Source organism: Vidua macroura, chromosome 2 (assembly GCF_024509145.1).
Source record: "Vidua macroura isolate BioBank_ID:100142 chromosome 2, ASM2450914v1, whole genome shotgun sequence".
Lineage (NCBI taxonomy): Eukaryota > Metazoa > Chordata > Aves > Passeriformes > Viduidae > Vidua > Vidua macroura.
Genome location: NC_071572.1, coordinates 68,208,681 through 68,351,389, shown reverse-complemented (window position 1 = coordinate 68,351,389; position 142,709 = coordinate 68,208,681). Strand labels below are relative to the sequence as shown.

Sequence of the window (142,709 nt, the reverse complement as noted above, 5' to 3'; positions counted from 1 at the left end):
CAGCAGCAATACCATCTGCCCATCCCGTGGCCTGAAGATTGTAGTCCCGGTAACCCAGAAGGCACCAGGGCTGCCAGAAGCTGCGGGGTTATCAGCGTGACCCCCTTGCTGGCCGTGGTTCACCTGCAGAGCTCAGCTCAGCTCAGCTCCCCGGTCGCATCACGAAGCCCCGGCCAGCTGCCACCGGGCACCTCTTGCTGCCCCTCGGCCGATCCAAGGCATCCCTTCCGCGCCCACCACCTCCTGGGAGGGCTTTGCGGGAGGAAGGGTGGGGAAAGGACTTGTTTTCTTTCTTTCTGGCCTGATTAACTTATATTTTTAGTCTAATTTCCTTTCCCGCTCTGCTCCTCCGTGTGGGCCGTGCGGGTGCTGCCTCTCGGCGGCGGCCGCAGGCAATGGCGGTGGGTCGGGCCCTGCCCCCGGCCGGGCGTGCCGCCCTTATATAAGGCCTTTATGTAAGTGGCAGGCCCGCTCTGCCTCTCCTCGCCCGCCGCGGCACCGGCGCTTTCCGCGCTGTACAATGGCTTTAAGAATGGAGAGGCCGGCGCAGCCCTCAAACCCTGTCCCGGGTGGGACGCAGGAAGGCAAGGGCGTGAGGGGAGAAGGGGCTCTCGCCCTGGCCCTCTGTGAGGAGAATCCTGGGCTGTGGAAAGGGCTCTGCCGGCAGGCAGGACGTGCGCCCGGGCTGCCCCGGCACTGCTCGGCTGTCGGCAGGAGATAACGGGTTCCAGCGGCATGGCTCCAGCCTGCCCGGCTCCTGCTGCTCTCCTGCGAGTGACCACTGTTCTCCTCCCGGCATGCGGCGACAGCAGCCGATGTTTGCCGGGTGCCCCAGCCGCATCCTGGCCCGGGGTAGCACTGTTCCCTCCGGAGGCTGCATCCCGAGCTGGCTTGGGGAGCACAGAGGGAGCACCTGCACCTGTGTAGCGGAGGGAGGACAGTGAGGCCGGGTGCTCGCTGCCCTATTCGGAGTGCTCGCTGTGTGATTCAAAGGCTGCCACTTCGCCCGGTGCCTCGCCTTCTCCAGCCGTGAAGCTAAGGTGGTGACTGACTCCCTGCTTGATGTACCACTGAGGCTTAATTCCTTGGAGGTTCTGGATGGAGGGAGGTGTTGAGAGCTCGTGTGCTCAGTGTTCATAGGCAGTTGTTTCAGGTTCCAAGTCAATGCTTTACTTAGATGACCTCTGCATCTCAAAATTGCTTCAGTGCTTTTTCCTACAAAGCAAGTCTCTGTACTGATTCGTTTTGAACTGGAAACTTGCATATTTGTTTGCTTTTTAGACAATTCTGTTACATTTCTGCATAACTCTCTATTCAGAATGCTACAGCCTTGGTTAATATTTGTCAAACGGCGTTCTGACTGTCTAAACTACTGTTTCATTTTATATGTCATCAGTAGGGGCAGAATAAGGAGCTTCGTGCTTGGCCTATTTGCTATAACACAGTCTCAGGGCCATTGCATCAGAGTCAAAACAAGGAGCAGCTTGTTTCCAAACAAGAAGTATGGAGGAAAGTCTTCTCTGAGTCCTTCCCTCTAAGGGAAAAGAGAGGCAAGAGGGGGGTGGTGGTGGGGGAAGAAAGTTATCTTTAACAGATTCTAAAAATGCCTTTTCCCAAATATGCAGTCAGTCCCTTCAAAGGTCTCTTTGTTTATTTTCAGGAAGAAACCCAAGACAGCTGAAAACCAGAAGGCGTCTGAGGAGAATGAGATTACTCAGACGGGTGCATGCAGTGCCAAGCCGGGCCTTCCCCGCCTGAACCTTGAAGCTGTTCCTTCTCTGAGCCCGGCCCTCATCCACTCTCCACATTCACCAACAAACCTGCACACACACACAGGGTCATCTGATTGTGAGTACATCAACATGCTGCTGGGGTTCTTGAAAACACTTCCCTTACTGTGCACCACATTTTCCAGTTGGATGCTCTTCCCATAATGTTCTAAACAGGATCTCCTCAGGGCTTACCTTTTCCCTTCTTTGGGAATTACATCTAAAGCAGAACATATTTGTGTTAAGGTTGTGATAATGCAATCAGCCAGAAAAAGTTAAGAGTGTGTTGTTAGGTCAGGTTGCTGCTTATTACAAATTAAAAAGGGAAAGACCCCTCAAGCATGTCCCTGTCCAACTAGAATTGTTGCTCCTCTCCAGGTAGTCACAAGCTTCTCAATACCCTATCATATCTCCTGACTGGTGGATTTCAGTCTGCGCTGAAAACATGTGCTTGGCTGTGCAGCCCAGGACTGTAAAGTTTCCATGAAGAAAGGGGAGAGTTTTGTGGAGAGTCTGTGAGAGTCTGGAAAATCTTCATAGAGCTGTGTGGTTGTACCAGCTTTAAGGCCCTTTTTTTGAGGGCATTCATTTTCAGATTACTCAGCATGGGTTAATTGCCGTTTAGAAAATGTTCTTCTCTATTTTGCCAAAAAATATAAAAATAAGGGAGGGGATTATTAAAACTGGATTTTGGAAAGTCACCTTACCTCACCAGCTCTTCAAAACATTGTCATTTCACAGAGGTCCTTGCCTGGAAGTCTCTTGGGCAAGAATGTGCAGGGTAATGTGAATCTCATCACTCACTAGTTTTAGAATCTATAGTTTACATCTTCTGCAGTGGTTTAGAATGTTGTAAATTTGCAAGAGGGGGGGCAAAAGGAGATGATGATGACACCAGGTTTCAACAGCTCAGAAGCCAACCAGCCATTGCAAAAACCTGTAAAAAAATCAGGGCATGACAATAAAAAATCAGATTAAAAAGTATGTGTATCATTTTCTTTAATTTAAAAATACTGCCTCAGGGCCAAGCTTGGAAGCAGTCGGGTTATAGGGATCATCACTATCAAAATCACTTTAGCTGCAATTCGTTCCTGTTGGCTTCTGACTTTATTCATTATGAGCTTCTGCTAGAGATCTTGATTTTAATAGAGCTGGTAAACATTGGGGAGACTTTGCTAAATCTCACCTGGTGATTTGTGGAGAAGAAAGAGGTGTGAAACAATTGAACAGCAAGCAGCATGCAATTTAGTATATACAAGAATTCTTTTCAAATTGGAGATATCAGGCTCTTTGTTAAAACTGGGGTGCAGTTTTGTCTTGTAATGTTTTCTGAAAACAAAAAGCTTGTGAAAAGATGCAAAAAATGAGCAGAACAACAAGAAAAAATAATCCTTATTTTCAAACAAAGAATCCCTTTATCCCATTCACAGAGATGAAAGAGTTCATTAGTAAATGGGATTTGAAACCTCACACTGATTTTTTTTGACAGTACAAATGGAAACCCATGAAAGCAACCTTAGGACAGAGGCCAGCAGGGGATTGTAGGGAACTTGGAGAATGAGCTCTTGCTTTTGCTTTCTGAGGTGGCTAAGTTCAGGGTGAGGAATATTGGCAGAGGGCAGCAGGGGAAGGTGGAGCCTGCAGCTCTTCATGTTCTACCTGTTCTGTGCACAGTGTCTTTTAGACCCCTAAGTTTTTAGTGTCCTCAAATCACCTTCCAGATGATGTCAAAGGCCTTTTCCAACCTAAACAATTGTATTATTCTATAAATAGGAGTAAACTGCCAGCCCAGGTTAAATGCTCCTTTCACACTGAAAGTGTGGGGGATTTTTTTTCAGACAATGGGTTTAATAGCAATTTCAGCATTAATATTGTCCTAGCTTGTAAATTGTTGAAATTTAGTTCCCAAAATATAGCTAGAGTCTTGCAAAAATTCAGGAAACAGTAAGACCTCTTGCAGTATTGATCTCTGTTAGCTGATTCCATGTACTTTGAAACCAGCAGAAAATCTCACAATTGTTTATGATGGGTTATGACCTTTATCAGGCTGTATTTGTTAGGGGTGGTATGCATATAAGTGGTGTTTGGCATGCCCTTGCAAAACAGCAAGAACCCCCATGAACTAAAATGAGGCATGATGAATATTTACTGCATATTTATTGTTGCTTTCTACCATGTTTTGTGGTATTCTTTTTTATTGCCTCAATCCTTGGTGCTGGAATATGTTAATGGACACAAAAGATTTATTTTTGTGGCTCCCAATATTAGAAATGGGTTTCCCTGCAGTTACAAATGCTTTCTCCGTACCTCTGATGTGCCCTGTCTTCTGGGTCAATTCTTTCCTCTCACTCTGGAATCTTTCTTTGTCCTTCTCTTCCCCTCCCGTCAGAGCTACATTGCCACATCTTTCTTCCTCTCAACTTTTGGACCCATGGTGATGCTTTTCTTCTTTGGACCAGTAAGACTTACTGTCCTTCCCTCTATCTTTAGACAGCACAACATTACTTATCTTCCCTTGCCCAGACCATCCTACTGCCTGTACCTCCACAGCTGGGCAGATACTTCATTTTCAAAGGATGTTCTTCATTCTGCTGGGGAGTTTTCTAGTGGATGGCAAATAATTAAAAAAAAAAAACACAAAAAAACAAAAAAAAAACAAACAAACAACCACAAAAAAACTTTAAAACTAAAGTTAGACAGGACATTTGGGAGGAATTTTCTCTGAAAATACCAGAAGCACCCAGAAAGAGTCAGCATGGTAGGGTATATCAGTTCTTGGGAAAATGCACAAATGTACAGATGGTTTCATTAGGCCTCATTTATGTATCTGGGGGAAAAAAAGGCTTGGATTTTATGGTCCACCTATTTAAATCAGTTTGAAATCTTCACTGGCCGTTTTGCATGCACAGTCACTAGTGCTTGGCAGAAAACAGTACCACATATTTATTATTATGAGAAATGTTCAGAAGCCAATCTACTTTAAAATATCAGGGTGCTTTTGGAATGATTCAGATCAATTTTTTTTTCCAAGCAAAGGAAATAAAACCTCTGTGATAGCCATCTGCTCCTCAGCTGTAAAAGGCAGAGGTGAAGAAAGCCTAAAGCAATAGTCTGAATGCCAGTCTTACTGATATGAATACTTGGCAAAAAAAAAAAAAAAAAAAGTGGGTAAAGTCATATGTGCTGTACAACATAATTTTGTACAACATAATTTAGGGTTTCATTCTGTAGCATAGTATATTCTGCATGCTGCTTCTGGTGCCACTTATTCCAAATGAAATTGCATTATTCCTCAAATTTGTAGGACTGGGTCCTAGATTTCTGGGTTTGAACACTATTTCCAGGACGGATGAATCTTTAAAGCTAAATCCAGAACACAGGATGCCCGGTGTCCAGTCCCATCTCTTTTAGTCTTGGGAAATGCAATACAGTTGGAGAAACAAGTTAGAGGAAGAGGTGCTTCCTGAGGTAACTGTTTTCATGGAGTGCTTGGCAGATAAAAGACACCACTTTGAATTAATTTGGAATTAAGTGATAGAGTGAGTTGATAGAACTCCAGCTGGGTTACACCTCTAGCTACTCAGCTGTCACAAACAGATCTGTCTGCTTACCCAGAAGAAAGGTGCTCGTGCAAGGACAAGCACAGGTTCTGGAAAGGTCATAAAAAAGCAAAGGAAAGCTTTTTTCAAACAAATGAGATTTGTTTTATTCACAGTTTTTCACATATTTCCTTGCTTATGGATAGAGAGTGCATAAAGTGCATAATAAGGTTGTAGTTCAAAGGCTGAGCAGCCTCAGGTAAAGTTTCTAAAGATTTCAGTGAGAGGAAGAAGGTCATCAGGACCTGGCTGTATTTAAATTGATTTGGTCTGCATAGGCCACTTATTTCAGGAGCCTTTCAGAAAGCATCTATAACTGTATATGTTTTGCAAGAGTGCCAAGAGATAAGATCATTTTGGCAGAAACTTTCACGAGTTCTCAAAGATACAATCAGACAAAACCTTCATTCAGGCTCTGATGTATGCATCTTAACAGATGTGTCCAAACTCAAAGGAATCCCACAGGAACAGTACAACTGAATCTCTTTGTCTCTATGGATAGTTAAAAGAGTTATTCTTAGACATTGGATGGTCCATCTGTGAAGGAATTTGTTCCAGACAAGACAAAAGCAACATCTTTGCAAAGAGTTTCCATGGGACTGAGAGGCAGGTTGGACAATCACTGGAAAAACTTCTGAATCAGTATTTATGATTTTAGAGAACACAGAATTCTTGCAGAGACCTGAGATTCTAGTAAGGAATGACCTGAGAAGAAAAGTAAGGCGTGAATGTATTTTTTTGAATCTGTTAAACAATCATTGGCAGGTTGTCGAAATAAAGGAGGACTTTCTAAAGTTATGTTTTAGCAAGGGACAGGGGTGGTTTTTTGCATTAAATGGAATGCACTTTATAAACACTGTCAGTGATAGACCACATCTGAACTCTTTGCCCCTACGTGCTCAAGTACCATGGCTGACTTGGTCCAATTCCAGCATTTTTCAGCTTTCACAAGATGGGAACTTTGAAGCAGTGTATTTGCTTTTTTTCCTTCTAAGTGCTGGTTTTTGTAGCTTCTTAGCCTTCCAGTATGACAAGGAAAGACAAAGTGGGAACCTCACAAGATTCCTGAACTCCACAGAGCATTGAGAGTGAATGGAATGGAAACTCTGAGGTTTCATTTTCTTGAGCAGCTAGAGGGACCCACCATTCCCTTCCCATGAATCTGCCAGTTCACTTTGCCTGGGTCTAGTATAGAGGCTGGGTAGATCTGAAAGTGGTTTGGCCTCATCTCTGCCTTTTAGGTTTCCTGTGTCTCTCTTCAAGGTTCTGTGGTAGGAAGGGAATGGTTACATGCCCTGATGGTCTTTCCCCTCTCCCTGGAAATTTGTGGCTGTGATTCCCTAGGAACTTCTCTGGAGCTTTCAAATAGTCTTCACTCTCAGTGAAGACAGGAGGCACCCTGATTCTACCAGCTTCCTTGTTTAGGGAGTCAGGCAGTATGTCAAAACTCATTTCAGCTGTATTTTTGCTAATCTATGTATGGCATGTCTTAGCTAATGCTGAATACTTTTAGGTTGTTTTTGGTGACCTAAGAAATTATGTATGTTTAGATATCTATTTTAGATGATATAATAATAATGACACAGGCCTTTTCTGTAGAAAGCTAAACTGAAAGCAAGGATATCCATAGCTCTCAAATACTGATGTCACAACACTTAATTATACTTCCATCTTGCAGAACATTTGAAATATTGTTTAATAACTGCTTCTCTTTTTAATAGTTGTAAGTGATTTCTATGTCCTGTGCACTTGTATTTTTGTTTGTAAAATTGTCAAAGAAGTATCAGTCAGGAATAACTTGTGTTTTCATAGAAGCAGATATGTGTTGCTTGAATTGTGTAGAGACAAAAGTAGGTACAAGTACAGGTATGCAAAACTCTAAGCTGAGCTCACCCTGCCTCTTGAAAAAGCCATCACAATACACTGAAGAACTGGCAGTGAAAGATGTTGTGCTAGTGGTAGGAGCTGGTCTCTATATTCTAATCGGTGCACTAAGTGAGTTTTGTCAGGTTGGTCTCTTGGGCTTTTTGTCTCTTGAGAAATGGCTAATAGCATATGGCACTTCAATTACAAAATCAGTGAGCATGTTTTCAGATGCAACTGTGGAGCACAACTTTCACTGAAGCACAAATCACTTATAATTGTAACACATAGATGCACATTGAAAATTTGTCTAATCTTAAATGTTGGCTCTGTTATTTGATGCCCCTGTAATACTGTCTTAGTATGAGGTTGTGGTGGTGTTTAGTACTTTTCTTACTGCTTTCCATTTAGAGAACTGTCAGTGATAACATGCATAGTCTCAGCTTTGGTTTAAAACTGCTGTGCATGCTCCTAACTCCCATTATTTCAGGGGACATCCTGAAGATATTTCTACAGTGTATCTATCCTTTCTAAATACCAGGGAAAAGGATAATATTTACTGCTCTTTACAGTTACATAGCTTCCGTTCTTGAGGTGACTGAGTGCTGAATGCTGTAGTGTTTCTCTTTGTAAGTTTCCCTTTGTAAGCATTTGGTAATGCTGTAAGTTTCTCTTTGTTCTCTTTGAACTTCTCTTACTTAAGTTCTCTTATGTAAGGCATACTGCAGCCAGTGAGAGACTTACTCTAACTATCCATTAGATGTTTGCAGTCTGTTTCTGAGTTTACTTTGTCTTGTCTTCAGAGTCAACCCCCTTCAAGATTTAACTACTGTTCTTTATGTTCATAGTCTTCAGTAAATCCTTCTTCTGTATATATTTCAGCTGCTTCACTCATGAAGTGAGGGACTGATTGATACGTACAAATATCTATCACTGTTCAGTGTATCAAGATGTTCTAGTACTTTTTTCAGTTATTTGGGATTTTGTTTGTTTGTTTTTGTGCATGGGGTTTGTGTTTGGTTCAGCTGTTTTTTTTTTTTTAATAAGTCTCCAGAGCAGTGCTTTCCTCCCCTTCCCTTGAGCTGGCTTACCTTCCAGCATATTCCATCCTGAAAATGAACCAATAATGTCAATTCCACAGTAGAGTTTCTGTAATATCCTTGCTTACCTTTACTGCTTTCATAGATAGTAGCCTTGTTAACACACTGACTACCTGATCTATCAATCCACATAGTCTGCAGCACTTAGTGGATACCAATCGTTGTTCTGTTAACTTTCTCTGTCTGGTATGTTTAAATAATGTTTTATCGCAGTATTTCTCTTTATGCTTTTGGCGAGTTTTTCTTTAAATTTCCTCTTTGCCCTACCTAATCTTTGTTTTACATCTAGTCTGCTACAGTTTATGCTCAGTTCTATTAATGTCACTTGGGCATGATTTCCATGTTTGGAAGAATAAATTTTCAGCTTTAATGAACTCTTATACCTTGTTATTTAACCACTGTAGCATTTTCTACTTCCTCATTTTTCTTTTGTTGTTCTCGGATATGCATATGAACTCTATTAAAGTATTATTAAGGCCACCTCCCTGCTGTTCGTATGGATTTTACTTCCTTATCTTTTACTTTCAGACCCTTTTTGACTAACATCCTCTTTTTTTTCCTTTCAATAGTTGTTCTTCTTGAAGTTGCACATACCAAAACTGTCACTTTGTGATCTGCTTGAAGTATGTCAAACATAATCATGCCAATCATTGTTACTTCATGTCTTAACCATACATGCTTCTGCTGTCATCTCCTCTGTCTTAATTGGGTGAGAAGATTAAACCAAATGTGCCATTTCCCTAATATGGTCTTCAGAGGAATACTTCAATGTTTGACAGGTGACTCTTGCTTGAAGGAAACTAAAGCAGCTGCATCTCCATATCCTTTTGTCCTACTGTGGCTTGTTAAAAAGCTGTGCAGCTCAGTGCTTGCATCTCTCGCAATTAGTCCCTTGTGCTGTAGGGAAACACCTTCCATGCGCTGAGAAACATTGACTGGTGTCGTAGTGGCCTGGTTTGTTGAAGCTACGCAACTCCAAAGTTGCAGGTGTAAAAACATACCTGGTCACCTCCTGCTCCTTTTCACCACTATGATCTGTTTAGCATGGGGGCTTTTTGCTCTTTTCCTCTAAGCTTCCACAGTCACTTTCTCCTCCTTTGTTTACCTGTGGTAGAGTAGCCGTGTAATCTTTGTGCTATGATCTCCCTCTGTAACTTTAGAACAAGGTATGGCCAAACCAGTATTCAAATTAGAGAAAACCAAAACAATTCTTGCATTGTTCTCCACTGAATGACTGAACAAAGGGACCTCTTTCATTTGAACCTTTTTTTGAACTGAAGCCTTAACATGGTAGTGGGAGAGAACCTGAAACATAAAACCAAGGGATTGTTTAATACCACCTACTAATGTTTATAAAGTGTGCTAGGAGGTGTTGCAGAATAAAATCATGTTCACAAGAAATGTGGTGTTTGATCTGCTCTCTGGGTGAGAGTCAGTTGAAAGCCATCAGAATGCCACTGAACTTCATTTGCATCAGGCTGTTTGCCTGGCATCCCAGCCCATGGAGACCACAGCGGCATGTTCTGCCTGGTGCTGTGCATTTGAATTCCTGAGGATACCAAGTCCTGTTGTTTCTAGAGGGGATGCCATTGTGCCACCCATTTATATTTTCTACAGCTGTTTTCATTGTTCATGAGGCTAAAATAACATGAGATCCCAGCCTTATGTGTCTACCACTCAGGAAATAGAGTACAATGAGAATTGAAGAATCTGTCAGCACAAATATCTCCTTGAGGAATTAACTGCACCTATGAAAAAGAGATAAACAAATCTTAGAACCCCTACTCATCCCAGCTTTGTTGTGTTAAACACTGAAAGGATCTCTGCCTGGCTGGGATGTGCAGTATATATTCTGTATCCATCTGTGACATGTGGTGAAATACTTCTTCTTGAAAGCCCACGAGAGGGAAGTAGTATAAATTAAGAGTAATCTCACAGCAGCTATTTTTACGTTCTTAACCAGTGAAAATGTAAGTGTAGCAATATTGTGCATCTATTAAAAATCTTGAAAGGCTCTTTATAACTAGATGATAGGAGTGATAACATGTAATTTATTGATGTTACGCAGATAGAGGAAGAAACCCACAAAGTAGCAATTTTTGTGTGAAAAGGGGTATGATACAGGAAATAAAAACAGAGAAAGGGACTTCTCATAGTTTCATGCCTGTGTGGGCAACCATGTCAATTTTAACAGTACCTTGTACTTTGATCCTATGTTACATTTCAAAACAGGGCATATTCTCTGTATTCAAAAGTGAAACTCCCAGATGCTATCTCTAGTGTTTTTGGATGAGTAGAGGGTAGAATGTGCCTAAGGAAGACCTGAGAAGTAACTCCCATGCATTGCATTAGTATCACCTGTTGGTATCTGAATGCTTGTGTATACATGTAATTCCAGGGCCTTTTCCCCAGGGAGTTGGGGGAAGCATTGGAACTGACAATGTACATTTAATGCTAGAGTTCCATCTGATAGTATCAAGCCATCCAGGAATGCTGTGTTCTTGCTTATTGCCTTGATTTATTAGTCTAAATTGTTCTGCCATACATTTCTATTCCTGTCAAAGCTAAGTAGGTGGTTTTGGAAATAAGTCTGGTCCCAGAGATTGCAGAGGTCTCACTGAGGACAGGAACATTTCCTGTGGCCTTCAGTATTGTAGACATGAGAATGTTCTGTTTCCTGCTGTGATTTAAATCTGAATTATAAGCAGGCCTGACCACTCGTCCCATAGACTCAAAATAAAGAAACCACAGTCCAAAACATTATGAATATGTGTCTCACGATATTTCTAAGTTGAACTATTCACCCAGTTGTACTAGTTGAAAAGCACCCAGTTGTACTAGTTAACAATTATTCTTTCACTAGTACATAAAAATACAAATGGAACAAATAACCAAAAAATATCTAGCATTTTCATGTGATAGCTTTCCTCTACTCAGGGCTGAGACAGAGGCACTGGACGAGATAAGAATCTTTTCTCAGCCCTGAGGACAGGCATTTACAATTTTTCATCCATCCCTTGTTTCTCCCATCAACCATAGTTCTGTGACCAGAACAAAATCTCTTTCCAGAGAAATGCCTTTCAGTGTATCATGGAGGAAATAAGCAGTGCTCTTCCACAGGCTCTCCCACAAAACTCATCCGTAACTGGCTGCACCCTTTCCCTAACAGACTGCTACAAACACTCTCTGCAGAGGATTCTAGCTTGAATAGAAACCTTCTAAACAGGTAATTACCTTAAGAGGTTTTAATCTATATTTTCCTTTTTACCAAAGCCCACAGGCTCTCAGGCTTACTGTATTTAACCACACTCAGGTTGATAAGAATTTTCTCCTTGTCTTTCTGCCTGGGGGAACACCTGACACTGCAGGACAAACATGAGGGAGTTCATGGACTAGCAGGTGTCTCTTTTGGAGACATGTTTTAAGATATTTGCACCTGTTAGCCTTTTAATTCATTTCATCTCCAGACACAGCTCCCACCTCCAACCCCAGCCCCTTCTCCTCCCTAAACAAGGTTTCTGAGAGAGAATATAAGTTTATACAGTCTCCCACAGCAAGACAGTCAAAAGCAATCCTTATCCACTTTCCTTATGGGGGTTCAGTCTGAAATACACTATTAGAATTTAAACAAAAGCCTGTAGGACCATAGAATAGCAAAACAAGTCACCTTGTTTGCCTCTATTTTCCAAATATTTTTTTTTTCCAAGAAGCATCCCCCTAATCTTTTTTTGAGTAGGGAGTGCTCACACCAGCATCACTGGCCCATCTCCCCATTTCCCTGCTGAGTGACCCTCTTGCTGTGGGTCTACCAGTGAAACATGCATTCCAAATAACAGCACCTGGCACTGGGAAGGAAAACGAGCAATAGATGCACCTAGATTTTGAAAGAGCTGAACTCCCTTATACTTACAGCCCGTTGAAACAGTTGGACCATGCTGGGGCTTGGCAGGATAATGCATGAGCTCTCTGGGAACAAGAGAGTGTGGTTGAAACAGATTTCATGTAGGACATGAAAATGTTCCCTACTGAAGAAGGGATGAGCACAGCGTTGTTTTTCTTCCTAGGAAATGGTGCCATCATGTGGAGATGTTGTTTTTCCTCTGTTTCTTGTTTTAAGAGGGCAGTTGTGAGGTCTTCTCCCTTTACATTTTAAAGAAGTGCATTGAAATGCTATTTGGCAAACTTATATTTCACTAGCATAAATAGATTACAATTGACTGGGGCTCAGGAATTAGCACCCTTGAAGTGATATGGCTGCAGCCTGTTGAAATCCCAGTTAATGCAGCTGTGATGACAGCTCCAGGGCTTCTTCTGTAATGTTATATATGTTGCTTGGAGATGGTGTAGATACCCACAGAAGTATCCCCCATCCATGCAGTTAATTTCTGTGCTATGGAGATACAATGGCATGGCTGTAGATAGTCTGCAGACAAGGTGTGAGAGAGGAACTGAGATAATCAGAGTGTGTGTATATGTGTGCCACTGTTTAGTGTGGAGGTGTATTTGACTGGACCTCAGATATGTGCCTGGGAATAAAAAATGTTTTTTGTCTGTGCACTCTTCGAAGTGTCTTTGGAATTTCTAAAATAGCAAGTATACAAATCGGATTGAAAGTGGGAAAAGTAAATATACTGGCTCAAAATGTAATACTTCCCTAACTTAAAAATAGCTGAACATGCTACAACACTGACTTTGGTCACTACATTGCTATGAATTGGAGCCAGTTTTTACCTGGTGTTTTACAGTTGTAAGTAGGATGCTGACCCTAAAGAGAAATGGAAGAATTAAGGCACTGGAGTACTTTGAGAAGAAAACTAGTTTTTTTTGTAAGCCTGATGAATAAAACTTGAAGAAACTTGTGGAATTAATTCTTTATATTTCTGTAGTATTTTTATCCAAGGATGCAAAACAATTCCTTGAGGCAGGCAGTCCTGCAGGATTGAGTAAATGATGCTGTCCCTGTTCTAGGTGTGGAGCAAACTGAGGCACAGACGTTGCCACCTGTGGTTTTCAGAGCAAACAGGATTAGTGCCAATGGACACCTCCTGAGGTGTGTCAGGCAAAGCACAGGAAGGTAACTTTCTGACTGCCCCCTGCCCCCCCCCCCCCGGCCTGAAGGCTGAAATAGAGGCTTTTGTGCTTGACACTACGGATTTATATCCACTGGGTGTAGAAGCCAGTTTATATACAGAACACTTATGGGTTAGTCTTCAGTTTTATGTAAAATGGATATCTCATAATTCAGTAAATGCTAAAAAGGGCAGGGCAATTAACTGAATAAATCATCTCTAGGAAATGTGCTGAGCATTTTCTAGTCTGCAGAAGAAGTCTCCTGAAAAAAAAGTTTAAGCAAACTCTTATTTGCCATCTCCTTGGTGTGTTTTCTCCTTCGAGAATAAGGTTGTGTTTGTGTGTGGATGCATTTCTGTCTTTCCAACAAATGTAGTTATTAGCTACAAAATTTAGAGAAGTTTGACAGCTTTCAGAACACAGTGATTTTTTCTTCCATAGAGTGTATTACTGACACATTAATAGATATTGTGCTGGTAAAAATACAGTACTTCCTGTTAAATGTAGACTGCTACATATTTTGATTGTAACAACAATCTGGTAGGGTTAGGGCGATTTGTGTAGTGTCATCTGGTGTTTGTTTTGGATGGATATTATAGAAGGAGATACTGATTTTCAAGATGTTCAAGCAGATGATTGGGTGAAAGCTCCAGCAAACCTTTAAAGCAACAGAAAGCAAGGGCTACTCCTGGTCAGATCTCCTGCTGAGGATACAAATGTTCTTCTGTGTTCCTGAAACTCCATAGAAGTTTTTCCTCTTGCAGGCCCCTGTTTAGAATGCGGCCAAATATTCAGAAGAATCAGTCTGAGCAGGCATGGCTGAATTGCTGTCTGCCCATCTTTGAGATGCACTAAGAAGTCACACATTGCCAGGATTTCAGCATTTGAATTCTGGTCACTTCCTTGAGTGGAAGAAATGTTACTCCACTAAATTGATCCCAAAGAGTTGAAAGCTGATGCAGGACTAATGTTGTGTATGGAGACAGTAGACAGGAATTTTTGCTCTGTTAATCCAGTTTTATAGTAACTAACTTGCTAACAGCAGAAGATAAAGCTTTATCAATTGGGGTAAATCAGGTCATTGAAGCTGAAGAAAGCACCCACAGTTGTTGCAAAATGCAAAGTTTGGAATATGAGACACTAATGTATGGAAATGAGAACTTCCTATAGAAGTTATGGGGCTATAGTAGCCTTCACATTGTGATGGTCATACTGTATTTTGAGTGAACTGTTGTGTTTAGGAAAGAGTTGAGATCTTCATTCCAACATAAGAATTCTTTACTCACATACATCTTTCTTGAGGAAGATCTGTTTTGATAACAGGGCTCTGTTTGTTTGGGGTTATTTATTCTGTAAGATTTTTAAAGAGTATCATAGACAATGATATATAGGCAACTCCTTCATTCACCTCCTTCGGCTAGAATACTTGATCTATGTTTGGGCTGCATTTTAAGTGGAAGAAGATGGAAGAAAATAAGAAGGAGGAGAATACCTATAACCAGTGAGGATGATTTGGAGACCTGAGTTTGTATTTTCTAGAAAAGACAGGTCTAAAGAAGAAAAGTGAGGCACCTTCCAGTATATGAGGGAGTGCTGTAAAGAGGAAAATGGTCAGTAGCTCTCCTTGTTTGTTAGGGGAAGGGTTTGGCTGATCAGTTTCAAATTTAAATACTATGAAATCTCTTGCTAGAAAGATAATAGACTGTCTGTCTGGGGAGGGAGGAGAGATCCACAGTGTTGTTTTTGCAAACATAGTAGACACATTTCTGAAGAGATAGTGTAGGTAAATTATTCCCACATGAGAAAAAATAGTAGACTAGATGACTGTCTGAAGAAAATGCATCCGTTTGATACAAACAGGAGGCCATCCAACAGTTGGTGTGGAGACCAAGGATTAAGGATTTCCAAAACCATGTATGGTAGAGAAAGAGAGTAAGGACTAGATGATACCGCTTGTCTCCAGCAGCAGGAGGTTATTATGTTTGTCGTGCTCTCAGAAACTAGTGGCTGGATTACTGATGCACAGAAAAGCAGTTCCAGAAGTAGGAAGGCCACCTACCAAGCCTAATTTCTACATCTTTGTCCTAGCCCAGATTGTTCTCCCAACTAGAAAAACACTTGTAATTTTGATAGTAAGAACATAAAGAGACTATATTTTGTATGAGATACAATGTCTCCAACTTTTCTGCCATCTCTCAAAGTGTGCGTTCTTCTCAAGGCAAGGCTTGGGAAGGTTGTCAGAAAGACAAACTAGGCAAAAACACCAAGCTAGTTGATCTTGTCTAAGTGAGACATCAGTGAGATGTTTTGCTAGGTAAATTTTCTAAATTCTCCTGTGGAAGATTGAGGCAAAAATTATATCTGTCTCAGCAAGCCCACCAGTTCTCAAGGATATAGAACAATTATTCTCTATTCCCCATAAGTATGAAAGCAAGATATAGCCTTTGCGTTTCACTCTGCTAGTCATTCCTGTGAATGAGCACACAGTAAGTTTCCAAAAAAAGCTTGGATTCCAGCATCCTAGGCAGTTTTGCTTCAGGTGAATGCTGTGCTGAGGTGCTGAGATACTGCTGAGTTGCAGTAACTGTGATGGGTTCATCGCCACTATGTTTCTATAAATGGTAGTCATTACTGTGCAATGAACTTTGAGATACCGTGATTTTAAAAGACACTAGAGAAAATCAAATTCTCTGATATCCTTCAGTTATGAGCATTAAGACTTTCAGCAACTGGCTTTGCAGAAAGGGACATCTAGTGGCTGTACAGAAAAAAACCTTGCAAAGCGCATTTTCAAATGTACAACGTAGCCATTTGTGTATGGCCTGCAGTGTTCGATATTCTGTCCATCTTTTTGGTTCTACTACATCATGTGTTTTCTGGGGGTAGTTTTTTATGGTTTTGACAAACAAAAACATCACCATTTAAAGCCATTACTTTCAAGCTTCCTGTAGGTCTGTGCATGGTAACTCGGGCAAATGGAAAACTGCCTCAAGCCATGCTTGATGTACTTCACTGCTGCACTTACACGTTTTCTATAGCATCTTCCAGGAGTCCACTGCCTGCTGTTTCCTTCTGCCATTGCCTTCCCCTTTGGTACTGTACTTGGAGAGCTTGTCATTGTTATTGTCATGGTAAAACCTACTTTCTTTTGAATGCCCATAGCATAAAAGTCAGCAGGAGGGGTGGATGAGATTCAGGGAAACACTAATCTAAGCATTCAGTCATGTATTACACAACAAAAGTTTTTTCCTTTCCCATCCACATTGTGCTCCTTCTTACTAGTTGAGGATGAATTCCATGCATGTTTCTGTGAATAGCCTGACAGTTTAATCGGTACATTTGCATACGGGCAAATGAAGCTTTTTTCAAAGTTGCACAGTAATATGTTTCACCTTTATGCCATGCCAGCTTCAAGTTGTATCCCAGGAGGATTTCAAATGTGCATAATCTGTGCAGTTGTCTGGGCTTTTTTCCTTTCTTTTTTTTCTGCCTTTTTTTTTTTTTTTTTTTTTTAACTGGCAAATGCCTATTCATTGCCCATCTGGGTAAGAATGGCCTTTGCATTTTCACACCCATTCTTTCCTATATGGTTTGTGAATACCCCTCCAATCAGAACTTGCTTCACAGAAAGGGGACAAAACCATTTTACAGGAGTTTCTCAGAATAAGTCCATTGGGATCGCTACCTCATGTTTACTGGACAAAAAAAAAAGGGAGTACTTAACAAAGACCACTTGAATTTCACAGAAAGTTTCCCACTGTCTCGAGTTTAAAAGAGTGGCAGGCCTGAGGAGAGCCCTAGACGGGAGTCTTTCTCCTGAGCTGGGCATTCTATGCAGTGACGAGTAGGTGAGTATGCCTGTGTGCAGCTGGGCCTTGTGAGGAGCTGACACACTTTCTGGCTTGTCCAAGGCTCTAGGAGTCTTTGTCAGAATGTGGCATTTACTTAGAATCAAACCTGCATTGGCAAGTCTGTGTTTTGTGGGCAACATCACCTTTGGACTTTCAGTTTAGAACATCATGAAGTAGGGGTCAACCACAAAACTTGGATCTGGACCCGGTTTCCTGCCAAGAGGGAAAGGATCTGCCTTGGACAGCAGGTTTTCCTACAGACCAATCTCTGGAATTTGTTAAAACTGCTCTTTATATTGATGTGGCTTGTGTAGTAGTGTTTCTGACACTTATACAAATAATTTGTTTGCCTGGACTTTGGCTACATATGGTTTACAGTGTTGAATGTCAAGGAAGGTGGCCTGGAAGAATCATCCTCAAAATCTGTATTAGCTATTTTTAACCATTTATTGTGTATCTCTTCCTATGACCCTTCTTTTATCCTCAAGGAGTAAATTTCGGTTGCTTCTCAGTTGAAGAAGTGGTAGATGTTCCAACAATGAGAGGATCTTTTTAAGGGCAAACTCTAATAGCAGTAAAAAATAATGCCACTTATGAAGTGGCTCAGTTGGCTTTCAGACCAGCTCCTACACCACAAGGAGCATCCTAGATCAGTTCCTATAGGAGAGCTAGTCACATCACTCTTACAAATGCATACAAATCTCTTTTTTGTAGCCAGGATAAATTTCAACTGACTGTTTTCATTAAGTTTGCTAAGGACTTCCCTAAATTCCTCCCATGTTAAACTATGACAGGACCAAATACACTGTGGCTACACAACTCTTAATTCCCACAGCCAGGACCTGAGAAGGGCTGTTGAAACTTATAGATGAACCTTGCCCTTCCTCGTTTCTGTACGTGATTTGTGGGTAAATGGCAGAATTCACGTTCCCAGGAAGGCATCCAGTCTTATGGTGCATGTCACACCTTTTTGGAAAGGAGTTGTCCTAAGGATGCATTTTTCAGAGTTCTGCTCACAAAATTAATTTTATCTGCCAAGAAGTATAGTAACAAAGTAGGTTTCTTTTCTCAAATCAAGTGACTTGTCTGTAGCATCTCTGGTATGTGTAGAAAATTCCACATTGTGCATGTTCAAGGTAGGATTTTTGGGTTATTGTGTTACACTGCTGCATATTTCTTCTTATTATCAAATATCTCATTTGACAAAACCAAGCATAGAGATGTGTTTCTGTGAAAGTGAGTCCTAGGAGCAAACTAGGTAGTCACTGATACTACACAAAGATAGATGGAGATAAATGGGTACCTGTACAATCACTTGCTATGGCCTATAGTAAGTCTTGAAAAGAGGTGTCACCTATTTATCAATAATTTTCCACCCTTCTGTTGCCCCACTGGTACGAAGCTTTTGCCAAGGATTCTGACTTTTTGTGTAAATACATTTTAGATTCCTGTATAATCTGACATGTTTGACAGGGAAGCTTCTGGAACTGCCCTGGAGGCCTCTAGAGAATTACTCTACCAGGAAGGAGGAGGAAATACATCTCTTCTCTACATTATTTTCTGTAATAATAATTGCAGTGCCCTTGAAGGAAAGTCTCACAGTTTCTAAGATGTTTTTCTAGTCCTATGGTCAGTCCCATCAGACAAAGAAGCTCAGGTTTCCTGGCTAAGCTTATGAACAAGACAGATGTATTTCACAACCTCCATCATGGTGTTAGTGATTTCCTTCTTGCTTCTTCTATGTGAGCATCCCCTCAGCCTGCTAATCACACATGGAAATTAGTAACCTTCTGGTACAGGTTGGTTTACATCTGTTAACATGGGACTTCTTCAGATAGCTTGGCCCCATTGTGATTTCCAGTTCCTGACTTTGTGCTTCCCTTTAATCATCAGCTACTTCAGAGAATTAAAATAACCTCTTGTGTCCAAGGTGGTTTCTCTTGGAACCACCAGAACAGAGGGTGCTTGAGACATTGGTAGTGAATAAATGGGAAGAAAAAGGGAGAGCAGGGAGGATGCCACATTTGCCTGCAAATTGCAGTGAGTAGTGTTGGACTTCTGTGAGTGAGATGTAAAGCACTCCTTTGGGTGGAGCAGGGAGACGTTGCTGGGCTACAAGGCATGAGTATGCCTATCAACTGCTTTCAGTGCTGTCTGTTTGCTCTGTACATTTGTTAGACAGTGGCAATAAGCTAGTTTAATTTACTTACACTTAGCAATTTCTATTTTTGGATGCTCACACATTACCAAGTTATTGTGGCAAGAGTGGTTAGATCTTTGGTGGGAATATGCAAGACAAAATGCCTGTAATATTAGTGGTGGTTTAGCATTACTTTGTCTAATTTTCTGGAAACAAAGGTGCCGCATGTACTACAAATCCTTAAAATAATTATTAATAGTGTTTTATTTGTTTACCACTCAAGGGGCAGTTGATTCTTCATTAAAAGGTGAAACCATAGTTTCTGCCTGTCAAAATCCAAATAGATGGAAATCCCAGGAAAGGAAATGGGAAAGCATTGAAACTAAAGCAAGCAAGATGAAGATAGGGAACAGTGGATTGGGAGATTGAGAAATTTCTTTTCAGTCACTTGTAAATTTTGAAGATTATGTTAGCTCTGTATCCAAATTGGTTAGATGCTTTTCTAAACTGTTCTCTATTTAGATTATTCAGCCAAACGAAGACAAAATCTTCCTTGGAGTAAATGTCTGTAATTTTCCCGTTTCTGTCAAGTAAATAACAGCAGGAGAACATTTGTTTTTATATGATGGCATTCTGATGCAAGTCAGAACTTAGGATATGCTAAAAATGAAGGGGACAGCTCATGGTAACTTTTTGCTTTGGGTTTTTTCAGAGAACTGTTTGTCACTATTGGGTAGCAAATGTTCTAAACCACAACCCCAGACAAAACTCTGTGTGGGATTTTAGGAACATTTACAGCCTAAATCTTGAACCAGATTTGGATTTTACAAAGTGACTGCCAGATTTTTTGATAGAAGTAACTATACTGTGAAACACAGGATCTAAATTCCTTAAAATACCAATCTAGATGGAAATCATATTTTCATATATTCTTTTTGCATTAACAACTTAGGGTCATTACAGATTCTGCTCTCTTCTGGCATAAATCCAGTCCAGAGCTTAAAATTCAGCTTTAATCCATGTGCTCAGTGTTTACAATTGGCTGGCTCTAAGCTCTTTAAAGCCAGATAAACTGATAGGAAGTCCAAGACTCAGGAGTGTGATTGGAATTCAGGTCCAGCTGCACCTGTCTTCATTTGGTTTTGTCCAAAAATTCAGGACTTGAGCTTCTGGAAATGAGTAGGGAAGTTTACTTGCAGCCTTACAAAAATGATGTGTTCTTACCAATGCCTCTATGTGTGGTTTTTCCAGTGCAATCAGTTTTGTTTACACAGTGGGAAGTTACCTTTGCCAGTGCTCTCACTGTGGTCCTGCAGAGGACAAGACTCATTCTGTTCTTTTTTTTTGTTTGCTTTTGTCACCTGCTTTGCTCCAGGTAACATCAGTTGCAAGGGGATGACAGAGCGCATTCATAGCATCAACCTTCATAACTTCAGCAATTCTGTGCTCGAGACCCTCAACGAGCAGCGCAACCGTGGCCACTTCTGTGACGTGACGGTCCGCATCCACGGGAGCATGCTGCGTGCCCACCGCTGCGTGCTGGCGGCTGGCAGCCCCTTCTTCCAGGACAAGCTGCTGCTGGGCTACAGTGACATCGAGATCCCCTCAGTGGTGTCAGTCCAGTCTGTGCAAAAGCTCATTGACTTCATGTACAGCGGGGTGCTGCGGGTCTCCCAGTCAGAAGCCCTGCAAATCCTCACAGCCGCCAGCATCCTGCAGATCAAGACTGTGATTGATGAGTGCACAAGGATTGTCTCACAAAATGTAGGAGACGTCTACCCAGTGATTCAGGATTCTGGCCAAGAGACACCCAGGGGAACACCTGAATCAGGCACCTCGGGGCAGAGCACTGACACAGAGTCTGGCTACCTGCAGAGCCATTCACAGCACAGTGTGGACAGGATCTATTCAGCCCTCTATGCCTGTTCCATGCAAAATGGCAGTGGGGAGCGCTCCTTTTACAGTGGAGCTGTGGTCAGCCACCATGAGACAGCCCTGGGACTCCCCAGGGACCATCACATAGAAGACCCCAGCTGGATTACCCGGATCCATGAACGGTCTCAGCAGATGGAGCGGTACCTCTCCACCACTCCAGAGACCACACACTGCCGGAAGCAGCCGCGTCCTGTCCGAATTCAAACCCTGATGGGCAACATCCATATTAAACAGGAGATGGAGGATGACTATGACTACTACGGGCAACAGAGGGTGCAGATCCTTGAGCGCAATGAGTCTGAGGAATGCACTGAGGACACTGACCAAGCAGAAGGCACTGAGAGTGAGCCCAAAGGGGAGAGTTTTGACTCGGGTGTCAGTTCCTCCATTGGCACTGAGCCTGATTCCATGGAGCAGCAGTTTATGGCTGGTCTGGGCCGGGATGGGCAGCAAGAACCTACTCAAGCAGATCAAAATGATGTCCCTGCTGATGGCACTCAGCCGCAGCAGCAGCAGCAACATGTAGATGCCAACTCTTCCTCACCAGAGAGAAGCAATGACGTTGAAATGGACAGCAAAGTGCTCACAGTCAATAACAGCACCGAAAAGGGGGCTTTGCAGCCTTCTGTCAACACATCTGTTGCCCAACCATTGCCAACCACACAGATCTACTTACGCCAGACAGAAACCCTCACCAGCAATCTAAGGATGCCACTGACTCTGACCAGCAACACTCAGGTCATTGGCACAGCTGGCAACACCTACCTGCCTGCCCTTTTCACCACACAGTCTGCTGGCAGTGGCCCTAAGCCTTTTCTCTTCAGCCTGCCCCAGCCTTTAGCTGGCCAACAGACACAGTTTGTAACAGTGTCCCAGCCCGGCCTGTCAACCTTTACTGCCCAGCTGCCAGCCCCGCAGCCCTTGGCTCCGTCTGCGGGCCACAGCACAGCAGGTGGGCAAGGCGAAAAAAAGCCTTACGAGTGCACTCTCTGTAACAAGACTTTCACCGCCAAACAGAACTACGTCAAGCACATGTTTGTACACACAGGTAAGAGTGCTTCCCTTTGGCTTGCATGTGGAGCCACAGAAGCCCCTTCACAACCATGGACTTAGATTTTGTTTGCCAATCTGCCAGCCCCCAGCATAAACAGGAGGGAGGGCTTATCCAGGGAGCTGGCGTCACTGAACACTTCCTGGCCTTACTGCACTCAAGTTGAGTCCCTGCAGAAACATACAGATCCCAAATAGGGGCCTAACTATGCATGGTGCAGAAACAAGTTCATTTCTCTTGGAGTAAAATGCATCTTGCACCCATCCAAGGAAATGGTGAGCATTCATTGTATCCTGCAAGCTGACCAGGCAATATTAAGTGGAAGAGAGGAAACTAATAGGTCATAATAAAAACTATATCTACTAAGAAAGGGCATCCCCATGTAGGTTTTACAGATATTGGGGGGGTTAAGCTCAAGAAGTGGTGAGGTTAGGGCAAATTCTTTACTGGTGGAGCTGCAGCAGTAGGTTCAGGCCCAAATGTTACACACACTGCCACAGATTTTCTAGATTTCGCGTACTACTATAAGAAAGTCTTTCTGTACCTCACTGAAGCTGATTGCTGTAATCCCTTGTCTCTTGGAAAATCACTAGATATCACTAGGTATCACTAGATATGAGTACAGAAACAGAGGGTTCAATGAGAAAATATTTAAAGAATATATGTAGAGCATAATGGAACACAACATCAGCACCTTTCTGTTTAAAACTGTGCCTGCTTTAGTACATGGTTTATGGTCTGTTGAGATAACATAGGTAACCATATTTGCCACTGAGCCAAAATTGCCTTTTCTATCTTTGGCAAGTTATGAGACTTCAAAACAAGGATATGTGTTTTACATGGAGGAGTTATCATGGGTTCAGGACTGCTATGCTTGCTCCAGCCCTTGACTCTTTCTGCTGTTGGAGAGAAATTCTAGTTTAGAGAAAGAATAAATATTTCTTTCACCAAGCAGTGGCTTTGTTAACATTAGATCTTAAAATAAGTGTTGGGTTTGTGATACATGGAGGAGAACCTGGAAAAATTGCCCAACATGCCTCTCTGTTGGATGCAGTAGATTTCAATTCCATGTGTAGATGTAAACTTTTAACTTCAATTTACCTGTATGTATCATTTAAATGAAAAACTCCTCTAGACATCTACAGCAGACATGTATATGTACATATACAAAAATACCAACTTCTCAGGACTGATACAAAATGCATAATTGCAAGGATCAAGAGTCCTGAATCCCAAGGTAATACCAACCAAGGAAATTGATAGGCATCTTCAATCATTAATTAATATTTTATTTGTGTGGGTCTGAGAGTGCCCTAAAAAATGGGCTGTGGTGGCAAGGAAAGATTTGGGTAGATAAATAATTTCAAAATTCATTTAGGAGCTAACTGGCTCCTGGCAGAATAATTTCACCTTAACCAACAGAGAGCTAGGCTTCAAAAAGCCCTCCTGAAAATATTTATTATGTGTGCAGCCTCAGAGAGAGTCTGTATGCTACCTTTTCTAGTGCTGGACAGGATCATTACAAAAATAGAGGGGAGACTTTTCCTTAGACCTCTTAAAATAAGCCAGGCAAAGTGGCTCTGGAAAAGATCCACAGAAGAAATTAGAGGTTTGGGAGATGCAAATGTTTGAATTAATCTTTCTGTTTGGAGGGCTCACGAGAGAAGTCATGGAAGAGTCCAATCATAAACCAGAATTCAGTAACTTAAAGGCCTCTATATCTCTGTATGTTTTTATGCTTCCAAAAACTACAGTCTGATGTAACTTTCCATGCAACAGAAACCGACTTCCTTTTCTTCTTTCACATGGGTGCAAACATATTAAAGATTGATATTTTTCCATGTTCCGTGTAGACTCACTTTAATATATCCCACAATATTGTGGAAATACAGTGCCCGAGTGTATGCAGTGTCTGCACTTTATTGGGCAACATTGCCTTTCCCACATATCACACTGTGATTAGTACTGGTTTAAAGGCTGCAAAAGACATGCCAAGGGGATCACAGTAGAGCACCAACATTGCTGCTTCCACACCTTTCTGATCTGGTGATAGGATGAGAGGAAGTCATTTGAGGAGTGGCTGAGGTCACTTGGCTTTTTCAGCCTAGAGGAGATTGAGGGGAGACCTCATTGTGACCTACAGCTTCCTGATGAAGGGAACTGCAGGGGCAGGAACTGACCCCTTCTCTCCTGTCCAGTGATAGGACACAAGGGAATGGCATGAACCTGTCTCAGGGTAGATTTAGATTAGATATTAGGAAAAGGTTCTTCACCCTTTGGTTGGGGTTGTTGGGCACTGGAACAGGTTCCCCAGGGAAGTGGTCACAGCACCAAACCTGGCAGAGTTCGAGAAGCTCTTGGACAATGGCCTTGGGCACATGGTGTGATTCTTGAGGTGGTGCTGTGCAGGAACAAGAGGTAGAATTTGATGATCCTTGGGAGTCCCTTCCAGCTCAGGATTCTATGATTCCATGACCTCAGTGTCAGCACCAAGTATCCATTATGGTTAGGGTTCAAAGAGCCGCAGAGCCTACATCACCAGGAGCACAGGGGCTGGAAAAGGGAACCATGTCCAGGCGCTGACGTTGCTTCTTCCCCCCTCCAACTCAAGATATGCTCTGATTCTATTATTTTAATCATCCTATATTGCTGTCTAATACCAGCCAAATACAAAATAAAGAAGCAAAAGGAAGAACATGTACATTTAATTCACTGAGCAAAGTTTTCTCTGACTTGAAAATGAAGAATCACGGGAATAAAGAATCTACAGTGCTCACTTAGGAAGCACAAAAATCTGCATACAAAAAAAGAAAAACTAAAGTTTTGCAATTCTTTAGAGTGGAGAAATCCCAGGAAGGCTTTGAAGCTGAGATTAAAAAGCCACAACCCAGTGTATCTTGGAAACATAAGCAGGCAAAAATTAAGGTGTTTTTGTAGCACAATCTTAACAGGGTCTAGAGTGGAGGAGACCAACTTACTACAAACTCTGGGACATATATTGCCCAAGGCAAAAATTACCTCCATAAGTACAATCAGCCTCTTGTAAGTTAATCAGATGTTATTCTAATTGACACACTATCATTTTCCACATCATCTGTCATGCATATTGGCCTGTCTACACGCAGCACAGTACTGTGTGTGGCACAGCCATCAGGAAAGCAAGGACTTAGTGTTTTGAGCAAGTGTCTTTCACCAAGTAGGGACAAACTCATCACAAGTGCAAGGAAGAGGAGTGAGTGGATTTCATTCACGGATGTCACCATCATACATGCAAACCATGCGATAAATAGAAACAGAAACTTGAGGAGATAAAAAAGTAGGTCTTTCACATCTAATCCATTTTAATTATCTCCTCTTAAAATTGAGTATAAGTAGCATATGGTAATCTCACTATACAATGAGTGAATTATATATTACCACAGGCATGTCTTGGTCCCTGAAGACTGACTCTTCAAGATTTACAGCAGTGCCAAACAGACTGTAAAAAGAAGGAAGCAGGATGTCTGTGGAGAAAAAAAAAAAAAGAGGGGAAATTGCAGAATAACCACAGGAAAATAATTTTCTCAATCAGTGAAACAGAGGATCGTTTTGATTCTTATAGAGCTACAGTACCATCTCTATCCCTGACAGCCTGGGGATGATGAATTCCACACATGAAATATACTGCAAGTGATTCAGAAAGCAAATTAAAAAGTAGCTTTTGATGGGGCATTCAGGGTGTTGGTTGTTGACTACATTACCAGTGCAGCACCATATTATGAAAACATTGCTTGATACCATGAAACATGAGACCTTGCCTTATCTTTCAGAACTCTGAGCATGAGGAGGATTTAAGAGTAGTCTGAAAAAAACAGTATATGTGCTCGGCTAAGTATTTTTTCCAGTTTATCTTTGTAGTCACTGGTTTGTCTGAACATGATCAGAGTTCAATTATAGAAGTTTCTGTAATAAGTTCTACAAAAATCCTGGGAGCACATGACATGACATATGTGTTTTATCTCTCTAGTTTACCTCATAAGGTGTTTGATTTAACTGGCAGTTAAATCGTTCAAGTTTCCTCTGTCTTGCACTGGAAGTTTATCTGTTAGGTTGCCCTTTGCATAGTGCTGGCTGGCCTAGGCAATTCTGTGTCCTGAGGTTCCCTTTTCCAGTACTCCTTGTACGTGCTTCAGCTATGACATTTGACCAGAAAAGGGAGCAACAAATGTAAACCTTTTATAAAGTGTTGGATTCATCTGACAATCTCTGTCACTTCTCTCCTGACAAATTGAAAGCAATTTGACCGAAATGAGTCTGGCCCAGGTCAGCTGTCTGGTAATCACTGATTTGTCCCTGTTTTTATTGCATGCCGGTAAGGAAATGGAAGCACCGAAAGGTGAAGTAGCATGGCTGAGACCTTCCTGTCTAGAAATGAGCATGAGGAGCACAGACAGGAGAGGCTATGCCATTGAAATTGGGTGCAGATGCCAGGACCTTTTAACTCTAGTTCTGTCTTTCTCAGTGCCTACCTACTATGTGAACTTGAAGAAATCATTTGAGCTCCTTTTTACTCTATGTGGATACGGAATTTCTACAGCCTCCTCTGTAAAGCATTTTGAGACCTCTGGTTGAAAAAATGTTGTGTGTAAAAACGCACTGATTAACAGACTTACTCGTTATTAGCCAGAGCACCCCTCCAAAGACCCCCATGAGACTTACCATTAGTTTATTGCAAATAGTTCTACTGAACTGGTTTAATTTTATGATTTTTTTTTTTGTCTGTTTCTGTCTCTCTGTCTCTCTCTCATTGGTAATGGGCAGGTGAGAAACCACACCAGTGCAGCATCTGTTGGCGCTCCTTCTCTTTAAAGGATTACCTAATCAAACACATGGTGACACACACCGGCGTGAGGGCCTACCAGTGCAGTATCTGCAACAAGCGCTTCACCCAGAAGAGCTCCCTTAATGTGCACATGCGTCTCCACCGCGGGGAGAAGTCCTATGAGTGCTACATCTGCAAGAAGAAGTTCTCCCACAAGACCCTACTGGAGAGGCACGTGGCTCTGCACAGTGCCACCAATGGCACGCCTGGAGCCACCGGCACTGGCGCGAGGGCTGTCCCTGCCGGCGTGGTGGCCTGCACGGAGGGGACCACGTACGTCTGCTCTGTCTGTCCAGCTAAGTTTGACCAAATCGAGCATTTCAACGACCACATGAGGATGCATGTGTCAGATGGATAAGTAGAATCTCTCTCTCTCTTTGTTATGAACAACAAAAATAGAAACAACAAAAAAAGCTATGGCACTAGAATTTAAGAAATTATTTTTGTTTCATTTTTACCTTTATTTTCCTCCTTTTTTTGGGTTCATTTTGTTTTGTTGTTTTTTTGTACTACATGAAGAACTTTTTTGCCTGCTGGTACATTACATTTCCGGAGGCTGGGTGAATAATAATTTTCCCAACCTCCCTTGGATGGTGGCCTTAAGGCCAGGTAGTGCTTCATGAGCTCCACTGGTTGGATCTCTAGCTACTGGCCTCTAAATACAACCCTTCTTTACTACAAAAAGCAAACAACAAAAAAAAAAAAAAAAAAAAACCACAAAAAAATTTAAAAAAAACAGACAAAAATAATAAAAAAAATCTTTTTTCTCACTTGTGAAGAGCACTACAAATAAAGAAACAAAACAAAATATATTACAAATCTACAAGGCCTACTGTCGTTATAAGTACACCGCTTGCAGTGTTTCAATGGACATGATTCACATTGCTGACCGCTTTTGGACTTCACAGTATCCAGTTAGAACTGTGGAATATTTTGCTTCTGGTTGAGCAGCAACCAGAGGAAACAAGGCCCTGCTGGTTTCCACCACGTGTCTGCTTTCTCACACACACATGCATCCACAAACACACAAAAAGGGCTGAGGGGAATGCGAGGCAGTGTGGCTTGGATAGTGTGGAGTCCCTGCAGGGTGAGGAAAAAGAATCAGAGGTTCCTCACCTGGATTCTGCTCCATCCCACGCTGTGTGGCACACCCTCCCCGCTGCTTTTCTCGTACCACCACCACCACCTTATAGCAGAAACTAAGAAGATTCAGACAACAAGCAACGGTGGCTTTTTTGTAATTTATTCAGTGTCTTCGCTGAGCACAGGGCCTCAGCACAATCAAGAGGGACTTTCACAGAAGGCAAAGAGAAACACAGAGGAAAATCAAAGATATCAGAGGTTGCAACCTATGGATCTAGGTACAAGAGAAGGGTTAGTTCCCACAATCTTTGCAAAAAAAAAAAAGTTGCATCAGGATTTATTCTTGTGGAAGAAAGAGGAATAGAGGGTGGGAGGGGAGGGGAATAATAATTTAAAAAAAAAGAGTTGTTGGGACTTTTTTAATTCAAAATTTTATAGAGGGGCAAAAGTGACGTTTACCAGATAGAATGCTGATTTTTTTAATATATTTACAACAGTATTTGTGTAAAAAAACAAAAAAAGTGAGATTGTTAAAAGTAATTTTTCTTTGTTTTCTTTTTTGTTTTGCATACACTGCCACTAATATCTTCTCTTTTATTATATATATGAATATATATAAAAATATATATTTTATTTTAAATTGAGACTGTTAAGGTTAGCTAACCTGCTTCCAGATAGAGGGGGGGAGGGGAGATGATCTTGATTTTTATTTTAAAAAAGAGGAAGGATGTTTTCTTAATTTTCTTTTCTAGTATTATTCTCTCTGTTTTCTAATGGAATCAAGAATTACCTGGGTCGATAACGGGCTCTGTGAAGTCATCTGTGAGATTATCTACTAGTGTTTGTGCATCCTGCAGTATCATTTGAACTGCTACTTTGTTTTTTTGAATTACACAGTTCTCTTTTTGGCTCTTACCAAGCTTCTGTTGTTTCCTTTATGGTTCCATCTCAGAATTTATTTCTGCTGAAGGACGTTTCCTTTTGAGAAAGAGATTTCTCCAGTAATGTTCCCTTGTTTTTGGGGATGATATAAACTGTAGTCTTTCTTCTTTGAAAAAGTAATGAAAGTTTTGAAGTGTGTAATAAGTAGGATTTCCCTTCTTTTTGGTCACTGGACAAGAATTAATCTGCTGTATTGTTCTCTCATCCCTGCCTTGCTCACTAGAGAGCTTCCATATTTGTGTGGGAATCTGATCCTGTCCCCGATAATTTGTGCTGATGCCAAAACAATTTAAAACATTACCATTGCAAATAATCTTCCCTTCATTTGCAAAAAATCTGACTGAAGGGCCACATCCCGCATTCTCTGCATAGACAAAGCTATGAAAGGAATGTAGGATCAGTGTGAAAGATTGATTCCTAATCTGCATATATATGTTGGTGTTTTGTATTTTGTTTTATTGTGTTTGGACTGGTGTTCTCCCTAGTTGTCTTCTGTGTATCTGTGTAAGAATTTTTCCCCCAAAGCCAGCTCCCAAAGTACGTGGGTCTTTAGTTCAGGTGGATCAGTGTTTGACACTATCTTTGTCTTGCTTGAAATCCATGTGAGGACTTACACCAACTGCACTCTGGACTTCATATTTTAGGCAGAGAAGAAGCATCTAACAAAAAATATGCAAAAAGAAAAAAAAAGAAAAATTACTAGTTTAGCTTGTACTTGTGTCTGTATTTAAATTAAGCTTTCTTAAGTTTACAAAACTTTTTGCTTGTGAACACTGAGCATTTCACATGAGACATTCTTTTGTGCTGGACAACGTTCTGAATATTGACTTGGTAGATCTCCATATACTATTTTGCATGTTCTTTACACCTGCAGCTTCTTTATCAGATGCCTGTGATTCAGTACAGGTAACTTCATCCATATGTTCTGTGCCTGTTCCATTGCCATTTATCTGGGGGAAAAAACCTGACAGGTGGTTCAGTCTCAGAATCCTTCTGTACCCTGCAAGATACTGTTCAGCAGATCCTAAATGCTGAAGCCCAGATTCTTGGCTGCAATATGCAGTATAGAGAGACCTTGAGATGAGTGCCAGAGTGAATGACTCTTTTAAATGGTAATGTCTTTCTTTGTTACCAACTTGTTTGGGTAGTTCAAGGGGCTGGAGAAGGAGCACAAGTTTGTTAACAAATATTGTTCTAATAACCACACTGGTAAAAGCAATGCTGCCAGGTAAATCAAGATGTGAAAAGACAAAGGCCAAGATACAGAGAGGGAAAACTAGAGCCTAGACAAAAGGATTGAAGGTTTTTCTTTGGGGAAAGGAGTGTTTTTTCTGAGATCTTTGGTGTCAAAGAATATTCTCCTATATGAGGAACTAGTGAAGAATTTTACCCAGCTTACAAATATGTAGCTGTTCATTTGTTATCTGAGGTCTGGGGAAAAGCTGTTTAATTTGCCATTGTAAACCTGGTGAACTGTAGTCAAGATGTAGCATATTCTGGAATATACTTCTGATACCAGAAGAGATATGCCAGTAAACATGAAATAAGAATCAGGGTCTACGTCCACAAAAATCGAAATACTATCCAAATTTTAATCCTTCCGTTTTCATCCTTCCCTAAATCAAAGCATTATCTTTGAAATGCCAATTTTTATAAAGTCTAATAAATTCGAAGTGAATTAAAGATAAGTTGTGAATGAATGAATGAATGAATGAATGAATGAATGAATGAATGAATGAATGATGCCAATTTAAAAAAAATAAACATAGTTCTTAAAGTAAAGCTAAGGCATACTAGATTGAATTCTAAAACCCTTGTCAAAGAATTTAGGCCTAGGTCTTCACAAATGCCTGCCTGTAATATAAACTGATTTGTTGGACTTCCAGACTTGATCTTGTAAAACATGGAGCAACTTGCAGTATGACTGCAAATGTAGCTGAAAGTGCTTGTCAGGTCATTCTGAATTTAGAAGCTCAAACATAGTCCCCTTTATCTTTTAAAATGTTAAATTCTCTTTGGCAGCTCTTCCTCCCATCTTTGAAATACTTAGTTGCTACTTGGAAACAACTATAATATCTGAATGTTACAGGTATATTTAAGCTTCATATATTGCTACAATATGCCTCTGCAAAAAGAATAGCAGTCACAGTGATCTGGAAACTGCTGCTGACAGTGTTTGAGTGGACCTATCTCAGTATACTTGAAGGGCTTCCTTCAAAACACCTGATGAAATGACATAGATGAGAAAATGCAGACTGTAGCACACATCCTTTTGTTGAAGCATGCAAGATCCTGCATTCCTTGAGCCTGATTCTCACTTTTGCTAAAGCTCTCTTTATATTGCTTTGGTAAGGGAAAAGGCCATTAAATAGAACATAAATTCAAGCTTACAAGTCAAGGCCTCTCTGCAAGGCAAAAGTGCAATAAAGGAAGCCTTAGAGTGAATGAGTAGTGCCTTCTCTTACTGCTGCTGAGGCTGGTGAAGTGAATTGGAAATGTAGGACTGGCCAGAGCAGATCGCCCCTATGGTCCATCTCACCCAATACTGCGTCTCTGCCATTTGGCAAGTTAGAGATGATTTGAATGAAGATGAAAGGCCTGTGTTGGATTATTACAAAGCAATAAGCCTAAGGGAGAAGATTTATTATATAATCCTCATTAGCTATTTCTACATATAAAATACATATAAATACAAATAAAACATGTATTTACCTATAACCTAAAGGCACAATAATTTATAGCTTTATGTTTTTATCCCAAATAAAAATTATATATTGTGGCAGATAATTCTCATTGTCTTTCAAAGATCTAGCTTATTCATTTTCAGGTGGCCTCCATGCTGTCCTGTGGGAGTTCCTCTGGTTAATTACTACTTTGTTGAAATTATTGTCTTTCAAATTTATTTTGTTGTTCATTGAAACACCCTTATTCTTGTATTATATGAAATCACAAAAGAGAGAACCAAAATTTAACTTCTCTCACCCATTTCACTGAGGTCTGCCTCTCTCTGGGAAGCTGAATCCACAAGGAATGCAGGATCACAAGCTCAGTGTCTGCTGATTAGCAAGGAGAGGACAGCTCCTGAGCGTGTCCATGGGTGTCTGGGGCATGTGCATTAGCAAGGTTCTCCTACAGTGATCTCTTGCAGGGTACTGGCAAGCATGACTCATAAATAATGGAAACCTAGAAGCATAGTAAGCAGTCTGTAAATTGTAATATGATATTTCAGTCTGGTCCCTCCTCTCATAGAACCCATATTAATAGTCTCTCTTAAGGGAAATAGGTGTAGGTGTTTTGCAGGAACTGCTCTGAGGACACTTTCTCAACATCCATCATGCTTCTACTAGGCCCACTTCTGCCCCATGCTGTTACCTTCAAAAACAGCTCAAGTTCCCAGTAAGGTAACAGGGGAGAGTAGCATTTAATTGACTTTCTAAGTGAATGAGACTTCCCTTTGCTCTAAGATCAAAGAGCCCAAGTGGTGCCTGTTTTTCTTCTTTTGATTTCTTTTTCATCCAAAGGAGAGCTGAGTAATAACCCACATACCATCAGCACCCCTCTTCTTATCAGCCCTACTGACTGAGTTCAGTCAGCCTTGAGCTACTTGATTAATGCTGGATCACTGACATGGTGGAGGAACGAGTCTCTAGCCTTTAGTGAGTATTATACCAACATCTCCTGTCTCCCTTAGTAGTGAAAAGAAGTCCCAAAGGGAGAAGGTACAAGACATACTCTTTGCAGGAGTGTTGAGTCCAGTCAAAAATCAGAAGCACCCAAACCATTTCAAACATAATCAGAATGTCATAGATCTGTGACCCTCCTGACAGTCCTATGCTAAGGAAATGCTCCAGCTGTCACTGTTGAAAATTATTTGCTGCTCAAAAGGAAAAAATACCATGAGCCTGGAAAAGAGAAGGGTCCAGGCAGACCATTGAGAACCTGACAAGAAGGCTGGAGAGGGACCTTTCACAAGGGCATGTAGTGATAGCACTGGGAGGAATGGCCTTAAGCTGACAGAGTGTAAGTTTAGATTCGATATTACGAAGAAATTCTTTATGATAAGGCTGGTGAGATACTGAAACAGGTTGCCCAGGTTGTAGGTGTTCAAAATCAGGCTGGATGGGGCTCTAAGTAACATGGTCTAGTGGAAGGTCCCCTGCACATGGCATGGGGGTTGGAACTAGATGATCTTTAAAACTTACAACCCAAACTATTCTATAATTCTATGATAATATCAAATTAGCACCTAGTGGTTGTTCTGCCAAGAAGAACTAGGCCTTGATAATTAAAATAACCCCTTTTAATTCAGCATCTAGGTCCTCTTAGCCATTGGAATAAATGTGATAGTAAAGAGTCAGCAGGTAGGCTAACTGAAGCAGTATCTGATTGGCCTGAAGCAAAATAGCTGCTTTTCACATTCCCTGATTTGTTCTCATACTGGCTGTGAAAATTCATGCAGGAGGTATAAAGTGATGAGAACTTGGCCCTGAGAGGTTTTGAGCCTTATTCTCTCAGAAGGTTTGCCTTCATCTGACCACTAAACAATCAGAATTCTGCTGAAAAAAGGCTTGTGAGGGAAACTACAGATAACACATTAAGTCTGGAATCTTGAGATTGTAAATGCAATGAACATCTTTCCCAGCACTTGACAGTCCTGCTGACAGAAACCAAATGCAGGTAGAAAGGCCTTGCAGAGGGTCAGGTGCTGAAAATGCAAGTGTCTGCAGCAGGCCAGTAAGACAGGCAAGTGTATGGAGGTGGCCTGATGCTGGATACATGTCCACGGGGGCTGGTTCTGGCCAGGCCAAGTCGGTGTTCTTGCTGCTGTTCACCTTATTTGTCATGCAAAAAGTAATAAGCTCACAGCTAGTTTCCTTTAAAGCTACTCAGTGATCCACATCATTTCAGCCAGAGCAAAGGAGCCTCCATATTTTCACAGATCACTAAGCTGGGAAATATAGAGGGAGTTTTAGGTATGTGCATATTCTTCAAATTGACAAAACAAAAATGTGGGTTATGCCTTCTCTAACATAAAACAGAAATTTGGTCCACAAGGGACACAACCTGTTTGAAAAAGAGGAACACTTAACTCTCTTAGACCTATTGTTATGAGGCAACACAAGGGGGAATTTTTGTTTTGTTTTTCTAAGAACATATGTAAATGAGGAACAAGATGTTTATAGTGTATATCCATCTAATTATTCCCAGTGCTGATAACTAATCAATTATATTAGTGCCTCTAAGAATACAGAAAATATTATGCATTCATTGTTGTTATTTCTGCTCCCCCTCTGCTATAGATCAGGAGTACCTAAGGTGGAAAGAGCAGAGTTATGAGAAATTTTGGTGAATAAAAGAATTACTTCCCAGTGTAGGTGTGCCAGAATCTGGACAAATATCCTCTCTGAGTTAGAAAGGATATCTAACTATATATCTAACTGTTAGATAATTTTAATTTTAAAATTATGTTTCTACTGAAAAAAAATGCAAAGTTAAATATTAATCAATTTTTTTTTCATTATATATTTATCAGAGTTGCTGATCTTTTTGTATTTTAGCCTCTGCAGTAGTGTTTGACTCACAGGCATTAAGAAAGAGTCCAAGACAGGAGAAGCAGAGATTACTGATGTACTGTGAATAAGATTGAAAAGTAAATTGAACCCATAATGTGCTTTAATTCGCTATTCATGCTGCAACTAAACTCAACTAAAGAGTTTCTAGGTTTATTTTAAAATAAAAGGAGTCAAATATATTCTACACATCATTCTAGCAAAGTCATATCAGGAGAAAAGTAAGTCATGGTTTTTAAATGCCAATTTCCCCTAGATTTGTTTATTAATAGCTTTTAAAATAAAAGCTATTAAGATAAGCAGAACTCTGATGCTCTAACACAATCCTTCATGTTACACATGATCATAGTTTCCACTACCAGAGCTATGAGAACTTCACTGACTTTCCCCAAAGTCAGTGAACTGAGATTTTTGTGCACAGCCGCATATACCCAAAGAAACTCTTCATGTTTCCCTTAGGAAAAGGAGAGTAGCACTGAGGTAAGCAAACCAATCATAGAACCAGAGAATCATTAATGTTGGAAAAGGCCTCTGAGATCAAGTCAAATCATTAAACCAGTTCTGCTAAGCCTACCACTCAACCATGTCCCCAAGTGCCATAGGCTTCCCTGGGCAGCCTATTCCAATTTTGCCTCCATTCTAGTCAAAGAGTTTTTTCCTAATATCTAATCTAACCCTCCCCGATACAACTTCTGGCCACATCCTCTCATCCTGTTACTTGTTACCTGGGAGAAGAGACTGATCCCCACCTGGCTACAATCTCCTTTCAGGTAGTTTTAGAGAGTGATGAGGTTCCCCTTCAACCCCCTTTTTCCCAGATCCCTCTGTGGAGCCTCCTAAATACTTTGTTAACTGTATTTTAACACCTCAATTTACACATTGTCCTCAAGTATTTTTCAAAAAGCAACATTAAGATACTTCCTTGGGAAGTAAATACACTACAGCCTCATAGACAATTGCTTTAAAACAGAAATACATCTGAGCAGTATGAAGTGTGTTTATGTTTGGTGTCTGTAGCAAAGTTTCATCTAAAAGGTTCCCTTCTTACAAAATATGTCATGTTTTCCTCTTTGAAAGGGTAGGGAGGAAGGGTTGTTAGTGAGGCATAGCAGTCTCTCCATATTGGATGGTGCTTTTCTGCTGTTTCTTACCTTCAGTTACAGCTCCAAGTTTGTTCCTCTTCCAAAGTGAACTACTTTTGATTGGTTGGTTGGCATCAGCTCCCTGTAAAATACTGGAGAGTAAATGTTCTTCCTAAATCAAATTAATAATATGGGAGCACAGCTGTGTGGTTTGACTCCAGCCTCTCCAATGCCAGTGAAATTCATGAGAGAAAATCCAGTGAAAAGCTACTTTCAAGGGACAAATTCTGTTCTGAATTTCTATCAGTGCAACCTGTATTAGCGCTTTTGTGACTGCATGCATGTCACTGCAGATAAATATAGCCCCTTTGGATAGTTTAGCTGTGATTCCTTTTAAGAAAAGCATATTCTAAAAATATCCTTTTGCTGCAGCAGTACCATTACACAAACAAAAGAACTACCAATATCCCATCACATGTGAGAACTTCTACCCAGTTCAGCCCAAAGGGGGCATTATTGTTTTCACTCCTCATGCAAACTTTATTAGCACTTGAGCCCTCTTTGAGCTGTGAAATTTCCTTCACAGCCATGCAGCCACACCCCAAGCATCCCTCTTATAAATGCTCTCTGTTACGTTGGGCTTAGGTATTACAGTACCCCATATGCTTTCATGAGTTCACCACTGGAGCCTTTCCTGATGGAAAATCTGGTACCAGTGTAACAGAGCATTGCCTGCTTTAGGTATGTTCCAGACAGAACAGCAGACTTCTGCAGTGCTCAGTCTTTCTACTGTTGACTTGTTGGTGATTTTTTGCCAAGTTCACAGGGGCACTCAAGGAATGTGCAGAGTTCAGTTAGGTACTTGTGTTTAACTGTCGGATTCTGCAGTGTCCTTTTCCTACAAAACAGGCAGTTATCTTTCTGAGAGCTTTTTCCTACAAAATGGACAGATACATTTCTGAGATCTAGATGTTAAATAGAAACCTTTTCTATTTCACTTTGCTTCTTCTCTTTTTGCCACCTGGATATTGCCATATTCTTCATTTAACCATATAAAGTCCCCTAGAAGTTCAGCCGTCATGTTGAAGATACACTTGATTGGAGAGGATCATCGCATTCAAGAAACAGGATTACATTCACCCAACTGCCCAACTTTCTTTTAATTTTCCCCATTTAGTCCTTTACTTTTGTTTGTCACATAGGCTGCTGGTACCTATGAAATCTTTGAGTAAAATCACATTGTATTGCTTGTATGTGTGTGTGTGTGTGTGTGTGTGTGTGTGTGTGTGTGTGTGTGTGCTGGGAGAGCCAGTTACCTCTTCCTGGCTTTACAGACAAGCTGCTAATTGAGTGTGTGGACATGCATGGTTTTGATGCAGGGAAGGCTTTAGATGAAACAAGGATTACAGGATTAACTGTGGAGCACTGGCACATGACTCTAATGAAAAGCAAGTATACTACTCATACACTATATATGCACACATATATTCAAAAAAAGTATTCTGTTAGCCAGATGCTCTTAGTTGGATGTTTGCCCAAATAGGATGTTTGCCCTCATTGAAAATGTGACACCCAAATTTGGTCCAGGATATTTTTGTGAGCACCCATTCTGAAGGGAAGGCTAAAGTGTGCCTCCCAGAGCCTTATGTAGTCTTTCAGCCATAAAATAAATAAAACAGTCCGTCTCAGCAGGCTTCACTAGCAGAGAGAGGCATCCATGGGGGATGGCAGCCCTGGAACAATACTGTTGAGTTCAGTCACTCATTTCCATTGAATTTCAACATGTTTACCTGACAAAGGAATAAAAGCCAAAGCAAAATAACCGACCTGTTTGCTCCCTTAAAAAGAGCAGTAAAAAATTATCAAGCCTTTAAATAGTTAGCAGCACACTATATTCATAGGCTCTAAAATATTCCAGGTCTGGAGTCTCTAGTTTCCAAAGCACCATGTCAAACAGCTCTTTCCCCACCTCAGGTACTCTGAAACATATTGATTGAGTAATCCATTCCAAATGTACAGTCACTAATAAATAACAAGTAACATTCTCTCCCTTGGTCTTTGCCAAAATCTCTTCAGGATCATGGTTAGTGTGTCTAGAAGATCAGTAGATATTCAGGAGGAGAAGAAATTGGTCAGTAAGATTATTCAATATGTAATCCATGAGAGCTGCAGGATTTCTAGAACTCATTTTGCACACATTTAGTTAGTGGGATGAATATGTTTAACTACAGCTGCCTATTTTGGTATCACACTAGCCCTGAAAGCAGCATTTTATTCTTTTAAGTCTTTTGCCTGACTATGGGATTTCCCTTGTTCTAGAAAGGGTAATTAAAGATTTAGGGGGATACCTTTTTTCTTTCATTTTCAGTCATAAAAATGTGAGTAAATATTCTTCTTAGATTGGTGGCATGACCCTTCCCCTTTTGAATAAGACAATAATGCAAGAGTTTTGGCTGGTTGATTTTCAGGTGAGATTTTTATTTTGGTTTGGGGGTCCCTTTGGTTAAATGTACATTGTCTCTCTATAGTCAAAATGTCTGTGACTGTAACAGTATGTATTTCTTTTACTGGAGAAAATAGACTTTTTGGTTTTTGTTAACAGTACTAGTGACTTTGTGGAAAATGACAAGTTGCTATTTAGATCTGCTTAGTTAAGTACAGTACACTACAATACAGTATTTCTGAAAGCTAGAACATACAGTACACAATATATATAGCAATTCTATATCAATATATATACATAGTATAATCATTTAACTTTTGCATCTGCCTACGATCATAGTAAAATAATTTTTCACATGTATGATTCACAACCCAATCAACTGCTGCAGCTATTTGAAGCATTTACCAATAATTATTACAGCTCTATTGTGCTTTTTCTTATTATTGGCTTCTTTATTGTCTTTACAAGCATTTTTCAGGCTTTTTTTAAATCTCTATGTAGTAAGATGTAGAAAAGTATTTTTTTTTTTAAAGAAAAGGTAAAACAGTATTAGGCTCTACTACAAATTAGAGATTGCTCCCTGCTACCCTTTCATATCAGAAGAACAATTAATCAAGACAAATATCTATTAGCTCTCTTCTAAGATGTCCTGTTATTTCATTTCTAAAAGTGTATGTCAGACTTTTCCTATTTTATTCCTAGCCTTGGAGAACTATGCCAAAAGTGGTCTTTCACTCCTTCCAAATCCTGTTTCTTTAAAATTTTAAGATTTCCTAAAATTATCCTCTGCACTAGGGTGGGGTAGAAGAAACATTGTTCTCTGTATAGTTACACAGAATGTGGATTGAATAAGAAATACCTCCATCCACAACTATTAATATATTCCAGTTGGATCATTACTTATCTACTTGATCACCCCTTTTTCAAATGAAAACAACCTCTGAAAGTTTTAGTTTCAGTTCAGAAGTTTTTCTAGGTGAATGTTCCCTTTACCATCTTCATAGTACATTCCTGTTGGGTTTGAATTTTGAGTCAGTCCCATTGGACTTTTTGTCACCACGGAACTGCTGAAAAAGATGTCACTAGGGATATGCCAACATCTAGATCCAAAGTGCCCAGGAACAGCTGATTGACACCCAAGGCTCATGACTTTGGATGTCCTTTCTGTATTCTCACCTTGCAACAGATGGCCCAGGCAGCAAGCCTTGGTTCAAAATTAAGACTGCAAAATTATGAGAGTATGGAAATTTATGTTTGCTTTTCTAATTCAGGTACATCTAATTCAGCTGACCTTCAGTCCTTTGGTGGAAAACATATCACTTCTAAATGAAAACGTTCAAAATCAAGTGGATGAGGGTTGTGGAGGAGGTATTAATTTTGTCTCGTTTCTCCTAACTGTGAAGACTAGAAGAAACGAGAGATGGTCACATCAGTTACAAACCATTTTCACTGAGAGCAAGCAAATCTGTGTCACTGCAAATCGATAAAGTTATTTTGAAGTAAGAAGAGAGGGAAAGAGTTACCTATGCCACAGCTTGGGATATTAAAATGAGAACTTCAAGAATGGGAATTATCAACTGCCAGCGTTCCTAACAGTCTCCTGTCATCTGCAATTTGCACGTACGTGGAGGCCACTACCACATTCTGTTTCTTTCTACTTGCAGTATAAAGGTTATGGTCTTCCAGCAGTGATTTCTAAGTCTGGCTTTCCTTTACTCTGTGTACACCCATTTGTAAGGGAAGGAGGAGGCTATCCTCTCGATCTAAGTTACACAGGTAACAACACTAGATTATTACATGAAGGATGGGCTTTGTCCCATTAAGCCAAACAGGTGCCATTTCCCAAATTAATTCCAGTTAGCTGCTGCAACACAGTGCTGATTCCGTGGTCCACATTTTCTGACCATGCTCTTTGCCTTTTCCTTTGACTGAATGCTGAATCATACATATTTTTGTAGAGAGTGTTCTCACTTGACTGAGAATACCAGATCATTTAAATGGCTGCATACCCATTCCACACTTGCCCTGCTAATCCTTTGTAAGGTTCAGTAATTCATTTAGCATAAATACTAGTTTAATGTGGTTCTTGATTTAATTTCTTTGTTGCCTTTTATTTTTCCTAATGCTTTTTTAAACACCTCAATTCATTTTGCATGTTATGCAGTTTACAGTTTATATTTTTAGGCTAAGAAGTGGTTTTACAAACAGGATGGTACCAAACAGGTAGATTATCCACACTAGAGATTGTACTTTTAGAATGCAGTGTGTACAGATACAATTGCCTAAGGGAAAGTGAAACTAACAAAATAATCAGCTGGTGAACACTATTTTAACATATCTTCTACATAGAAGACAGTCAGTCATTCGTGATTCTAGAAATCTTGCTTTTTTTGAACATGTATCCTTTCTTTTTCGTTCTCTGAAGAAATACTCATCTTGAGAATTGTAATGTTTTAAGAAACTCATTTCATATGTGCATATTTTCTGCTTTTCTGAGGAGAGAGAAAACAGGAGGTGATATCAATTTTACAGTTCTAAAGATTCTTGCATTGGCAACTTTCCTTGAATGATATAAATATCAAGGGAAGACTCTGTCCAAATATTAGCTTTATTCTAGTATATGGTTTTCATTATTACTTTCATTTTCCATCTCCTCATTGCCCAAGTAGACTTCCAGGGCTAATGCAAGCAATGGTCTCACGTTTCAGTGGTCGGCAGCATTTACATTCAACTCCTTTTTGCACTTCTTTTCTGTTTTGTACAGCTTTTGAGGAGCACAACAGTTGAAGTAGGTAAGACTGTCACCATGAGAGGGAGAGCCTTGTTGCTCTGTGCTACTGTGCTGGGACAGAAAAGGATTTTAAAGCTATTTGCTGCAAGGTGAAATAAGAGGGGAGTCTCCCGCTTTGGGGATGTTTGCACCAAAGACAGGGGGCCTCCCAGGACAGGGAGATGCTTGAACTCCGTACAAGGGACTTGTTCTTCACCTGTGCCACTTAGAGGAAAAGACTGATTCTCCAGTATCTGCTGCTGCTCTTTTTTTATATATGAATAACTTGTAAACAATTTATTGTTCCTATTTATTGGTGAAAGAAGTGTCACCACATTTAGAACTATGTCTTCACAAGTATCTTCAACAAGCTTCATTGTTTTTTGGGGTGTCTTGTTTCCTTTGTCCTAATGCCAGGATGTAGCTTGGGCTGCTGCAAAACTGATAGGAGTCCTTTAAATCTGGAATTTATTCCCAATTTCGTATGTCCTGAACAATCGGTTCCCTAGATCCTTGCTCCAAAGCTCAGGTTCAAAAAAATTCTCACAATGAGTTAAGTTGGAAAATTGGTGGTTTCCCATTCACTCCACCCATAACAAGCTTTTGTTTGTCAAATGTAATATAAAAAGGCTGCTTAGTTCAGGCAGGACGTACTGCATGACTTTGCTTGCCAGCATCAGTGAGGTCCATGCTTAATCCTGAAAACTGATTGGACCAATACTCTGTGGGCCAAATTTTACAGGCAGGACTCACATGCCCTTTTGTTGATTTGAGTCAATTTTCTCTGAGAGAGAAAGCATATGTAGACCTACAGAAAGCTGTAGTCCTGAAAAATAGTTTCATATACATTATTTAAGATGCCACAGGACTGTTCCCCACAATTTAGCTTGTTTCTGCCCAAAGTTTTTACTCCTTATGAAACTGACTCAAGATTTAATTTCACTCCACTAGGCAGATTTTGCTTGTGTTAAGGGCTATGTGATTACATAGTCTCTTCTTCTTGCTGGGAGACATAATTCAAAAAAAAATCCTACAGAGAATGACAGTTGCTTCCCTTTATACAAGGCTTGGAACTTGCTTTTTTCAGAGAATCCTAAATAGCTTTGAGTCTTTCTTTGGGTTTGATTAATGATTATATGTTTATCTTAAGTAATTAAATAGTGAGCCACAACAGGTAGTGTAGATACATGATTCATAGCAATCCCTTTTCCCTAATTTACACCCTTGATGTATCACTTTTCTATTGCCAGAACAGTGTAAAAACATTTGGGTATTGGATATTTGGAGTTGATTCCAGGTTTCTGACTGCTTTACCCAGAATTGCTCTGGCCACATCTTTTCTGTTATGGTAGTCATGTATTTATGTGGGTAAAATAAAGTTGTTTCTTTATAATATTTGATTACCTGCAAATTTGATTTGATAACTACAAATTTAGACTATACATCAAACTTTTGGTAGACTTTTAAAAAGTGCTACTACATTGGGTGTACAGGAGAACAGATAGCGTGAACAGCATTCTCAGCAAAAAGGTAGGAACCCCTTGAAGTACATTCAGCTGAACAGCAAAAAATTCATTGCTGCTGCTTATAGTGGCTAAATTACAGAACAGCTGGCAAGTATTACTCATTTTCTGTCTTGTATGCTCAGGCATGGGCTGCACCACTGTAGCTCTGCACCCAGAGACAGTGGGTTTAGGTGCTGTCCCTTTGCAGTGCCTAGTGATTCCATTATGTGCTCTTTATTTTTCATTATAGGTTCATTGGTAAAGATAAACAGCAAAAGTTCTTGCAGCCTGGTATTTTTCTGTTTAGAGGTAGCTATTCAGGATCCCTGCACCCCTGTTTAGATTCTTTCTCTTAGGTTATTTCCTTGTTTCTACGCATGTGGATGAAATAGTGCACCTGCCTGGACAGAAGGATGCAGTATTTTTGCAAGAGAAAGAAAAATGAGAAAATTGCTTCTTGTTTGTAATTTGGTTTGTCTGTTGGTACTTGCTTTTGTTTACATTCTGGGGTGGGCTGCCATCTTCAACAAGGGACTGGAAGTGAGGGAAGAGGCAGAAGGTAAGAGGGAGCATGTCCCTGAGCCCAGATGAAGCAGCATGCAGTATTCCTCTATATACTGAGCAATTACAATGAGATTAGTATAGCAGCAGCAGCATTGCCCTGATATGCCATTTTCCATACATTTCCCTTTCTTTCTCCTCCTTCCCTGTTATGGCCTCTTACACTGTTTTAGTGGTTCTCCACACTCCTTTAGTTACAAGGGTTTGATGGAGGTTCTTGTGGCTGTCCAAATGGAAGTTATAACCTCCAAACTGGTGAATACCCCAAAGTCTTTGCTGTGTTCTCCCAAGTAATATCTTAACAAGTGGTAAGCCCTGGCAGATGTTTTATTTTGTTAAAAGAGATAGATAGCCTAGGGGAGGTATGATCTGACTGGGATTCAGTAAGCTGCTTGCCTTTGTAATTAGTGAGCTTTATTTTGTTTTCCTCTGAAGTTTTCATTTTGAGGTACCTAAGAGCTTATATGCCTGTCATTAAAATTCCTGCTTTTCCCACCATAGCCCTAGATGGGCTGTGAAAAAAAAAAAATATATATATCCCCAAGTATTTGCAGGATGGAGTAAGGAGTTGTTCATGCATGTGTGTGCCTACATGAGAAGGAGAAAACTGAAGTTAGTGTTGATCTGTCCAATTGTTTTAGGGTGGCCACAGAGAGCTGCCACTTTGAAAAGTTGATTGCACTACAGAACCTTAGCTTGGGCACTGTTAAAATAGGGACTGTATATTTGGAACAGGGAAGCTTTTTAGTTTTTTTATCCACACACATGCCATTTGCAAGGTGCACCCTTGCAAAGTTTGGATCAGATGACTTTGTATAAAACCACTACTGACCTTTTTTTGCTGTATCCATTTAGTTCTCTCTCCTTTCTGCAGCCCCCAAACAATGGCTTGTCTCCTTTCTGATTTCTGTCATTTGACTGTTTTTCATAAATGTCCTATCTGTTAATGAGATCTCCACATCAACTGGGAGGAGAGAAAACGAGGCATGTGCAAGTGTGGCTGGGAGACTGCAAATTCCCCTTTGTTTAGGGGCATTCATATACTTTTACTGAGAGCTGATTTCTTGGGGGCTGGGTGGGGGCAGGGAGGGAGTTTGTGCTTTTTTGGTCTGGATAAGGCTTTTTATTTTTGCACTAAGTATGACTGCACTGCACTGCATTGCACTACTGAAATGTATTTACATGTGGTGGGATTGGAAGGGGCCAATTAAGCAGGAAGGGAGAAGAGAAAGGGATAGGCACAAAAAACAGGATGTACCATAAACTTGACCAGGTTGAAAGAGAAGTGAGATTACCTTAATTTTAAGCAACTAGTCAGACACTGAGACAGCTGTATTGGATACCTTCTGTTAAAATAGATAAATAAATAAAGCACTATAATAGAAACTGAAGAGGCATCACAAGTTTCTTGGTGCTACAGATCTTTTCTCCCCTTTTTATAGAGAGTGTTCTTCAGGGCTGTGAGAAAGTTAAGAGAACTGCTCATTGTGTAAACTAGCGTAAGGCTTCACCATAAAGACATAAATTCCAGTTCCAATGTCAAAACTTGCATTGTTGGATAGAATCTCTTCCAGAGGTTTGATTATGATTAGCATCCTTTCAATAAAAGCAGGCTCTCTCAGCTCAAGAAGTGAAGTCACAAAGCAGACTTTACCAAAGGGGAAGGTCACTGAAATAAAGCACGTCTTTCCGAGGCTGTTATGGGAACAGTGCAATAAACAGTCATCTGAACACTCAATTACAGGCGTTCCAGTCAAGCCTTTGGGGCAGAGGAAGCAGGAGGGACATTTGGGCAAAAAAAGGTGGTGTGGAATTCAGTACATACAGAAATATTCCTGCTTAGACAAAGGTGCTGTCTAGCATTTTAAGTTCTTCTTTCTGATTTCTCTCCTTAAACAGATAGTCTAGCATTGTGAAGGCTTTCAGTTGGAACCAAATAGAATCCTAAGTTAGAAAGTATTTTTACAGTCAAGATGCATGTTGGCCTATGCCTTGATCATTAATTTTGTAACAAGCATACTATGAGAAAAACAAAACCAGTAGCAATGTGCAGCAAGATCCATCTCACCTGTAGCTCTTTGTGATCTATGAATTCTCAAAAGTTTGTGTTGAATCTCTTCAGTAAGACTATAATTGCAACTTTAGCCAGATGGTAAAACAGGATCCTGAAAAATGTTCTGTAGAGAAACTGGGAGAAGAATGTAAAACATGAGTTCATCTGCTTTGGTCCTGTAGTGGAGGGATTACCTGCCTAATGTATCATAGGGTTTCATGGACAGAAAAGGGGATTGCTAAGAAAATAATTGCTAAGAAAAGGCTAGAGTAATTGGGGGACTAGAAATCTATTCATGCCCTGAATTTCGGCTTAGATTTGAAACTAAGGTATTTTGGCTTCATTAGTACCAAGACATGGGTAGTACACACCTTTCAAAGAGTGCACAATGCAAAGCAGATTGCTGCTGCTCAATCTCTTGGGCTGCCTCGTTTTACAAAAATATCAAGAACTAGAGAAAGAATGGCATGCAAGAGGCAGGTGTTGGGTGGGAAGAAACAAGTCTGGAACCAGGAGAGACTTTGGAGTTAAGGATGTGTTGTTCTGGTGAGCTTTGAGATTTCCACTCTTAGAATCCAGCCATCCTGGCTTGAAAGGACTGGAAGAGAAGAACTGGAGATACGCCCTGATGTACTGTTAGATTAACTACTGAATGACTCTTCCCTTGAAAGCAGGCAGGACAGTGGAACATGCAGCCTGTTTCTTTGCCATCAGCAGGAACCCTCTAAGAATAAAAGGACCACTGGAAGGTCAACTTCCAGTAATGAGTCAGTGGATGCCCAACAAAAGCACAGTTCACTTGAGAGCCAGCATAATACAGAGGCAGGAGAGCACCTTTATTTTGTAAAGTGGCATTTGTCCATAAGAGTACAGACAGCTACAGAGCTGTTACATGGGAGGAAATTAAGTCTGTCTGCTGAAGTTAATTCATGTAATGAGCCAATACTCCTGTTTTTTGCTTAGGTGAGTTTTTATCTGTTTCCTTGTTTAAGGCAGCTGCATATATTGCTACTGTCAGAGTGGATTTGTATTGTCAAAGAGGAGTAGTGGACTGCTCCAAAAAAAAAAGTGAAGCCGAGGGTTTACTGAGTCTGCTGTGTCCAGAGTGCCTTTCCTGCTATGATAAAATAAAGAACTTCTGTAGGTTGAGCTGTTCCAGCTGACTGATTGCTGCATATCCCTCCCTTGTGGTGTGCCCTGATGGCAACCATATTTGGACAAGGAGAGGAACACTGCATGTTTGCAATGCTGTGATAAGATGCCATTTGCACTAGTTTTTTTAAGTGAAAGCCCACCTGAAGAAGTGGGCTTTGAGCCGTGCTCCAAATCTGGGTTTGAATTCAGCCTGTTTAAACCTGATTCCAGCTGACTCAGTTTCAACAGAAGTGTCTAATCCATGTAAACAGGAACAAACCATTTTTTAAAGCCAAATTCTAGCTTATGTTTCCCACTTGGTTACAGCATTCAACCACACCAGTTCCTGGGCATAAGTGTGATTGTATAGTTTTAAAGGCTTTTAAGTAAGTTGTTCCTTTTTACATGGTCAGTTTGAAACTAGCTTAACTGGAACTACATTTAAATATAGCACAAACTTTTTTCTTTGTTTTCAGCATGGTACTATAGCCCCATGTAGACAGTGCTTGACTGAGAAACCAAGGATAACTTCAGGTTTATTTTAAGAAGCCAAAACATATGTTGCTGACTAGAGATGCCGCATAACTTAATGCCCTATTTTTTTCCAGCTGGAGAAACACTAACTTCCATAATTCTCCTCCATTTGTCATCCTGCTTCATTGTTGCACCTTTTCTCCCAAACAAAAATCCCTTTGGCCAGTGGGCTAGATCCAAAATGGAACTTTCCTGAACTGTTTGATCATCTTGTTTCTGTATGTTCCTTTCCTCAACACTGACAAGCACTACTGAGGATCAGCTTGAGTTTTTGAATAGTGGCATAGTTATGGTTCAAGAAAATGCTAGTGATATTTTCAGCATTATAGTAATTTCAGAGCTTACCCTTGAGGAAAATGTTAGGTTTCAGAAGTTCCACTGAAAAAAGAAAATGCCAGGATTCACGATGGAGCTTCAGTCACAGTGCTGTAGTCAAGTTGGTAGGGAATGCATTTCTGGTGGCTGATGATGCTGACATTTACAAAGGCAATTCAGAAGCAGCAGAGAATGTATGCTTTCTCATCCCTGCTGAACTAAGAGAATTTATACTAATGGAATGATCCCAGGGTAACCTGTCAGAGTTCATTACTTTCCCCCTAATGGAGGAGGCTAAGCAACTGTCACATCACCTTAGACAGTCTGAGTTCGCTTCAAAACTGCTCCCCAATGACCTGCCAGCCAGGTGCCCTCTCTCACTGATCATGGTATCCCACTGGCTGAGGATTTGTCACATCAGCCAAGGTGACCAAGAAATACACTTGGCCTCACCTAGGAGCCTTTTACCTTTTCTTTTCCTTTTGGTTTTCTATCGAAACAGGTGTGCATTTAGTGGTGAAGTAGATGTCAGGTTACATGTTGCGCCAGGTAACAGGAATGGCAAAGCCACATGGCAACTGAGCTCCTGTTGTCCTCAAGGACATTGGTAAAGGTGAAAGACCAGGCTCTGGTTGGTGGTGTAGTTGCAAACGTACATCTTCTGCTGCTTGCCCCTCCAAACTTGTTTTGGTCAGCTATGCTGTTGCCCTCAAATATGCTTTGTGTGTGAAAAACTGAATGAGGTTGTTCTGTTGTCGGTCTTCTTTCTTCTGCATCATGGATGTGGCACCAACTTACTCTCACAACAAGCTTGAGTTTTGTTTTGCTGTTGTTATTAACATGTAATTCTACTGTAGACCAAAAAATAAGAAAAGGAAAAAAAAATCAGTTTCAAGACATAAAAGACCAGTGAGTGAAAGGTGAAAAATCTAGGAAGTGAAGGTGTGAGAGAAGCAGTGGTTAACTGTGTTAAGTTAGAAATCTCAGAATAGCCTTACGTATTTCTTAACCAATGCTTACCAATCATCCAGTAGTGGGGTTAGATAGCTTTCTTGGCTCATTCGTACCTGTATCCTAATATATATATATATATATATATATATATATATATATATATATATATAAATAATTTTTTAAAATTTTTGTTTCTTTGGTATTGCTGTTGCACATCATGTTGTCTTTTATAATGCCTGATTTTTATTGTATTGTACTTTATTGGTCTGTTTTGGTTTTGTTTCCTTTTGAAGGATGGGAAAAGTAATGTTTCCTTTTTGTTTTGAATTTATGAGAAAAAAAAATGCACTGGAAGTAAACACAAACACATTTTGCCATTTGAAAAAAGGAAAACACACAGCCACACAGTGGAAAAGGGTAAGAAAAAGCTCCCCTCTTCCTTCTTGTGCTGGAAGCATCCTTTAAAAGCTTTGCTAGAAAAAAAAAAAATCTCAAACAGAAGAAGAGAGAAGCCTTTTTGATCCTAGCTCTGCCATCTGGAGTATTCTAGTATAGTGTTCTGCGGGGTTGGGCTCCTACATGGCCAACAGATATAAAATCCAGAACCACATGGGGCAAATTCATCCCTGGTGCAAGCAGGTGTTTTTGCAATGAAGTCAAAAGAGGTACACAGAGGATGGATTTAGCCACATGCGTGCAAGATACAGCTGCCTTCCCCACAGTACCCAACTCCCCACTGCTAGTTTATTGCTGTCAAAACAGTTGGTCTTTTGGCTGTGTTAATTGCATCGTATCCCTTGAACATTTTTCAAGGTAGGCAAAGCACTTTCCCACTGAATATATCTGGATGCACCTTGGTGTGACACTTTTTGCCTACCAGCTTTCAGCTGTTACCCACTCCCAGCCGTGAACTGATGTGATCTATCTCTGGCTTGCTTTTGCCAGAAAAATGGACTTGACTATTAAGCATAGTAAAACTTTTGCATATTTAACTACTATGATCCAGAAATGGCCCTTGCACTTTTAAGGCATATGGAAACATCCTCTCTGTCTTTCAAAATGGAAAGAGTTCTTTGCAAGTGAAACGTCACGTGCGCGCGCACACCCACAAGCGGTCCCTGGGCTGCTGACCCCAAATTCTTCCCGGATCTTTCTGTGCCCGGCAGTGTCCTGTCTCCATAGTGCCTGGTCATTTGAGTACAGAGGGGCAGAGACTCGTGTTGAGATGAATTTAAAAAGCATACATTTTAAAAGACAGATTATTTTCCTGCTATGCCAGCATCTTCGAATCCCCATATCAGCTGATGGGTTTCCCTAACCTGATGACTTTCAATCAGTTGAAACATTGGCTTTCTGTGTTTTGTTTTCTGAGGAGGGAATGTGGGGTGGGGAGAATAATGAGGTGTTGTTTGTAACTTCACAGTCCTGATAGTTGGTTTTTATCTTCCATATTTTATGCAAAAACAGATATTATAAGTCAATAAATAATTGTGCCCTAGGTTTAAAGTTAAGTGTTCAGGAAAGGAAAAAAATGGTTGGCATTTTTCTACATTTTTGTGAAGACTCTTTTGGAAAGGAAGGGTACATATTTTTGTTGTGTAGTATTTTCTATTTTTGAATGCATTTTCTTGGTACAAGACTGTTTTGTGGAATTTTTTTTTTTTCTTTTTGGTGAACACATTATTAAAAAAAAAAAAAAAAAAGAAAAGAAAGAAAAAACTAATTGAAAAGTTTGCCCTTAAGGATATGCTGCAGTTTTGAGGTTTAACATGAAAAAAACATTCAAGGTGCGTGTTAAAAGTTGGGGAATTGTATTGTTGGGAGTTTTTTTGTAATTGTTACAAGAAGAGGTTTGTAGCCACTGCTGTTTATTTTGTTTCAGATGAGTAAGTAAAGGGATTGTTCTTGTGTTATTCTTTTATAAAAAAAAGTTATTTATGAAATGTCACAAACACTGGACTGTGAGTTTGTAGGGAAGCATTTTACCACCCTGTGTCTTCATAGAGCTGTTGGTGATCCTACTTCTCATTACTCTGTCTTATGATCTCCTGAGCAAATTTGGAGGGGATGGCAGGAGGGGGAGAGAGAAACTGACTACATTTTTGACTTAGAGAGTTGGGGGAAAATTAAGAAACTGTGTTTTGGAATTCTAAAGCTGGGAGCTCTACTCCTTCTCCCATCTACCACAGGAATGAGAAAGGCTTGCAGTCACTGGAGGAGACAGAAAACTTATGGTACCTGGACATGGCAGTGTGCAAGGGGAAAGTGACTGAGAGATGTGATGCTCATAATGACCTCTGTAAATGACATCTGTTTCTCAGTCAACAACTCCCTTGGTTTGCCCTCATCCTGACAGTGGCTTTTGTGAACAACTCACCAACCCCACTGAAACCATGAGGTTGGTTTGCATTTTCCATCAAGCCTTCTTGGGCACCTCAGCAGTGGGAGTGACCAGCAGGGAGCAGTACTCTGTTTGATTACTGGTCTGGATTTGAGGAGGAGTAGAGGCTGAGGGTGACCAAAGAGGTGTGCCATGTTCTTAATGTTTGAAGAACAGGCTTAAGAGACTAAAGCAGTGCTCCAGGTGTTCATGGGACTGGAGAAAAAGGAAAGAGGAGAACACCAACAGCCATAACAGAAACTGGAGATATGTAACTGGGCTACATTTGAGACCAACCAACCAGACTCTTTTCCTTCCTGGACAATAATGCAGCCAAATCTTGAGACTGTCAAGCAGACAGAAAGCTGAATGTGGCCTTCATTTCTCCTGCCTTTCCTTTTATTTTCCCACTTCCTTTGCCCTGAGATTTCTTCTCAGTGAGCACCTGCTCCACTGAGCACTTTTTTGCCCTCCACCTAAACTGCCCTTGCTTTCAAAATGTGGGTTCAGTCGGAACGGAGTAAAATCATGTGCCTTCTTTTTCCCCTTTTGTAATTATACCAGCCTCCTCCCCTTCCCCAACTTACACATGTGAGAGACAACAGGAGGAGGCTCTTTAGAAGTGCTACTTGTCTATAGGTGTCCAACAAAACAGTAAGGTGGTGGTGAGAGGAAGGGGAGCTGGGAGATACTATGAGGTCCTTTCCCTTTCCACACGTAGCATGTCTTCCCAAGGAGACACCCTCCACCACCACCTCCTCAGATGCTCCTCTCTCCTACAGTGCAGCCGTAGCGAGCATGTGGTGGCTCTTCTCTCCCATTTCAGTCCTAGCTTTGTGAAGCACTCAATTTCAATTCATGCCGTTTTCAAGCAGTCACATTGAAAAGACAAATGCAGTTTGTGGCCTTATCAAGATGACTTAAACCACTAAAAGAAAAAAAAGGCAACTCATTTCCCTCCCAAGGTTTGTGTCACTTCTAAAACCCCAGTCCATAGCAGTTTAGACTCCTTTAATCTCAGTCCATTTTGATGATGGTGGCTAAAATGACTAGTCTAGAACTTAAATGCTGGACCGTCTGGTCTCACATTTTCTTTGCTATTACCCCTCCTGTCTGCTTGCTTTTCTCATTTTCAACTATACTCTGCTTAATGAGGCAGCCTAGCCTTTGGTGAAAGGTGAGAAGAGCCAGTGGGATCCTGGCACAGGGAAGGTAGTTCATGGACATTTTAGCAAGAGAAGGATATATTAGCTGCCACAGCAAATGCACATTATGATGGGCTGACTGCAGTGTTTTTAGGGCAAATGGACCACCCAGTTACTGGAACATTGCTTGTTCCCAGGTCAGAACCATGGAGAGAAAAGAGCACATTGGCACAATGGAAAAGTGGCTCGCAATCCACAGCTGCTCGTGGGCAAAGACAGGGACCCGAATGCCACCCAGCTTCTCTGCACACTTGCCCACTGCACAGTCAGTGTCCCTGACTCCACAGAGGAGCCAAGTGTGCTGGAGAAGCTTTTCTGATTGTAAGAATCAGCGCAAAGCAGCCGCTGAGAGGTGTCTGTCTGTCTGGCAGGCAAGGCCAAGGGTGGGCACCTACCTGTGCTGTTTCCCTGCAGAGCAGGAAATTCCATGCAGGCTTTCCTGGAGCTCACCCTTCCAGAAATCCACCTCTAAAACCTGTAGCATCTGGGTGGTAGAATGAAAAACCCCTCAACTGCTTCCATAAATGATCCAGTAAATGTAAATGTTCTGGATGATGTATTGGAAGTTTATATTTTAGGCTCAGCCTTAAAGCCTGGGAGGAGCAGCATGGGAATGGTGTCATTATTCCCCCTCTCCCAATTAACAAGTCTGCATGTGTGCACATACATAAAAGAGAAAGGGTACATTCCTACCCATCTTTGGTGCTGATGGACTTAAAACATTTGTCCAAAGCTTGCATTTGACACATTTTGAGAACATAAGAATAGACCCTTATCACATGCAATATTTCCCTCCAGAAAAGGGATGGGGGCGGGGGGGGAGGAGAGCAGCATGGGCAGTTGGGATTGTTAGAGTTGGATTATTTTGCATCTTTTGTAAAACTAATTTTAACAGTGCCTTATTCCTAATAGATGCTGGCACTTGGGATACACACAGATGATAAAAGACAGAACTAGGGAGAGTCAGATGGGTACATCCATAAGACAGAGGTCATTAATCATCATAAAGGAAGCTGTATTGGGAATAACACGGCTGTGTCAGAATTGGAAACAGTTCAAATATTCAACCTCGAAAGCAATTTCCCTTCCACCACCTCCTGCCTTCCCTCCTTGCCAATGGTGCTGCCCAAGAATAGCTGCCTACACCGAGGCCTGTCACTGCCCCATTTGCTTTTGGCATTGTCAAGTCCAAGGAGTTTAGCATGGTCATGCTTTTCACTGCAATCATGTTTTCCATGGGGTATGTGAATGCCAGTTATTTTGCTTTAAATGCACTTTAAAAAAAAAAAAAAAAAGAAATCAAATCAAAGCTCCAGACTGTTTCAAATACATAGGGGAAGACAGTGCATATGTGTTTGAACCCAGTTGACTTTATCTCCAGTTCCAATGTACTCCATGCAGTGTGTATGTATAGAACAATGTGTATGCATACAAACACACGTTAACCTTAAATATCAGCAGACTAACCTTTCTCCTTAAGCTCATGAAACCAGATGCTACACAAACACAGCAGCAGCAGAGGAATTATGGTTGGGCTCTTGAAACAGATCACAAAAAATAAAAACAACTACTTGGTCCTTTCTGTATGTTCAATAATTACAGAAGGAATTGGGTTGTAACCAGAATAAAAAGGAACGGTGCTAAATGAATGAATGGGCAAAAAAAAGAAAGATAAACAAAACCTCAGCCCAATAACACAGTTAGATTTTTATGCTAATTCACACATTGGGTTGGTTTCTTACTTTTTTTTTGGCTTATATGAAAATAAAATTGCATCTAAACTAAACTACCACAAAGATAACAAAAAAAAAAAAAAAAAAAAAAAAAAAAACAAACCAAAAAAAAACAACAACAAAGCAAGCAAACAAAAATACATCCTGTCCTGATGAAGCGCTTATTTATGGAGGATGTTAGAAATCTCAAAACTCTCGGCCTTGCTCTCACATGCCACCTGCTCAATCAGTCCTTTTTTTAAAATGTCTGAAACTGAAAAAAAAAAAACCTTTTTGAAGCACCTTATGTGGCTTCCCATTCCAGGAGTGGGAGCTGCCTTTTTTTCTTTGAGCACCTTACTGATGTGTTAATGCTATCTGCTGTCTTTTTGTTCCCCGTGGGCCGAGTGGCTGCTATGAGCACGGGCAGGGCCGTGCGGGGGCCAGGGGTGCTGCCAGGTGCTGCAGGGGCACACCCAGGCGCATCCATCCGTATTCCCATTGCTCGCGGTGCTGGCTGGGACCCAGACGGAAATTTCTCCTTGGTCTTTGCACTGTGGCATGGATGGGAGCTAAACGGTGGAGGGAAGAGCACACGCTCTTGTGTGCAGATGTAAAAAGTAAAAATTGGACATTTTCTTCTTGGGGCCAAAGGAATTCCCAGCAGACAATAGATGCCGAGTGAATGGGAAACTGCAGCCAGGCCAGAATCCTAAAGTCTTTGTGCAGGCAACCAGTGACGATGACCTCGGGCATTGTCCTGCCAAGGTGGAGACAAGGATTTGGCCCCCCACGCAGGACATGGCTCTCTGCCCATGTGATGAGACAGCCGCCTACCTGCACAGCCCTGCACGCACCGCTGTGCACACACACACACCCCCCACAGCTGTACAGGCATCTCTCCAGAAACACGGTTTGTGACGATGTGAAGAGCAGGTCAAAAGTTTTGAGGGGTTAAGTTCCTTTTTCTTCTCTCATTATACTCTGTAAATGATATGTCAGTTATCAAAAACAAGCAAATAGAAAATTGTTTAAAAAAAAAAATACCTTGCATACGCCTTTTCTATCAAGTGCTTTAAAATATAGAATAAATACACACATCCTGCCAGTTTTTTCTTACAGTGAGAGTATCCTTACCTGCCATTTAATATTAGCCTCGTATTTTTCTCACGTATATTTACCTGTGACTTGTATTTGTTATTTAAAACAGGAAAAAAAAAATAAAAAAAGAAAATTAACTGTAGCGCTTCATTATACTATATTATTATTATTATTATTGTGACATTTTGGAATACTGTGAAGTTTTATCTCTTGCATATACTTTATACGGAAGTATTACGCCTTAAAAAAATACGGAAATAAATTTTACAAGGTTTCTGTTTTGTGTGGAAGAGTAATTGATGTTGCTAAGAATGATGTTTGTTTTTTTGTTTTTGTTTTTTTTTTAATGTTACCAGCACTTTTTTTGTAAGTTTCACTTTCTGAGGTATTGTACAAGTTCACACTGTTTGTGAAGTTTGAATATGAAGGAATAATTAAAAAAAAAAAGACAAAAGAATGTGGCAGGTGTCTTTGTGTGTTTCTTTTTCCGTGGAGAACATGCAAGGCGGATGCCAAGTGTCCTGTAGACTTCTCTTAGCTCTGATGGGGCACGGCAGGAGTCCTGCTGGCGCCCGTCTGCAGGGTCAGCCACAAACATTGCCGTGTTGGGATCATTGTCAGGGCTGAACACCAACAGTAGTTGATGTTGGGGCCACATGCCTGACAGTCTGGGGTTCTGGTGTCCAATATACTGATCAGAGATAAAATCAGAGACTTCCCATTCTTCTGATTTTTTTAGCAACTCTGCACCAAGTCTGTGAATGCAGGACATTCCACTTGCTCAGCCCTTGCCAGCCCCCTCAATACCAGAAATTATTCTTCTCGTCAGTTCAGGCCCTGAAAGAGCAAAGTGCTCCTTGGGAGCAGTGGGATCCACACTCAATTTAAGGGGTTTTGTGTGCCCTGGATTTCCACTTCTTGACAATGACTAGTCCTCAATCTTCCAGTTTCAATATTTTTATTTCCTCTATTACTGAAGCAAGTGCGTTTTTAAGAAGTTAAAGCAAAAGTGATATGTGATGTGAAAATCAGGGCACAGACACTGCCAAGCTTGAGCTGCTGAGGCTGAGAATTAGTACTGTTGTACAAACCAGAACTGAAAATGCAGCTGAGTGCTTGCTCACTTCCCAAACTCTGCTCCCACTTAATCCAAACCATGCTGGATCCAGAAAAGCCCCTAATTTTGTTTCCAGGCCATATACTACAAACATTTAGGTTTACCTTAGGATAACCAGCTTTGTGCTTGGAGCAGAGTGAGACCCCTGAGAGGAGACCACAGTACCCTCTATTAGCTCTTTCTCCCTGTGAAAATTAGGACCAAATTTGACCTTTTGTTTCCTGCTGTGTGCACAGCATGCAAAACAATGGTCTTCTTCATTTTCCATAATGGATGAAGGACAACTGTCCCAACAGTCTTCTGACCCATGAGTGTTAGAAGGGAAAGGATTCTTTCCCTTGGGAGAAACCATGTTGGATAAACTGTTGCATGAACAGGTACAAGAGAAGTTTTAGCATTAAATAAAATGCTGTTTGTCATTAGTAGAAATACCAAGTTATCACGTCTAACTCCTCATACTTTCCTCTGAGTCACAAGGGCAAATGCACAAAAATCAACTCTGGATACCAAGGTTGCTGGGCCACAGGTGTCACAAGCCACAGCCTTCCCAGGCATGTCCCCTGTGTGTCCCTGGAAGTGGCCACCCTGGGAGGGCTAAGACATCAAGAACTTGGGCTCAGTCCTACCTGAGCTCTTACCTGAGAGACCTTGCTGTCACCTTCATTTGTGACAGACCTGACAGGAGCCAGAGAGGCCCAGGTACAATTTGTGCTAGAACAACAGGGCTGATCTCACATTCACACTGTCCCCTCTCAGCCTCACCTTCCTCCCTCTTCACCAAACCAGCCCATTTTTGTGGCAGTGGTCCCACCACTGACCAGAGTTTCAGTGAGTTTGGGACATGGGCTGGTATGACCACACCAAGGGTCTTACTGTCTCAGAAGGAGGTTTGGATTGGGAACTCAGTGGAGGAGTAAGAAGGAAATGGAGCAGAGGTGATGTGGGATGTGACTCTATCCCAACCCCATAGGCTTTTTAGTGGTGTCACACACAGTTGATGAGAGAAGCTCCTACAGGAAACCTGTCACCACTCAAGGAAGAAATAAAGTCTCCCAGACTGTACCCTCCCATTTGGTCTGTGAAGGAGAGGTTGCTCCCCTGTGGCTTCTCTGTGGGACAGGGTCAATGCAGCTGTAGGATATTCCAGCACACTTAGACACACAAGATAAGCCTAAAATGAGAATCCTGACATTAGCCTCTCCTCAGAATCACACCAGTAGTAGCTGGGAGTGGGAAAACTGGGAAAATGACTAGAAATAGGCTTCTGGGGAGCTACTGCACATCCTCAGTAAACACTTAGAAGGATGTAGGACATCTTACATGGACACTTAGGGCATGCACATGCAGGCATTCATTTCTGCCATCACAGAAACATCTCTGTTTCCCCAGGGGACCCTGAGTCATGGCCTCAGCCCTCTTGAGGACTTGGACCTCACACCTCAGATTGTATCTGAAGATGCAGTTGAGCACAGAAGGACAGCAATAGTGGGTGGTTCAATACTGTCCTTCAGAGTTGCTGAGGTCAGAAACTTCTGGCCAGGAAATGTTTTAGTTTGAAATGCTCAACCAGAAACCTGCTAGCAGGGCTTAGCTCCAGCTGCCTGCCAAGAGCTGGGATGGCAAGGTGCCACCCCAGGGAGAGCAGCCATGACTTGGGTGTGCTCAACCAGGGTCCGGGCTGGTTCCTTGGCCCAGCCTGGGCTGCTGGGTGTGCACCAGTGTTCCCCAGCACGTGGCTGTGTGGTCTCCTCACCTCACCATGCACTTCACTCAGTCAGGCAGGTGAGTATTGAGCTCATTCAAATATTAGTGAGCCCTATATTCTTATTTCTTGATTTTAATAATCACAGATGGGCTGGGCCATGGCCAGAGCTCTCCCTTACCTACTGAATGAAATAGCAGCCTGAATCTACCAGCAGTGCATGTACTCCTTCTCCAGACTGCAAGACCACCAAAGGAAGTGCAGGATTGCTTTCCCAAGATAAACACAGTCCCAGGTGCGCTCCTTACAGGCCTTTCTCCCAGCTCTGGAGCCCCTTGCAACCACGGAACTGGACAGTGGATTTCATTTGCAGTGGTAGCCTCCATTCTTGAAACCTCAGTTCCTCGTGCATGCCTGGCACCAGCCATGGCTTGAGAGCACCAGCCACGTGCAGGCTGCTCCATGCAGGTGGCTCCGTGCAGACCTGTATGCCCAGGCACACGACAGAAGGCATGGATGGCTCAGGGTGTTGAAATGCAAGGGCTGTACACCCAGCCATGTGATGAGGCAAGGGCCATGACAAAGAACCCCCTCCAGAGTCACCATACACAGCCAAGAGCCTTTCCCAGCTCACCAGCAGGGAGGTGAAGCTGCACTGCAGCTGACAGAGAGGGCAGGGCTCTGTCAAGATCAGTCTTAAGTTGCTGGTTTTGTTTTTTTTCCTAAAGACCCCTCACTGCAAGAGTCAATAACTAAATTGCCCACGCAGGAAAAAGATTAATCCTATTAATGTACAATTGTTAACAACATTAAGAAAGATATGCAAGATCCATACCTGGAGATTTTTGGCTCAATGTTCAGGCTACAGCACCACTCCCAAATCAGGATTTTCAGGAATGCATATTTAAAGCTTCACACTTGCATATCTCAGAGTACAGAAAACTGAACATAATTTTTTTTAAAAAAGAACAGAAAACTCAATATTTTTTTTGGACCAACATTCTCACAGAACTAGAAATGCCTCCTTGTGCCAAAACAAGGATGAATAAGCCCCATAGGAAAATGTGGAAAGTTCAAGTAATTTTTATTAAAACTGCAACTTTTTCTAAGTGCTGATAAAAAAGTAAAATTAAAATACAGTCAAACTTCATTAAAAATAGCTTGTTTTTTTCAGGAGGGCTGCAGCCCTAATGTTCCTAGCAGATACCCATGGGATGCAGAACAGTTGCAAACAGTAACTCTGATTTCTGGAGCCCACACAGATTTATGAAGTGCTGCAAGACCAGATCCATGGGGACAATTCTGTGACTCTACCATAGCTCTATTTCAAAGGAGCCAAAACATTTACATGGCTCCTGAGAGCTGAGCTCCAACCCCTTTTGAAAGTGGGATGTAGCTGCTTTTGTCTTGCTTGTCATTGCTTTCCTGCAGTTTTCCTTGGCTGACCTATTCACTGGTGAGTCTGTGCACTGAAACCCAAGGCTGAAGCACAGAAGGAGAATGAGATACCATTTCACCAAAGGAACAAAATGTGTGATTTCCTTCAGGAGACACAGGAGGATGCCCTTACACAACTGTATGGAGAGAGACCAAACAAATACTCCCATCTGTGCCCCCACTGCACATCTTTTTGAGGATCAGACAAATTCCCTGTGTCCCTAGTGAAGTGGGGTTGACTGTGCTTCAAGGCCTTGGTATAGGTGCTTCCTTTAGTAATGATCATTATCATCCTCCTCCTCATCATCAGTGACAACTCTGTGACTCTCATACAAACACTGTGCAATGTATCTTGCAGACCAAGTTGTTATATAAGAAGGAAGGCATAAATATCACTAATCCAAGGAATTAAGAGTATCTGTAGAAATTCAGCTGTAACAAAAAAGCTCTCTATGCCTTACAAACCAGCAGACAAGGGGCTCCTTTCCCACATCCACCCCACTATGGGCTTCAAACTCAAACGTGGGCAGACAAAAGTATTCAGCTCACATGGCCCCTTGTGCCATTAGAAAATCATAGGCAACAACATTTTAGCACCTCTTTCACCCAGCGAATGTCCTTGTAGCACAGCACTGATGAACCTCTCTCCAAAGCATGGCTGAGCCTTTCCCCAGTTTTAAATTCCCTGGCTGTTTCACAGGGATTTCATGCCAGGCTTTTCTGCCCAAGCCAGAAGAAATGCATGATAACAGCACTGGCAGTATTGCTGACCACAGTCCCATCTCTCTCATCTTGTCTCATTAAAATAAGCAAGCGAAGAAGAATCTTGCTATTCAGACAGATTCTATTTTCCATATAGCCACATTGTCCATCATCAATTAGCCTGATGAATAAGGCAGAGCCAGATGTCTGGAAAAGACTAACAACAAAGCAATCAAAGAAAAGAAAACAAACAAACAATAAAACAATGGGAGCCAAACTTCCCCAGACAACAGCAGAGCCCTCCTTTTTTATTTTTTTTCTTGCATGATTTTGAGGGCCTGTGGCATTAAGAGATGTACTGAGTGATAAAATCAACTTTCCCCCACTGCAGATGAACGGCAGCATTTCAGACAAACCCCAGGATTTCTCATTCCCTGTCTGAACCCCAGGAAAGCCATCATAACCCAGCACCCTCCTAGGACCGTACCTAGACCAGCAAGCATGGAGGTGCTGGTCACACACCAGCACAGCCCCCTTGACAGGAGCGGCCAGACCACTCTGCCACCAAGCCATGAAAGCAACAAGCAATAGCTCTTACAGTTCCCACTCCAGCCAGACATGGCTATCACAGAGAGAACTTAGAAAATTATTTTAAAAACTATTCTCTGAAATAAGCATAAACAAAACATGCATGCCACTGAGCTTCAGTCATCTGCATCTGTCTGCAAATGCATTTCTAGTCCCCAGTTTAGCAGTTACAGGGAGGGAGACAACCCCTCCTGTATCACCTGTGGTGGAAATAAGCCATAAGGAGACCACTCTGATGTTTTGCTGGGGAAGGAAGAGTGGAGAAGCATCTGCAAGCTCATGGCTTTAATGATGATGGGAGGAAGAAAGTCTCTCAGCCCAACAGATCCTCATGCTCTGAAATTTATGACCTGCCACCCCGTGGCACAAAGTTCTGGGTTTTGTGGCACCTCTATGCCCACTCCAGCTCCCAGCAGAGAGCACCTCTGCAGCCCACAGGAGTTCAGCCTTCCCCAGGGATTTGGGCAGCAGGTGCTTTGCCTTTGCCTAAGTCCTGGCCTTAACCAAGCTGGCTAGGCCCCTCTAAAGTCTGCAGCTTCTTGTGTTTTCTTGGGTCTTGAAATTCCCTCAAAGCTTTACAGAAGAAAAGTTGTTAGCACATCTCTGCTAAGACAGGCACAAGCTGAGCCCTGAACACTTGTGGCAGCCCTGCCCAAGGCCTGTGCTTTGAGTCCTGCCTGGAAAGGCTTGCTCCAGGCTGCCCAAGGGCAGCTTTTCCAGACTTTCAGAGAGTGACCACCTTGCAGGATGGGCTTGCCAGCTGGAAGTTCCCCAACATCAGTCACATTATATTTTTTCTTCACTTCAATTCTCAATCTACATCTCCTCTGATGTATTCAACCCCTCATGCTGCCAAACAAGCTCCAGGACAGGAGTTAGGGCAAAGCCATGACAGGGTCTCCTTTGGTCCTGACAGCAAATGCAGCTTGTGCTGCTCATACCTCTCACCACCTCTTTCTCCAGGCTTAACAGAGCAAAAACTTTGCGTGCTATTAATTTTCCTGCTCTTAATTTTTTATCTCTTGCCTGCACAAGCTCCTTTTAAAGCCAGACAGTCTTGCCTCCAAAGGGATTTACAATCCAGCACACTGAGGTCAACAGCTTGACTTCAGAGCTGCTTTTGGTTTCCAGTACACTCTGTGGCCTTCACAAGCCGTGGTGTGACGGCTCAGGGCTGAGGTCTCCCGAGTGCCCCTTGGCTCAGAACTGCATTAGCAACCTGAGCTGACCATGAATACAAGCTGCTGAGTTTACGATCTCATGCATAAAAGGAACTTCAAGCCCTTTAAATCCTGTTTCCTCTCCCTAGGTTTTAGATGACACCTACCTGAATCCATACATTTTCTCACCCACTCCATTTCATCAGACATTTCTTTGGTCCATTTTCAATCTGTTTACATGGCTTTTGGGAAGATATTTTAGTGACTGTGTTTCATCACAGTGCCCAGGCTCATTTGGGTTTATGTCTTTGGACAGTCTCCAAAGGACTTCATTCAAGCGACTTAATTAGTAACCATTAATAAAATGTATAAACAGCTGCTTAGGAGAAAATCAGATCACGAGCCCAAGTACTTTAACAAGGCCATTAGTCTGCAATTATATGTGAGAAAGAAAAGTGTTATGAAACTATCCGGCACCAGCCTGGAGTGATGTTTGAATAAACACCAAAGAAATTTAGGTGCTGGCATCCTCCAAAGTTCCTGGCACTGATGGTGGTACTGCAGTGCTGCTGCTCTTCTTGGTGCCCTCTGCACCTTCTCTCTCTTGAGTGTCTGGAGTTAGGATGTGTGCAGGGACTCAAGGGTTGCAAGCACACGTTTGCCAGCTACATGCATGGGTCATAAGCAATGAACCCTGTGAGGCCTGATCTTGAAAGCATTCCTCTAAAAAATATGACTGAGTATGCTTTGGAGAGGACTCTTTGGGAAAGGCCACCAAGAAATACCTCTCTTTTTGCACCTACTCTTGAACTATCCTCCAGCCAAAATAGCTATAGACCTATCAGGCCAGCCTATGGGAGTGATCTTCATTTGATGTGCACACTGAACTCAGAGCTTTAACTCCCCAGTTGCCCACTTGATGTATGTGCTGGGTGGAGGTCTGGCGAGAGCCAGCAGCTTTCTCTTCCAGCAAAAAACCCAACAGGGCAGCAGCAAAGTGCCATGAGTTCATGCGGCAAGCTCCATCTTGAGCCAACTGGTGTGGCAAAGTCCAGCCTCACATCCAGACAGGACCAAAGCACCAGCACCTCTTCCTGACTGCAATAGGAATGGCTCAGCAGCTTCTGCATGGCAGCATCCCATTTTCCCCCTTTGGGGGAGCCTCTCCTGAACCTAACATATATTTGTTATCTTTATCAACTACATTGTCTGTAGTTTCTAAAAGTTAGTGGTGAATTCTCTAAAGTAATATCTCCCCTTTTCTACTATTACAAATCCATGTCGGCAAATGACAGGAGACCACCCCTCACTCCTATGCACCAAAGCATGTATTTCCTTTACTGCAAATGACTTAGTGCTTGAAATAATTTAAACCTTCCCTCTAATATGTTGACATACTTTCAGAATCTGTAGGGAAGCATACAGATGGCAAGAACTTTTATGGAAATATTTAGGATCCCAAAGAACGCTTACGCAAGAAATTAATTACTATGCTTGGCCCACAGTGACAAGCACTGACCCATCAAGACACAAGTAAGCTGGCAAGCAGGATAAGTAAGGGCAGTTCAATTCTTTCCAGCCCCTCCCAGAATGAAGAACAGTCTTGCACCAGTGCTGCAATAAACTCTGGACATTTAGAAGTTTCATAGCTTTTTGTTTTACTGAAGGAACAGCTCATGTGAAAATTCCATTGTGGGGGAAAAAATGGAAAAAATTATAAAAAAACACCCAAGAAATAAAGCATCAAGGTTACAGCCAGGTTTCTACTCTGGCATAGAGTAGGGACCTTGCTGAGCTCTGGTGTGACAGTACCAGGCTGGGCTGCAGGACACCCCATGGCCTAGGGTGACCTAGGTCTCCTGCACAGCTGCAGAGCGATTGTGGGACAGCTGTGTCACTGGTGTGAAGGAGCTCTTACCACCCCCAGAAAGCACACTGGAACAAACTCAGATACAGACACCTCTAATGAGGGACTAAGAAGATTAATGTTCTGCACTGAAAGAGAAAAGGTTAGAAAAACAATTAGTTCTCTCACTGCATTTGGTGTCTTGCCTGACTTTTTGGGATATATTTATAGTTAATCAATTTTGGAGCTTTTTTCGTGTGTATCTGAAAGTTTCCTACCTTTGACTAACACATTCATCCCATAAATACAAAGCTCCTCCATGTGAACACACTATAGCTAGTCCACATCTCGCTTGAACAGTAACATAAGCACACGGCAATGGGGCAGGCACTGATAAGCATTAATATAATTTTGTGTCTCTCCTATGCCAAGGGCAAAACCACACAGAACTAGCATTTTAATTTCCTTTTTTCTGCCTTTTGAGTGAAACTGTAATCACCCCACTCCAGAGCAGGAATTTAAATTGGACATGGGGCTTCAGCTTGGGGAACTAAATGATCTTTAAGGTCCCTTCCAACCATTCCATGATTTTATGACTGCCTGGGAGGGCTGGCTGATCTGTAGGCTGCTGGAGAAAGCCAAGTGGACAAGCCTGTGGGATGAGCAGCACCTTGAAATGCTCTTCAGGCCCTTCATGTTACAGAGGGGGCTGGTTCTGAAAGCACCAAAAAATCTTGAGGTTATGTCCACCAGAGACCAACCACAGGGAAATTTTGTGAGTAGCCAGACCAACACAGGATCATGCATTATGGCACTTGCTGGTTTTGACTGGGTACAGTTAATTTTCTCCACAGTAGCTGATATGGAACTGTATTTCGGATTTGTGCTGGAAACAGTGTTGCTAACACTGGATGTTTAAATTATTGCTGTAAACCTTACACAGGGTTGAGATCTTTTCTGCCTCTCACACTGGCCCACCAGTGAGTGGGTTGGGAGGCGACGCAGCTGGGACAGCTCACCCCAACTGACCACAGGGTTATCCCAGCCCACATTGCATCATGCTCAGCATATAAAGCCAGAGGAACAAGGAGGAAGGGGAGATCTTAGGAGTCATGGTGTTCATCTTCCCAAAACATGTGAGGGATCCCTGTTTTCCTGGGGATTACTGAACACCTGCCTGGCCATGGGGAGTGGTGAATGAATCCCTTGTTTTGCTTTGCTTGCATATGCAGCATTCACATTACCTATTAAACTGTCTTTATCTCACCCCATTAGTTTTCTTGCTGTTTTTTCTTCGTATTCTTTCCCCATTCCACTGGAGGGAAGAGAGTGAATGGCTGTGTGGGGTTTAGTTTAGGCTGGGGCTGAACCACAGCACAGCAGTGAAAAAAAGACCCCTAACCATAGTCCAGTGATGACCTCTTGAGAGCTGTGCATACAGAGCCCATCCTGAGAAAGCTTCTCTTCATGGATACCCAGTGACATTAATCTTCTCCCATAAGAAGACAATAAAATTAAAAGGAAAAACACTCAGCACTGACAAAGATTGTTTTTTAAACACCATCATTATCCTGTGTGAGTCACTGCCAGACCGTTATCATTGCTACCAAGAAGGTAGATATTGATTTAAAAAAAAAAAACACGTGATGTTTATATGAGTCAGAAGACTGTACACAGCTGTGTTAGAGAGGAAAATCAGTGCAGGATACCTCTTTCTTTCCTTGGGGCATTGGTCATGAGCAGGATTAGGAACCTCTTCTGTAATTCTGCATTTTCTGAGTTGCCCCTCTTGCTGAGCCACAGAGGTGCTCACCGTGCTCCCACCCAAAGGGCTAGGGTTTGCTCTAGGGCAGCTGCTAGGATACAGCAGAGGCTGTTCCTGGAAGCACAGCCCTCGTGTGCGGCCAGGCTGCTCAGCCCCTCCCGCTGTCCCGGTTTGCAGCCACGTGCTGCAGGTTTGTCCACCACCACCAGGACCAGGCAGAGGCGCTGCTCCAAGAGGGAATGGGGAGATGCTGCTCCAGGGCCACCCACTGCTGTGGGACACAATCCAGCTTGACACTAGCAGGAGGGATAAAGACAGGAGGTTGTATCAAACACCATAAAACACCTGCTACATGGAAAATCTCTTTTCAAATACATTTCCAGAGCCATTGTGCATCCGTTCTCACTCTGAGCAGCAGCACCTTGTCCCCTCACATCCCACAGACAGGTCTGTGGGCTGTCATCACTGCTCTGTGCCCTGTGCCATCACCCCATGTGCTCTGTGACAGCCTTCTGAGCTCCCCATCTCCCTTGCCACCAGCAGGAACAAAGTCTCTGCCACTCTAGTTGCAGTCATCCCTTATTGTAGGTCTTGCCTGTGTACTGGGAAATAGGTTCCTCTTACTCCAGGTATGCTCAGTGCCCAGCTCAGAATGGTGCTCATCTCAGCTGGCTCTCCTGGATACTGAAATAATCCAAGTGATCTGTCCCGCTACTGTACAGGAACTCAGCAGGGCCCACAGACCCTCAGGGCTGGTCAGAGCACTCAGTCCCCAAGCCTGCTCATGAGCTGTTACCTGTATGTGCAATCTCAGCTCTTGGTTGGGACACATCAGACTAAGCCCTCCCCAAGAAGAAGAGGGCTCCTCCTGTAGGAATTCCTTGTCAAATTTTGAGTATGAACACTAAACCACAGGAGATTTCAATTTTAAGAAGCAGAGTTTCAACAAAAGCATTTTGTTCCCCCATGTTCTAGTTCCAGTTTAACACTTCTGAAAACGTTCAGCGGGAATCAGGCCACTGGCATGGAAAGTTGCTATGTGCAGCATAATTAAAAGGAGTGAAGAAGAAGGTCATAACTTCTGCAGTGGTGTTGGGCAAACGAGCAGTAAGTGCTGCTGCAGGAGGAGGACAGTGAAGACATTACAGGCTTTCAGATGTTTGAAAGAATATCTGTTGTTCATCAGATCTAGCAAGCCAGATGCTCTGGGCTCTTGGCTTTCAGACATTTTCCATGGGGAGACATTCCCTCACAAAACCTCTTTGCTCCTCTTCACCAAGACATCAGCCACAAGGAGCCACTCCATAGCTCCGAGGAGCTGTGGTGGCCCAGCTACCACAGCACCACAGCCCTGGGCCCACAGCACTCACTCCACAACTAAGTCCTGGGAGAAAATGGCCCCAAAGTTGAAAATAACTGCACACGGGAATTTCTGATTTCTAGCTTCCAGAGCCTTGGCTTAATAGAAATAAATAAATTAGCCTGGAGCAACATAACACTTGTGTGACTGCAAGTGCACTGCAGATGACTCCGATGAAGTTGTTGTTTGCTTCTTCAGGAAAAAGTACTTAGTGTGAGGTTTTAAAACCTGAGCAGCATGTAAATGGAAGTGAGACAGGAAGATGCTATTCTAAGCGACACCTTACACTGCTATGCGTCTTCTAGTGCACTCCAGGGATGCAGGGGAGAAAACCAGGGAGGCAGCAGCAGTTCTCAACATTTTCTGTCCCAGCAGACAGCCCAGAATAGAGGTTGGCATGGAAAAGTTCACAAGAAACCATAGGTAAAGCAAAGTTCACTGAGGCAAGTAGTGAGTAAGACTCAGGGCAGGTACTTGAGGGGGTGAAGGAGAGGAAGGGGAGGTCAGGAGGAGGTAAGACTTCAAGGCAGACAGAAAGCAGAGATACCGTCACAGCCAAGGAAATGCATAAATGCTGCATCTACCCCAACAATTTTCACTTGATATCACTTCATGGTGTGTCTGTGTATAGCAGGTGAAGTGCCTCTGAAAGCTATAATGAAGAGTACCAGAATGCAGCCTAATTTCTTGGCTCACTGTTGGGGCTATAATTTTGTTGGCCTTGCCTCAGCTCAACGTTCTAGTGTTTTAAGTAAAAATGGTTGAGACATTTTTAGCTTCATTGCTCTTTGAAGGAAACATGGCTCATGCAATTGAACCATCTTAATCATACTGTAGAGAAAACTTTGAGTCCAGAGACCCAAGTCCAACAGGGGGAGTAGCAGCCAACCTAAAGAGGATGACATTACTCCAAGCCCCACACAAACCAGCAGCATGAGGAAGAAAAAGGCAGCAGCCTTTTTCACTTTCTGAAACAACACTTTCTGAAAAAAAGTGGAAATAGAATCTTCTGCTGCCTTTCTTAAAACAGAAACTAAATCTCCTGGAATGTTCTTGCACTACTTATGGGTCACGCCTCCAGGCAGAAAGTCAAAATTTGGCAGAGGCAACACTCTTGAGACTTAAGTGCTTGGTGTGTGTTGTGGGATACACAGGCATCTCAGAGGCAATTAGGACTGTCCAAGTCAATTTAGGAAGCTTTGGGTCTCCCCAGTGAGCATCCTCCCCAGGGACACAGATGTCTGCTGCTCAGTCACACCACAGCTGGAAAAGGAGAGGTGGCCAGTGCCACTGCCTGGTGAGAACAGTTTGTGGGGTGACAACACTGCCACACAAAATGAGAAGTTACTCTGGGTGGACACTGGGCCAGAGGCCAGTGAGTGACAGGAGGAAGCCACAAACAGCCCTTTGAACTCACCTGCATGCACATGTGTGCACACAGCCTCTTGCCTCAGACAGAAAGAGAGCATTAAAGATGTGAGGTGAGATGAGCATACTCCTTCCACCAGCTATGAGAACCAGACAGCCAGGTTGGAGTAGGAATCCCAGATGTACAATAAAAAGCATCAGTACTGATGATGCCAAGACCACAAAAGCCCTTCAGGGCAGATATGGTGGGAGGGAAGAAGAGAGGCACGGACACCACAGAAGGAGCTGATGCTGCAGCAGAATGTTACTAAGGAGGGATCCTCTCTGCTGAGGATCCTCAGGCTGAGGCAGTGGGGAGAAATGGGGAAAGGAAGGGCACTGGCTTGAGAAGATAATAGAGCATTAACATTTGGGTTTGGCTCATAGAACACCTCCGCCTGTTCAAACTGAGCAACTGTTCCCAGAACCAGCCTTGCGTCCAGGCTTTGCTCCCTTCCAGTAGTGCAGAACTGTCCCATGCAGAAGGAAAAGAACACCCCCCTCCCTGCCCCCAGAGGTGTCTGCAGCAGGTGCTGAACCATAACCAGCGTCTCAGAGATTTAGGGCCACTTTGATGAATGACTTTATAACCCCAGCTACTGAAGGGCTGTGCCTCACAGGAGTGCACAGCAAGAGCCCCAGCAGCACAGTTCCTCACAGAGCAGACACGATCAATTTCTGGAGAAGGAAGGAGGGACAGAGGTAATGACAGCCCTGCTGCCCTACAGCTTCTTGGCATGAAAATATGAATGGGTTACTCCAAAAAGCATAATGGCACTTTTGAAAATTGATGTCCTTTTTCTCACATGGTTATTTTCCTCTCTTATCTCCTGAAACTGCTCCCCCAGATGAGCCCCTTGGACTCCCTGTGCATGGTGCAGTGTGAAGATTGTGGGGAGACACCACAAGGTGAGGTACGGCATTATGATCCTCTGGCCCCCTCCACAGCCCTTCCTCTGTCAGGCATCCCTGCAGAAGTAATCCTCCTCACTTTAAAACCCTCATCTCCTCTCCTCATAAGCAGCACCAATTGCCCAATACTTTTGCAGAAGAAAACAGTGGCAGAATCCATCCTTCCAGTGACATGCTGCAAAACTTGTGTTCTAACATGCCCAAAATTTAATTAAAGCAAAACAGGATCAAAACAGTAATTTTAGAGAGGAATTTGGCAGGATGCTGGCTTTATCCAGTCAGCCTGCTTTATGGGATACAGTGCTTGAAGTCACAGTTCTGCCAAATAGAGAGAGCTCCTGTAAACCAGATTATGCTGAGGTAAAGCAGAAGGACTTGGACCTGAAAAGTCCCAGTCTAATACCTAACCAGCAGATGAGAGGGTTATTATGCTACCACCCACCCTTGGAGTTTGAATGTTTTGCTGTATAAAATCCATTGCAGATGTGATTTGCATGGCAAAAATTCCCTGCGAACTAAACCCACATCTCTGTGGCTGTGCAGGTTTGGGATGCTGCACCTTTTTCCTTACTGCTGGCAGAGGGGACAGGGAAGGTAAAGGCTGGGCAGAAGGGAACCAATATCAGCTGGATCTGAATCTCACATGAATCTTATCTGACATAAGCTGTGATAGCTTCTCCAAGGAGTCTGTACTGATTCCACAAGCTGCTTTGCATAGGTAATCCTGAAGCTGACTGAGTTCCATTTTGGCCACCACTGTGAAAACAGGTGAGTTTTGTAAAAAATTTAAAGCCACTGAGGCCAAGTAGGCATATCCTGCTAAGATGGTATGGGTATGAATTAAAGTTTTGTTGGAAGTTTGCAGGTTGTGCCAGCCAGAAAAGTTCTGTCTACTTCACATCCAGCAGACAAGGTTATTTTCATGTCAGTGTAGGATAACTCAGCTTGGGAAGAGTACCAGGAGGTACCCCAGGAGGGGTCTAGTCCAGCATCCTGCTCCAAACAGGGTCAGCCATGAGGTCAAATTAGGGCTTTATGCAGTCAGGTATTGGAAAATCCCCACGGATAACAGAGTATTTTAACAATACTGTCACGATGGCACTCTGGCTTGCAGGAAGTAGGATGGAGGATTTATTCCACCTGGGTGGCACATTTTAGACACTGCACCTCAAATACTGGCTATAGTGACAGCAACTGTGGTATGAAATCACAATAAATACCATTTGCAAACAATCCTTTAAGCTGCAAGGAGTGGAGGGCATAGCAACCCAGCCAGAGATGGCAAAGTGAAGAGTGAGGCGTTTGGGAATCAGCATTAGTAGGGAAGGACAAACAGGTTTGGGAACTGGACAGGATGCTGAGACTGTGGCTGGAAACCGAAGGAAGAAACACAAACACAGGCTGGAGAGATGCACAAGGGAACAGGAGAGCACAAAACCCTCACTGGACAAACAGCACAGAGGAACTTCAGGCCTGTCAGGCAAGGAGGTGGGAAATATTAAGAGGGAACACTGGCATTTATCCAAGTTATTTAACATTTTTACCAAAGAGCAGGAGGACACATAGGACTGAAAAGAAGAATTAAGGAGTTGGTGTTGGAGGTGAGGGCAAAGAAAAAGGCTGGGAATGCGCCAGGTCTGGGAACTATGGCTCCTCTCCCCTTTCTGCACATGGGACAGAAAGCCTGTGAAGGAGGGTGTCATAGTTTGACATGGAAGTGAATTTTTTCAATAAGTTAGTAGTCAAACCAATCAGTAGTCAAGTTTAGATATTAGCCTTTAGACTGACCACTGAAGGCATGGACATGCCTCTGAGAACACAGGGGATTAAAAGCAAGAACTGGCAGGGGAACTGTCTCTGGTTCCTCAGAGTGCTGTGCAGACCTCCCCTGCCCGGCCATGGGCTGGGTGGGGGAGGGGAAGCCATGTGGCCTGGGAGAGGTAGGCCCGAGCCCCAGGGGGAGAAGGGGGCAGGGGGTGAAGGGAAAGGAACCAGGCTGCCCCCCTCCCCCCCCCCCCACAGGACCGAAGGGTGGAGGAACACTGAGATGTCCCAGGCAGCCCCCTCGAAGAGGAAGAGACAGAGAGCCTGGAGGCATCTGGAAATCGCTGCAGAGAAGACAGAGGTGCGGGCGGGGGAGACAAGTGCCCAGCCGTGGGAGTGTGGGAGTTCGGCAGCCTGCTGTGAGATCTCAGCCGGCCTGGTCCTGGGAGCCTGAGACTTTTAACCCTTACCTGAGAAAAGAAAGCTTTGCAAAACACTATTCCTCCTCGATGTAGAAGGAGACAGTCTAAGACTGAGATATCAAAAGAAGATAAGGAAAATAATTCTAAGTAGGAGGGAATGATGGAGTGGCTTTTAGCTAGACTCTTCTTGTATAACCATAGATTAAATCAATCTGTCTTACAACAAAAACTATATTTTTAGGGAGATGCAATGGTTAGAGCCAAGAAAGTGCAAAAGTAGCAGTGACCTGCTTCAACAGCTGCAAGTGCCGGAGTAAAGAAGATGATCTCTGTTCTTGAGACCCTCGGCCCCAGGGAAGGGAAAAATGGAGGGGACTGTTGTCCCAAAACAAGAAACTGAACTGTTGTTCTTTTGGTTCTTGGCAAAGCATCCTTAAAAGAGCCCTATGAACAGTCTGTCCATGCATGGTGGTGAGAGCACTGTGACATGGAAAAGAGTGTCACACTGGCAGATTTTCTCCGGGCGGTGCCATGTGTGACATAGAAACACAAGAGGTAGCAAGTGTGTTCCCTGGGGTGTCTATGGCACAAGAGAGACTCCTCTCTCCCTTAATGGACTGAATATTGATTAACTGAACGGTAGGAACTTGATTCAGAGTCCGAGTTGTGTCTCACTGTAGTTTTGTTAGAACTGGGGGGGAGGAGGAGGAATGTTTTAGAAAGTTTTCACCCTAGATTTAGTATGTGTGTTTTTTATAGTAATAGTAGTTTAATAAAGTTTTTTTCCCCCTTTGTTATTAAGCTTAAGCCTGCTCTACTCTGTTCCTGATCACATCTCACAGCATTTATTTGGGAAGGTATATTTTCATGGGGGTGCTGGCATTGCGCCAGCATCAAACCGTGACAGAGGGGAAGAACCAGGAGTTTCAGCAATGCCTGTTGGCATATTCTTTCATTTTGAGGTTCTAACAACTTACTACTGACCTGTTTCTCTGCCTTGCTCCAGTGATACCATGATGTGACAACCAAGGGCTGCAACATGTCCAGTGTTTAACAAGGGTAAATATACACTATACATCTGATTTTGGGGTAGGAAGAAGGAGAGGATTTTATGAGAAAGATATTGCACTAACCACTGTACTAAAGAAGTTGTACTGTTAATAAAACCCACTGCAAATATCACCATCTAGATTGCTTATGCAATTTTAATTCAGCCTTGCCTCTGTATGTGATGCAATCTATTCTAAATTAAATTATCACAAAGATTATTAGCTTGCTCCACAAGACCTCTGCTGCAAAGCAAACACAAGAAAGTCATTAAGTCCCTTCCCCAAAGAACTTCCAGTCTTGGGAAAACCAGACAAGGGGGTGTGAAGGGAGCCATTCCAGGGAGGAGGTGGGGAGGGAGCACTTAGGATAATGAGCTTCAATAGAACAGAAGCATTTACAGGTAGATTATTTTTGGAGAATTACATTTGGACAAGAGAAGCTTCCATGAACACCCTATAGAAGCCTTCCAGTGCCTAAACAGGCCTACAAGGAAGATGGAGACAGACTTTTTACAAGGGCACCTAGTGACAGGACAAGGAGGAATAGCTTTACACTGAAAGAGGGTAGGTTTAGATTAGATATTAGGAAGATACTGTAAGGGTGATGAGGCACTGGAACAGGGTGCTCAGAAAAGCTGTGCATGACCCATCCCTGGAAGTGTTCAAGGCCAGATTGTAACTAGATAAGTGTTAAGGTCTCTCTAACCCAAACCAGTCTATGATTCTGTGAGTATATGATTTTTTTTTCCTGGAGTCAGAGTAATATTAAGAAATTAGATAAAAATAATTAAAAGCAAGAAACAACTTTCACAAGGGAGACACAACCAGGGGATCCACTGACACACAAGGCAAAGGGAAAGTTTCAGTACTGGAAGATAAAAATGTGAAGCAAAACAATGGTGATTTTGTGGTTATAGCAATGCATTCCCCTTGCTGCCTCTCCCTTACCTTCGAGGAGGGCCAGGCATCTCTTTATCGATCTGTGGTTAGCTGCTACATTGAACAGCTGACAGCAGCCAGGCCTGTTGCTGTCCCATCACGCTAGAGCCATTGTGAGCACTTTGCCAGCCACAGTCCTTTGGGAATTGCCCACAAACAAACTGCAATGCCTCCATCTCTCTGCCAGTACCCTGTGAAGAGTCATGCTCACTGGGTATCCACACCCGGCCTGTGACTCACCCAGCCCTTGCCAGCACATATCACGGTGTGTGCTTTCCCCTCCGGCTTTAACCACACAAGTGTGGCTGTGTTGGACTCTTTCCAAGCTCACAGCTAAAAAGCCTCTGCTGGACATGGGTAGGAGGACCTCCCCTTTCCTTGATTGCCTCGAGTACCGCTAGCGAGTGCATTTCCCCAAAAGAGAGCAGTATGGTTCAGCTGATGGCAGAAGTTTGACTGTACAAATCCAATGTAAGCACGGTAAATGTAGTCCATGTCACACCGTTTGTGGGCTCCCAAGGGAATGAAGGGGCTGGAGAGCCCTTCACGGGTCATTTGGTCTCATAGCCTGGCAGCTGTATCCTCCAGCAGGACACGTGTGCGTGTGCCGCCCTAGGGACTGAGCAGTGACTCATCACAGCCCTCCAGTGCCATCCACAGAGCTGCCATGGGGCTGTCACAGCCTCAGGTAAAGGCAGTGCTGCTGATTAGTCCCATCAAAGCCTGTAGGGGCACTTTCACCATCCCCTGCCAGGCCAAAGATGGTACTCTCACCCCTCGCACCTGATGGGTATGAGGGCTCTCTACAGCACCTCTCCCTCCTACCACCCTCACCCACGAAGAGCTCAGCCTGCAAAGCTGCAGGCAGAAGAGATGATCCAGGCAGCCCAAGTCCCAACACTTCCTTCTAAAGTAAATTCTTAAAAATAGGTAGATATGCTCTGCTCTCCACAGGATCTCCTCTTTTCCTTGCCCACATACAAGCCAGCCTGTGGCCACTCTGACCTGTGGGTGCATAAAGAGGAAGAGCACTTTGTCTCCTCCTGCTAGGGCCACAGGTCATACATGCAGCGAAGGGAAGCCTCAGCCCTGCTGCTGAGCTTCCTGCACCCTCCTGACAACTCCCTGCAAGCCCCATTTGCTGTGCCAGAGTGGGTGGTGGGCACAACCCAACCTCCAGAGAGAGAAGATCCACTGGCATCACTCGTACCCCAGTGACTACAGTCTGAGAACTGTGCCTCAGAAGACTTGATCTCAGACCTCAAGGAAAGCCACATAGCAGAGATGTGGCAGGGTTTGTAGCCGTGCCCTGGTCATTCATGCTGTGCCTACCGGCAGTGATCCCTGGAGAAGGATGCTTCCCAATATTATCTCCTTTCCAGCTTCTTCCCTTCATTTTAGGTTTAAGGCAGTTTATTTAAAGATATATATTTTTTAAACCTTCCCCTTCTTAAAATCATCTCTTCTTGATAATTTTTTTCAACTGTTTGGTTATTTGTTTGGGTTTTTTTGTTTGGTTTTTTTTTTTTTTTTTTTTTTTTTTTTTTTTGTTTGTTTGTTTGTTTTTTTTACTGACAGCTTTCTATCTGGGGGGCAAGTAACCCTGGCCGAGGCATCTCCCCGCGCTCGGCGCCCCGAGCTCCCAGCGCCCCGCTTCGCCCCCCGGCAGGAGCAGCTCCATCCCTCAGCCAAGCACGCCCCTGCTGCGGACCCGGCCGCCAAAATTCGCCCAGGCACCTTCCGCCGCGCCCCTTTAGCAGAAGGGCAGCCTCTCGGCACCTGAGGAGGGCACGGGCAGCGCAGCCCCGGCCCCGCTGCCCCCTCGCCGGGCACCGCGGGTCCCGGGGCAGGGGGCGGGCGAGAGGAGGTGGCCAGCCCGGTCCCGCCCCGCGGCTCCGCGCCGGGAAGGCGGCGGGAGGGAGCGGGTCGGTCCGGGAGTGAGCGGGACCGTGGACCGGGACCGAGCTTTGCTCTAGGCGGCAGCACCGCCCGACGGGCCGGGGGTAAGTCCTGATTGCTGCCTCCCGCTCCCCTCCCGCCCGGTGCCGGCAGTCCCTTTTCCCGCAGCACCCCCCCTCTCTCCCTACTCCCTACCCGGTTTTCCCCAGCCCCCGGCCCCCCGCGGCATCGCCGGGGCACACGGCAGCCGGGCCCGGGGGCACCACGGGGAGCGGCGCAGCTCCCGCTGCCCCTTGGGTGCGGGAACGGCGGGAGCGGAGCAGCACCCGCAGCTGGAGACCAACCCAAAGCCACCGCCACACCTGGACCCCGCGCTCGGAGCCCGAACCCTTTCCCGCACCTGGACCTGCGTGTGGAGCGGGACAGGCACCCGGACTCCTCCGAAGCAGAGACCCGCGAGAGGAGCGTCCCTTTCCCCCCCTTTCCCCTCCCTCTGCTCTTCCCCACGGCTGCGACCCTTGTCCCCATGGCAGTTTGTCACCCCGTTACCCAGGGTGGTGGGTGTCCTGCCACCCCTCTATGAGGGTATCCAGGTACACTGGTACGTGCCTGGATTGGCAGCGCCCTGGCCAGGTGCAGAGTGAGCAGGACAGGGGAGGGGGGGGGCAGGTTGAGGACAGTCCAGGGATGAGGGACCTGGCAGGGCTGGGAGGGATCGTGGTAGGGAAGACTGACTTTGGGGTGAGAGTCGAAAATAATGCTTGTGGATATAAGAAACAGAAGACAAGACAGGAAACCCACAGCCAAACTGTGTGTTGGGATGCCTTTATGCCTTCTGGTTATATATATTATAGGTGATATTTTGTTCATTCGCTGTTCTGGCCTTGCTTATCACCTAGGCAGCTGCTTTTTCCAGCACTACAGTACCAGCCTTTCCTGGCTCCAGACAATACAGAATTCCCAGAGTGGGAACTGTGTTTGTGCAAGGGACACAGTAAAATGAATCCTTTCTTTGGGTGGCTGCAGCTCAACTGTTTAATGAACAGTCCTGGACCCAGCAGCAGCACTCATGGTACAAGAGATCTTCGTGATCCAGTGGAAAGCTTAACTTCTTTGCCAGGATCATGCAGAAGAAAGATAGAGGAGACAAATACAAGCCATAAGAGATTGTTTCACCCCTGTTCTGAGGGATCTGTGTTCACAAGACATGAGGAAGTTCAGTTTCCATCTCGTTCAACCCTTGTCCTCTCCCAGCTACAAAGCATCAGGGGAGAGTGGCACCTGTTTTAAGGATGAGTCTGTGCCAAGGGGCTGGAGCAATTTATACCCATTACACAGCTACTCCTCCAGGAGCATGGCTGTGCAGCAGCTGTACACCACAGATGCTGCTGTTCAAGGGGTGAGGTGAAACAGAGTCATATTTATACCACTGGCATGGCAATGCTTTGTCCTTGCTTTTCATACCTGTCATACTGATGATGAGTTCAGCAACAGGAGCAGTAGCAAAGGAAAAAAGATACAAGACATTAAATGTCATGGAACAACCTCAGTACAGCAGCTTTCGTATTTCTGGAGAAAATTCCTCCTCTTAAATCAAGGAATGGTAGGTTACTGAAAACAGACTTGAATCTATTGTAACAAAAAGAAATACAGAACACCCTGCAAGCATCTTTTCAGTATTTCATCCCAACTATCAAGCTGGTTTGCTTTTCAGCACAGGAAGCACATCTTCTGGCCAGGCATGGAAAACACAGAGTACAGTATGGGTGGAATAGGAACAGCACCAGAAGTCAACCCTTTAGAAAGCAGGCAGGTCTTGGGACATGCTGCAGGAAAGGAGGAATTCTGGAGGTGGTGCTTGCTGCCAGGCTGCCAAGCACTTGAGTGTGTGAGGCTATTGAAGACATTTTTTGATGAGTGAAGGAAGAGGATACTTCCCAGAAGAAAAGATATAAGTTCCAAATTTTGGCCAAGCCTTAGTATGTTTGGGTGTCTGTGTTGGGTCTTGCTCATCATTTCAAATTGTTGTCTTTCAGGCTGCACTCTTGCCCAGCTGACATGTATTGTGGTGTGGCTTTGGTGCATCTCAAAACCATTGCCCACTTTCCAAACAGCTGCATTGGTTGGTAAGATCCACCTTTCAAATGCACACAGGAGGTGAAATCTTGCATTCTTCTCTTGGTTTGGATTCAGTGAAAAACAGAACAGGCCAACCAAGTCTTTAAGCAAAGCTCTGCCTGTATATGAGCAGAAAAAAGACCTTTCTGATTGGCTTGAAGGAGAATGCATACAGAAAGTATAAAAATCATACCAGTAGCCACAGAGGGTACTGTTTTCCACAGTCATTGCAGAGCTCTGATTTTCAGTCCTCTCTCTTTCTCTTTGCTGTGGCAGCCCCATGGCCCTCTTCACCAGAGCCAGCAGCCATCCTAACGCTACAGACCCCATTCCCTGTGGGGCAAACAGCACCACAGAGCCTGAGTTGCCCCATTCACACACCTACTACGCCCTCTGCTACTGCATCTTGATTCTGGCCATCATCTTTGGAAACGTGCTGGTCTGCTTGGCTGTGCTGAGGGAACGCACCTTGCAAACCACAACCAACTACCTCGTGGTAAGCCTGGCAGTGGCAGATTTGCTGGTGGCTACTTTGGTGATGCCATGGATGGTGTACCTGGAGGTGAGTACCTCTCAGAAATGATCAGCAGAATTCAACCACACCACTGCATGCGTGGTCATGTTCCTAGTGAAGGCTGTAGGAACATTTAGACTGATCTGTGGGGAACAGCCCTGGAGCTGTCCTGCAGGCTGTGTACTGCTTGGGTGTGCTACATGGAATGATTAAAAAAAAAGGAAATAAGTGTGTGTGTGTGGGAAGCCACACACAAGATAGAATTAGACTCTTCAGTTTGATTGCAACTAAAAAATATTATTAGAAGTCAAGTTTTATTTCAGACTGGAATAGTCTATCAGCTCCATTCCTTAATTAAATCACATTATGCTTTGCTTTAGAAAATACTTGGCACTCACTCTTACTGTGGACAGGGTGGGACTGAGGCTCATCTGTGGAGCAGCCTCTGCCCCATACAATGGTCATGATTTGTGAGCACAACACAAGTAGGTCCATTTCCTAGTTGTGTTTGCAGACCCATTCAAGACTAATTTCCATCTGTGGAGTTTGGATAATCAAAGCAGCTGATAGAAGAGTCATACAAACAACAGAGAAGAGAACTCATACCCATCCCAAGCCCGAACTACCAATCCTGGCATTGCACGGGACTTCCTATAGAACTGGGCTGTAGGACTCCAGCAAGACTAAGATTTAAAAAACAGTCCAAAAAGCCCCAAAGTTTTTTCAGTATTTGCTGCTGTTTATGGATCAGCAATGCCATCAATGAAGCAGAAATGGCATCATGCTTCAATACCCCATGAGCCTGAAAGTTGCCAAAAAATCATTCAGTCCCTAAAACCGTGTAGAATACCTATTCATCTACTGAAGGTTTGCCAAACCAGACTTCAGAACTGGCCCTTATTTATGGAGAAGCTTAAGGTGGATGAATGCCTCAGATTTAAATGCCGTTTGTAAAGTTTGTGCTTTACACTCCATTTTTAGAGTCATCAGTGGCCATGAAATGTGTTATTTTATCAGTCATGCAAACCAGAACTGTCTCTTTTTGAGAAATCTTTTGGGAAGGCTGTGACAGAGCAGAGCAGCAACAGGAACATTTTATAGCCTCAAAATCCTCATCTTCTCTTAAGGAGGTTTCTGGCACAGAAGTGCTATTCAGCAGTGTGTCTAGTAATCTTGTGGGGGTCAACATGTGGGTCTGACACACCAATACTGCTGCCCTCTTCTTTACTGATCCCTGGTGCTGTGGCTGCTGCAGCTCACGAAGGTTTCCAAGGCAGTGGCATCAGGGTATCCTGCCCACTGGAGTTTGAGGGTGTTAAACACATCGTTCCGTGTAGTCATTGCACAGATGGAGGAGGACATGTGGCAGCATGGCTGGGAACACCCTCCTCAGTCTTCTCACAACATCCAGTTCTACCTCGAAAGGGGAAGAAAGCTTCAGGAGAAGGTTGTCACTGAGGTCTAATCTGCTGAGACCGTGTGGGAGTCACACTGTCTCCTCATCCCATCTCTCACATGGGAGCAGTGAGACCTAAGCTGCTCTGTGAGCTCCAGGAACTCTACTGGACTGGTGTCAGAGGGAGGACAGAGCTGAGTTACTGCAACTAAGCAGTCCTGACCTCGAGTGCTCTTTGAACTCCCACTGTGCAAACCCACGAGAAGCCAGCCATCTCACAGCTGCAGGAGCCAGCAGCAGCCCCAAGCATCAGCTCTCAAACACAAAACCCTTCAGGGAGCCTGCTTAGGTGCACCACTACTTTCATGCATGCCATTGCCTAATGCAACTTTCCTACTTTCCCATCCATGTGCTCCTCAATGTGGCATCACCATTCGTATTGGAATTGTGGAGATTTTGTTGTTAATTTTAAGAATTCAGGAGAGTGGTAGATAAACATAAGTTTAAAAAGATAATAATTGGGCATTTATAAACTGGAAAGCTTCTTATAGAGTTTGGAAGTTAAAAATAATAACACCACAATTTTGTAGATAAAGCAGACTGGTCGTCAAGGAAGACTGGGTAAAAACCTGACCTGAATAGTCTATGGGGATCTTTAGCATTGTGTTTGATACAGCCAGGATTTCACCCTGGACACTCTTCTGCTGCATAATCACTGAGTGGTAATGAGAGATTGTATCAGCTCATCTCTCTGTAGTTTGCTCTCATCAGCTTTAAGAGATAAATATTTGACCATCCACCTCACCCAGGCAGATGTGAGGATTCATTCAATTAATACCTGGGATATCCTTTGAAATTCCTGGACAAAAAATACCAGAGAGATAAAGAAGAAGTACCCCACCAGCACATGAAAACCAGAAATGCAGACTAGCAGGTTCTAGCTGCTTGTAGCAAAGATGATTAGAACAGATCAATAAAAGGAAGAGCAGAAATAGAATTTTAAAAATTTTGAGCAAGGCATATTATAAAAAGGCTTTTCTTCACTGTTAAATTCTGGAATAAATTCTGAGTTCGTATACCCCACAGGTAAATATTAACTACTTTGCCAACTCCAGCAGAGCTACTCCCTATTTCAGAAGTGGCAGGTGGAAGTGAGAACGGGTTTTAAGCCCAAAGATTTTGATGTCAAGCATCTTCTTACACAAGCTACAGTCTAGTATGCAGGTGGTGTGATCTGATAGCATCATCCTGAGAGGGCTCACTTCTGAGCCATCCCCAACAGCACCTTCTTCAGCTTTAATGGTTCACATTCTTGAGCTCAGTATTTTAACACGCTCAGGACCTTGGAAACTCCCTCAGTTAAGTGCTTGTTCATCTGCTGGGTTAGCAGCAGCTGGCTTTCTTGTGAACACCTGCCACTGGCTTCATAAAATATTCTTCAGATTCCACAGCTCACACAGAAACTGCATTGCTTTTTGCCTCAAACTGCAGAAACATCCCTTACTGGGTCCCACTGCAAAGGCTTCCAGCACTTTTTTTTAATATATTTTGAGGTGCTCAATCATATCTCAAAATCTGAAACTAAAGTAAAACCAGTGTAGTGTTTCTTTGGAAGCTGAACCTACCCATTAAGGTCCCTAATCTCAGATGGACAGCCTTCAGTCTGCATGTCTTGTAGCTCACCTGTGCAGAAAAGCTCAATGGTTTTGGTTTGACATTTTCCCCTTTACTTACTTTTTTATAAGAAGGAGCACCACCATTTTCAAGAGAACTGGAGAAGCAAGCACATCTCCCTTCTGCATTCTGCAAGCCAATTCCCATTTCCTTCCCCTGCATTCATTGAGGGTCAGAGGGTCTAATCGAAGACTGCCTTGTTCAATACCTGATTTCTGAAATGTAGCAGCTGGGTCCAGCAGAGAATACCCTAAAGACACAGCTCACCTCAGCAAGTTTCTGTGCCCATGTGTGGGAATGCTGCCACTATCAAAACCATTTACATTTCTCAGGATTATTTCTTAAACAGCTCTCACAGAGTGAATTTTATATTTGTACAAGTGTTTCTCTCTGCAGAGGGCTGCATCCTTCCTAGGCACCAACACTCACAGGGTTGATCCACTGCCGGAGAAGCCAAGCTTACTTGTGGCACCCTCTCCAGTATGGTCTGGGATGGGTATTTTTGAATGGGTTTTAAAAAGCTCCAAGGATGGATCCTGCACAGACTTACCAAGCAACTGGCTCCACTTCCCCACTGTCCCTGTAGTCAGAAAAGTAACCTTCATAACGTGTTTGCACCTTTCTTCCAGCTCATTCCTGTTGCCTCTTGTCGTCTGACCACACCACTGCTGTGAAAAACCCAGCTCCATCTTCTTAGCAACTTGCCTTCAACCTTTTCAATAACCTCCCACTAGGCACCAGAGGGCTGCTAGTCTCCCACCCCTCAAAGCCATCTCTTTTCCAGACTGAAAAAGTCCTGCTCCCTTAGCTGGTCCTCACAGCTGCCCCAGCCCCTGTGGATTGTTTTGGTGGCTCTCCACTGGACTCACTCCTGTTTATCAATGGTTTTCCTCTACTGATGCCTTAAAACCAGATGCAGTATTCCAGATGTTGTCTAAATGTGAGCAGAGAGACCAGGAACTAGTGGCAGTTTCTGATTGCTTCCCAGGATCCAGCTGAAACAGCAGGATCTACAGGGCTGAAGGCTAAAATCCAGGCTCTTTCCCAAGCATGGACTTTCCCCCTTTTTTCTCTCCTCCTCCCCCATTCAGGTAGGACTGGTTTTGTTTGCAGCTGAACAAGGAGGCAGCCTGCCCTCCATCTCCTACAAGGAGTGGGCACTGAGGCAAACCACCTCCCTGGGAATCAGGCTGTCATCCCAACCCCAAGGACAGCAGGAACATGCTTGGAACAATGCTTGTCAATCAAAAAGGTCGTTGTCAAGAACTTGGTGGCTGCTCCAAAACCCACTTTTCTCCATTGCTAAGACTGGCTGTGGCTGAGCTTTCACAACCACGCTCTTCAGATTAAAAATTCAAAACAACCACAACAGCTTGGTGGCAACTCAAGCCCCTTTATCTGAGTGGCCTGCAAGTTCTCACACAGATCTAATAATCAAAATCTGTAACTAAGAATTCAGGTAATGTTTTTGAGAAGCCTCAGTCTCAGATCTCAGTTTCATACATAAATGCAAAAAATTTGCAGCACTTTTCCAGCTCGCTGCCTGCAAAAGCACTCTGGCAGCTAAGCTGAGAAAGACTTTCAGCCCTTAGATTTTCTCAGATAATCATTAATCAAAGGATAAATACAGTGATACCAAATTTAAATCAATTTTTTGTGTTAGGCCTTGAGAGAAGGGATAGCTGCTGTTTCTTCTCCCTGCCTCCCTCTGCAAGAGCAAAAAAAGGATTGAAATTAAAGTGAGGCTCCTTCTCCACATGAGAAGATAACACAGATAACTGCTGCGTTATCTTGCACACAACACAGGTGCCTCAGTTTCCCTCTGCCCATCACTGTGGAGCTCCTCCAGCTGCTGAGACACTTGGAAGAGAGCAGCTCCTCACACATAACTTGTCAGGACCTGGTGCAGAGCAAGGCTGACAGTTTTCTGTCACTGGCACAGGTGACCGGAGGGGTCTGGACGTTCAGCCGTATTTGTTGCGATATCTTCGTAACCATGGATGTAATGATGTGCACAGCCAGCATTCTGAACCTCTGTGCCATCAGCATTGACAGGTGAGACACAGCAGCATCCAGGGGGACAGCCTGGATATGGGGGCAGCCCTGTGCCCCAGTGGGGCAGGGACAAAGAAGTGGGGTGAGCACAGACAGCATTGGTGTCTTCAGGACAACAAAGCCCTGAAGGTCTGTCCCTGCCACTACTGCTGTTAATGTGGCTCTGCTCACATTGTGCAAGAAGAGGTCTGCACTGGAGGGCAGGGAGACATAAGCAATAAAACATCCCCAGTAGATGGTCAACCACATCCTCGAGCTTTTTAAAGGCAGGAACCACAATTGGTCATCCAAGTCCCACTGAGTGTCGAAGAGGGTTTCTCCTTCTGGAGATCTCACTCATGAAGCTTTAATAAACAAAATCCTACCATATTCACAGGGAGAGATGAAGATTATTGCTGTGTAATCTTGAGTTTTGGTCTGGTTTTCTGCATTTTAAAACTGAGCCTATTTTAAGCAATGCTGAGGGCTGGGAGCCAAAACCTTGGCACATGTGATCCTACTGGGACCAGGGAATGAGGGAAGGGAAAAATACTGCATGCTATACCTTTGTAATGTGTAGTTCAAGGATAATAATGCAAGGCAGCTCTCAGTACTGCTTTGGTCTGGTGTTCCTCCATGGGAATCTGTATCCCCATTTCAGTTTGGCTCTGTCTGCAAAATGCAGCCCCCAGGCTCTCCTAAAGATGAGACTCCTGTGCCTTCCAAATCCTTGCCCTGCTGAGCTGCATCTCCTGGAGCACCCCAGCAACTGAAGGTCCTTGACAACCTGCCCCAGGCAATGCTCTGCCTGTCAGGCTAACACCAGACTAGACAGCTGAGACAGAGAGAGTTTAGTAGTTTGTGGTTACTCCAGAGAGTGCTCTTGCACAGCAGTGCCCATATAACTTTAGGGGCTTGAGGGTTAGGGATTTCCTGGAGTTTCTTGATCCGTCTGGTAGCCCAAACCTTGTAGCTTCGCATGCTGTGGGTTCTGCTGAGCATTTCTCTGCACTGCTGCCAACTAACTCTGATTTCCTCTGTTCCTCCCCCCAATGCCCCACTTACCGTTTCTACAAATTGCTGTTCCCATCATCTGATTTTCTCTACTTTCCTCTTCTATTTCCTCACCACATTCACCATCATCTTCCCTGTGTTGCTTTCACTTCTCCTTTTAAAAACCTGGTCCTTTCCCTCCCTCCTTCCTCCGCCTCCTCTTCCTGGAGCTGGTTTGGTCTGCAGATACACCGCAGTGGTGAAACCAGTTCAGTACCAGTACAGCACTGGGCAGAGCTCCTGCAGGAGGGTCTCTCTCATGATTGTGATAGTCTGGATGCTGGCATTTGCAGTGTCATGCCCTCTCCTCTTTGGCTTCAATACTACAGGTAGGTGATATCCCGAACTATAGCACGCAAGAGGGGTTGGCAGTGGAGCTGCCCTGTGTATGGCCAGGTCATTTAGCATGGTCCTGCACATTTGCCAAGTTACAGGAAATTTTAAGGAACTGGAAAGCACACTGTGAAGGGAGAGAAAAATCCCCATGCGCTCTTGTCTATAAACTTGCCATTTGCTCAGGCAGACACTGACTATCGCTCTAAAGGGCAAACCTGCCTGCTCTACTGCCAAATCAATGCCCATCAAGGTGTCCAGCTCCTCAGATTCCTATCAAACAATCACTTTGAGCTCATGGAGCAAAACGTGCAGCACATACAGCACACACACACACACCAGACTTAACGGCATCTTGCCGATATCAACAGGTTCAGAAGCACAGTTTTGACTCTGATACAGAATACACTTCTAAACAGCAAGGATTGCATATAGCATTGCTTGTTAGAGACCTCCTTCCTTCCTATCCAGCTGGCTGTCTGCTTCCTTAACTAATCCCTTGAGAAGGGCAAACAATTTAGCCTCCACCTTGGAAGCAGGTTAGTCTTTTTCCTTTCCCTCAGCTAGGGCAACACAGCCTCCCTGGAGGCAGAAGAGCAGGGGAGCCTTCCTTCACACTGAGTCACAGGCAGAAGCCTCTGCTCCCCATCCATCCTCTCCCCAGTGCTTGAGGCAGGAAAGGGATGGGAGTGGGAAATTCTGCTGCCCCCCTCTGCCTGGTTCAGACGGTGGATGCGCACTCTGCATCTAGACAGCTCAGAGGCTGTCAAAGGAATAGGAGAAAGGATGGGAACAGACATGAGAGAAGAGAACAGAGCTGTTGACCGGAAGAGCAGTAGCCAGTAGCATGCTGGCTACTGCTAGATGGCCCTGTGTTGGGTTCATTTTAAGCATCACTTAGGTAATTGGGCAAGCCAGAGCATAATCTGCACTCCTTAGACTGTCTTTGCCCCCAGCCACCTTTTGTCTCAGTTACAGCTTATGGGCTGTAACTGGCCAACACACCAGAGCCTCCTTGTACTAAACCAAATCAGCTTAGCCACTCCTCTCTTTCTCTCTCTCTCTTCCTTCCCAGGGGATCCCAGTGTCTGTTCCATATCCAACCCTAGTTTTGTCATCTACTCCTCTTTGGTGTCCTTCTACCTCCCCTTCATGGTGACCCTGCTGCTCTATGTCCGGATTTACCTCGTGCTCAGACAGAGGCAAAAGAAGCGAACCCTCACCCGGCAGGGCAGCCAGAGCATCAGCACCAAACCATGTTATGCTCACCAAGTAAGAGCCATGTGAACCCAGCAGGAGCTGTCAAAAAGGAGAGGAATGCATCATCTCTTCTCCTCAAAGGGTTAAAACACAGAACAGAAAGCATAAGGAGGGACATGACATGTTTTCATCCCATCCATTGCTCATACACCATAGTATTTGAGGTGCAGAAGCTCCAATTAAATCCTTTTCAGACCTCTAGAAAGAGAATATTTCCTGTGTATCTCTGCCCTCTAGAAGTGGCAAGAATTTTTTTCAGTATTTCTTCAGAGCAGGGTTTTCTCAGCCATGCATAAGTCTTCATTTTTTCTCATAATTTCTTCATTTATTGATTTTAATGTCTTCATTTACTGAATTTCCTCTATGAATCTTCACTTTCAGGGCTTCACAGGCTTTAACCTCTGTTATTAAAATAAAAAACCCTCTTCATCTAACAAACTTAAGAGGGCAAAATACTCATGGTGCATGCAACATTTGTTCCACTGACCTTTCTAGATGAAATATCTGCAACCATGGGAACCAACACAACAGTTTGAAAGGAATTACCTGGTCATACATATCCACTCCTTTCACCCAATGAAGCTACATTGAAAGGGTGGGGATGCTGAGGGGAGCAGAGCCAACAGAAAAATACAGATGAGAGTTTAGCAGAGCAGGTATTCCTGCTCTTACTGTTCTCATGCTTCTCTTGGGTGGGATGGAGGCAAAGAGTTGTCAACTGCTGGTTCACCCCCAGGTCAGTGCAGAGGACATGGTGCAATGTAAGAGGCGAGTGAGGCTAAGGATAACTCTTACTAGTTCCCTCATCATCCTCTGGTCCAATGAGCAGTTTGGATGGTTTCCAGTTCCTCTGTGGCATCATCTTTTGCAGGAACACATGGAGAGGAAAGCTTTGCCAAACAGATGCCAAGGCACGTTTTCCCCCTGTCTTTCACTCAAATGCACAGGCCAGGAGATGTCTACAAAAAGGAGGTTGCTGACTGTCTTCAGCCTGGAGCGGTACCGAAGCTTCTGCCACGAGGCATCCCTCACCAAGGCACCAGGGACTACCCAAACCAGCAGGTGGGAAGAGAGGAGGAGCAGGAAGCGAGCAGTGGAGGTACGGAGGCTCAACAATGGTAGAACCATCAGCAGCTTGAGGCTGGCCCAGCAGCAGCCCCGACTGATACAGCTGCGGGAGAGGAAGGCTACACAGATGCTGGCAATTGTCCTGGGTGAGTGAGAGCCATTCTGCCTGCAGGGTGCAAGGGGTGATGGTTTGGGAAGTCCAGGAGCACAGAATCTCCTAATACAATATTGAGATTAAAAAAAAAAATGCAAGCTGGGCCTTGGCTTCAGCTGTTACTGCTTCACAAACTCAGGAGAGACAGTAGTGGGACATTTAGAGATCTAGAATAATGCTCCCAAATGTTGAGAGCCACCTATGTTAGTGTTTTATTTTGTTACCCTTGTGTTTAAAATCAGTGGTCAGCAAGCACTACTAAAGGGAGCAACAGCCAATGCCTTTGCTTTTCCTTTTTGTTTGTTTTACTATTACAAGGCTGGAACAATCCTAAGTTCCCATACATGCAGAAGCTCTTAGATCTGATTACAGAAGGGGAAACTGAGGCAAGGAACTGCAGAGGAACCAGTTCATACAGCTGGGTAGAGAAGCCAGGAGACTGGAGTCCCTGTCACCTGCTGTGGTCACCAGATGCACTGTTCCCCCCACCATTAACTCAGTAGTAGCACAGAAATAAAGCAGCCTTCATCCTAACTGATTAAAGCAGCTGAGGCTTTCCCTCAAAGTTTTGGCTGCTTGCTTTTGTCTGTCATCAGACCACTTCCAAAGTTCCATACACTCACAAAGCTGGTCCCAAGGAGCCCAAGCTTTTGCCAAATCCCTCTGTGACAGGAATAAACGTGGCCTTCAGTGTTTGTGAAACAGAAACATCATGGAAATAGTGAGGGGCTGGAGGGAGAGGTCACCAGTGCAGGCCCCTTTCCAAATACTTGCTGCTCTAAACTCATGGATTGTTTTCTGCCTCTCTCTAAACCCAGGGGCATTCATAGTCTGCTGGCTGCCCTTCTTCTTGATTCACATCCTCAATGCCCACTGCCCATCCTGCCACGTGCCTCCAGGGCTTTACAGTGCCAGCACCTGGCTCGGGTATGTCAACAGTGCCCTCAACCCCATCATCTACACAACCTTCAACACTGACTTCCGCAAAGCCTTCCTCAAGATCCTCTGCTGCTGACTGTGGGGCTACACCGGGCTGCATGGGTCTGTAGCAGCCCCCTGGGAGGAGAAAAAGACAGGGACAAGCCAGTGAGTCCCTCAGTGCTGGGCACAGTCCTGGGTGTGCAGCAGATCAGCCACCACAGTGCATCGCTCCTGGGAGCTGACAGGCTTGCAGGGCACATGCAACCCAAACACAGATGGCATCCCTCATCTCTGCTGCCTACATGCTGGAAATGCATTTGCCCTCCCACAGCTGGAGCCTCAGCCTGCAGAAGGCACCCAGCTCATGCACAGCAGTCCGAGTAAGAGGACAGAACGACTTCTTTGATAAGGATCCTGATCTCTTCAGTCAGGAGCCAAGAGTGAAAACTGGACAAGGAAACTTAGAAAAGGAGCACTGATGGAGAAATAACAACTTTCCTGTTGTTTCCATCAAGAGGTTTGCCTGTAAAACTGGGTCAGTCTAAGTGCTTGAGAAAATCGCCCTAGTTGCAAATTAAATCTTCCCTTGTGCTGCCAGCTTGTATTTTACTGCTCCTTGCAATGTAGAGAGGTGGCTGTTCTCCCTCTGGTATGTCAGCTCACATGACAAGTGCAACACTACCCCAGAGTCCCCTCTCCTCCTGACCCAAGGACCAGTGATAGATTGGCCACTACTTAACTACCACACACCCCAGTGATCTACTGGGGCCACCAAGAGAACAAGGCTCTTGATAGCTGCCATAGATTCAAACCTGTTTTTTCAGCTGGTTGCATGCACCCTGTCTCTAAACTTGTTCATGATCTCCTTGGAACCAATCTTCACCTGTGCTCCTCTCCTGACAGGAGCACTGCTAGATTTAGGGTTTGTACCACCTGGCTGCTGCAGTAACTGTTTCATAACATTCCTCCCAGTAAGAAGGGACATTTGCATTTGGATTAGCCCCAGGACTCTCCCTGACGCCCCTTGCCAATACTCTTGTCTTCACATATGGCATCTCTATATCCCAGCATCCAGGAGCTGGCCAAATACAGTCTGGCCATGGTCTCCTTTCCCAGCAGTATTCTACAAAGCCATCTCCAGTAGTTCCTGGATGAAAAAAACAGACAAGACTTGACGTCCTGTAAGCTGGTCTTGTGTCAGGGCACTGTAATGCTCTTCCCCTCACATAGACAAACCTGGAATGGGCCAGAGAGCCTCAGCTTGGTTCTCTCATTTTGCCCCCTTGCTGTACTGGATCAGAGGCTTCAGCTCTCACTCCCAGGACCTGGCTTAGTTGTGCTGTCAGCCACGCTCGTTTGATAGCTTTGGGCATAACTCTGTGTGCTGCTCCTGCCTGTGTCCATGCCACAGCTTTTCCATCTGGGAAGGGCTTCCTTTCTTTCCTAATATGAAGCCAAAGCCATTGTCCTCTGCCTCCAGAGCTTATAGCAGAGCTCTAGCTGCTACTTTGGTTTGTCTGGGTTTTGGGAGGAGGATCTTGTGGAGAGCTTGTCATTTGCCTGGGCAGGTGCCCTCCATACTGCATTGTAACTCCCTTAACCCAATAAAACACAAGTGTAATTGGAAGTTTTGGTATCTTTGTGATTAATGTACCTTCTTCCATAAACCTTTTGTCATCAGTAGCCCTCTTCACACTTTCCCTGTAAAAAATTATTATCTGCCTGGACACCCACAAGAAGTCTTTATTATTACTTGCATTTTCCGTGCAACTGGGCTGCTGTAAGCACTTCCAGCAGATGAATTCTGGAAATACAGTCAGCTCGTTTCCCAGTTATGCCAGGCAGACATGCAGTAGTGTTACTCCATCTGCTCAAAGATGCTGGATAGCATGGGAGGCACTCAGCGCAGAGGATGGGGGAGGTATGAATCGAGTGAACCAACCTGTGGACAGACTGCCACTCCAGAAATACTCATGAAGATGTTTCATAACAGAGATCACCAGTCCAGTTGCTTTATACAACCATTGTCATAAAGGAGGAAATTAAAAGAAAGATCTTTTAAAGGATGACTAGGTCCATTTCAAGACCTGGTCTAGCATCTCTCAGGGGTCAGTTTGATCTTACTTGAATTTGAACTGGTTCTTCAAGGAGTGATCCCCAAGATGATTCATGATAGAGGTAAGAACAGGAGTTGTGGCAGAAAACTAAGCAGCATTTTGGTGTCCACACAGCTATAAGGGATGGGGAAAATTCTGTATCTAAACATATGGTCCTTTCTTTACTAAGATCTGAGCTACCAGGTCACAGAACTGACTAGAGACAAAAAAAACCCACAAAACAACAACAACAAAAAAAGGACAGCACAATTACAAAATTACAATTATACACGCAATTACAAAAACTCAACTCAGAACCAAAACAATCTCTGTCTCCCCCTCCCTCTAGTGCTGCTTGAGCACCATGCTCAGTTTTCCTCTGTCAATATGAACATAGGTGATCCCATAGAAAATGCCAAGGAACAGAAGAAATCAAACGTGCAAGCAGTTGATGCCCCTCCACCCACTCCAGCAAGCCAGAGAGATTGCTGAGGGCCCCCCAAGACACACCCCCACTCAATACTTACAGCAGAGTAATATGCGTTCTAATTTTCCAACTGCTCAATGTCTCCTACTAACCGTAATTTTCTACATTTTCCTCCTTGCTGTTTTGTTTTCCCTGCCTCCACAACTGACTGGGAGAGGTGAGCTGTGACGCTGTGCTCTGCATTCTGTGGGGATTCATTTACATGCTGATATTCACAGAAAAGCCTTTGGATAATGCAGAAACCTCTCCTGCAGAGAGAAGAAGGGAGCTCAGGGGCAGCCACAGGTTGCTGTGGCAGCAGGGCTGGGCAGGTGTGCAGGTGCAGCACGGGGCCCTGCAGGGTGTGCTCACCTCCACCAGCCCCACCAGGCAACTGATATGGGACACCTCAGGTCCCCTGTGCTGGAAGACATTTGTAAACAAGAGAGCAGCCAGGAAGCAGCTCCACCGTAGCTGAGGAGAGTTAAGACCCTTTGGAGATGAAGGAGAGCTGGCAACACACACTGGGAAGATCAGCCCCACCCCCACAAGGTACAAGGCAGCCATCCAAGTACTCCCTGTCTAGACACATTTACAGCACCCCTGAGAAATGGACTGAAAACCACCATTTATCCCCTACATCCACCTTCTCCCAGCTCACAGAGCCATGGGCTGTGGCTCAGCTGCAGGAACCCAGATGAATGAGCCACTGAGCCCACATATCCCACAGTTTGCTATTCCACATGTAGCTGGGGCTCCCCATCTGTGACAGATGTGCCACATGTTGCACGTGTTCAGGTTCAGGTCTAGGACGAAAACCGTAAGTAACCCAAGTTACTAAAATCCTGAATGGTACCAGGCACTGAACTGAAGCCATCCAGAGTTAAAATCAAAAGCTCTTATGTTGAGTTTTACACTGCAAAATACAAACAGAGAAGAAACCATAAAACACTCTCCTTGTCAGAGGCACAACAGGCACCAGATCATGCAAGAATCTTTAAGCAGAAGAGCACAAAGGTCCATGGGCCATAAAACTAAACAATCTTCCATGAGAAAAAAGCTGATGCCTGGAAAGGCAAGGAATTTATGGAGGAGGTGGGTTTCACCTGCCACCAAAGACCAATGCTCTGCAGGTGACACTGTTCAGTGAATATACTGCAGGTACCTTGCAGCAGCTGTTGGACATGTTGTTTTAACAGTCCCAGCTTCAGATATTAAAATCCACTTGCCAGACTACAAGGACAAAGCAAAGTCTTGGCAGAAAAATCTCACTTCTCCAGGTAGTCCTTCTTAGGTCCCTTAGGGGCTGGGCTGGCCTGGCCAGATACTCAGCTGAGCTCAGCTGGACCCCACTGTGGGGCTAGGCACAGGGAGCTTCCCCCTTGGGAAGAGGAGGGAGTACACCTGGAGTCTGCCTCTCTGAGGAGGATTGGAGTGACAGGGGGTTCTCTGTTCCCAGCTGAGGCCAGCACAACCTGCCCAGGATGGCAGCTCCTCTGGAAGACAGAGCTTGGCTGCAACTTATTGCTGTTGCTGATGTTCTCTGAAGAATGTCTAATCAATGCCAGCATTTCAAGGAAGGATCAACAGCCTGCAGGCTGCTGATCTGGTGACACTCAGAAAACTACAAATAGGAATTGTGGACAACCCAGAGAACACTGGTAGCAATCTGATTAGTTTCAGCTAAGAGTGTGGTGGTTTGGTCACAAAGTGACAGACCCTGGCAGCCTTCAGGTTGCAAACACACCTGTCTGTGAGGTGTCTCATCTAACAAGAATGGCTCATCAGTTCTTTCTCTGACCAATGCAAGTATCTCAAATCTGCATGAGCCTTTGAATGAGCCATTGAAGTAAGTTTTTCCTTATCTAATGGTAATACTGAATTAACATTAACATAACAATGTAATCTCCTGGCAGTATTCTGCCACCTGCCTTATGAGCAAAGGAAGACTCACAAGACTGTAGGAATTTCAAGGTGTGACTCAAAACTGAACTTCTTCAAAGTCAGCATCAGCTGCTATGTACCTCTTGCTGAATGACATTGAACAGGATGTGGAAGATGCATCCCAGACCAATGCTGCCTTTCCATCTCAAAAGCTACTGATGCAGTTATCCTCTGTTACTCCCCAAATAGTCAGTCTTAAGACATAGCAGTGACCTTTCTTGTTATGCCTTTCTGGCATCACTCATGCCACCTTTCCTTGGTTCCTTACTGTCTCAAATGTCAGATCAGGAGCCCACCAGCTCTGATGCCAACCACACCTTTCTACAACAGGCATTTTCTCTGAGGCCCAGGCCAGGAATTCTCCTGAGCTTCCTTCGTGATTCTGGAAGTGAATTTCTTCCTGCCTGACATTGGTCTTATCCCTGAATGCCTCTGGACATGTGAGGCAAAGAAAAACCCTGAGGCCAAAGAAGAAAATGAACATAATTAAAAATTTATTTCAGTATAATGATTTAAGCATCTCCGTGAGACAAGCATCAGGCTTGTTGTATCTTTGGTGATGTGGGGAAGACCTTTCTGGCTTCCTGCCCTGGGCATTCTTGTCAGTTTTAATAGGTTTTACTGCACAGCTGTGAGCATGGCAAATTGAACAGCCCAAATAAAGACCACTTTTCACCAAACAGAAGCACAAATACTGAGGGAATCACATTTCTTTCTGCCATCCTATGTCATGGCAGAAGGGCTGTGGTGCAGGTGGACTGCTAACCTTGCTATGCCTCAGCTGAGAGGCAGCAGCACTTCTGTCTCTCTGTGGGGGTGAGGTCAAGGGACGTGAGCAGCTGGTTGATGCTACAGGACTCCCTTGAATATTTGTGATGGCACTGGCTGTGGGCAGCAGGGGAGCCAGGTACCAGAGCTGAGTCCAGCACAAAGTACCCCCATCAGCCTCAGCTCTGAAGGCTACCAGCATTACTCTGTGACCTTTTGCTTTTTTGCAGACATTGCTGAATTCCCTGAATCACAACAGAACGCTTTTTCCTCCTCAAGACGCACCCAAAGCAAGGGATGGAAAAAGGCACATGCCAGGGGCTTCTGCAACTTGATGTTGGCAGTGCTACCCACGGACATACTGCACAGCTCCCACTCCTTTTTTTTTGCTGGCCTTGCCAAATCCTAATCATCCTGTTTGCCTATGTTCCTTCCTCCCAGACGCTCCATCTCCTGTTCCCTTTCTTGAAGAGGCTGCATCTCTTTAAAGGCTTCGGCTTCCTGCCAGTTCTCTCATCCCAGTTCCTTCAGCTTTGTCTGAGGAAAGCATCTGGCTTTCCTAAGGGCTGGTTTCTTCAGCTGTTTCTCAGCACATAGTACTACTGAAGTTGACATTACTTTGTAGATGGTTCCATTCTGGCCCAGGAAGGGCAGTATAATAAAACGCAAGACAGATTCGTAGACTCTGCTGACTTCCTGCAAGATGCTGGCTGCATCAATACCTCCCCTGAGAATCTCATCAAAAGGCAAACCAGATGTTCTCCTGTGGAGGGAGGGAGCAGTGAGCACAGAGCATTGCTACAAAGCCACCTTTGTGTCACATATTACAACACATCCACCAGCTCAGAAAGGCAGCCAGCTCAAGAGCACCAGGTGTCACACACTGAGCACAAGAATGGGTCCAGGAACTCTGGCTAAAGGACCTTGGAACCCTTCTTTCTTTGTGAAAGTTTGTGCTGGGCCATTGCATATAAGGGCCATCAGTTTTAGATCTTTTCTTGATGAGCACCCTGCAAATCTATCAACTCTGCGCGTACGGGCAGTAAGATGCACCTTGTCCTGCAGAGCCTCTGGCATGAACCACTGCCATTGCCTTTCCCAGTGCACTGGCCACTCCCTTGAGCCAGAAAATGCCTTACACAGTAGCAGAAGCATAGGGACAACAGAAGGCTGGTTAATCCTGACCTGTCTGGCAGATCCAAATGCCTTTATTTATAATTCCTTTACCTTTGGTCCTCACTGAACATTCCTAGATTTTCAGGCTTCAGAAGCTTGAAATAATCCTGCTCAACCACATAACCCCTTCTCATCCAAAACTGCTTCCCAAAGAGCTCTGCAAGACATTCAGACACACAAATAGCTGAGAACAGACCAGGCCTTCTCCAAAGATTTTGTAATGATGGGCAATAAGCAAGGCCAGGAGCTGGAGGAGTTGTGTCAGAAACATGAGAGAGTTGCACCTGTGTTGCACCTTCACGTGACCAATGTAATTGAACATACAGACAAAAGAAATAGGTTTATCCAGGCAGTTCATCATCACCTCATTGTGAGGCAAGAAAGGTGTTGCTCTTCCAAGTCAATATGTTCCCCGGGAGGAGACTGTGTACTCTGACAGATGCTGTTCACATTGGCAACATCAACAGGGAAGCAAGAACATTTTACTGCATCATTTTTGTGCCAGCACCAACTTTGCCAGTCTAGATCCAACTTCTAGAAGGAATTTAAATTATCTTTTTGTTTGAAAAGTCCTGTCATGCCTATGGAATGTGCATAGGAAAGGATGGTAACATGCTTGAACATCTTTAATAGCATTACCAGAAAAGAGATGAGATCCATAGTGAATTATGTACATCACTCCAGAGTAGTACAAATAAAACCATTAAACTGGCCTGCACCATCTTCTATTTCATGCATGCCTTCCACATCACAGAGGAAACAGCTCTAAAATTACCAAGAGAAGGGTTTAAACATTTTATTGGAGCCCTTTGTCTACCACCTCAGGTTGTGAATCAAAAACCAACAGGGTTTGGGATGAAGGAAAAAAAAAGCTACTCAATGCTTAAAAGCACCTCTGAAACATACCTGGAACTAAATTTTCTATGCATAAGAATCCCATGATCTGAAAACCCGCTGGACCTTATGGATGTAGAAATTCCCTGCTGGAACATTTCCAGTCTTGGGCAGCTCCTGTGATCCTGCAGATCCACAGAGGAGCAGACCTAGAATCTGTCAGACAAGGCTGGGTATACACTGTGACTTGGACACTGTGTCCTAGTGATTTAGAGGATAGGGTAGATAAACAGCAGGAAGGGGGTGGGAAATTACAAACCTGAAGGAAAGGAGAAGACTTTTTTGTAATAAGACAATTTCATTTTTTTTTCCTTAGTACACTTCAAAGCATACCTTTGAAACTGCTAAAGAGTCTGCAACATTAAAATAGCTCTGGAAGAAGGAAGTTACTGAGCAGAATACTGATGAAGTGGTCAGAAAGACAAAGGCCTTAACATGAGACCCTGACAGTTATTCTCATCAGTGAAAGGTTTATCTTTAAGGGGAAGATTACACAAAAAGTTGCTAAGGAAAAGATATTCAAGGGTCTAATGTTTTTGTAACACACCATCTCTTTTGTATTCTGCTCTGCTCTTTTATATTCTGCCCTTTGGGGATGGATGGCAGTCAAGGTTGTTTTTGCAGTCTTCTGTGCTTAGTGAAGTTAATTTAGCACAGACATTTTTCCACTCCTTATTAGTTTCAATTTTCACTTCTTCATGGAAAGTTTAGCTTTCTTCATGCAGTTTTCATCCCCATATTAGGGCAAGAATTCTGTTTTTGAAAGAAATTAGATCTCTGCCTGGAAATACATTTTAAAACTTTCTAAGTTAGCATGAAAAATGTTGCTGATTTTTTACAGTGTGAACTAAGGGGACTGACATGTTGAGAAGCTGTATAAATACAAGACATTAAGATGGTTTCAGGGTTAGTCATGTTTGTAACTGTTTATTAGATACTGAATGATGTAGCTGGTCAAATTCTGCCCAGTATAAAATGGTTTACTTTGTACAGCCATGGTACACAGGTGCACACACATAAAAGCTAAGCAGAGAACTGTAACAGGAAAGCCTAATGGGTAGGACTGGAAAAAAACCGTAACACAGCAGTATGGAAGGACTGGAAAGCCAGAAGAAGAGAAGGGTTATTGAGAATAGCATGTTACTGGCACTTAGCTTAGCAGGCCACTAAGATCCCAGTACAGCTACATTTATCTCCTGAGGACATCCAAGCTGGGAGATAAAGAAAAATTAATAAATCCAAATGATTCACAGAGGTGGGGCAGGACAGGGAGACTGACTGCTCACAAGTAGCCCCCAAAAGGTGTAAGACAGCAATTCCAAAACTAGCAGTAAGGTTATCAACCTAAGAAGTATGCAGGAAATAGTGAGGAGGACACAAACACCAGTATCCCTTGTCCTGTGTGTCATCCCAGAGCATCCCTGACTGATCTGTTGGACACAACCATCGTAGTGCCCGAGGGCTGGGCTGACCCAGGCATTTCAGTTATTCAATATGTGGATACAGGAGTTGTCAGTGAATGAGAAGTCTCAAAACCTGTCCCCTCCCAAAAGATTTTGTACTGCAACATTGTAGAAACAGGCACTGCAGAAACAAGCATTGCAAGATGCCATGCACTACCACTGCATTCCTCTTGAAAGAAACATAAACCATTTTTGTTTCATTAGAATTCCTGCCCTTTAAGTTAGGCAGACCTTCTACCTCATGCTGTATACCCAGGACATCATCTCCAAGTTTCCCAGTGCTGCATCAGTTTTAACAACCACAAAGTACTACTTGGAGTGAGGACGATAATTCTGTATTTTATGTCATTTCTGTGGCTGAATCATTCTCTGTAATCTGTCTGAAGACAACAGTAGAGCAGTATTTGCACCATTTCTTTAGGATCATGTGGAACAGAAGTGTAGTTAGTGCAACAGAGTGAATAAGGCTGGAATGGTAAAAAGGTGTATGACAACCTTGTCCAGTTGCCCAAGGAGACAGGTAAACTAAAAACCCCTTATACTCTATGGTAAAATCATTCTGATGGGAGGTGCTAAAATCCTAAAGTATTGCAGAAATTATGAAGAACACACTACAGATTAATCCTTAATGGCTTTTTAAGGCCATTAAGTGTAGCATTTTTTCAAGCTTAATTAAGGTAGTAGAGCTCTTATGGGGAGAGGGACAGGCAGCTGTCTTCAACAGCTCCAAGTCTATTATGACATTCTTTTGAAGCAAATTACTTGGAAACCTGCTTCATGGCAGGATCCTACTCCTAAATAATGTCCTCCATCAGGCTGCTAGGTCAAGTTTTCAGGAAGTATCTTCATGAGTTCAAATTCTCTGGTACACCACTTCTGTCACACATTGAAGAGCCAGTGTAACAAATAATAGATTTCTTTTATTGTTGCTTTGTAATATAAAATTATTAAACCCATGATTCCACAGTAAGGGGCAGTTAAAAAACCCAACTAAGTAAGAGGAATGTAACATAACTAAGTCATATTTTAAAACAAGGACCCACCAGAACGTTTTCTAGAAGTCCTTTCCTTTGACGCTTCCCTTCCACAGCTCCATCTCACAGTGACATTTGTGTAGCCTGCTCTGTGAACAGTGCTAGGGTGGCTGGAAAGAATGGTATAGACATTGTCACCCATGTGCTGACATGGGAGTGAAATCTGAAAAAAATGCACAGAGTTAAAAAAAAGCCCTACAGCAGGACATGGATTAAACACTTTCTCTTTTCTCTGGCTCTAATGGCACTGAATGGGACTCCTGAGGCAGGGGTGTTCAAGGCCAGGCCAAGGTGGCAGACTTCTTCCAGGCCCAGAGAACATTGTGCACTGCAGGTGGCCTGAGAGAGGAGTACACACATAGTCCCTGGTGCCACTGGACACAGCAGCACTTCCAGTCAGTTCTTTCCAAGGACACAGATGCTGGCAATGCCTACAAGGACAATGTGTTAGACTGAGGTGGGATTTCTCACCAAGGAGATACACGATGAGAGACTAAGACACCACTAGGTTTTTCTAGAAAAATAATTACTGTTGGGTATGAAACAAGAGTCCCAAGCAGCTGCTGAGTCTCCAGGCAGCTGAATTAATTTTAAGTACATACCCTGCTTTTATCCTCAATCACAAGTTTAATTACTCTGTCCTTGCACATCGGAAACCAACAGTGAGTATTTGAAAACAAACCTATCCATACTGGTCTCACTGGTGAACTGTCCAGGCTCTTCCATCCACCAAGAATGCACCAAGCCAATTAACCAAAAGAGGCGTTTGAACAAGATCATCCTTCCCCACCAGGAAGTGAGATCTCCTTCAAATGTCTCCTTCAGATCCCTCCAGGAAGAAAAAAAGGCATTTTAAAGGCATTTTGCTACTGACAGGTCCAGGTGATACAGTCCCACTGGATGAGGATGCAGCCTGCAGCCTCCTCTGTCCTCTCTGAGCTCACTGGCTCAGCGTCATGTTTGCCGGGCCTTGCAGCGCCTGCCTGAAGACGAGCTCCTTGAGTTGGTCCAGTTTACTGTCCCTCAAGGCATCCCGAACGGCACTGAAGAAACCAAAGTAGTGCTGGAAGTTGTGCATCATGAGCAGGACACTGGCCAGCAGCTCGTTGGTCACCAGGAGGTGATGAACGTAGGCACGAGTGTGCCTCTGACAGCAGTAACAGCTGCATCCTTCCAGCAAAGGACCAAAATCATCGTGGTACCTACAGAAGAAGCAATGTTGGGTAACATCAGAGCTAAGAAGAGCCATCCAAGCAATAAAGAGTTCCCCAGTAACCACCTGGCCTTTTGCAGGGACCTGAGGCTTAAAGTCCTGAGGTCCTTAATCCAGATTTGCTGACAACTCAGACTTGCACCACTGGCACAAAGGATACCAGATATCAGAGATGGTTTGGGTTGGAAGGGACCTCAAAGATCATATAACTCCAACACCCTGCCATGGTGTGGGATCATGGCTGCTGAAACCCCAAGCCTCCTCATGCCAGAACTCACTTCAGAGCCCAAAGGCCATACATTTAAGTCAGAATAACTCTGACTACATCACAGCTAACAGCACAGAGAGGCCTTATCTGTGCCTTCCCTGTCAGAAAAGAAGCAGTGCAAAACAGCTATCACACAATTTTATGAAGGAGAAATCCACCAAAACCACAGATTTACTAATCCCACTATTCACAAAACAGTATTCCACTCTACTGCGAGATGCACCATTTCACAGAGAGAGCAAAGCAACACAATTGTCTACTCAGCCTGAAAGTAGCTATGACCAAGAGAAATACTTTGTGAAGTATCCAGAAATAGCAGACCTGCCCTGCAGCTGCCCAAACTGAGTCAGAGAGTAGAGGGTCTCCACAGTTTAAATAAAATCTAGTATCTGAAGATGACCCAAGTTAGATGTGGAAGACCAAAGTGATTCCCAGACCACCTCTGTGAACCTATGGTCTTTCAGCTGAGACATAATTATGACCACAGAATGTTTGCTGAATAAATGATCACAAAACCCCTAGGTCGGGCAAAAAACAGCACTTTCATAGACAGGCTGTTGCCTGATAACAAACTAGAATGCTTGTCCAACACTCTCTACTCAGTGTCCAGAAGTATTCTCTTCAACAGCTTCATGTTTTATGAAGTCTCTCACCCAGCTGCTGACCAGTTGCAAATAAATACAGAGGACTAAAGCATCATATTTAGTCATACAGCTGCAGATACCCTCCTCACAAACTCACATACTTTTTATCCTTCAGAGATATCTCAAATGGTGTAATTTCTGGGTCAGCTTTGGAGACTTCCTCCTGGTCTTCTTGAGCACCATTCTTCTCCACGTCCTGGATCCCATTTTGTGTTAAAACTGATTAAATTAAAAAGACAACAGCCTTAGAACAGAGTGCTACAGCAGAGCAAGGGTAGCAACCTTAGAGTAGATATTTCTGCTACTTTCTTGCCAGCTGAAAACTCCTGCAACAAGTTTCTACCTCTTTTTTCTAGAAAGCAGATATTTTACTTTAATTTTTGTAGTTTAGTTAACACAAATACACTTTTAGATGATCAAAACAGCAAGAGACAAGTGAAAACTAATCAACTACAACTAATCCAAAGTTAGAGCTGAAACAACAGTGTAACTTTTTGCTGCTCTGCTGAGCTGAATTCTTTATAAAATGTCAAAAGTATTTTGTCTGAACTGCATGCTGAATAGAATGCAATCACCTGAACAAATGGATTTTATTGAGATTTTGTTAGAGTAGACAGGCAACTCATCTGCATTCAGTCATTCTACTTTCCATGCTGTGATCAACTCAGGGATTTAGATGCCTCATGTTTTTAAAACAAACAAACAAAAAAAAAAAACCTGGAATCAAAAGAGGCTGGTAGCATTAATTCAGAAGAGGTGGTTCCATATCTGCCTTTTCAGCATCTCTCTGAAAAATAAAGAACCATCCCATGCTTTTATAGGTTTGCATTTTTAAAGTTTGTTCTTAAAGAGAAGGAGATGTATCTTGAAATACCAATATTACTGTTTGGATAATCCATGCTTACCATGTTTAAAACAGACATAGGACAAAACCACTTTACCACATTACTCAGAGCCTTATAATTTAAGAATAAAGTAAGACAAGATAAAAAACAACAAACAAAGAAAAGGGTTTAAAAATAGCAGCAAGCACAAAGAAACAAGATGTTCTGTTCTATTCAGCTTGCTCTGAATTATCCAGGCATGAAAAGCCATTAGGTTTTACCCAAGAGAAAAAATGTGAAATGTTTCCCTGTATTAAAAACATTTAATAGGCCAAACCAAAACAGCTGCTTGAAACACATTTGATAGGTGCTTTAATGGATGATACACATTCCCATCTCACAGTGTAATGAACAGAGCGTTTTGGTTTTGATATAAACCTATGAATGCAAGGACAGAGAGGAAAACTGCCCAAATAAATAGGAAACTTCTGACAGCTAGAAAAAAGAACTTCAAAAATCTATTACTACAAGAGACACATATTAATTTAATTCTAGAGATCACTTAATAGGTCCAGCCTTCACTGTTAACGGTAACAGAAAATTTGCCAGTAGTGTCAAACTAGAATTCTATTCAGGAGGTGTTTAAGAAATATTTAATCATCATATTTTGGCTAATGAGACATTCAGAGTCCTCAAGTTTTAGTCAACAGATATCACACCAAAGCACCCCGCCTTCAAAAGCAACACGTGGTAGTGGAATCCCATGCTTTCCAGTGGCCACTGCACTTATTTCAGGAACAAAGCCCTCAAATACAGATTCCTTCCAAGTATGAATTATGCTTACCACAATATCAAATGCAAAAATGGTAACAACCATCAAGAAGCCTACCTGTTGCTTCAGGATCTGGATGGCAGTCGTAACTGAAAACCAAGGCACAGCCTCGCTCCGTCACTTGGAAGGGAAAGAAGCTCTCAAAAATGTCCACTCCCCTTTCAATGCACTCAAGCACCTCGTCTGGTTTGCCTACACCATGAATGATTCTGTAGGAGACACACAGGAAGAAAAATATACAATATTCTGAGCAGAAGCAAGCATGAAGGAAGGCTGAAGGAAGACCTCCAGGCCATGTGCAGCACATGTGGCTTATCTCTGCAACTGGTAACAGTCATCACTCAGAATTTCGTGTGCTTCTGCTTCCCCACCTCCAACATATCCAGTACATAACAGGCTTTTCATTATTTGCCCTTTGGAAGACAGCAATAATCCCTCATTTACTGTGGAAAACCCCCATTCTGTTCAGTCTTTGAAGTGATTTGTATGTGATTTCTTTCACCTACACATAACTACCATTAGATTCATCACATCTGTGCCATAGAACAGTTATTTTCCTTAATCATGTTTGTGCCCCAATGAACTACCAATTCCCAGACACATGGACCCTTTTGCTTGTTAGCTGTTTAAAAACAGTCTCAACAGAGACAGCAGTAGATTGCTGGTCAAAGATACAAGTCCTTCAGGTGACAGACACATCCTATTGCACTTGGAAAACTGCCTGAGAGAGAACATACTAATGAAAAACATCATTAGAAAGAGAAAACCTCCTTGCTTTAGTCTTGCCTTCTCTTTACACTCAACCTGCTCAGATGATTTACCCAAGAATGTGGGCTGTAACATCTCCTGAGACATGGCATTAAGAGCCAGGAAGAGCCTGGCTGGATTGCCATCAGTGGTAATAGAGATCCTGCTGGCAGCCAAATTTAGTTGGCAGCTTCACCGAGGGTGGGTGAAGTGTAAGAGAGTAGAGCAGTGCCTGCTCTCCTGCAGGTGCACAGGCTGAAAGCAGTAGAAGTTAATGCAGGGCAATGAGCTAAACAGATAATTAGGAAAATACACAGGGGCTGATAAATGAAGTCACAAGGTGCCATTTTTAGTCACTTTTCTAAGTACTCCAATTAAATTGATGAGCACAGAATAAGGATAGGAGAAGTTTACAGCATGAGTGTTTTATGTTTCAGGTTCCCATGACAGGGAGAAAATGAAATGCAAAAGTCAAAACAGTAGCTCTGCATATATGATCAAAGCCTTGCTGAAACTCATCTGTTCACAGGTAAGGACAAACATTTGTTCTTGCAAGGGTTCCTATGCTACTGGAAAGGAACACAAATTTTATCAAGAGACTTCAGCCCCTTAGGTACGTGAAAGGATTCTTCATAAAGAGTACACTCATAAGATCATTTTACCATCACACAAAAAGCAGCCACTTCTTGAGTGAAGCACAAAAAATGTTTGTCTTCTAGAGAATTTCATGCTGAGGTAGAGCTGAAAAACAACTTCTCCAGCCAGAATGGCAAGGGTGATTCATGAGCAAGGACTGCCTGAAATTCACATGAGGCACTTCCAAGACTCCCTGGGGCTAACCAGCTCTCTTCCTATCAAGAGGTCAGAAACACTTGTCTTAACAAGACAAGCAAACTATTTGATAGATGAGGCAGATGCACTGGTAGACACTGAGGTTAGCTGAGCAGATTGGACTCTAATGCTCCCAGGGGATCTTTCAAATAGCTCAACCAGACAGGATAGCAACAACACAGCAAGCCTCCTAATTGTCAGGAAAATTCAAACCCCAGGCACCCCTAAGCAAGAACAAGCTGCAACATCAGACACAGTGCTCTTGCATTTAATTTCCTTTTAAACACCATTAGGTCAGAGCAATGCTCTGCTAGCAGAGGGAAGCAGGAACATAATGGGGCCTCAGTCATTCTCTTCAGGAAATGATGAAAAAAGCAACCATATTATTTCTGTAGCAGTTGCTCTGGTAAGAACAATCAAGTGAACTCAACCCAATAAAGAAAACCCTACACTTCTGAACCACTAGCAAATATTAGCACACATTTTCAAGAAGTCTTTAGTTACTGTTAATCAGTTATAAGGATCAAGAAAGCTGCCACTCCTGACCAGTCCTTGGCATGGGTCTGACAGGCACAGCTAACAACTCAGATATGCAATAAGCCCCATACTGTCCAAGAAGAGACCACCACTGTTCTGGGCCAGCCCGTACCACCCTGGGTAGTGCACAGGCTCAGTGCTTCAGGTCCTAGGACAGAGCTGGCTACCAATACTGTGTAGCAAGCACTGGCTGGTTCTGCCAGCACCCCTCTCTTCCATCCACCAGCTCAGGCCAGAGAGAATTGCAAACATGACACCTTTACTGAGAAGTCCCTGCAAAATACCTTGATAATAATGGTTTTGTTTGAGCTGAACTTCAAGTAAACCATGGCTTCCAAATGCAAATAACCCTGATATATCCTACCTGTAACTCTTCCTAAAAACTCTTCCTCAAACCCACAGTATGAGCAAAGCCTGGTGAAAGTTGCAGCTAAAAACTAAACAAGTGCTGAAGACTGCAGCCTGACAATGGTAAAATTTATGCAGCCTGGCACACACAGAGCTGTGCAATACAGTGATTATTTCCTACAGAGAAACTGCACAGCAGCCTGTAGATGCTCCTCATAATAGGACAGATGGATTTCTTGGGATGTTGCCCACACAACTTACCTTGGTTTATCCTCTGGCAGCTCTGCTGTGACAGAAGCTATCAGTTTCAACTTGGTCTCCTTGGCCATGGCACTTCCCTGGAAGCCATCTAGCAGAAAGCCACCCACAGGCCGCTTGGCAGTCTCCCTGGCTGATCTCAGCCTCTCTTCCAAGATATCTCCACCTTCAATTGCCCCAAACATTACACTTCCTTGTAGTTCCTGTCCCAAGAGAAAGCTACAAGTGTTAGAGCATGCTCTGCCAAAGACAAGAAAGACATCTCACAGCCCAGACTTCAGATGCCTGATACTTAAGCCCCACATTCCCAGGAACTTGCCAGAACCACAGGGTTTAATCTCATGTAAGACAATTCCTTACACAACACCGTGAAGTCCATGTGTCAGAAATGGGACCAGTAGAGACAAGATTCTGCTCCTTGCCTTGACACTAACTCACTGAGAGTTTAGATGCCGCTCTTCTCACCTCCCTATACAAGGCAATAACCACACACCATCTTTGTACATGGCTTTTTATGGATGGGGTCTCAGCAATGGATGCGTTAGTGCAAAATACAAAGCAGGTGCCATTATCCTGGCTCTCAGACACCAGATGTCACAGGGAATTCCCTTTCAGAAGATACAAACACCAACTCCTGTCACTCCTGTTCTCCCTTGTAGTGCAGACTCAATTAGTATGTCTCCTTTCACTAAAAGGGAGGGAAGTTTCAAAGCTGCTGGGAGAAATAAAGAATAGCACTAACTAATTCTATCAAATTCTCCTTCACTTGGAACCACGGGGACTTGAGAGCAAAAATATGGGTTTTTTCAATCTGAATAAGAAGATCCCACTTTGCCAATGCATCTAATAAGAAGGTAAGTGAAAGAAATGCATCATAACCCAAAAGCAGAAAGAAAAATCCTAAAATCTAGTTCTCCTCAATGAGTAGAGATGAGGGGTGATCCTAGTGCAGAAGACAATTTACTAAAGGAAGGAAGGAAAACTCACTGTGCTAGTGGTTATACCTCACTCTGGACTGTAAGCTGGGCATTCCCTGATATACATGGGACACAACTTCCTACGACAATTTCCTGGGGCTGGTCCAGGATGCAGCACAGACCAAGAAGCACTTGCAGGGATATTGCCTCAGTATCTTGGGGACCTTACCGGTGATTTTTCTTGCAGCTGAAGGCATATATCCAAGAAAGAAAGTGACCTATCCACAGACTTCTTGGCTCTTTTTCTGCCAGCTTCCCCAGAAATGGTGTCTCCATCAGAGATGCACTGGAACCAGTCTGGCTGGATGGCCCGCTGGATGTCCATGAACTTGGAAGCTGTCATCTCCATGCGCCCTGAGCTTCCCCACAGGGAGACTGTCTATACAGGAAGAACAGGGATGAACAGCAGTTGCAAAGGACAGCAGATCTTAAGGGTGAAAGCAGAGAAGGAATTGGTCTGGTGAAACACTAGCTACTGGAATGTTAGCTCATTAAATAAGTTCCCCTAGAGCATGGCTCAGACAATCAGCTGCACTTGGCACAATGAATGAAAGGAGATAAATGACTGAACTGGAATTTCTAGGATACTCTTTGGTGAAACCATCCCAGTCAACACTGACTTCTCCATATTTAAAAATCCAAGATAGAGCAGCTGGCCTCTCATCACACAAATTAGTGGAAGAATTGGGAAAAAAAATAAAAGCTTGAATTATCACCGAACTTGTTGTCAAGTAAGCAAAAGCTTATAAAAAGCAGCAAAGGCTGCAATGGCAAATACAACTTGCTAGTTTTCTGTACAAAATGCAAACCCAAGAAACTACTTCCTCTTCTGAGCACTTAACTCACAGAACACACGTGAATGTATGTGTTTATATAAACCATGCAGACTGGGAAGAATACAAAAGCTTATTAAGCACTCGATCTTAGAACCCCATGTTATTTTAGGTGCCAAATCCAGCAACTCTAGAAGGCACTGAAATACCCAAACTGAGCCAATGTAAGGAATGGCACATGCTCATCAGGATTTCACACATGGTCTTCCCTGTCTCTTCACAAGCTTCCCATCCTGCCAGCACACATGGGACCCCATCTTCCATCGTTACTCTGTGATACCCTCAAAAGAATTTATAGCAAGACAAAAGCATGTGAAGAGGAAGGTTATCTTACCTGAACATCTCCAGGCTAGCATATGTCACCATTCAATTCACTACACATTCAGATTCATAAAATGTTCACATTTTAGCCTACTTTGCAGAATCTGGATTGAGTGCAGCCTGGCCACTTCTTTGGTTGTATTATTATTAGGCTTGTGAAACTGCTGCTCCAAAACTTTAAAGGGGTATTCAAGTAGGTTAAGTAAAGGGCTGAGCCCTTCGGAAGTCAGCTCTTTTCATCTGCAATTGTGTTCATGTTTGTTTAAATAAGAAAGGGTTTTCAGCCATCAGAAACAGCATATAGCTTGGAGCATTATGGGCACTTTTTAGGGCCTGAGGTTATAAACACATTCTCCTAGCCTATGCCAGACAGACAGATTAAGCAGAGCAGTTCTCATGTATACTAATTTGCAAATTGAATTTCATCAGCAGATGCAAAAAATATGAGCAGAAGCCTTTTTTTTTTGGTCTGGTCTCCACAAAGACCCAAAAGGACTGCACAAGTATACCACACGCCTGTTGTCCACCCATCCATCCTGATTACTTCTGGCCTTATCAGCCAATTTAATCAAATTTGAATAAAACCAGAAGTCTCCAAAGCAGTAATTTTTTTTTGCAAATTTCCAACTAAAAAAAAGAGCAACTCCAAAAGGAGTTCCAAAATTTGCATCTACAGAATAACTGAAACACAGCAGATGTATGTTTTTCTGCAGCAGCATGCTGTTCAGACAGTACCTGCTGCCTCTTACTGTGAGAGCATCAAGGAACAGTTGGTGAAGGCAGGCAGAGGAAAGTCAGAGTTGTCTGAGCCAAAGGGCAGAGTGTAATCACATCTAGTTACCTTCATTCTGTTCTCAAGAGGAAAAAAGCTGCTTTAATAAATAAAATAGCCATGCAGCTTAGAGAGTGGAGCATTATCCTGTGATTATTTAAATCCAGCCAGTGCTAGGCTTTCTGGCACAGAGCTTTCTGTCCCATTGCTTTCAAAAAGCTTTCACAAGTATTTGTCAGCACAGATCCAGCTGCAGAAGGCCTTACAACAAGGTGACAGATACCTTCACCAGCTTATTTAAAAACCCAAAAGTCTCTGAATTAAACTCCCAACACCCAGGTTTAGATTGCTGCTCGTACCTCAAAGCTGCACAACAGTGGGACAAGCTTCAGGTAATTCCTTCCTGCACAGAGACGGGACTCAGTCTGGATCCCAGCAGCAAGGAATATACACTGATAGCTGTCTGGCAGGAGTTATCCTCCTTCACTCAGTGACCTTATTGTGGCCATACCCAAACAGTCCTTGGGACTGACTGTGCTGGAACCAGGAGCTCCAGCATGAAGCTGTGTCAGGCAGCAGACAGTGTGTGGATTGCACAGCAGTGCCTGTGCGGTACAATAGGCAAATGTCTGCAACTATGCACCCCTGGATTGCTGAACCACCCTCCTGCAAAAATTCTGATGTCCTTCCCATTTGTGGGCCTGTAGCAGGCTGTATGTAAATACACACACAGGGGGTCAGATTTACTGCTTATCAGTGGCATAAGCTCGTACTGCAAATATGCCAAAACACAGGCATTTTCTTTTACTGCCATTTAAACCACAACAGCATGTAAGTCCAAAGCTCTCCTTTTTACCTGAATTGCCACTTAACTGCTCAGGAACCACTCAGGGAACATGCTGCCAAGTAAGAACATGTACAGCTTCATTTAGTTAGAGGTATGAGCATGTAAATGACAATCCTCTTTGTGCAAAGATTTATTTTGCTAATCTTGTGGCTGTCTGAGCACACCCACAGAGATAAAGAGAGGACTGGCAGATTTCTTTTGGGAATGTAGGTGGACCCTTTCAAGTCTTTACAGCTACTGTACCTTGTTAGTGTTGTAGCCAGAGGGGCAGGGAATGACTGGGTCATGAAGGGAGCAGTAGAGCACAGCATCTGGCATACCTGAAAACAGAGAGACAGATCCAGAGTTTCATGGACCAAAGCAAAGCTAAGGCAAAGATGTGGCTTGCAGATGTGCAAAAGGGAACAGGGTATTATCCCCCCCACAAATACATCCATTCTGACGAAGAAAATATTGTTCATCTATCTCTCAGCACCAAAGAAGACAGACTTCTTCCCCAGCTTTACTAACTGCCTGGAGAAGAGTGCAGCAGGACAAATCATGAAACAACACCCTTTGGTTCTGCAACCTGCATAGTTGCTTTGGGATTTATTTATGTTACTTCTTGATTAATAGTCCACCTGTTAAAATTTTTCAGACCCAACAGCTGACTCACTTGACTACCCAACTTGTAACTGATACACTGGAGACATCTGATACTTGACACAATCCAAACTAGCAACAGTCCCAAACCTAGAACTTTTAAGGAAGAACAAAGTAGAATCATAGAATGGCTTGGGTTGAAAGGGACCTTAGAGATCATGCCTCATGGGCAGGGACACCTTCCACTACACCATGTTGCTTAAAGCCCTATCCAACCTGGTCTTGAACATTTCCAGGGATGGGACATTCACAACTTCTTTGGGCAACTTGTTTAAGTGGCTCACCACCCTCACAGAAATGAATAGGAGAGTGAGAGAACGTATCAACTACAAAAATGAGAAATTTATCATCCCTGCTGGACTAGAGGATTCAAATGTCAGAAAGCTAGACAGTATGTCTCTGTGACATACAACCTTCTCTTCAGAAAAAGTCACTGAAACTGGTAAAGCCTCCAGGAAGTTCCAGACAAAGACATTGTTCAATTTTTCTTGAAGGAGTAAATTGCTCCAAACAGGTTATTGAAATTTGGGTGCAAACTTTCTTTGGAAAGCCAAACCATTTTTTTTTTTTTATATGTAATGAAATGCATGTCCCAATTTTTTATGTGCTTTTTAAAAAACTAAAATAAACAAAATAAGCTTAGGCAACTTATTTCTTTTTCTTGCAAAATGTGCTAGATTCCACACAAAGAACTGTCTGCAATTTATAGAAATTACAGACACATCATCACTCTCTGGCTTGATTGAAGGATTTTGGGCCATACTAGTGGCAAGACACAATTTCAACTCTTCCCTAGTGCCACTTTGAGTGAGAAAATCCCTAAATGTGCAAAGCCCACATCTTTCTGCCTACTATGCTACCTGAACATGCTCTAGTGGGATCCACCTGTATTATCTCTCAGATATACAAGCAAATACTTGTACTTTACCCATAAATTTTGCAGCTCCTTCTTTATACTCTTCCAGGACGTCATGAATTTCTGCCCTGCAATCCAGATATAGGAACACATTAACTAAGCAGACAACTGTCTAGAGAGATTGGTGGTTTCATAACTAAGGCTTTTTTTTTCCATACTTATGCATTGTCTGACACTGAGCTGGTATTTACCATCCAGCTGTCAGGCAGTGAAGCACCGACAGATGGAATGAAATGCCAGAGTCACAGAGTTCTAGAATCACAGCTCACAACCTGGGGCACTCATAGTTCTGTGGCAAAAAGTAAAGCTTTCACCTGCACTGACCAGGGACCAATGACTTGATGGAGAGCATGAAGCTATACTGTGACTTTTTGGGGAGCATCACTGTGTTCACATCATTCAACAACTGCACAAGCTTTACCACATTAATCTTTCCTTTCAGTTGCAACTTAACTAGTTTTGAGAGTTAGTTGCTGCTCCAGTTTTACATTAAATGTCTTCAGGTATGGGATACCTACCACCTCTCTGGGCAACCTGGTCCAGTGTTTCACCACCCTCACTACACGAGATACCCTCTTATAGTTTAAACCCATTATTTTGTATCCTACCGCAACAGGCTTTGTTAAAAAATCTGTCCCCATCTGTCCTATAATCCTCCTTTAGGTATCAGAAGGCTGGTAAAAGGTCTCCCTGGAGCCTTCTCCTCTCCAGGCTGAACACGCCCAAATCTCTCTGGCTGTTGTTACAGGAATGATGCTCCAGCCCTCTGAGCGTCTTTGTGGTGCTCCAAAGGACCTGGTCCAACAGGCCCACATCCTTCCCATGTTGTGGGCTCCAGAGCTGGATGCAGCACTCTCGGTGGGGTGTCACTAGAGCAGAGGGGCAGAATCACCTCCCTCGCCCTGCTGCCCACCTCAGGATGACTGTGAAGTCACCACGACGAATTTGGCCTAAATACGCTAAAAATCACGCGGCTCACCAGCTCCCTTCCCCTCACGTTTCCCACCCCGCCCCTGCACCTCGATCGGCTGGGCGAGCAGGGCCCCCGGCCCGGGCGCGGTACTCACAGGGCGGGCAGGGCGATGTGCGCCACGCCGGGCACGCCGTGCACCTCCCGCAGCGTGTCGTGGGTGAGGTGCGGCGCCGCGCCGGTCCGCGTGTACAGCAGGCAGCCGGGCAGCGCCAGCACGCCGGCCCCGCCGCGGCCCAGCCCCGCCAGCGAGCCCAGCCGCCCGCCGCCCGCACCGAGCAGCTTCAGCCTCATCCTCGCCCCGCGGCGCCGGCGAGGGACGCGAAGAACAGGGACGCGGGCCGCCCCTTCCCGCCCCGGCCCGGCGCCGGACGTCATCACCGAGCGCCGGCGGGCGGGCTCCGCCCTTCCGTTGCCATGGCCGAGAGCGGCGGGCGACGGGCGGCGGTGCCCGGCGCGGCCGTGGCCCTCACGGGGCAGCGGCCGGGGCCGCTCCGCGGGCAGCGCCTCCCGCAGGTAACGGAGCACGGCGGGGGGAGCGCGGCCCGCTCGCCTCAGCGGCTCGGGGGGCGCTGGCGGCGGGACGCTTCCCTGGGATCCCGCTTCCTTGGGATGGCGGGCACTCAGCACGGCGGGGTCGGGATCACGGATGAGGTTTCCCAGGGCTGTGCGGTTTGCCGGCGGGTGGGAAGTCCGCGCTGGACTCGAGCGAAAGGCGCCGAAGTTGGCATTGTGAAACTCGGCTTCAGGAAGAGGCACGGGAGGTTGGAACGCTGTGGTTTTCCTTAGTCCCTGCCGAGGTTTGGGTAGCTTGGAACAATGGGCCAAGGCTGAATAACTTGGGCAGTGATATTCAGGATCAGGTTAGACAGGGCTGTCAGTAACCTGAGGTGGCTGAAGATCACAGAATCATTAAGATTGGAAAAGACCTCTAAGATCATCGAGTCCAGCCATTAATTCAGCACCACCATATGCACCACCAAACTGTGACCGCAAGTGCCACATCCACAAGGCTTTTAAACACTTCCAGGGATGGTGACTCAACCTCTTTCCTGGGCAGCCTGTTCCAATGCCTGGTCTCCCTTTCAGTGAAGAGATTTTTCCTAATATCCAATCTAAATATCCTATAACAAAACTTGAAGCTATTCCCCCTTATCCTGTCACTTGTTATCTGGGAGGAGAGACCAACCCCCACCTGGCTACATCCTCCTTTGAGATGGTTGTAGAGAGTGACAAGTTCATCCCTGAGCCTCCATTTCTCCATTCTAAACAATCCCATTTCCCTCAGCTACTCCTCTAGACCCTTCAGCAGCAGCTGAATACACACCTTAGAGTCTTTCCTGCATTTAAGGACCCAAAAGTGGACACAGGACTCAAGGCAGCCTCACCAGTGCCGAGTACCGGGGACAATCCCTGCCCTGGTCCTGCTGGCCACACTATTGCTGGTACAGGCCAGGATGTCATTGGCCTTTGTGGCCACCTGAGCACACACTGGCTCATGTTCAGCTGCTGTCAGCCAGCCCCCCCAGGTCCTTTTCTGCCAGGCAGCTTTCCAGCCACTCTTCCCCCAGCCCGTGGTGCTGCCTGGGGTTGTTGTGACCCCAGTGCAGGACTTGGCACTTGACCTTGTTCAACTTCATGCAGTTGGCCTCAGTCCATCAGTCCATCCTGTCCAGACCCTTCTGCAGAGCCTTCCTGCCCTCAAGGAGAGCAACATTCCCATCCAACTTAGTGTTATCAAAGATGTCCCTGCCCATGCCAGGGAGGCTGGACTATATGACCTGTAAAGGTACCTTCTAATGCAAACTCTATGAAGAATAAGGTGTTTTGTTGCTATGCATAAAACTCAACACAAAAAAACTTACCGTTGAGGAGTGCTGCAGGTTTTTAGGGCAAGCAATACAGAGATTTACCCCAAAGCACTGTGTCCTGCACCTGCAATCACCTCACATCATTAAAAATGAATTCTAGGGTGAGGTTCCATTTGTTTTGCTTCCTTGGGCACACTCATGCTCCCAACCTTCAGCCTGCTTCTTGTGGCAAGTAGGAGTGTGTGTCTGCTTCCTCAGGCAGTATCCTGGGCCTCTGGAAGCAGCACAGAGTGAAGGAGTTCAGAAATCTGGACTGTCTGGGGCATGGCTGTTACTTGAGAAAACACAGTGACATGTCAGGACCATTAACATTTCAAAAAGATGAATATGGGACAGGAATTCTCTCAGCCTGGCTATGACAAAAAGCTGGTATGAAATTGTATAGTTGCTGGTTGCTGGGCACAAGCTCAGCAAGTCTCCATCCAGCCCCCAGGGCCTGGATGTTTCTATTCTCTCTGTGTTCTCCAGTCTCTGTTTGGCACTAATTACCAAATGAGTGTTTATTGCCTAATGACTTCTAAGTCCAGTTTATGTGATCAAGCAGTTGTAGAAATGCATTTAAAAAAAAATCTATTCCTTTATAACATCCATGCTTTTGTATTACATTCCCACTGATGTTTGCTCTCTGGAGGAAAAATGTGGATATCAGAAGTGTAAAAATGAATATCCTTAGAAATGTTTTCCTTTCTTTAATTTAAAGAGAGTGGACCGAGCCTCTGAGTATGCTGTCTCTGAAGCTTTTTCCCTTCAAAAGCCAAGGTGTCCACAGAGGCCTTGGGGTCCTGTGACAAGTTTGGAAACTGCAGAACGGCTGCAAGTTCATCCTGAGGCCTGTGAGGAAGGTGAGGTAAAATTCTGCTTGCCACAAGATGCCTAAAATGAATTGTTCTTGATTCAGCTTTGTCGTTCTGACCTGAACAGGCTCTTGCAAAGCTTGAGTTCACAAGAAACAGTTAATACTAAGATATCTTTTATCTAATGGAGAAAGGTACATGAAGGATCAATTGCTGGAGTTCAAGGCAGATCTTAAATGGCATACCTGAGAGAAGGATAAACTCTGTCTCCTGGAGATACCAGGTCAAGACAAGGATAAGAACTGCCCTTGAAGATACACTGTACGGTCAAAACCAAGTTAGTGCACTACAGGAAACCAGGTGGGATCACCTGATGTATTTATGATAGCAGATTAGCTGTGGAAATGGAGTTGTTCTCTGTAAATTTCACATCTATAAATAACTGTGGTTTTGATTCCCATGCAAAATTTTCCTCACTAGTTACCTAAATAAATATTTCTTTTGTAAAGCCTGCAGCTAAAAGTGCTTGCTGAAGTTTGAAAGTAAAGCTGTGGTAGGTTTCAAAAACAAAAAGAAGGGAAATTATCACCCATCAGTGCTCGAAATGTGTCTGCAGTGTAAAAAGCTGAGAGGAGACAGTATTTTAAAAACTGAGTTAACCATTCTTTTAAGAATCAAAAGTCAGCATTACAGAACAAGGTGATGACACATCTTAAGAGCATCCACTTCAATCCAGGAAGTCAGCTTTTTCATTTGTAATCATCAAGGGTTCAGCTAACAGCATAGAATGCACTTACCTGCTTACAGTGCACTGTCTGAATGCATTATACAGCCAATGGCTCCAAAGGAGCTGTCTTTGCTGTGGTGAAAAGCCTTGTCTTTTCCTTTGGTGGAAAGGTTGCTTGCTTTCCTTATGTTCCTTTATTATTTTTGTTTGCCCTTCTCTGCTAGAATTTTCCTTTTTATAGCTACCAGTCCCTCAGAATTGTTCCTAGCTCAACCAAAATTCTTTCACCTGGAATCCATTATTACAATAGTTAATGGTAGTAACTACACAAAGCCCGCTTTGTAAAGAGAAGTGCCAGAAGACTTTTACTCTAGTTACAAGAAGATCACAAACCCCAGTCAAAAAAGTAACCCTTCCCCAAGTGGCAAATTGTTTTCTGCTCTTCTTTCTGTTATCAGATATGTTTCCCTTTTTCTGATCTGTCTGGAGAGATTATGAAAGAGAATAAAAGTGATTTGAAGGACAACAAACATTAGATTTATGTTTTCTTCAAAAAACTCACAATTTTCAAAGAAAGTTTGAAAAAGGCTTTATTGCCTTAGAAACACCAGGGAGCATCTTCACTGTGTGTTAGGAGTGGCTATGAGGAGCAGATGTTTGTTCCTGTCCATTGACTGTGTGTCTTACACTGTGTCATGACTCCTGCTGGAGTGGCTGCTGAGATCCCAGCTCTTTGTCCATCCCCACCACACAGATGGCTGAGAGTGACTCTGCTTCTTGTGGAGCTGCTCCTGATGCCTTGCAGTTTACAGCCCTGTGTCCTGCTTCAGGAGCAGCTTGGCCACTCATGCAGCAAGGCCAGCTGGTTTGTTGAGGCAGCAGAGACATAAGCTGACCTTGCTTTTGAGAAGAAACTCTGAAAAAGGAATTTTTTCTTTTTCCACAGAAAAAAATGGATATGCAAACAGTCCATTGAAGGACTTCATACCCAGTTGTTCATTAGGCATTTGAGCTCACTGAGGAGTACCACATCCATCATGGGTGCCTTCCTGTAGCTGCACCCATGACCCTGAGTTCCAGGTGAAGTTTGCCACCTGACAGATTTGTAATTAGACTCACCAGTTGTTTCTGTGGTACTCGCAAAGGGTTAAACTGTACACATGAAGCAAAACTTTGTCCAAACAGTGGTTCTTTTGAGTTTAGCATATGACAGCCTTGGCTGCGCATGTGGAAACCATCTAAGTGTCTGCAAGTGCAGTGGTAAAACATATGAAAGCTATCGAAAGTATTAATGACCTCATGTGAATTCCATCTCCTTGATAAATGCTAGAAAATAATCACAAGTGATCTAAATGTCTGCAAAATCATAGTAAAAATGATGTGGAGAAGAATTAATTTCTGATATACATGACAGGGAAAAAGTTTGCCATCTTCTCGTTCTTTTACAGATCAAGAAGATACGAACAGAACTATTAGCTTTATTCCATTTTCTGTTGCAGATCAGGTTTCAGTCATTCCTAGCATGTGATATAACTATCCCAGACTATTGCTAGTTTACACTTAGCCATATGGTTTTTTTAAGCAAGTGAAGTCATCAGTCTCTTTCTTCATGGTAGCCCAGGAGCTGCTCAGTAACTGGATGAAGTCCCAACTGCAACTGGAGCTGAGCGATGGAGAAGAGGAAGTTGACTCTGTCCTTCAGGAAGAGCCTTCTGCAGCCCCTGCAAAGTATGAGCACTTTGATGGTGAGAGCACTGCAAAGCAGGTTCTGGTTTCCTCTCTGAGGCTGTGCTGGGGAAGGAGGTCAGGCCTTATGGTTTGTCTGAAAGACTGAAAGGTAACAGTTGTTTTGAGGCCAGGACAGTGGACTCGGTAGAAACAAGATTAAATGTGATGATTTTGTCCCCCAGATCTTTACAGCATCTTGCTGTAGGGCTGCATAAATGTGACTCATAAAACATTCAATGTCTCCCTTTGTAAAAGAGAATTTTTTTTTTCCTTTTGTGAACAGGTATTTTTGAGGCCTGTCAAGTTTGTACAGCCATTTGAGATGCTCAGAGGCAACACAGCAAAAAATGGATGAAATGTTGTTACTGTTCTAGTGTGTTCAATGGGAGACTGATTAAGACTCTTGGGATAAATGTAGTGCAGTCAGTGTGTCCATGTTCATCAGAAATGCATTCACAGTCTGGGGAAGTGATCCCTTTAATTACATTAGGCTTTGTGATCTGAGACAGAAGGGTTTATTCATTTCAGACTAGCCTGAGATAATCTGAATTTCTCATTTCAGACTTGTGCAGCTATCTGGAATGTGAAATGGGAAGTTCCTCTGTCCAGAAATACCTCCAGCATCTTTTGCAGAGTGAAGCTGTGAACTGTGGGATAGTGAAACATCTTAGACTTGAAGAGATCAAGGAAAATAACAAACTTGCAGATCCACGAATAATCATGGAGCTCAGACACAAGCAGGTGAGCAGGCAAGGCAGCTCAGTTAAAAGGAATAAGGTGGAGGATTATAGGATTAGAGTAAATGCTCAGTGATACCTCCCCAGTATTCTCTCAGAGCCTGCAATAATCTCTGACTTGGAAGCAACTAACTAAAGATACTCCTCCACAGTTCAGCTGAAACTTTACTGTATCTCCATGTGCACATCAGCCTTTCAGCAGTAGCTTGCACAGTCAGCTTTCACTAAAACTGTTCAGGTTTTCCCCCTTTCTCTGAAGACTGAGAGGAAGAGCTGTCAGTTCTGAGTTTGCTCCCATTAAGGAATATTGATTTAATTCCACTCTCTCACATTGAGTGTTTTGCTGGTCAAGAGCACAGTCTCTCCAGTCAGTCTTTGCTATGCTATGCTTAATGTGAAAGGTGGATTTTGACCTACCCTGGCAGTCAGTGTACAGTGAACTTCAAATTCTTCAGCCTTTGGTGTTTGCTTTGACCTTTGCCAATTTTCTCCTGCCCAGGTGAAAGAAAACCGAATGAGGCATCAGAAGGCTTTAGAGCTTCAAAGACAAAAAGAATCCCTGAAGAAAGCAATTCTGTCTGAGGCCAGGCTCCAAGCACAGGAGGAGGACAGAAGGAAGGCTCTGCAGGCTAAGAAGGAGGAAGAGGAGATCCAGAGGGAAATAGTGAAGCTGAGAAAGGAAATGGCTGAGAAGAAGTACACCGTGGCAAAAGTTTGGAGAATGTAGGGAAGGGTGTGCGGGGTGTGGAGAGATGAAAACCACTTATAAGGTCCTTTTGTTAAATATAAGAGCAGTGGTGATTCCTAACAAAACAGCTGGTTTTGACTTTGAACTCTCCCAAAACCTTTTAGTTCTCTGTTACCAACATCAGTAGCAGAGTTTTTCATGAGTGGGAAAGTGTGCTAAGAATAGTGTTATCCTCCCCTAAGCCATTACAGTATGTACACTGAATCACAAAGTAGCAGAGTGTTTGCACCACTGTGCAGTCTCTCCATCAACTCTGTGGCTACATCCAGTCTTGTTAGCATCTAATGCCACATGAAAGCCAGTACACAGAAAAAATAAAAGAACAAAATTCTATGTTGAAAGTCTAGTACTTGCAATACTTTCCCTACTATGAGAGAATAAAGAGCATTCTTCGCTGAGAATTCTGCAGAGACATTATTTATTTTCTGCTGAGCTTAGCTTGTCACAAAGATGTCCCTTTTAGGGATGCCATTTATTTACTTAAGCAGCCCTGAGATCTAAATCTTATTATGCAAATGCTTTAATGAAATATTTACTGAAATAATTTACTATTTTCTTCTGCCTTCTATGTTTAGGACATGCATTGGACTGTTTAATCTCTGGGGCCTCAAACCATTGCAGAGGTGGTTTTTCAGAAGGCAGAGTTAAAATAATCAGCAAATTTCTAAGCTGTAGAGGTGGTTCTCTTACAATTGGCCAAAAAGAGAAGGTATTCGATTGTATATCATGATATTAGATCTGTGTGTTTGTTCACTATCCAGGGAGGGGAAGAGACAAGAAAAAACTCAGAAGCTGTCAATGCAGGAGGTGTCTGCTATGTCACCACCCCTGGTCCTGAAGAGAGAAGAGCAAGGAGAGGAGAAACAGAGGAAGACTCAGGAATTGCTGCACAGGATTCACACCAGTAAGCAGAGAGTGAGCATCACCTTTCTTTATCTGAGACTCTGAGCTACCTGCCCTTGGTTACCATTAGCAAACCTGAAGTAAAAAGTCCTGGTTATACAGATTTTTTTACTTTTTCAAAGACTTCCTGATACCAGAAAAGTAGGAAAGCAGGGCCAAAAGTGTCTTACAAGACTGGGAGCAAGAAATCCTGCGGTGCCAACTCCACTGGGCCTGTGCCTCAAGTGTATTCAGTGGGACATTTCACTTAGAATTGTGGAAAAGACATGGCTCTCAAGACAGATGAGACCATAAAGGCTTCTGCAATCAAGAAATAAGGAGATGTACAGAGGAGGAAGTGGAGTGAGATTTATTTTCCCTCAAGGAAGTAAATAAAAGGGGAAAGTGGTAGAAAAAAGGCCTGAAAAGCCCTTATTGTGTGCATGGGAAGAACTTGTAAAGATTGCCTTGTACACTTCAGTTCAGGAAAAGGGAGAGGAAAGAGAAATGCTACAGCCTAGGATGAATTTTCAGCAGTGGCTCTGAGAGTTGATGCATGCCAGCATATCCACAGTAACAGATTCCTCAAGGATCTCTTCCACTGGGTGCAGTAGGATATTCTGTGTTACTGCAACAGCTCTTTCGAGGCAAACAAACGTTAATAATTACTAGTAGGAACCCCTTTATTTCACCTTCATTATTCTGGTATCATGGTCAGCTATGGGTTAAATGTGTATCAAATAGTCACAACTAAAGAGTGATATTTTAGTACTGAATACTTTTTATATTGTCTCAGCAAAGGAAATAAATTTCCTGAGTGCATGTATGAATGCCATCCATCCCATAATGTTTTTAATTAATAGAACAGTCATCATTGTTGATGTCTATATGTCTACATCTAGGGTTTTTTTCAGCAAAAGAATCCTGTAGATTTTATGGTGATTCTCCTCACAGCTAAATCCACCTGCCCATCTGCTGTATTTGGGCTTGGCTGCTATTTATCAGTACACAGCCTCTCTCCAGCACAGTCTAAGCTGTGAAGATAAGCCTGAATGAAACCACAGATCAATTCAGGACTGGCATAATGTAAGAAGACACAGCTTGGCTGAGCTAAGCAATAGTGACATTTTGATTACTTTCCTAAAGCAGAAAGAAACAGCTAATGCATTGACTTTTTTTGTAAGTCTCCATTTGAAGATTTCAGCAAGAGAGGAATGCAATTAACACAAGGCACTATGACAAAAGGCAAACAGCAGAGTCCTCTAAGTTGACCCACTTGGAGGATCAAAATGAACAGTGTCTGCAGTGACAGGGCTAGAATTATGGGGTAGATTAGACAGCAAATTGCTGCTCTGTACAATGTAAATTACTCCCAAAGGCAGCGAGTCTAATTACACAATAGGGGAAAGGTTTGGCTTCTTGCTGGAATAAGGATGAGTTGAGGCCGTGTCATAAATTCACTCTAGGAAGTATCTTGATTTTTGTCTAAGTTAAAAATTCTTTCTTTAAAAAAAAAGCAGCAGTTACTCACAGATGTATTCTTATCTATAGCATCTTAGACATTTTCTAGATTTGAAAATATTTTCCCTGTCTCTAGAAATTGTATGTTCCTCACCCATTTCATTCCTTTATACTTGGTGAACTAAGTGCATTTCACTCCAAAGCATAGAGCCCCTTGATGTGATGTCTCTTTCTAGACCTTTCCCGCTCTTTGTAGAAGACCTGCTCATACTCTGCAGTACTTTTTTTTTAATCCTCAAGATAATTGTTGAAAATTAGGATTATAAAAAGATTCCAGAGGAAAGGAAGGCCAGAATAGGCAAAGGGCAGAGGGGATCAGTATTTGTGTGACAGGCTGTATCTTGCTCATTGGGTTTTTGAAACTCTCCCATGCAGTGCTTGCAGCGACATTTCTCTGCTTGGCTGAAAGTCATTCTGGAGCACAGAATTAAAATGGGAAAAGCCAGAGCCCTTGCTGACTGGAGATGCCAACTGAAGGCTCTACGAGCGTGGAGAAACTATACTTGGGCCCAGAAAGTAGAGCAGGAGACAAAGCAATTGGAAGTTCATCTCCAAGATCAAAACAGGTAGTGACCCTTTACTGTGGAATTCCTCCTATGCAGCCGTACTTGGGCAGAGCGGTGATCAGGGACTGTAAAAGGAGCTTGTCAGTTATCCAGCAGGAGGGAAACAGCAGCTTTTTGAGAAATTGCTACACTGCCTGCAGTCTGCCAGAGGCATTGTGGCACAGATGAAAAGGAGGACAGATATAAACAAGAGCTTTAGCACTTTCCAACAAGCCTGTGTCTCAGTCTCTGTAGGCATCTTTCCTAGAAAACTCACCCTGGCTCACTCTGAACTCCAGAGAATATTGAGTTGCCAAATTTATTCCTGATTAATATATTTGCTGTTTCAGTAGATGTATAGCAGAGATCATTTTGGCCAGTGCCTTTCATTAAGGAGGCTGTTGGATGAATTCCGTATCATCCAGAGAAGATACTTCCCTTCGCAGGTGTCTGGCAGGCTGCAGTGGTGAGACACTGTCACTTCCCCATATGCAGCTGGCCAGGGAATATGATATCTCTTTTGCAGCAGTCCTGCATCCCAGAGATGCCACAGGAAATTGCAAAGTGTGAACTAGTGAAACTTAAATCAGAATAGCAGGCATGCTTTCTGCCCTCCCACTCCTCCTTGGAGGAGCACTGTACAACTTCAGAGGGCCTTCAGAGTTAAGCAGCAAAAAGACTCAGAAAGTGATGTGGCTTTGTGCCTGGGCAGAAGCCTCACTTCTGCCATAACACAAATGCTTTCTCATTCAGGAAAACCCAACTGGCTGTGGAGCACAACCAGCAACGCCTCCTGCGCTGCTGCTTTCTGGCCTGGCAGCGCTGGAGCCGAGCAGAGACGGAAAAGCAAGAGCTGCAGATGAAGAGGGAGCAGACAAAGAGAAAGATGCAACAGCTGCTGGAGGCTGTATCACTGGGGAGAGGTGGGAACAGGCCACTGGAGGTTAACAAGCTTGGGACAGCAGAAGTAAACCATCATCAAGATTTAGAGCAAGACAAGGTAAATCCTTCTCATGTAGTTTTGTTTATTGGCATATCAGTATTCTCAGAAAGTACTTACTTTATGCAGTCTGAAATAAAGAGTACATTGTCCCAGAGGAAAGCTTCTTTCCCAGGATTACCTCCAAATACCTGTCTGCAACTGTTCAGGAGAGAAGTCTCAAAATCAGAGGCAAATGTGAAGGACAATGGATGAGTTTTAAAAATAATCTCTAGTGCTGACAAATAACAACCCTTCATATACTCTGAGTAGTTGCAATGAGCATCCCACCTCCAGATCACTTTTACTGAGAGATTAGTTACATCTTTGATGCCAGCTTAGACTTAAAAAGAATAACTTGACTGCATGACAAGAGATATTTTTCATGCCAGTGCAGCTTTCCTGCTTTTAACTATGGGAGGAAAAAAGGTTGTCACTGGCTGTTTCAGGATAATGCACATCACAGGGAAGTAAAAGAGGAGAATCAGAGGTTGCTTCCTTAAATTGTCTTTTGTCAGGTTAGATCCCTGTTGCTATTGGACACGAAATGAGTACACAGAAGCTTGGTAAGTTCAAAGGAGAAAAAGAGAAGGTTTTATTCAAACATCTTGCATTTATAGAATTCGAAAGGTGACCGTGGATTGGAGGATGGAATTACTACCTCTCCAACCACAGTGATCCAAAGATCAATCAATCATTTCTCTCCACCCATATAGAAATATGCAAACTATTCTATTTATACATGAAATTGTGTGGGAACTCTGACTCTCAAATATGTAAACATTATCAGAAGGCTAAAGAAGTTTTATGAGAACTTTAATACTTTCAAAAGAACTATAAAAGAAAACAATTTTTTAAATCAGTGCAACAGATCCCCACCTTTCCTTCTGTCTATAAAACTGGTACCACATCAGTGATCTAATGTCAGTATCAGAGCTCACACACAGGCCCGTATTTTTCTTCTGCTGCACTGGTAAAAATTGTGCTCAAGAAATGGGACTGAATTTAGGATTTGACCTAGGAATCAGAAAGCAGACTGTATAGCTCATGCCTCTTCAGTGAATGACCATGTGTCAGAAAGGTGCAGCCGCATTCTCCACTCTGCACCTGTTTTGTCGTAACATTTATCAAAGCTGGAAAAGAGGCATGAGGAAGCAGGACCTTGAAGATTTCTCTTCCATTTAAAAGGGGACTGTTCAGTAGATCAGCTGTGTAGATCACTTCAACAACTGTTTTTAATTTTATTCTCCATCTGAGCTCTGAGCAGGGACAACACAGTCCAAAAGGGAGAGTGCTAATCCCAAGAAATGAGCTATCCCTAAGATGTGCTCCCTAACAAAATAGTCAGGATGTATTCCTGCCAAAGCTCTTGCCAAATCAGGGTTTCTTCCTCCTGGTGAAATGGCACACAGCTTCCTAAGAGTTCTTTTCCACATCCTCCACTTTGTGCATAATGGGGCCCCTCTGGCCTGACTGAATAAGGATTGCATAGCTGATATTACCCTACTTCTCAGGCATCTCACTAAATTTGCATTAAAAAAAAACCACTGTGCAGGAAGGGCAGAAGAGTGCTTGGTTTTAATCAATGCCAAATTTTTCTAATTTCTTTTGTTTTTCCCCAGCCAACTGAAACTTGCCTCATACAGAAAGAGCCTGATCAGACCAGAGACCAGTCTTGTTGGGATATTGTTCACACATCTCCTTTCTGCAGCAACCCCAAATTTGCCTGGGAGATTACAATTAAACATGCAGCCCTGAGTGCCCAGAACCAGACTATGTACAGGAATCAAATAGCCACGGTCCTCCAGCAGTTTCAGGCACTCAGTCCAAAGACATCTCCTGCTTATGGTAGTCGTTTTGAGCACCGTCATGCCTTCCAGCAACATGTGATTGAGGAGCAGAGGCAGCAGCTTCAGAAACAGCAAGAGCTGATCCTTAAACTGCAGGAAAATCAGAAGCTGAGCAGAGATAAAGAAGAGGCAGCACAAGCTATGGCTGTGACCCAGATGTTTCACTGTTCTGTTTCTCAAACCAGGGAGAAAAAAGAATCCAGATGCAAGAATACAACCCCTTTGAGGTATATGCCCTCCATAAAGCAGGGTCAGTTAGTCATCATGTCTCATTCCCACTCAAGTTGAGCCAGAATTTGCCAGGCACATTTCAGTCATGCTAGTGCTGTCTGCTGTTCCTCTCAGCTGTGACTTAGCCTCAAAGGAAGTATCAGACTGGCTGCATTCTCTCTCTTCTCCCTCCCTGCACTGGCTCAACTTCAGGTCATCCATGCAGGATCCACTTAAAACAGCAATACCAGTGTCACCTATAGTAGCAGCAGGGATCTATTTAGTTATGAAAAAAAAAAAAAAAAAGAGCATCCGTTATTTCAGACCATGCAGGAGCCCTAGAACTCAGTTCCTTTGCAAGGGTGCATCATCAGTCCCATAGCAAGCAAAAGAAAGGTGTATCAGGGATAATGCAGTACAGTGGAGAACAGAAACTACAAGGCCTTAAGTGATAGGTGTGAAGACATAGTTTGACCACATTCACTGAAGAACTTGCTTACTCTTTTTCTTTCACAGCCCACCCGATTCTCCTGGGCCAGAAAACACAAGGACAGCAATGCAAGGCAGGAGGCCTTCCAGGCGGCTGATGTCACCTCATCCCATACTGAAAGGTATTGTTCTAGACAGCAAACACCATTCCAGACTGCTTTTCTCAAACTCGAGTTTGTATGGAAACGTCTGTCTTTGCCTCAACTTTGCTAGTTGATGATATTGTGCAAGTAAAATTCTGCACTTTCTTTCCCAGTCTGACGAGTGCTTTGAGAGGAGAGGGTGAGCTGTTTTCTTGTCCGAGTCAGGCATCTGTGAAACCTGGGACACTGCAGGCCCCTCAGGTCCACACTTAGTACACTGTTGTGGCAGTTGTTGCAACACCTGTGGTTGTCTCTGTTGTGACAAGACTCAGAGAAGCTGTACAGGGTTTTTTTGCCATCAGTCTCATTCCCTTTGTTATGCATCCAAGAACACTTAAACTAGCCAGTCATTTTCATCCAACTTTGACAGAGGTGTTGAGATTTCAGAGGGAATTTAGTGCCTAGCCAAGGTTTTGTGAGACAACAATAGCCAGGCTGGGGAAGGAACTCCAGATCCCTGCTGTAAGATAGCTCCCCTTCTGTGCCCACACTGGCACACAATAAACATGAAACATAGCCTTTTCATCAGTAAAGTAGAATCAGGGTTCTGTTATATCCCTAGGTCAAGTTCTTCTGTATCAATGCAGGGTAGTGACAGTCTGCATGAAAGGTTGTCTGTAATATAATCATTGTGATGTTTCAATAGTTTTGGGATCAGCAGACCTCTTTGGCCATGACACTTGGGCATTAATAGTTGTCTTTCACTACCTGTGTTTATCTCCAATGCTACCTAGTCCAAGCCATCATTCACCCTGATTTACCTGGACTCTGTACACCTTAGAGACAGCAAACATATTTTTCAGAGCTTTCAAGTAGTAGTGTTTAAAGATCAAAAAAAAAATTCAGTGAAGAAGGTATCATTGAATGGTTTTCCCTTAGCTCCCAGAGAATCCTGGGACAGCTGAGAGGAGAAGAGAATCTGAGGAAACATACTGTGGTCAAAACACTTCAATGCCTCCCAGTTATTGATTGCTCCAGCCTGTGCTTTGTTTTCAACTGCAGAGGAAGCAAGCACAAGTTCCCAACTCCTCTGCATGTTCTTTGTGTAACACCTTTGCTGATGGCCAGCAAGATCACTCCATTGCAATTTATCTTCCAAAAGAAGAATTAAGCAGTATTTTCTTACTAGTGGGACCAAGTACCTGTATGTCCATGTGACAGTGATGCTGTCATGAAATTGCTTTTAAATAAGCAGTTAGAGCTTACTGGAGACCTCAGAGCAATTGCTGCTAAATCATGTGCCCTGAGACTCAGCCCTCAGTCAGGCAAGGCAGGGAGGGACAAACCCTCTGAACACAGTTCTTTCATAACTGAGCCTCATGGTTGTAACTGTCAACCAAGGAAGGTGGAGAGAATGTAATTGCCATGGTCCTGAGTCATCTCACAAACGTTTATAGGTTCCTTGTTCATGACACTGCCAGCTGCAAGGGGCAGCAGGAAGCAAGTCCCTTTGTGCTGGCATTGCCAGGGCAGTGGGGGCTTGGCTTAGAGTGATGCATCCTTGTTCACCAAACTTCTGCCATTACACCACAGCTCATTTGCACTAAGCCTTATGTCCTTTGTTTCTGCAGGGATGGAGGAGAGAGCGATTCAGCGGGCAGAACAGAAGAAGAAATTAGAAGAAGCCAAACAACGAAAAGCAGAGGAAAAATTGGTAAGGGAAGCAGAAAATGAAATAAAGTGTCTTTCACATCATTCCAGTTACAAGAAATGCTGATTTAAACCCGGAGTCAGGGACTGAGAAAAGGCCCTTTATCCAAAGCAGGACTATGACTTGTAAGAAAGCAAATATCCATCACATATCAGAAGTAGTTACTGCTGTTTTTGCAGCACCACCCCTCCTGTATCATACACAGACACTTCATCTTGAAGTTGCAGTTCTAGAAGCAGCCTCCCTTACCACCCCCCAACACTTTTTTCACACGTACCCCATGACTGTAGCTTGTCTTTGCTGAGAATGGTAAGGGTAGAAGTGCACACAGCGATCCACTTGATGGGACCTGGCAGTGGTGGGGTCCCCCTCTCTGCCTTTCCTCTCTGGTCACATGCAGCTTGATGACATGCAGTCTCACCTAGTAAAAATCTGCATATTTCTGGCAAATCTCTGCTGAAGAGGGAAGATACTGACAATGTTTATATAGTTAATATACAAATTCTGTGATACACATCCAACAGAGGAGCCTTCTTCAAGTCAGGGTATTAAACTGTTACTGAAAATATTGCTAGTAAATTGCATTAGGATTAGAAAGTGCGATCTTCAGTGTCTGGGGAAAGAAATGTTTGGGTACCTGTAATGCTGCTTTGCATGTGGAAATGAAACTTGAGAGCAGAGCTTAGGGATTCAGAACTGACTTCAGTAATCAAGTTCTCAATAAATTACTTGGTGTATGGTTTACAATTTTTTTAGAGGAAGAGTGGACAAATACTAGGGCAAAGATATGCATGTACATAGAAAAATAATAAGATAGATATAAATATAGATATAGATATAGATATAGATATAGATATAGATATAGATATAGATATAGATATAGATATAGATAGTAAAAAGTCCCTCCTCCCTGTCCCTTCCACAGTTCACTCTTGAGCACAGATTCTGTCTAGTATGTGAAGCTTCACGTGCTGAAGTTTCAGGTGCTGGTCAATATTAGAGGAATACTAGAAAAGTTTAAAGATCTGTGTTCATGGAAAATGTCACATGAAACAAATTGAATTTCACCTTTCTCCAATTCAAGGCCCAGCTGAAGGCTGAAGAGGAAGCACGACAGAGGAAGGAAGCCGAGGAAAAGGAAGCACAGCAGGAAAAACGCCGGGAGGAGAGAAGGCAGCAGAAGCTGGTGACCAAATGCCTCACTGTTTCTTCCCCTTTAGCAGGAATAGGGAAGAGGATCCATTACCCACTGGTACTCAGTCAGCAGCCAGAGTAATGTGAATTGAAGGTCGTCATTGGAAAAGCAGAGTTCCACAGCACAGTACAGACTCACAGAATGCCCCATTTCTGGCAGTGTGAGGGGAAGGTCTGTGTCCCAAATGTGCTATGAAGTATATACTGGCTGTCTCCTCAGCAGGACTAGAGGTCCCAGCTGCTGGACATTCTCTGCTGAAATACAGCCACATAAGCCCCTCACAGTGGCAGCATGTTCAGTCTACTCTCAGATTCCTTCCACTCTTGTCACTGCTCCAGTGTATGCAGTGATATCAGTCACAAACACATAATTCAAAAGTAAACGAGCCTGACAGTTATATCAAGGGCACCTTTTCCTCTTGGAGCTAACCTAGGAATAGCTGCACTTCATTATTGTAACTTGGAAATGAGTTGTCCTAATAACCCAAATAGCGCATTTGAAATCCTACAGGAATTCAACCTACAGCTACTATTCTACTTGGATTGACTGTTTAGAACATTTGACCTTCATTCCTGAGTGTCAGTCAAAAGTAGTGTTACACAGTTATGAAATACCTACATCCCTCTCCTTCTGTTTAGGCTAGATTAAGTGGTAGGGTCCATGCATAAACTCAGTCATTTTTGGACATGTTTTGGACATCAAAGAAGGTTCCTGCTACATCAAGTGCTTGTGGTAGCCACAGGTGACATCTGTTACAGTAACTCCAAACAGCAGGGCTGATACACAGCCCTAGGGAGTGTCCAGGAATACCATCATCTCCCAGGAGAAGACACATGCTTTAGGACACAAGTTCTACTGCATGGGGTCATGTCTGGTCTGTAGTGCTAAAGACGATGCAGATCCCTATTTCCTGTCAGGTCAGAACCACCAGCTCCAATATTGCCATTGCTTAATGTCCTCTTCATCCTGAGGGAATTAAAACTACTGCTTTTTGTATTGCAGAAAGAACTGGAGAAGCAGAGGAGGCTGGAGAAAGAGCAACAGCTTCAGAAAATGGCTAGAGATCACTATGAGAAGGTCCTTCTCAGAAAGCTGGGTATAGTGCCATGGAAAAGGCTGAGGGAGGAAGCCAAGGAAAACCTAGTGGTAAGTGCTGAGGGTAAATTAAATGACTGGTGCCATAGGAGGAAGGGAAAAAGTAGATGAAGCACTTACAAGAAGCCTTAATAGGCTTTTAGGCCAGGTAGAGATGGAAAAAGCAAAATTCTCCCTGCATACCCTGCCTTATATTGGTTCTTTAAATCAGCCCATCTGACAATAATAATGAAAAGCCATTAAAAATCTGCAGGGATAGCATCCTCATTTATAGCTGATTAAACAGGATTAAACATAAAAAAAAAAGTCATATGACATGTGCCTGTCAGTTTTCTTACTCCACAGCAAAGCTTATCAGTGAGATACCACCAAGAAACTTTAGCTGCAGGAGTTAACCCCAGCCTATCATCGGGGATTTCACTCTTTATGAAGTTGCTGGTACAGAGTTGGCCACTGCTAGTGGCAGGACACTACAGGTGATAATCCAACCATCTGTTCTATCCTGGCCCTATTCTGAGTGCAGAGCAGGGAGTGGCACCTTCCGAGACCTCAACACAGGAGCATTGCTAAAGAAATATTTCTGCACATGGCTGAGTCAGCATCCCTTATCAGGGAGAGACTGATAACAGCTGTATCCTGAAGATCCAGCCAGAGCCCAGGGCTAAGTTGGAAAGCTTCCATTTAAGTCACTGTAACTGGAGCAACTCACAGTACTTGACCAAATGCACACAGGCCTCCAGCTGGGAAGAAGTAGATGGATACAAGCTGTTCCATATGTCCACCCCGCTGGTCAGCATTATGGACAGGCTTGGACTAAGCTGTTACAGGCCATGCCTCTGCCCCATTCACAATCAGTTAAACTGAGCATCTCATTCAAAAGGGTATTCTCTAGAAGTGATGCAGCAGGGGCCTGGTAGAGAGACTGGTCTTGTTCCTTACACTGACCCCTCTTTGTGGGATCCTCTTAAGTTATTCCAGCTGTCAGAAATCTGGATTTGGGTGGCCCCAAAAAGCTGAGATTATTTTTTAGTGCACCCAATTTTCTGTGGCTTTATACTTAAGTAGTCATCAGTTCAGGTAACCAGCTGCTGTCTCTACTCAGGTGGCCGAAAGGCACCACAGCTTGGGTCTGCAGAGGAAATGCCTGATGACTTGGCTGCAGGACACACAGCAGAGTCTCAGGGAGAAGATGTCTCGGGCTGAGGACTTCTATTCCCATATGTTACTGAGATGGGGCTTCAGGAACTGGCTAAAGGTTGGCCTGCACCACAGTGGAGAAATGATATCAAGAGAGCTGGCTGCTGCCACACTTTCCCGTAACCACAGTGCCAATTCACTCACCTGTAGCACAACCTTTGCCAAGTTATGCTATCTCCCCATTCCAGCAACATTATTCCCTTTTTCAAAGACCGTCTCTCAGCTTCTCACTCTCCATCACTCTTCCACAGAGAATTTTCTCTTACACACTGCTCCTCTACCATCTACTGTCTCACCCTGCTGATTTTCCTCCACTCCTGTGCCCACCACCCTTCACTGCCACAGTCTCAGCACTGTTTTATTTATTGGGCCAGAGACTGGGAGAGAAAAGAAGAAAAAAAGCCAATCTCACCTGTTTCTTTGTCCTCCTCCCCAGTACAAGGATTATCTCTCTGCTCAGGAGGAGAGAGCGAGTACCTTCCACACAGTCTGCCTCACGAGGAAGTACTTCTGGGCATGGTTTGATCATATCATGGAAGAAAAAAGGGCCTTATGGGAGAGGCTGAAGATTGCTGCTGAACACAGTAACAAGTGAGTGTATACCCTTACTAGCAGTTCTTTTTACTTTAGTTTAATATACCCTGTAGATTATTTTAGGGGCTACTTTTGACAGGTCAGCTTGTCCCCAGGAACACATGGAACAAGTTCTATATTGCTGGTGTTTTCCTTCTGTGATATGCACAGACAGCATCAGCAGAGGTTTATGCTAAGTTTCCATGCAACCTGGAAAAGAAAGTGTAATGACACCCTTCACAGGACTTCTAAATCTGAAAAAAAGAATACAGTGAAAGCCTAAGTAAGGATAAGAAGCTGAAACTTTCTAAGCTGATTAGCAGATCTGGTCATGCAGCTTTTGCTAAAAGCTGCCTTAGGAAAATCTTTAAGCACAATTACAGCAAGCCAAATGATTGTGTAGGAATTACATAGTACTTTTTTGTCCACAGCAGATGATTTAGTTCACAAATCCAAAGTTGATCAACTAGAAATCCTACTTAAGGAGTCTTTACATTTATGCCATCACCAGCCTGACTTGGCAGCAAAAACTAGAGCGGTCAGTTCTACCAATCATGACTGGAGCTGGACACACCCAATCCACTCCTTGTCCCATAAAATGCATTCTAGCAGGAAGTATTCTCAAAGTTCAGCAGAAAACAGAAGCCTGTTCACCTGCCTCATCATGGAAGCATGGTAGTTGCATGCAGTCATGAATAGGCTGTGCCTGTGCACAGCCCCAACAGGATCTGCAGCACCTTAGAAGAAGAATGAAATTAAATTTACCTCTTATATGGTAAAGCAAACCTGTTCTAGCTTGCTGTGTCAGTAAGGTCTGAATAGTGCACAGTTTAACATTAACGAGCCAGCAAACTGGAGGAACAAAGGGAAAGTCAGACCCAGGAAGAGACTGGATATTAGGAGCGTAATCACCTGACATTCTTCTTTATCTCTTTCTTGACTTGCAAAAGGCAGTTCAGACCTTGCCATAACAAACTCTTCTTTAGACAGGACTGTGGTTCCCTATTGTCTGTATGGGAACGCAAGGCAAGGGCACCTTTCATGGAGTGATTAAAATCAGGTAAGAATTGGAACCCAGCTGCCTGCACTCTCAAGGAGTTGGTTTGGACCAAATGAGCCTGCATTTTTCGTAAAGAAACTTCTTTCAGAGGCCCCGTTTATTCTTCAGAAAACCTCTTTCATCTTTGGAGTGCTAAGCAAACAGCAGCTAATGAATCCTGTCAGAGAGAAGAGCTGAATTCTTGGTGGGGAGGGATAGAAAAGGGCAGTATGTTATTTTTCCCCAGCATGATTGACATTTCAATGAAATGGTCTGCACATAGATGCTTAACATGTGACAGCCCTGACTAACAGCAGAAAGGACAAATCTTCAAGATGTGAATTCCCCTTTCAAACAGAAGTTCTCTTTTGATTGCCTGTTATGTCATGTACGCATCTGCATGTTGTCACTTTGTTCCTTGTGTCCCTAATTTCTTTCAGGAGACTTATACTGAACATATTCAAGGCATGGAGGCAGTACCCATTACTGATGAAAAAGGAAAGGGAAAGAGAAGAAAGAAGAAACCAGCTACGCAGGAGAGTAGCTGAAATTCTCCCCAACTTCCAAACATGACAGAAGAGAGATGAGATGGGAAGGAGACAAAAAGACCAGTTCAGTTCAGTGCTATCTCCCTGCTGACTGAAACAAGTCCAGGGGGAAGGCTTACAAAGTGCAGAGGGTCTTAGAGCCAAAGGGAGCTCCCTGTGGTCACTGTTGTTGTAAACGAAGCAGAGATGGAAGCTTATCTGACAGTTTCATGTTGCACTTCATGGACTTACTCCTTTTAAGCCTCTGTAGGGGTGTCTTGGCTGGTGGCTATGAAGCCCAGATAACCAAAGCCTAGCATAACCTTGACCTCAAAGACACCCTATTTCCACATGCAGAGCTAGCTGCAGCAATGACATGAATCCTCCTCCATCCAAAGAAGCACAGAACTGAACTGCACCTCTTTTTACCTAAGCAGTAACCTGGTGCTTTTCTGTTGGCAGTACTCTGTAGGGTGACAGCTTGTCCAGAGGGCAGACAGACCTGACTGTCAGCTGACCCCTAACTACTGCTGTGAACTTGGCCACCCAGAGCACAGTTTCTAGCTAACTCTGCCAGGAAAGTTTGGATGGGAGGGGGAAAGGGAAGAGTTTTTTATGCAAACCATATTTGCTAATGATCCAGATCACATCACTGCATACTGGAAAGTCTAAAACCTGTGATTCTTTTGCAACAGGCTGCCTTGTTTGCAGCACTGGCCAGTTCACAAGCACAGTGCTTTGATTTTGGTGCCAAGCAGTGATTCCGTTTATGAGCCTCAATTGTCATTTAAACACTTCCCAAGCTGTTTAATATTTCAGGGTGTATTGTGTAAGTCTGTCTGGGCTGTTTCACTTGATCCAGTACTTCAAAGAAAAAAAGACAAAACTCCAAGATAAAGGCAGATTGTAGCTTTTACAGAAGCTAAAGCTGATGTGATTAAAACAAAAGTTTCGTACTACTGTTTAACCTTAACCTGCAGCATAATGCAGACAGGGTAATGCCATTCAGGTACGCTATGTCTTAGTAGCAACATAAGGCAGGAAGCTGGAATAATTTCCCTCTCACAGCAAGATAGGCAAAGCTCTCCAAAAGCATTTGGAAGTACAGGAAATACTTGAGTAACACCAGAAAGACAACAGTTTACTGTTATCTTGTGACAGATCATTAGTAATACCCATATATGCACTGAAAGTTTCCAATAAACCCAAATCTGAAATTAATACAACTGAGCTGTTGGTGCAGATTGTGTCAAGCCAACTGAATGGCACTGGACAGAAGGCCAGAGCCATGGACCTAAACCAGCATTAAGTGCTGCAGATGAAGTGGCATAGGACAGGGTGGGTGCCCAACACAGCAGCACACTGCAGAGCTTTAGCATCAGGAATTTGTCCATGTGGGCACAGGGATGTGGCCAGAAAAAGGACCCTGCCCACAAAGCCAGGCTGTCGGTGCAGGTCTGAAAACAGCTGTCACTCCCAGGTACCTCCCACAGCCATCCTCTGCAACAGCCGAACATTCCCCGTCTCCCACAGGCGCAGTGCAGGCCTGACCAGCAGCAGGTCAGATGAGCACGTTCTCCAAGCGCAGGGAGCTGAAGGTGCCTGTGTGGAGTGTGGGCGAGCTCAGACCATCTGGCTGCATTAAGAGGCAGATTGTGAGAGGAAGCACAAGCTGGGAGAGGCTGGATAACACATGTTGCGGGGAAGAGCAGGGAGCATTTTTTTGCAGAGGACTGAGCCAAACAGGCAGAGAGGAGTAGAGCTGGGGCTGAGCTCCCAAAGTAATGCCCCAGTGCAGCCAGCAACCACACTTGGTGCTAACAGCAATCCACTTGTTCTTAGGACATTCTTTCCCATTGGACGTCTCTGCCATGTAGTGCCCAACAAGCTCCTGGAACTCCTGAACCAGCCTTATACTCTCATTTTTCTGCTGGAATTTTCTTCCCTACTGGGGCTTGACAATGAACACAGCAAAGAAGGCCTCTGGCCTACCCTCCACCTGGATTTACAGTGTAAGGGCAATACTGACCCAGAGGACAAAAGGCAAGAGAGAGAAAGCATCTCCATCTGGAGAGAAGGCAGCATTCCAGTCAGCCAAAGACAGGACATGCTGCAGCTGTAAGGGGAGGAACAGGCGTTTGTAGCAGGAGCATGGATGTGCCCACATGCAGCCTGGAATTAACCCTAGTAACAAGCTGGGTAGGTGTTGAATTTACATCTTGCACAGCTAAAAAGGTGGCTTGGCACTCTGGCTACTCAGGGGTGTTATCTAGTTTACTGAACTGCAGATCTTTCCCCAGCAATGCACATTTTGTCCTCAGAGCCCACAGCTCCCACTTATCTCAGTGCCCACTCAGCATCCATGAAAATAATGCTGCCTATGTGGGGCTTAGTTGCCTCCAAAGAACTTGAAGTACCATCAACACTTTGGAAACTGCCCTTTGTTTCCAATACTCTTACCTTCCAGGGTTTCCTTCTATTCCTAGTAGCTTTGAAAGATTCTCCTGACAAGACACTCTGGTTGGACAGTCACAGCAGCAAGAAGCCAAAAGAAGATTCAGGTGTGCTTTGACAGCCCTGCCTACTGCCAGTGCAAGCAGGAAGCTGAAGCCTCAACTAGATCCAGCTGAGGGTTAAGGAAGATGTTCAGGGATCAGGCAAATTCATACTGAACATGGTCTAAATCAAAAGGGAGATGAGAAGCCCCTTGACTTCCCTATTGATCCACACTTGGCTGAAACAACTTATACCCTCCTTGGCAGAAGCAAGGCCATGCCAGATGATCCACAGGATACCCCCAAAATCCCTGGCACAGTGTTGGTGTTTTGCAAATTGAGGCTCCCACAGGAGGGTGACTGAGAGTTTGTCAGACCAAGGAAACAGCTTCAGCCTGCAGCTGTGCCAGAGCATTCCTCCTGCTCCAACACTTGGCTAGATGCAGATGTCAGTGCCTTAATGCTGGTCATCAGCCCACACTCACAACTCAGGCACACTCCTGCCTGTCAGCTCCTTGCTTTTCTTAGCAAGAGAGGGGGGTGGCTGCACAGCTTTCGTTCTCCTGCACAGGGTGGGGGGAGGACTTTTACTGCAGTACAACAGCAAATACAAAACCTTGAAGTAATTGCAAACTTCCCATCCTCTACCAACACCCCTGCCCTACAGTGTTTTTTTTTTCCCAAAAACCTTAACTACAGAAATACCATCTTCTCATTAAATCTGTACACCAGTCACTTCCAAGTCCCCCGGGCCCTGCACAAACTGGATCTGAAAGGGTGCCTGAAATATTAAACAATTTCCTCTCCTTCCCCTAGGCAGGGAGGAACAACAGTTAGTCTGGGAGGAGTCCATGGACCTCTGCAGTGTGATCCACAGTCCACATCTTTGCAGACCTGTTATCCATTACGGGCACCTGCCCCAGCAGTGTACCTTGGCCTTCCCAGCACAGGAGCTGCCACTCCAGGCATGGCCCTGCTCTGCAGGGCCAGCACAGCCAGCCACAACAGGGGAAAAAATAAAAGCTAGGGAGAGATGAAGTTTCATGTGTCCCCATCAACAGCACTGGAGTTAACAAAGTTGGTCATGCTTGGGTGTCCAAGTGTAACAACCTTCTGCAAACACCAGTCTCATCCAACTAAAACCCTGCTGGAAGGTCCTTGTTGTCAGCAGTGCAAAGTTATCTTCAAACAAACAGCTGAACAGCAGACAGAAGTACCACCTAGGCAAATCAAAGGAAAGCTCTGGAACAATCAAAGGGACCTATGGGTCTACTCATTAAAAGTTATTTTGACTTTGAGCAGCTGTCTCAAGATACCACCAGAATTAAACATTATATCTCTTCCCACTATCTACAAGGAGATCCATGTCATTTCCAAATATGGCTTAGAAAAGGGTTTAAAGCAAGAGATTGTTCCTTTTTGGGGATCTGGGTGTATTATTTGGGCAGGTGTCAGGGGGAAAGCAAGACACAGGATAAAAAGGCCAGGAACCTGTTCAGAGACTGATACTGCATTGCTCATAGGATGAAAGATCCCCATTCAAATTGCTACCATGAGGGAATGTTTCTAGGATGCTGAGAACTGCCAGCAGATCTCTCATCTCACTACCAACAAACCCAAAGGTCAACTTCTGCAGAACTGGAAGAACATTTGTTTCCCAAGTTTTCCCTAGCCTGTTGCTCTCTTATTCCCAAGTCCAGCTCACAGCTGAACAGCCATGAGATAGTGGCAGCTTTTGATCATTCAGTTTGCCTGCATGTGCCAGCATAAATCAAGAGGCCACTCCACAGATCCTTTCCATTAATTTATTTTGATTCATTTGATATCCATTTGGAAACACTGAACATGATGCAAAATGGACACAAACATAGACAAATCAGTCTCTTCAAAAAAGCTTACAAATGTTTCACAAAGTTTCTTCCTAAAGTTCAGGTTAAAAAAAAAATACTTTCCACTTTCTTCCAGAGCCCACCACTCTTCACATTATCAGTAGAGGAATTCCATAAAGACAAGATCTTGGGAGGCTGAATTCCCACATTTCCGAAAGAACCTCACCTGTCTACAGATTTTTGCTGCAGAAGCATCCTGGTAGTGGCAAAAAAAAAGTCCTAAGTAACTGTAGAATTTTTCATTGAAAGGAATACAGGAAAACACATCCATAATCACACATGCTTCCTGCCCTAATGAGGCAATATACATTCATATAGGAGGAAAAAACCAAGCACATTATTAAGACATTAGGCAGTGAGGCAGTATCCATTTTATCTTCAGAAGAAATTTTACAGCAAATGGTTTCATTAAGACACTTGAAAGCAAACTACTTTGAAGGGGGGAAAAAAGCACCATCATAGCATGAAGGCTGAAATGTGATTAGGAGTCACAAGCAGCACCAGCTCAGGCTCACCAGTGACTTTTGTCATTTGAGGACAAGTTAAATGGAGAAACAGTCAACGTGGGGACCTGTGACTCCCCTACAAAAAAAGCACAATGCAGGAAGACACAGTTAAAGAGTGCCAAGCCACTGCTTACAGGGTGTATCTAATGGTGCACTGCTCCTACTACAGACACCAAACAGTGGGGTGATGGCATTTGGGCACTGAAGGGGTAACACTACAACACCAGCAAAACCAGAACCCTGGCCCCCTAAGAGCTGCCTGGTCTGCAGAAGTCCACACTATTTGTGAAACAACAAATGCCTCTTAAAAGGTCACGGGTAAAGCAAGATAAACTAACTTCCGAATTCTGGGTGAAAAAACATCAAAGGTGGCTATTATCAAAATCCTTCCCTGCTCTTGATCAGCTTTAGGACCTCTCTTCACACTCAGGGAGAACTTTCAAGAGCCAGCAGGGTACTGTTTTCTGCACTGCCAGGCATACAGCTTTACAGGTGAGACACTGGTCCTTGCCTGAAGGCCACACACAACCCACAAGTGCCCTGTCACATGCAGGCTGCTCCCACTGCTCCAACCCCCAGGCAGCATGGATCTAGGCAGCTACTAACACAGGGAGCCCAAGGACTGACTCTGTATGTCTCGATTTTAACATTCTTCTACCAGCATGGTCAGTACCAAGCTCAGCAGGAAATTACTCAGAGAAGAAACTGTTCCTGAGCACACCAGATCACAACAGTTTGTCCTTGCAATAACTGGAAAGGCAGCATTACCCTCCAAGGGTTTCTTGCTAATTCTCAGGGATGTTAAAAGGAGAGCTCCCACATATGCATCTGAAGGGATTGAAACTCTTTCGCCCATTTAGATGCCTTTCAAATATCCTATTACTTTATACTTCTCATCTCCCAAAGCATTCAAAAAGCAAATCCTATCAGGAAGAAGAGGTAAACTAATGCCATGCCGTTAAAGAAACAGTCACCATTACTGTGCAGATTACAGCCACCTGAACCTCCTATTCACTGAGGAACCAACACTGCATTTTTCTCCTAGAAAAAAACTCCATCCTTGCAACCCTTTAGTGCCCTGAATGGCTTCAGTTCCCCCTGGAGCCAGTGCAAAAAATGAAATTTACTTCAGCACTTTGCCCCCACTCTACTGGAGCATGTTTGACCAAGGTATGAAATGGTTACATTAGTCTCAGGTCCTTTGCTCCCAATCTGCACTCCAAATTCCACACTGCCTGGGAGAAGAACCCAGAGAGTCTCGGTGTAAGCAGTTCAGATGAAACCTCCCACTCACTAAGAGACAAGCCTCCAGTGACATACAGGCTGCAAAGGTGCAACCAATCTCTGCCTGTGGGAGCAAGCACCACAGGGAAGTGAGCACTGCCAGGGAAGTGCCCTGTGATCTGCCCTGCTTTCTCCCAGCCAGGAGTAGCAGGACTCTGAGAAATCACTTATCTCAAGCCTGCAAAAGCGCCCAGAGCTTGTTCAGCCTGTGGGTGAATGATTGATTCCTGTGCATGCAGCACACAGGGATGAACAAATTGGCTGTGTCCACTGCAGGGGTTCATTTAGCCCAGGAAGTCCTTCTGCCTTTATCTTCCTCAGTGCCAGCAGGATAAGATCTAAGAAGATCCTGCTAGCCCACAGCATTCTTATCTCCAGGGTTGCCAAGCTTGACATCATCTCAACAGGCATCACAAAATAGGTATGTGCCATGGAAACATTTACAGCCAATTCAAGTGGAAGCAACTTTGTCTCAATTTGAACTGCTAAGATTAGGCTTCAACCACCAAACAGAAGGTCATAAAGGAACACTTTGCACAGTCCAGCTGGGCACTTTTTTATTCACACTAGGGTCAAGAAAATGGTCAGAACCTTCTACTGTGCTTAGTTAGAGGTAGGAAGCAAAAGAGCTGTCCCTTTACCTCCTTATAAAGAACTGCTCACTGGATGAAAAGGGGCAAGAAGAAATAAGGGAAACTCAGTGACTGTGCAGCCACATTCCAAATGCAGCTGCTCCTCAATTATCTTCTGGTTATAAAATGTGCCACTTGAGGAAACAAAACAGTGCAAAGAGTGACACAGTCTTTACCTTAAACTGGAACATATCATGAGGAGCACTCACAAAAAATATGGCAGGGATCCCAAGGGACAGCCCCAACCCTGCTCTCTTTTGGCACCATGTACCATCCATGTTATTCTTCAAAGCTAGTGCACACCAGCACAGTGAATGTGCATCACTTGCCCAACATCCCCCAGCTGCCTGCCATGCCCGTGCACTCAGGGGCAGGCGTGACCCACACATGCTGCACATATCTGAAAACGTCATAGCTAGGACAAAGCTCTAGCTCTGCTTTTGCACCTTAGGCCCAATCTGTAATTCTTGTGCCATGGTCCCGAGCTCTTCCAGCCAGACCTTTTCTATTACTGCAGGACCAACAGCATACATAAAAAGGGTTTAAAACAAAAAATCTCACCCATGAAATACAGAAACAACTGCCACCAAAACCTTGTTATTTTGGCTGAAGCTCAAGTCCAGGCCATAATACAGCTGCAGGCTGATGAGGAAAAAATGGTCCTCTTGTAGAGCACATTTTAACAGGTTTATTTACTTGCCAGTACAGGTCATCTATCCCAAAAAACAAACACCTCCAACACATCCTCTACCTCTCCCTATGTACCTTAGGGTTGATCTGTTCCTCGGCTCGAGAAATCAGATCTACAGTCAGGCAGCTCCACAGTAACCAGGTTGAGAGGAGACAAGATCACTGTGCTAACAGCAACACAACCAAGATGCTACCTACCAAACATGCTGCTAGCAGAATTGCCTACTCTCCCACAGACTCCCTTCTCCCTTAGACATAGGATGAAGGTAATTTCCATAAAGCTACAGTAATACCAGACAGACAGCACTCTTGCTTTGCCCTCAAAGTTCACTGTCACTTGTCACCTCAAAACTCCTTACTTGGTGTATTTACCTGCTGTCACATGTCACAACCCATAATCAGAGCAGAAACACTGAGGGAGATGAGCAAAGCCTTCAAACCAATACAGACCCAGCTTGGAGAAAGAATAATGGGATCTCTTTTCACTCATTTAAACAGAGAGGGATGGAATAACAACTTTAGGGGACAAGAGGTGAAAGGATCTTACAAAGTCCTACAGGAACGTAGCTCACAAAGGCACTTAAATAGAAGCATGTACACAGCTGGATGGAATCAGAGATAGTAAAAATAAATAAATAAATGCACCAGAGAGGAGAGCACTGCCCAGTGACTGCCTAGACAGTCTCTTTTAGCCAAAGAGCCTGGTTTCCGTAGGGGTCCATCTGTTATCTGTATCCAAAGTTCACTCTTCTGATATCTCCAAAATGCCACACATAGGTTCAAACCCAGGGATTCCTTAACCTTTGCAGGAACCAGTGCACTCTCTGAAGCCCAGCAGCAGGTTCCTCCTGATGCCAGTATTCACATCTAAAGAAAACTCAAGTTCTCAAAACCTTGTGCTCTTCTCACTGTTTCCCACGGTGGAAAAAGGCAGCAGGCTCCTCCTCTCCCCACCTGCACATATGGCTTACTGCTTTCTGCATCCTATTGCTGGCTGACAGCATGTGAAGAACCATTCCACTGGGGAAAACATCTGCTGTCCTCAGTGAGGGGATAGCCCACATAATGATCACGAGGAAATGTTGTGTAAGGAGGAGTCCTGGTGGGAGGGGCTGCTCCCCTGCTAAACAAAGTCAGTGAGCCATGACACAATACCATCTGCAGAAAGAGGGGTGTCACACGATGTCCTCGGCAGAGCGCTGTGGAGGAGAAGACCGGAGGCTCAGGAAGTGGCCCCAGTTGCACAGGAGTCCCCTGTTATACTGGCCAGTATCTATCACTAACCCGCCCAGCAGTCTGCGCCCGGTGTTGTCCCGCAGAGCCAGCCGAGCTTCCCTCTCAGTCACGTTGTAGCTGATGTTCAACAACTGGATAAGGAGGATGTATCCCATGCCAGCTGTTACAATGGCACAGTACCATACACAGGTGAACGACAGAGCAGAGCTGGCAGCAGGGAAAAAGATGGGAAGGAAGCCATTTAGTACTGGAGCAGCTGCTTTAAAGTGACTTTCCCTGGTAATCACTATCCTTTCAAATCCCTGTCTACATCTGCCACAGTGATCTCACTTTGCTGCTTTCATCAGATAATCCTTAAAGGCTTTCTCAAAATTAAAGCTTCACGGTTTACTTAATGAGAGCTTTTACTGCTAGCAGAGCTACTCTTGCACATTGCTGTCACACAACCTAGCTCTTTACTCTTCCTGTTGTAATGGTACTCCGGCCTTATTTAAGGACCCCAGGATGCTCTCATTCTAGAAGTCATGAGATGGAATAGATGAAGAAAGAGTCACTTGAGTACTAGCAGTACTCTGCCCATCTCTGTCTCTGAACTCATGCCCAACAGCTCCCACCACCTTCACTGCCAGACAGAGCATATTCTAGGCAGATAACCTGGAGGACAGTCACTAGATAAATAGAAAGGAATGAGAGGGAGAGAGAGCGTGTGTGGATTCCAGGCTGTCAGACCATTACCTGCATCAGGGGGGCATACATATATAAAAGTACATCTATACATTACACAATCAATACTTCAAATCCTAGCTCCTTCAACTTTTTCCAAATAAATAGTGAGCTCTCTCCAAGTCTCAGGCTGCCCACCTTGGCAAAAGCAGAAATGCATCTTTGCTTTCCAGAGTTTTTTTAGGGAGTGCTTTGCATTCAGGTCTGACAGCCAGCAGAACGAGAACAGGAACTAAGCTGCCTGAGCCAGCCTGCTCCCACCCCAGCTCTCCCAGACAGACATCTCACCTGTAGTCAGAATAGGCCTCGGGGCAGTAGAACAATGCTACAAACGGAGTTCGGCCCCTACAGATGGTGTGCAGGGTCAAGGTAATCCCATACACAGAGGTGAGCGTGAAGAAGGAGAGTGCAAGGATGAAAGCTTGATGGTTCTGCTCCCCTACACAGCTGTTAATCCTCCAAAAGGAAAGAAAAGATTACTTTGCTTAAAAAAGAAAAGAAACTGTCTTATATTTCTTCTCCCTCCCCCAGCTGTCAGAGAACCTGATTTCCAAGGTGCTTCCAGTTGACACAGGCTAAGAACTTTGAAAAATGTTCAAAGAAACTTTGTAACTTTCTATATAAAGGTTACAAACACAAGACAATAGACCTGTAGGGTAACAACAGCAGACAGTTTGCATCAAGTTTTTAGCAGGCGTAGTATCCTTTGCTGAGACACCTTACACCTCACTGCCCCTTGGTTCCAGCACCACAGGCACACCCAAAAGGCAGCTTTAGGTTCCCTTGCCCCAGGAGAGCACTAATGCAACTTACTGCAGGTTTAGTAGTGCTCCACAGACCAAGTCTCAAGAAAAAAAAACAAATTCAAGAAAACCCACACAAAATACAATCCCAAACTGATGAAAAACAGTAGAGAAGTAGAGAAGAAGCAATTCTGAAGTATGCTGTAGAAACTTTCAGCCATCAGGTCAACCCACTTAGAATAAACAGTTATTCTAACTGTTCTTTTAAAGGATAAATACAAAGCTTTTTGTATTTAAAGAGTGTCATAAGGTCTTGTACATAGCGAAAGCAACTCTATTTGCCAGGGACTGTAAAAAAAGAAGCTTACTTTAAAAAGGAGGGAACTCAGAACACAGGGAGCCTCAGCAGTGCAAAACCTACCAGACACAGTGATGGTCCAATCTCCTCACACACCTGCCACAAAGCCGGCAGTGCCCTGCTCGGGCTGGCCTAACCAGCTGGCATTTAGTGCACCAGTCCTTCTTCACACCTGCTGGCTGCTCAGCTGACATCCTGCAATAACCTTTAGCCTCCCCATTCACAGCACGACTGCTGGCAGCACCTGAGAAGCCATGGAGCCCGCTAGAGCTCCCTCTAATACTCTCGTTGGGCAAACCCTGGTGCGATGGCTTCTCGTTGCCTGCTGGGATGGGAAGGTAGCCAGGGTCCTTCTTGGCTCGAGACAGGGCTGCAAGCATAAGAATTAACCCACACGTGAGAGTGACCACTTGGGAATACTCCACGTGGCCCCGGGGAACCACCTCCCAGAGAAACACATAATACATATATCCCAAGGAGAAGAGCCCCAGGCTCAAGAAGAAGAGAGTCCGTTCTTTCCTCCGGTGGGTGAGATAGTAATACCACAGCACCACGACGGGCAGGGACGTCAGGATGATGAGCCCCAGCAGGAAGTGCAGGGCGGCAACGTGGAGGAAGACGGGCAGCAGGACGAGCGGCGGCACGAGGCTGACGTTGATCTTCACGGCCCCCGAGAACCAGGGGACCCGCAGCCGGTCCGCGATAGTGTCGGCGATCCTCTCCAGCGCTCCCGGGGGCAGGGATTTGCACGTCAGCCACCTGAGAGCGCGGGGAGCACAGCGCCGGCTGGCACCGGGACAGCCGCGCTCCCGCCCCCTGTCCCGTCCCGCTCCCGCCGCCTCCCCTTTCCCTCTCAACCGATAAGTTTCCCGGGAAGCGGGGCGCGGCTCCCCCGCCCTCACGGCGACGGCCCCGCGGGGACGCCGCCGCCGGGAGAGTGTCCCGCAGTCGGCGGCCCCCGGGGTTCGCGGAGCCGGTCGGTACCTGTCGCAGCCGTCGTCCAGCTCCTCGCAGTCGCAGCAGCACGCCGCCAGGTGGTTGCGCCGGCCGCGCCGGTCCACGTACTCGCAGCAGCAGAGCGGCTCGTCCATCGCCGCCGCCCCGTCCCTCCCGCGGGGCCGGGAGCGGCTCCCGCCGGCGCCGGCGCCTCAGGTGCCCCGCGGCCCCGCCCCCGCCGCAGCGCCCGCCCGCCATTGGCCGCACGCGCCCCGAGGTGTGCGGGGGGGGCGGCGCCCCCGCCCGGACCGTCCACCTGACGCCGGCGCGCGCCAATAGGCGCGCGGGGGCGGCGCCGCCGTCACGCGGGGGCACCTGCCTTAAAAGGGCAGCGCAACAGGTGGCGGCCGCGGGGCCCGGCCGGCCCGCCCCCGCTCCCCGGGGCTGGACACTGGACACGGGAAAGCTGCGCCCCGCACAGCTCCGCACCGACCCTGCACTCTCCTCCCTACGCCACATACACCCGTGTCTGCACCACTGCCCGACGGGCTGTGCACCGCCCGAGCTAGCGCTGCCCTCCTAACACGGCCCAGCTTCGAGGGAGGGGGCCCTTGCGTTTTCTTGGCTTTTCTTTCTGTATTCATCTTCTTTCCCTCAACCTGCTTGGAAAACGCTTGAAGCACACGAAAAGGAGTTTCATCATCAGTGGGCACACCACGCTGAAGCACAGCCCTTGATGGAGGGAAAACACCGAGGGCTGAAATTTCTCTCGGAGAGCTGGAAACATATGGCAGAAGGCAGCCTGCCAAAGCTTGCAGTATGCAAGAGATATCAAACCCTTTCCTGTTAATTAATCTTAGGCATATTCATCCTTAAGATGGTGACTTGTTTCACAAGGTCCCCATGGCTAAAAAAAGC

General features: G+C 44.0%; 5 protein-coding genes across 10 annotated transcripts; 3 read left to right on the top strand and 2 right to left on the bottom strand.

Moving 5' to 3' along the window:
- Positions 1–977: 977 nt before the first annotated feature.
- ZBTB20 (zinc finger and BTB domain containing 20) lies at positions 978–28,618 on the top strand. Its single transcript, XM_053972010.1, has 4 exons — positions 978–1,040; positions 1,661–1,848; positions 20,768–22,375; positions 27,179–28,618. Exons 3-4 carry the CDS (start codon positions 20,788–20,790, stop codon positions 27,595–27,597), a joined length of 2,007 nt encoding a protein of 668 aa, XP_053827985.1. The 5' UTR covers positions 978–1,040; positions 1,661–1,848; positions 20,768–20,787; the 3' UTR covers positions 27,598–28,618.
- A 46,041-nt stretch (positions 28,619–74,659) lies between these two features.
- DRD3 (dopamine receptor D3) lies at positions 74,660–88,755 on the top strand. Its single transcript, XM_053970316.1, has 7 exons — positions 74,660–74,756; positions 77,047–77,332; positions 82,297–82,409; positions 83,628–83,770; positions 84,850–85,046; positions 85,906–86,248; positions 87,075–88,755. Exons 2-7 carry the CDS (start codon positions 77,051–77,053, stop codon positions 87,269–87,271), a joined length of 1,275 nt encoding a protein of 424 aa, XP_053826291.1. The 5' UTR covers positions 74,660–74,756; positions 77,047–77,050; the 3' UTR covers positions 87,272–88,755.
- An 8,129-nt stretch (positions 88,756–96,884) lies between these two features.
- Positions 96,885–110,155, bottom strand: QTRT2 (queuine tRNA-ribosyltransferase accessory subunit 2). The gene is made up of 8 exons (XM_053969756.1): positions 109,896–110,155; positions 108,841–108,896; positions 107,514–107,590; positions 104,667–104,876; positions 103,524–103,723; positions 100,857–101,008; positions 99,245–99,362; positions 96,885–98,220 (listed from the first exon to the last, which is right to left on the bottom strand). Exons 1-8 carry the CDS (start codon positions 110,090–110,092, stop codon positions 97,959–97,961), a joined length of 1,272 nt encoding a protein of 423 aa, XP_053825731.1. The 5' UTR covers positions 110,093–110,155; the 3' UTR covers positions 96,885–97,958.
- A 60-nt stretch (positions 110,156–110,215) lies between these two features.
- CCDC191 (coiled-coil domain containing 191) lies at positions 110,216–131,525 on the top strand. 6 transcript variants are annotated; one of them, XM_053969749.1, is made up of 16 exons: positions 110,216–110,314; positions 112,370–112,511; positions 114,807–114,935; positions 115,481–115,659; positions 116,155–116,378; positions 117,165–117,318; positions 119,182–119,372; positions 120,105–120,351; positions 121,953–122,407; positions 122,907–123,001; positions 124,594–124,676; positions 125,758–125,859; positions 126,871–127,014; positions 128,066–128,218; positions 128,597–128,751; positions 130,213–131,525. In XM_053969749.1, the coding sequence occupies exons 1-16, from the start codon at positions 110,216–110,218 to the stop codon at positions 130,343–130,345; spliced, it is 2,685 nt and encodes an 894-aa protein (XP_053825724.1). In that variant the 3' UTR covers positions 130,346–131,525. The 6 variants fall into 6 exon arrangements, with proteins under 6 accessions (XP_053825724.1, XP_053825727.1, XP_053825730.1 ...); XM_053969752.1 differs by lacking the exon at positions 110,216–110,314 and having other exon boundaries at positions 112,420–112,511; positions 114,807–114,918; XM_053969755.1 differs by lacking the exon at positions 110,216–110,314 and having other exon boundaries at positions 112,423–112,511; positions 114,812–114,918.
- Positions 131,526–134,585: 3,060 nt separating this feature from the next.
- On the bottom strand, positions 134,586–141,946 carry ZDHHC23 (zinc finger DHHC-type palmitoyltransferase 23). Its single transcript, XM_053969757.1, has 4 exons — positions 141,840–141,946; positions 140,919–141,614; positions 140,043–140,210; positions 134,586–139,238 (listed from the first exon to the last, which is right to left on the bottom strand). The coding sequence occupies exons 1-4, from the start codon at positions 141,944–141,946 to the stop codon at positions 138,971–138,973; spliced, it is 1,239 nt and encodes a 412-aa protein (XP_053825732.1). The 3' UTR covers positions 134,586–138,970.
- Between the last annotated feature and the right edge of the window lie 763 nt (positions 141,947–142,709).

Coding starts and splice junctions, on each gene's coding strand:
- ZBTB20 (XM_053972010.1), top strand. CDS start 20,788: ATGACAGAGCGCATTCATAGCATCAACCTTCATAACTTCAGCAATTCT. Junction 22,376..27,178: donor GCACATGTTTGTACACACAG/GTAAGAGTGCTT, acceptor GGTAATGGGCAG/GTGAGAAACCACACCAGTGC.
- DRD3 (XM_053970316.1), top strand. CDS start 77,051: ATGGCCCTCTTCACCAGAGCCAGCAGCCATCCTAACGCTACAGACCCC. Junction 82,410..83,627: donor TGTGCCATCAGCATTGACAG/GTGAGACACAGC, acceptor TTTGGTCTGCAG/ATACACCGCAGTGGTGAAAC. Junction 86,249..87,074: donor GATGCTGGCAATTGTCCTGG/GTGAGTGAGAGC, acceptor CTCTAAACCCAG/GGGCATTCATAGTCTGCTGG.
- QTRT2 (XM_053969756.1), bottom strand. CDS start 110,092: ATGAGGCTGAAGCTGCTCGGTGCGGGCGGCGGGCGGCTGGGCTCGCTG. Junction 108,897..109,895: donor CACATCGCCCTGCCCGCCCT/GTGAGTACCGCG, acceptor TCTGGATTGCAG/GGCAGAAATTCATGACGTCC. Junction 98,221..99,244: donor ATATCTCTGAAGGATAAAAA/GTATGTGAGTTT, acceptor CTTCTTCTGTAG/GTACCACGATGATTTTGGTC.
- CCDC191 (XM_053969749.1), top strand. CDS start 110,216: ATGGCCGAGAGCGGCGGGCGACGGGCGGCGGTGCCCGGCGCGGCCGTG. Junction 117,319..119,181: donor TTCACACCAGTAAGCAGAGA/GTGAGCATCACC, acceptor TCTCCCATGCAG/TGCTTGCAGCGACATTTCTC. Junction 127,015..128,065: donor AAGCCAAGGAAAACCTAGTG/GTAAGTGCTGAG, acceptor GTCTCTACTCAG/GTGGCCGAAAGGCACCACAG.
- ZDHHC23 (XM_053969757.1), bottom strand. CDS start 141,946: ATGGACGAGCCGCTCTGCTGCTGCGAGTACGTGGACCGGCGCGGCCGG. Junction 141,615..141,839: donor CTGGACGACGGCTGCGACAG/GTACCGACCGGC, acceptor CCGCGCTCTCAG/GTGGCTGACGTGCAAATCCC. Junction 140,211..140,918: donor TTGGACCATCACTGTGTCTG/GTAGGTTTTGCA, acceptor TTCCTTTTGGAG/GATTAACAGCTGTGTAGGGG.